Below are 142,196 nucleotides of genomic sequence, written 5' to 3'. Positions count from 1 at the left end.
GCAAGGGTTTGCTCCTCTCACAAAACGGATTCATTCTCATGAATGAATGAATGAATGAATGAATGAAGCATGTTTCCCAGTCTGGTCTCAAAGCTCTGGCCTCCAGCAATCCCCCTGCTTCAGCTTCCCAAAGTGCTGGGATTACAGGAGTGAGCCATTGCACTTGGCTGGTATTAAATTTTCTTTGTGGCCAACTGCACGATCAATATTAACATATTTGATGGACGTGAAAGGAGAAAATAGGTACTCTGTGGGACGCTGACTTTAGATAGATCTGTTAAGTTCAGTTGTCCTTATATCCCTGCTTGCCTGGCTGTCAGATTCTGGGAGGTATGACAAAAACTCTCACTATAATGTGTGTGTTTGTTTGTTTTGAGATGGATTTTCACTCTTGTTGCCCAGGCTGGAGTGCAATGGCTCCATCTCGGCTCACTGCAACCTCTGACTCCTGGGTTCAAGTGATTCTCCTACCTCAGCCTCCCTAGTAGCTGGGATTATAGGCCCCCACCACCACTCCCAGCTAATTTTTTGTATTTTTAGTAGAGACAGGGTTTCACTATATTGACCAGCCTGGTCTCAAACTCCTGACCTCAGGAGATCCACCTGCCTCAGCCTCCCAAAGTGCTGGAATTACAAGCATGAGCCACTGTCACAGCCTCACTGTAGTTTTTCAAAGTCCAGCTCTACTTCTATTTGTGGAAGTTCTAGCCTTTTAAATTTGGCTTTCTTGTTTTGTGTATACAGGTTTATCAAGCTGATCTTCCTACCTTGTGTCATTTGTTGGTTATTTAATGCCTTTGGTCTTTGGACTTAAATCCCATATTGCCTGTGTTTTAGGACAATATATGGCCAAGGATCTGGGAGAATCTCTTTTCTTTACAGTCTTAAAATTAATAAATAAGTGCATTTTATAAGATAGTAAGTGAAAGGCTCAGAAATTTAAATGTAGTCATCAGTCAGAGGACATTCAAGCCCTTTAGTTTCTGTTCGGGCTCACACAGAGTGGTTAGTAATCAGGTCTCACTGATAATCACAAGCTCCCTGTCCTCTGCTGTCCTGATGGTCCCCATGATAGCCTGATTTTTAGGAGAGGTGGCTAAAATGAGATTTGTGTGCAAACTCTGGGGACGTTGCCTAGGAACCTCTTCTCTCACTTTGCAGTTCCTGCCCCCTTCCTGTAGAGCCAAGGAGCAGACTGCTCTGCCTCGCATTTACGTGTTTCCTTCCTCATTCTAAGCAGCAAGATGAGCTTTTGACAGGGTAGCCAGTACACAAACACTTCCCAGGGCCGGAGGGGAGAAAGATGCAGGCCGCAAGTGTTAAGTTCGTCTCTGTGCTTGTGTTTTATGCCGCATAAACTATCTCAGCAGGCTGGACTAGCCTATGCCTTGTTGTACCCTGAGATCCTAGTGAGTAGTTCTCCAAGTCCTGTGTTTACAGATAAAGGCAAATGCCCGAGAGAAATGGCTGGAAAAACCCCTTGGCCTGCTAAGGCAGGATTATTGAAAAGTCTTCAATGTATGTATTTTTAAATTTTATATAGTTTTTCATTTTTATTTATTTTGAGACCGGATTACAAGACTGACAAATTTTTGTGTTTTTGGTAGAGACAGGGTTTTCCCATGTTGCCCAGGCTGATCTCAAACTCCTGGATTGAAGTGATCTGCCTGCCTCAGCTTTCCAAAGTGCTGGGATTACAGACAGGAGCCACTGCACCCGGCTAACCACTGTGCCCAGACTATTTTTTTTTTTTTTTGAAACTGAGTCTCACTCTGTTGCCCAGGCTGGAGTGCAATGGTGCAGTCTTGGCTCACTGCAGCCTCGGACTCCCGGGCTCAAGGGATTCTCCTGCCCCAGCCTCCCAAGTAGCTGGGATTACAGACACGTGCCACCGTGCCTAGGTAATTTTTGTGTTTTTAGTAGAGACGGTGTTTCATCATGTTGCCCAGGCTGGTCTTGAGCTCCTGACCTCAGGTGATCCACCTGCCTTGGCCTCCCAAAGTGCTCGGATTACAGGTGTGAGCCACCATGCCCGGCCACCTATTTTTAATATTAGTATTTCCACCTCTGTTTTTTCTTTGCATTTATTTGGTATGTCTTTGACCAACCCTTAGTTTTAAATTTTTCTTTCCCACTTAAAAAAGTTTTTCTTGAAGATGGAAGCTCATTAAAAAAAATTGTTTCTCTTACAATCAGCACATGGTTGGGGGTGGATGGAGGATGACGGAAGGCAAAAACAGCAACAAACCTAATTGCATGGTTTCCGTCTTTGGTAGAGGAATTCTGACTCTTCACATACCATATATACTTGATTTTATTGCTTGCATCTTGCTTATTACTTATATTTGCATGTTACTCCTTTCCTGATTTGTACTGTTTGGGTTAAGCAATACATCGTCTTCCCCATGCCACCTGTATTACGATTCAGGTTTGGTTGTGAGTGAAGAGAGGATACTCCCTTTCTCTCTTTTTCTCTCTCTCACTCTCACTCTTTCTTGAAAAGTTAGAGTCCAGGTTAAGCGTGTGTTCCATGAGGTTGTTCAGGCTCCTTATGGACGGTTGTCCCTAACATTCTCTAGGGCTATGGTTTTCAAACTTAAGCATGTATAAGAACAATGTGGAAGGCTTGTTAAAGCACAGATTCTTAGATTGACTGCACCCCTAATCATTCGGATTTAGGAGATCAGCAATGGGACCAGGGCATTTTAATTGCTTATAGGCTCCCAGATTGTGTCATGCCGCCAGTCTCTGGGCCACATTTTGGGTAGCACCGTCTAGGTGCCTCCCGTACCTGCATAGCCCAAGACTGCTCACTTACACACCCCCATGGCAGGCCCTCCGAGCTGCTAGGAGTCTGAGAAACAGTCCTTCGTTGGGGCTGCTGTGTGCCAGGCTATGGTGAGTGTTCTGTTACTAAAGCAAGGGAGAACAGATGGTTGAGGAAGACAACGAGAATTTTCTGGAACACCACCCACTGCTCTCCTGAATTTGAAACTACTACTGCTATGCTCATCAGTCTTACTGTTGTTTAAACCTGTGTTCCACAGGTTAGGAAGTGGGAATGGTTTCTCATGACAGTGGCAATCCTGCAGGCAGTGCAAACAAGGCAGCCTCTGTTCCTGTGGGTTGTGCATAGGCTGGCAAGCTGCTGTGACTTTGCTGCTGCCCCGAGAGTCATCTGCTGCTCCCAACCATCCGGTCTGGCATCCACGTGCTCCGTCTCTGGAGCCACCACCAGATCTTCCAGACCCCATGGGATCAAGGGGCCCCTCCAAGACCCAGTGGGATAGGGGTTCTTTTTTTGTGTTACCTCCTCCCAACTTGTCTTCTTCAGCTCCAAATGTGATACCTAGGCGACTGTTTCTAGGAGAGCTTGGGGGCAGAGGCCATTTGGACCCTGAACTGAGGTGGGGCTGATGTTTGGTATCCGTGGCTGGTAATATCCTTGAGAGATCAGAGCAGTGGTTGCCAACCCCTATTCTCTGTTGTCATCAACACACAGGGAGGTGATCTGGAGAGAAACAGGGTCACGAGGCTCCCATGGAGCTGCTGGTGCTTTTCTGTATGGCTTGATTATATGGGATATTATTTAGGGGGCAGCAGTCACTTTCTTCTGCTCTCTTTCTGAGGTTTAACCTCTTTGTATTTCTCAAGTCTGTTCTCCAGCCTGAGAAGGTGGGATGGAGCCCAGAAATGCATTGAGTGTTGGGGGACCAGTCTGGTCCATAATGCACTGGTGTGGAAATCCAGAGACATGGTTCTGGTCATTGCCCTGCCCGACACCAGCTCTGAGACCTCAGGCAGAGTCCTCCTGCTCTCTGGGCCTCGGCTGCCACCTCAAATAAAATAAACCAGTTGAATAAAGTGATTTCATGAAGGCCCCTCCCAGCTCCAATATGTTAGGATTCTCATGTAATCCAAATGCCAGTGCACTGGGAATTGAGTTTATCTTGAAGAAGTGTCTTTCAGAACCTGCTTGCTCAAGTTCAGCTCCTTGTTGAGGCCCCAGATGCTGCCCATTGCCACTCTCCCAGCCTGAGCTGCCCCAGGTGCCAGCGCTCAGAGGGGAGGTCTGAGGCGCAGCCTGGCTAATGATTGACATAGGCTGCAGCTATTTTTAGTTCCTGGCATGTGGGTGGGGAGCTGAATGCTTAACAGCACCTGCGTAGGCTTTTTGTTTAGTGCCTGGGAAAATGTAGTCAGGGTTGGTGGAGTGCTGCCCTGAGACTAGCTGGCTGGTTTGGTGACCTAATGGCACCTGTGACCAGCAACGGCAGGGCACTGGGGCTCTGGAGCCCCCACCCAGGGTCCCCACCCTCTTCTCAGAAGAGCTTGGGATGTTCATATGGCCACTCACATCACTTAAGGTCCTGCCTTGGCGTTGGGGAGAGGGGAATGTCCTAGATGTGTCCCCCCTGCCCCCGGAATTCCTGGGGCCTATGTAATAGAGGTTACCCAAACAGGTGCCACCCAGAGAATGGAAGAAATGAGTCAGGGTCCACTGGAATTCCTGCCGATATTCAGTATGTGTCAAGGATCTCATGGTTCCAGCCCTGTGGCAGGAGGTGGTGGGAAACAGGAGGAGAGGCCTACCTACAGCCTGCAGCAACTGATGCTGTCACAGGGAGGCCTAGAAAAAAAGTGTCTGGCTCTGGCACTTGAGTGTGTGAACTTTGCATGTCGAGAGCTAGCTCAGCCTTGGTTCCCTTGCTTATAAAATGAGGGTGATAATACCTATCCGAAAGAAGCATTTTGGGGGTTAATGAGGTGGTATATAGGAAAGTAATATGTGTATCTATGCTAGGAGTTAGAAAAAGGGGATCTTATTAGAACACTAGAGAATGTGGAAAACATTTTAGGACAAGTGCTGGGAGAGTTCCAGGAACAGTGAGCGTTGTGGGTGGGAGATCAGGTGGGCTTCCTGAAAGAGGTGTGATATGGTTTGGCTGTGTCCCCACTCAAATCTCATCTTAAATTCCCACATGTTGTGGGGACCTGGTGGGAGGTAATCAAATCATGAGGGCAGGTCTTTCTTGTGCTGTTCTTGTGATAGTGAATAAGTCTCACAAGATCTGATGGTTTTATTTTTTATTTTATTTATTTACTCATTTATTTTTTTTTTTTGAGATGGAGTTTTGCTCTTGTTGCCCAGGCTGGAGTACAGTGGCACAATCTCAGCTCACTGCAACCTCTGCCTCCCGGTTTCAAGCGATTTTCCTGCCTCAGCCTCCCGAGTACAGGCATCTGCCACCATGCTGGCTAATTTTGTTTTTGTATTTTTAGTAGAGACGAGGGTTTCACCATGTTGGCCAGCCTGGTCTCAAACTCCTGACTTCGTGATCTGCCCACCTTGGCCTCCCAAAGTGCTAGAATTACAAGCATGAGCCACTGTGCCCAGCCTGATCTGATGGTTTTATAAAGGGGAGTTTCCCTGTATAAGCTCTCTTCTCTTGTCTGTTGCCACGTGAGATGTGCTTTTTACCTTCGGCCATGATTGTGAGGCCTCCCCAGCCATGTGGAACTGTGAATCCAATAAACCTCTTTCTTTTGTAAATTGCCCAGTCTCAGTATGTCTTTATCAGCAGTGTGAAAGTAGACTAACTTCATCTAGACTCAGGGAAGGCCAAGAGAGTCAGACCAGCTAGAGGGACCAATTGAGCAAAGATATCCTGAAAAAGGAAATTGCTGAGCTGGGCTGGGCTAAGGACATGCATTTTCTGTGCTTCTCTCCATCATGCATGGCCCTGAGGTACCTTGTGTTATCTTGCTGTTCCTCAGTGGCCCAGCGTGAAGGACTCTTGGCCCCCAGAATGCTTGACACAGCTTAGGATGCCAGCTGCAGAAGGGTCAGTCCATTCCCAAGTGAAGGTGTTTTCTCCTCCAGAGTGAGCCGCAGGTGCTTGCAGCTTCTAGCTGCATGCCACTGACTGGGGACATTGGTACCATTTGAAGAGCAGTTCTTGATAAGGGCTATTTGGAGAGATTTCCTGAGGCTTTTAGGCAGAGCAGGGGTGCTCAGCCATTTGGAGCTAGAATATACACTCTCCTAAGTCTCCCAGGCTTTAAGGGCCTGGGCTTCCAAGGTGGTTTGAACAGGGCCCAAGGACTGGCTGATGGGCATCACAGCCTCCTGGGAGAGACCAGGGAGCACCTTGCTGCCCCATCGCAGTCTTCAGTCTTCTCCACCTCTCTTCCTCAGCCTATGGTGAGAGAAGGGCCTGTGCCAGCCATGCACAAGGAAATGGGATGGCTCGTCACATACCAACTGGAAGGGCCTTGGTAAACCTCTGTTCCTGAGATCACGAATGCAGATTCCTGCAAGGACAGCCCAGGTAGCTGAATGGGGGAGGGAGGGAGGTGTGCAGCTGTTGCCAGCCCTAGCCGAGTGTCACCATACAGGAATATGGGGCCCTTGCTGCCAGAGCTCCTCCTGTTTTAATATTTTTAAAAGATGTAAGCCAGAGTCTCCCCCTTTTCCAGCCCTTTCCTCCTTCCAATGAAATAATGCTACTGAGCTCCAAAAACCTTCAGGAGCCCCAGGTTCTGGGAGGCAGCTTTGCAGACCACTGAGGCCCTACAGGCACACTCATTGGCCCAAAGGGCTTAGGTTTGCCAAGGCCCATCAGAGAAAGGCCAGTTTCTCAGATGCCCCTATGCTCTGCTCCCAAGCAACACATTTTCTGAATTCTTTGTCTTCCTCCCCACTCTTCCTGGGAATGGCTCTTAAATATTGTAGTGTGTGTTTTCTCAGAAGTGCGCTATTGTGTTTCTCTCTCCAGCTAGAGAGAAAGCATGATGCAGGCCAAGATTGTATTTTTTCCTTCCCTATCCTGTGGAGTCTAGTCCAGTCCCTGGTGCCTCCATAAAGCCAGGTAGGATTACTGTGAAGCTACCGAAACAGAAGCTTCAGGTCCCCAGACTCACAGCACCCTAGTGAGGGGCCGTGGGAGGGGCCCTAGCAGTGAGTTCACAGAGTCATATGGTTCATAACATTAGCAAAAAAATAAGATGTTCTGTGTTTTTTGTCCTGAAGAGGACTCCTAAAATCTTGTAAGCTTCAGGCTCCACAAAACCTGGACCTACTGCAGATGCTGGTACCAGTCCCAGAGACTGGCTGCTAGTGTTTTGTTTTAACTTTCCCCTAAAAGCTATATGCCTAGTTTTTTAGAAAGCAGTTGAAGAATGTAGTTCACCAGGTTGGTCAACATGGCGAAACCCTGTCTCTACTAAAAATACAGAAATTAGCCAGCATGATGGCACATGCCTATAATCCCAGCTACTTGGGAGGCTGAGGCTGCAGTGAGCCAAGATTGCAGCACTGCACTCCAGCCTGGGTGACCACTCCAGCCTGCGGACAGAGTGAGAGACTGTCTCAAAAAATAGAAGAATGTAGTAATACTCTTTTTTTTTTTTTTTTGAGGCAAGAGTCTCCCTCTGTCGCCCAGATTGGAGTGCAATGGCGTGATCTTAGCTCACTGCAGCCTCGGACTCCTGAGTAGCTGGGATTATAGACATGCGCCACCACGCCTGGCTAATTTCTGCATTTTTAGTAGAGATGGGATTTTGTCATGTTGGCCGGCCTGGTCTCGAACTCCTGGCCTCAAGTGATCTGTTTGCCTTGGCTTCTCAAAGTGCTGGGATTACACGTGTGAACCACCCTGCCTGGCAGATAATTTTCTCTCTAAAGTTAGATAATAACGGATGCTTATTTTATTATGGTTTATAACTCATATATATGTTGTATTTATTGCTATGTTATAAAAAATATTTTATAATAAAAAATGAAAAAAGCCAAAATGTGGATCCAAAAGGCTTATAATGAAACCAGCAGTCCCCTGACACATCCTTCCTCTTTCTCCAGAGTTAACCATTTTTAACTACCTCATTATTTTTAATTAATAGGCTTATGTTACTGTTTCTTAATTTGTCAGTTTTGAAATATGTTGACTTCCTGCTTGATAGCTAAGGAACCAATAATACATCAATATTTAATGCCTGCATTATTGTGACCATAAATTATATTGTTTGATGCTGTGCCAGTAGTGTGCTGTGGTCACACATTAGGAGTATAGTCCTTCGTGTACCATTATTCCTCAAGCAGATGCTTTCCCTGTTTTGGGGCCTGATTTTCTGTTTATCTGTTGTTCCAAACTGGTCTAGTTGCTCCCCAGTCCTGCTGCTCAAATGTAATCTGGGGACTACTTTTTACAGTCTTCTGTGTTAGATTCCCCTGTTCCTAGATCCTATATATTTTATTTTCTTTTTTTTCCTTACTTATGTTCTCATTTTGCTGAAATCGTCCAAAAGTTCCTAAGAAAAATGCATGGGAGGTAGGTTTTTGTTTTTTGTTTCTGAAGCTTTGTATGCCTCCAAGTATCTCTGTTCCATCCTCTCAGTAGTGGATAATTTAGCTGGCTATAGAATTATAATCTGAAAATAATTTTCTTTCTGAACACTGAACACATTATTCTGTTGTCTTGTAGTTTCCAGTGTGGCTGTTGAAGTCCAGTGTCCTTCCAGTTCCCCCCAAAAAGGACCCGTTTCTTCTTTTCTAAAGTTTTAGTATCTTTTCTTTGCCTCTTGTGCACTCAAATTTCACAATGATTGCTTTGCTTATCTTTTTGTTTTATGGCTGTAATATTTTCCCTGAGGATGTTGATTATATTTTTGTCCTCTACTTCTCATCGTCTGTGTCTTTGGTTCCTTTTCTTCTGTTTTAGTGTCTCCCTTTCTTGGTAGAGCCTTCCTCAGATGTTCTGTGACCCTTTGCTGTCTGTTTATGTGAAGAGGGAGCCCATACAAATCTGATTAGCGTGCATAGGTGAAACGTACAGGAGGGGCAGGATTTTATCACATCTTTTCCCCCTTCGGGTGTGTTTCTTAGAAGGCAGTCATTCCCCAATATTGCAGAATTAATTTCTTTTCAGCCCTGGTCTTCCCACTGTACCTGCTGTTGCCTCAGGCAAGAAGCAGCAACTCAGGCTTGAACTCCCACGGGCAGCTCCCCGCCCCATGGAATAAAAAGAAACATCCTAGAGAACTGGGCCTGAGTCTGACAGCAGCTCTGAGGACAATAAGCCTCTGTACCCACCCTGCCCTGGGGACGATGAACTCTTGCTCAGTAGTGGGGGTGGGAGGATTTGGCACCAGCCCTCTTAGGGTCTTGCTGTATCACCTTGGTGTGCCATATTCTCCTCTCCATCATTTTGAAATGGGGTGAGGTGAGGTGGGTGGAAATGAACCGAGTCATCTCTGAGGTGCTGAATTGACTTCTGGCATCTGATTGTAAGGTCCTGGCCAATGGGATGTGATGGCCCTGCCTGTGCAACTCTGACTGGGCAAATGCTGACTGAGAGTGTGCAGCCTGGCCACGAGGAAGCCACCAAGGGCCCAAATCCCCTGGTGTCTCATGTTGACTGGTAATTCAAGTTAGTAAACCTGTGCCAAGCCCTATTGCCAACATGTGGGAGAGGCAAGCACCTGGTCCCTGCTTCCATTGTTGGAAAGGGTTTTTTTTTTTTTTTGTAGTCTTGGTGGTTTAATGCTTTCCTTGTCGAAGAAACCTTGCTGAGTTAGGCAGACGTGTTCACAGAGCTCTTATGCAAAGAAAGCAGAGACCTTTGGAAAGAGAATGCCATAGAAGGATATGGAGGGAAAGATAGAAGGAATAGTCACTGTATATATTCGTTTTCTTTAAGGTGTTTTTTTTTTTATTTTTATTTTTTGAGACAGAATCTTGCTCCGTCACCCAGGCTGAATGCAGTGGCACAATCCTGGCTCACTGCGACCTCTGCCTCCTGGGTTCAAAGCAATTCCTGAGTAGTGGAGATTACAGGCGCGTGCCACCACACCTGGCTAATTTTTGTGTTTTTATTTTTATTTTTTGAGACAGAGGTTTGCTCTTTTTGCCCAGGCTGGAGTGCAATGGTATGATCTCGGCTCACTGCAGCCTCTGCCTCCCAGGTTCAAGTGATTCTCCTGCCTCAGCTTCCCCAGTAGCTGGAATTACAGGTACCTGCCACCATGCCCAGCTAATTTTGTATATTTAGTAGAGACAGAATTTCACCATGTTGGCCAGGCTGGTCTTGAGCTCCTGACCTCAGGTGATTTGCCTGCCTCAGCCTCCCAAAGTGCTGGGATTACAGGTGTGAGCCACTGTGCCAGGCCAATTTTTGTATTTTAATAGAGACGGGGTCTCACTATGTTGCCCAGGCTGTTCTCAAACTCCTGGCCTCATGTAGTCCGCCCACCTCAGCCTCCCAAAGTGCTGGGGTTACAGGGATGAGCCACTGTGCTTGGCCAATAGTTTTCCTTAAACATTTTTTATTGTAAATTAACATTTATAAGTATGTAAATTTATGGAGTACAAAGTGATGTTATAATCTATGAACACAATATGAAGTAATTAAAGCAAACTAGTTAATATATTACCTCAAATGCTTATTTTTTGCGGTGAGAAAGTTTAAAGTTTATTCTCTTAGCAATTTTGAGATGTGTAGTACTCTGTTAATAACTATATCATGCTGTGCAAAGGAAAAAACATATTCCTCCTCTTTAACTGAGGTTTTTTTTTTTTTTTTTTTTTTTTTTGAGACAAGGTCTTACTGTGTTGTTTGGGCTGGAGTGCAGTGGCTTTTCATGGTGTGATCAAGGCCCACTGCAGCCTCAAATCCCTGGGCTCAAGCAATCCTCCTGCCTCAGCCTCCCAAGTGCCTGGGACTATAGACCACACCATTGTGCCCAGCTTGAGATTTTGTACCCTTTGAACATCATCTCTCAACCGCTCCCCACCTCGTTGTGTACAGTATGTTAGCTTTCAGTTACTGCTGTAACAAATTACTACAAACTTGTGGCTTAAAACCATGCAACTTTTTTTGTGGTAAAAATATGCACAGAGCCTTGCGCAGTGGCTCACACCTGTAATCTCAGCACTTTGGGAGGCCAAGGTGGGCGGATCACCTGAGGTCAGGAGTTCAAGACCAGCCTGGCCAGCATGGTGAAACCCTGTCTCTACTAAAAATACAAAAAATTAGCCAGGCATGGTGACAGGCACCTGTAATCCCAGCTACTCGGGAGGCTAAGGCAGGGAATCGCTTGAACCTGGGAGATGGAGGTTGCAGTGAGCCGAGATCATGCCACCACACTCCAACCTGGGCAACAGAGTGAGACTCCATCTCAAAAAAAAAAAAAATACACACACACACACACACACACACACACACACATATGTGTATATGTATGCACACACAACGTAAAATTTACCACTTTACCCACTGTTAGGTGTGCAGTTCAGTGTTGTTAAAATACATTCTCTTTGTTACACAACAGTCATTACCATGCATCTCCACAAGGTTCTCATCTTCCCAAACTGACTGTGTGCTCATGAAATGTAAACTCCCCATTCCCTCTTACCTGAGCCCTGGCAACAGCAGTCTACTTTCTGTCCTTATGAATTTCACTACTTTGGAGACTTTGTATAAGTGGAATCAGAAATATTTGTTCTTTTGTGCCTGGCTTGTTTTCTTTAGCATAATAGATTCAAGATTTGCCCATGTTGTAGCATGTCAGAGCTTTCTTCTGTTTTGAGGCTGAATGATTCTCTGTTTTTACATGGAGACCTTGTTTCGTTTATCCATTCATCCATCACGGGTGCTTGGGCTGTTTCCACCTTTTCACTACTGTGAATGAGGCTGCTGTGAACATGGGTGTACAAATGTCTGTTGGAGTCCTGGCTTTCATTTCCTTTGGGTATATAGGTTGACTATCACAAATCTGAAATGTTTCAAAATCTGAAACTTTTTGAGCTGCAACGTGACGCTCAAAGGAAGTGCTCATCGAAGCATTTTGGATTTTTGGATTTTGGGTGCGCAGTGGTAAGTGTAAGGCCAGTATTCCAAAATCTGAAATCATCTGGTCTGAAGACCAGAATATCTGAAACACTGCTGATCCCACACATTTTGAATGAGGGGTACTCAGCCTGTATGCCCATGAGTGAGATTGCTGGATCATATGGTAGTTCTATGTTTAATTTTTTGAGAAATCTCTCTACTGTTTTCCATAGTGGCTGCACTATTTTACCACCCACCTTTTTTATCTTAACAGTTTTATCTCATGGTCTCTTGGATCTCATGTTGCTAAAATCAAGGTGTTGGCAGGGTTGCGTGTCTGGAGTTCCTAGAGGTGAATGCTTCCTTGTCCTTTCCAGCTTTAGTGGCCATCTGCGTTCCTTGCACTTGGCTCCTTTCCTCAGTTGGTAGAATCCCTCTCATGCTTGAATTCTCTCCTGCTTATTCTTCCTTTTCCTCTTTAACCCATCCACAAAGGCTCTCTGCTTTGAAGGACCTTTCCCATTGGATTGGGCCCACCTGAAGAATCTAGCCTAGTCTCCCCATCTCATGGCGGATAACCTTAATCAATCAGGACACTCCCTTTTGCCATGTAAAGTAACGCATTCACAGGTTCCGGGGATATCTTTGAGGGACCTAATCAAGGAAGCTGATGGTAGCCGAGGTTCTGAAAAACCTTCCCTGTACGTTTCCCTTACCAGCATTGTCCTGAGGCCCCAGGACCTTAAGAGTTGGCTGGACACTCCCCTCACTGTGTGGACTGGGCTGATCCCCTGGGAGGCAGGAGCCTGACACCCGGCCGGGTTAGTGTCTGCCCAGGATCCATGACCCTTTTTTCCCTCTCCAAATGTCAGAGCCTGGCCTCTTTGGCCACTTGAGAGAGACCAACACTAGGTGTGTTGGCCACAGAGTGAAGATAACTGTGTCAGGCTTTACAAAGCACATTCCTGTTCTTTTACTTTTAGTCCTCATAGTAATCCACGGTAGGCGGGGCACATCAGATCTTGCAGACAGCATGGAGGCTCAGAGAGGTTAAGTTGCCCAGGGAGGGTCACACAGCAAGCAGTGGTGATAGGAACCAGACCTTGGCTCCAGGCTAATGCTTCCTAGGGAGTAAGTTAAAGTTAACTGAGCACCTGCTGCATGCTAATACCCATTGGAGAGCTTCATATATATATCAGAATATTACATTCTGACAGCTGTATAATGAGATGGATCATTTTTCCTCTTTTTACAGGTGAGGAAAAAGGCTCAGAGAGGTCAATCTGTATATCCAGCTAACAAGGGGCAGAGCTAGAATAGAATCATTGTCACTGGACTCCAAACCTGTGTACCACCCTGGTGGCCCAGCAGCAGTGCTAGAAGATGATATCAGAGCTGTGAGGGCTGTGGTAAAACTCATGCAGCAGAATTGAGAAGTCTCTTGTAGACTGTCCTGTGATGGTTGCAGCCCCTGATGGGGGATTGTGGGCCGTGAAAAGATGGGGGAGCTGGTTTAGAATATGAGAGAAAGGGTGATTGGGGTCGGTAGAAGGACCTGCCAAGAATCTAGGGGTAGATATTGTGAAAGTCAATGTCAGTGAGGCTAGGGCTGCGGGTCCTGGGTGAGCCACTCAGCTCCCTCTTCCCTACACTGCAAGATGAGGGAGGGGTTTAGAGAAGGAGTTCCCCTTGCTTTTTTCAGGCAGAGGGGCTGGAAGGGTTACCTTGTAGACAGTAACTGCTACAGGGCTTGGGGTGTGGCACATCCCTGTGGGCCCAGGAGCTCTGGGAGAAACTGGGTTGGACTTTGCAGTGAATGGAGTGACTTGACAACTATAAGGGGTGGGACCCACAGGGGGACCTCAGCCACCCTGGCACTTGAGCCTGATTGACATCAGCTCACTTCCATTGTGGTGCTCGTCTCGTCTCTCCTAGGCTGACCCTGGGAGAAGCTCCTCTGCTCAGGTGCTGTAACTGGGGGTGGTTTCCCCATGCGGAAGTGAGCAAAGACCGAGACCTGTGTCCCCTCCCCGCCACCTGCACTTACAAACACAACCCACCGTTTCCCTTTTTGAGAGTGAGTGTGTGTGTGTGTGTGTGTCTGTCTGTCTGTCTGTCTGTGTGTCCTTAGGTTCTGTCTAAATCTGTTCAAGCTGCTGTAATAAAATATCACAGACCGCGTGGCTTATAAACAACAGAAAGAAACATTGCTCACAGTTCTGGAGGCTGGAAGTCGAAGATGCAGGTGCCAGCAGACTCAGTGCCTGATGAGGGCTCACTTTCTGGTTCACAAATAGGCTAGCACCTTCTCCCCGTGTCCCCACATGGTGGAAAGGGTTGAGCTCTCTGGGCTCTGTTTTATAAGGGCATGAATCCCATTCTCGAGGGCTCCAACCTCATAACCTTCCAGAGGCCCCACCTCCAAATGTCATCACACTGGGAGCTGGGATCTCAATAATGAATCTGGGGGAGATAAGAGCATTCAAACTACAGCAGGTCCTATCTACACTTTGGAGTCAGGACTTGGATGGGGACTTTTCCTGTCACTGCCACTGTGTCCGTTACAAGAATCTCGGTGTCCTCCAGGACCTGAGTGCCCACCGCAGCCTGGCCTGCATGGCAGCCACATAGTAATGTTGTGTCTCTGTCACCTTCCTCTGCTGCCCACTTTCCACTTCTCAGAAATTTTGAACTGGACCTGGCATTTGACCAAGCATTGGCTCTTCTGTGAGGTGTGTGGTGTGGCCAGGCCTCCGAGGGGACTCTGCCCACAAAGAGGAGTGGCCCAGCTTGCAGGGAAGCCTGCTGTGGAGTGTGACAGAGAGACCTGTGTATGATGCTGTGTGCTCTTGGCCTCCCTCCTATGGAAAGTGAGTTCCTTCTCACTCGCCCCTGCCCCTTCTCAGCACCAGAGACCTGGTGTGGAAAGGCAGGCAGGGGAGAGAAGATGGCACCGTCTGTGCCATGCTGCAGTGAAGGTCCTGAGAATGGGCTCCAGTGCCCGCAGGCTTGGAGCTTGTGCAGGCTGAGGCCCTGCTTCTGCAGGTCCCTTTCCCAGGCAGGTTTCTTCTCCGAGGGTCTTTCAGATCCCTCTGCCCCATGGCCTCCGTCCACTGTCAGTCTTGCCTCTGCTGCCCCGTCTACTCCTGAGCTTGGACCAGACCCCCAGACACCCAGGCATGTGGAGGGGACGGAAAGAAAACAGTGCCAGTTTCCTGTTGGTGCTTTCTCTATTGGGAGGCTGGAAAACCCAACACAGCCATGCCGGTGTGCTCCCCACTCCCGTCCTCCACTCTTCACACTGCCCTGGCCTTCCCCAGTTCTGGGTTTCTCTCCCACCCCTCCCTTCCCCCTTCAGTTATCAAATGGCCCAGGGTCTTCTCTTTCTTATTTTGTTTTGGAGAAACAGGATATCATGATATGTTACATGATATAATGAGAACAAACTTGGAATTAAACTGTTACTATCCCCATTTTACAGATGGGGAACACTGAGGTGCAGAAAGGTCACGTAAACTGTCAAGGTTGCATAGCTGACGAGCAGGACTGGGATGTGAACCTGGGTATTCTGGCTTCAGAGTCCATGTTCTTCTCACCGTCCCCCACTGCCTTTAATGAAGTACCTGAGATCATACAGTGAAACTGGACGTAGAAGCCAGGTATTCTGATTCCTAATATTATGATATTTCATCACCAGTGTTTCTAAAGCTGTGTCCTTAAAATACTAGTTCCTGGGACCAGTGGACTCTGTGAGGAAGTATAGTATAGTGGTAAAGTCCTGGGCTTTGGAGGCCATCTGCCTGGCTTAGCCATTCAGTAGCTATAATCTTGGGCGAGTTACACAGCTTCGCTGTCCGTCAGTCTTCATTTCTGATATGAGAAGGATAATTTTAGTATTTGTCTCAGGGTTGTTGTAAAGTTTGATTGCATGTGAAGCACTTAACACAGTGCCTGGCACATGAAAAGTGTTCAGTAAATGGTAACTATTATGATGGCATAATTAGTTTGGGAAATTTGAGGGTAGAGTTAAGCAGGCTTCTTTGTTACAGGATTTATCAGAGCTTTTATTCTATTGCAAACTGGCAGTTTCCTAGACAGGGGATGTGTAGTTACAGTATATAACTATATGTAGTAGTCAGCCTTTTCTCAACTTTTTGGGCAACTAATCTCTTGCTCTTGTCTGTCTTTCTCTCTCCTTCAACTACATACCTGCTGACTTTACAACTTGCAAGATACTAAGCTGGTGTCAGAGAACACACTCTGGGCAGCACGGAGCTGCACGTCACACTGCCTGCTTCTAGGCAAGGCTGAGCTGGGCCTGGGCATCCCGGTTAGATCTGAGCAAGACTTTTGGGGGCCATAGATGGTAGGTATTCAGAAGCAAATGGACTTAATAGTGCAAATGAACAGACCTGGAGGAAAGGTTTGCCTGGAGGAGAGGTTTGGAGCGTGTATGTTCTGGAGACTTGTAGCCGTTCAGCGGTCGACAGAGTTGACTGTCATGTACCAGGTGGGTCCCGCTCTACAGAAGGCCAATTGCATATTGTGGGAATGTGCTGTTCTTACTGAGAGCCTTAGATTTGTGTGTTCATTATGAAGTTCCTTGCCCTGGAGGCCAAATACATCCTATTTGATACTTAAATGATCTTAGGAGCCAATGAAGGAAGAGATTATAAAGGAGAAAATGGACTAATTGGCAAAGCAGAGGCCAGGCCCCAGAACTCCCTCCATTCTTTCACTCGAGCTGCATTTGTAGTGTGCACATTTAGCCAGACCCTGGGGTAACAGTGGTGAACAAGGTTGTGGGTCTGCATTTTGGACTTTGGAAAACATCATTTACAGATGGTTGGCAGCATCATCACTAGGCAGAGCTCAGTGGTCCTGGAAGAGTCCTGGGGAAGTTGGTTTTCTTGCCGTCTTATATTGACAGGTGCCCCCTCAAGCATTCCATGCTCGCAGTCTTCCTAATGTGAATCTGCACCTGAGTCCTTTGCTGGTATAGAAGCCTGATCTCAATTTAGAGTCCCAGCTCTATTGTAGTTATATAAGCACACACACACACACACACATTCATTCTCTCTCCTCTCTCTCTGTCTCACTCTCTCTCTCTCACACACACACACACACACACACACACACACACACACACGGTCACTGACTCAAGGTGGTTGGTTTTACAGTTTTTCAACTTTATGATGGGGTTACATCAGTTTAAGAAGGGCTTATGGGGATGTAACCAGCTCCTCCACTTACGATGGGGTTACAATGAGGCTATGGTTTTTATTGAGTGTATGCCACTCTTAGACCATCGTAAAGTTGAAAAATCGTAAGTGGAACCATCATAAGTTGGGGGCTGCTGTGTTGCCAGCATGAAATCCATTTTCAACTCATGATGGGTTTATTGGGGTGTAACCCCACCCTAAGTCAAGGAGCATCTGTATGTATTTATATTAAAGTTCCTAATATTTAGAGATATGAACAGTTACAGATGAAATAATATATGATGTCTGGGATTTGCTTAAAAACAATACAGGGGAGTGGGTGGGTTGTGGGATGAGTCAAGATGGGTCTTAAGTAGATAATTGTTATTGTTCTGTTTTATATACGTGCTCCGTAACAAAACGTTGTGAAAAAAGTCAACCATTATTAATCAGTGCCTCTGTGGTTAATGGATTGATTAATAGTGTGGCTCACTCCATGGAATTCCACAGCCACAGTTAGGTACATGGTCTGCTGGGGCCAGCTCCTGCCACTGAAGGGGTGCGTGGGGCAGAGTTTGGGCTCTGTCTGCTTTCCCTCATCATCATAGCTATGGGGAACTGTGAGCTGATACACGGAGGGTTTCTGGAACCTTCTGGCCATGAGGAATGGCCTTGGCAGACCCTTGTTTAAGGCAGGCTTATTGCACTGTCTCCTTCTTTCCTTGGAGGAGGGGTCTTCAAGTAGGTGGCCAAGGGAAGGACCCACGGGGACCACCAGTGAACTCAGTCCAGCTTGGATGGAAGCAGCACAGGTTTTGTGATGCAGCACTGTGAGGGGGTGTCAGGTTTTGCCACCAGCTGCCAGTAGGCCAAGCTCTACCACAGACCCTCTTTGCCACAGCGTGTGATTTGAGCAAGCCATGTTCCTAGCGTATTTTAGCCACAAAACCAAGGGAGTTAGAACATAATCCCTTCCAATATGGACATTTTGTGAGTCTGTAAGTCTAGGATTTGGGGTGAAAGCTGAGAGAGGTCCCCTTCAGAAATCCTAAGATCCCAGAGGAAGGAAGGACTTCAAAAATGGATGCCCCTGGTTTTGCCCATGGGACAACTGAGGTATGGAAGAGGAGGCCTGGCCTCAGGTCGCTGGCTGAGATCCTTGGAACAGGGCTATACCATAGTAGATGTTTCTGCCTTGTCTTGGACCTTCCATCTCAAGTTCTGGGCTCCAGGCTCTTGTTGGCACCTTGCTCTAGGCTGCTGCCTCCCTCTCTCTTGCCCAGTGACCTGGGATGGACGAGTGCCCAGCTGCTCGCATGGCAGTGTGTGGAGGTTGTGAGCCACTCAGACCAGCTCAGGCTAGCTAAGTCTCCATTTCCCCAGTGCATGCCAGGAGGGGCACCAGGTCAGAATGTGAATTGAGAAGGAAAACTCCAAGCAAAACTCTCTGTGCTTCACCCTCAGCCAGATGTGTGGTTTTTTCCCCCACACTGACCAATTCTCTGACGCCAACTTGGTATCCATAATGCAGCTGAATTCTGACCTTAGCTGGAGTCACTCACTGCAGACCTGGTAGGTTAAAGGGCTCAGTCCCACCAGACTGTCAGATATGTATTTCTTATATCACGTTATCACATGAGCCATTACTTAACCAGAGCTGAGCTTTCTGCTGAAGAGTTTGCAGATGCATCAGTTTCTTTCCTCTTTAAAAAAGTTGTACATATATGGTGGGTGGAGGAGAAGGGGCGGGAGAGCATTAGGACAAATACCTAATGCACGCAGGGTTCAAAACCTAGATAACAGGTTGGTAGGTGCAGCAAACTACCATGGACACATGTATACCTATGTAACAAACATGCATGTTCTGCACATGTATCCCAGAACTTAAAGCAAAAAAAAAACAAATATCTGAGCATATATGAACTAAACACATATGCATATACATTTATCTTTTATGTAAATATATATATACACATGTATTATACATTTCTGTGTGTGCATTTGTGTGTCTTGAACTATACGTTGGAAACTGCTTGGTGGTGACCTTTATGTACAAGGATAGAGGGAAGAATGACTTGCTTTTCATTTTGTGTGTTTCTGTTCTGTTTGAATTTCCCTACAGTGTGCTTGTATTCCTTTTATTTTTCAAATAAAATTCAGTTTTTAGAGCAGTTATAGATTTACAGCAAAATTAAGTGAAACTACAGAGTTTCCCATTCCCCTTTCCCCCACACACACACACCCACCACAGTGGTTATATTATTACAACCACGGAAGCAACATTGACACATCACTACCACCCCAAGTCCATAGTTTACATTAGGGTTCACTCTTGGTGTTGAATTATCTCTGGGTTTTGGCTAATGTGTAGTGACATGTATCCATCATTATAGTACCACACAGAATAGTTTTACTGCCCTACAATTCCTTGCTCCACCTATTAATTCTTTCCTCTCTTGACCTCTGGCAACTACTCATCTTTTTGCTGTCACCATAGTGAGACCTCGGTCACGTTGGGGTCACCACCTGAGGCATCACATCAGTGTCCCTGTTTGGGTGCCAGCTGTGATGGGTATCATGTTGGGGTCACCACCTGAGACCTCGATCACCACTTGCGGAGGTCTGTCCTGCAGACCCTGATTCAGCAACAGATGAATGAAATACACTCATACACACCAGAGTACAGTGTGAGTCGAGTGGGCTAGGGACAGTCGTCAACTACTTTCAGAGGGCGATTGCAGCTAATCAACCACAACTCCCTGTCCTTCCTTGCATACTAACAGAGGTTCTAAGTCAACACGCTTGTGGATAATTAACATGGTTAAAGGAGTGGTTTTATGAATGATAAAAGGTCTTGGTTCCCGGACCCAGAATAAACACCATTAATGGGTAATTTCCCTTATTTCCCTTCGACATCCCCCTGAGAGGGACATCCAGCACAAAGTTTACATGAGGGAACAAATTAGTGTAGGGAAAAAGGAATGTGGGGTAAACAGACTTACCTGGGAAAGCTTTTATTATTCTAACCTTTACCCTGTGACTTAAAGTTCTAATGTAAGAACTGACTGCCTTCAGCCTGTTCCACTAAAACCTTTTGGCCTTCCAAAAGGTTTGAGACTATAATCTTATAACTTTCCCTAATATTTTGCCAACCACCCCGAGTGAATCCCAATACCATAGTTATGCTTCCTTCAGAATATCAGAGTTAGAATCATATAGTGTGTAACTTTTTCAGATTGGCATATTTTACTTTGTCATATGCATTTAATATGCATTTATCCATGTCTGTTCATGGCTTGGTAGCTAATTTCTTTTTAGCACTGAATAATATTCCGTTGTCTGGATGTACCAGTTTATCAGTACCTAGTAAAGGACATCTTAGGTGCTTCCAAATTGTTGGCAATTTTGAATAACACTACCGTGAATATCCTTAAGCTGGTTTTGTTTGTGGGCAGAAGTTTTCAACTCATTTGGGTAAAAACCAAGAGCATGATTGCTGGATCGTTGGTAAAACTATCTTTAGTTTTCTAAGAAACTGCCAAACTGTCTTCCAAAGTGGCTGTACCATTTTACATTCCCACCAGCAATGAATGAAAGTTCCCATTGCTGTATCCTCACCAGCATTTGGTGTTATCAGTGTTTTGGATTTTGGCCATTCCAATAGGTGTATAGTGATATCTTACTGTTTTCATTTGCAGTTTATTAATGACATGTTGATCATCTTTTCATATGCTTATTTGCCACCTGTATATTTGTTTGGTGAAGTGTATGTTAAGGTCTTTTGCTTATTTTTTAAGTCGTAAGGTTTTCTTGTTGAGATTTGAGAGTTCTTTGTGTATTTTGGATAATAGTCCCTTTATCAGATGTGTCTTTTGCAATTATTTTCTCCCATTCTATGGCTTGTTTTTTCTTCCTTTTATTTTATTTTATTTTTTTGAGATAGATAGGGTTTCACTCCCGTCACCCAGACTGCAGTGCAATGGTGTGATCTGGACTCACTGCAACCGCCACCTCCAAGGCTCAAACAATTCTCTTGCTTCAGCCTCCTGAGTAGCTGGGACCACAGTCCAATGCCATGATGCCCGGCTAATATTTTTGTATTTTATTTTTGTAAAGACAAGGTCTCACTATGTTGCCCAAGCTGGTCTCAACTCCTGAGCTCAAATGATCTGTCTACCTCAGCTTCCCAAAGTGCTGGGATTATAGATGTGAGCCACTGCACCCTGCCTCATCTTTTCATTTAAAATAATATCAGCAGGGATTATTGGAGCTGCATGGTTTAAACGATTGTCTTAGCTCATTTTGTGCTGCTCTAACAAAATATTACAGACTGAGTAATTGATAAGCAACAGAAGCTTATTTAGCTCACAGTTCTGAAGGCTGGGAAGATCGTGAGGCTGCATCTGGCAAGGGCCTTCTTGCTGCTTCATAACATGGCAGAGGATATCACATGGGTGAGAGAGAACAAGAGTGAAAGAGAGAGCATGTTATACTTTTGTAACAAACCCACTGGTGGTCAGGAGCCCACTTCCTCCGTAACACATTAATCCATTCATGAGGCAGAGCTTCTTAAAGTTCCCACCTCTCAGAACTGTTGTATCAACCATTAAGCTCACAGTGCTTGCACTTTGGGGGACACATTGAAACCATAGCAACAATATATTTAAATTTTATGGATGCAACCTTATGGAGAAAGTATTTTTTTAAATAAGTAAATAAATATGTGTGTGTGTGTGTGTGTGTGTGTGTGTGTTTAAAAACAGGTTAAGGATCTAATGTTCAAAACAACTAATGTAAAAATGAATATTCCTTCCACCAGGCTGGGGATGGTCAGTGGAAAATCACCCCACGAAAGCATCTGCTCTAGTCCAGGCCTGATTGGTTTGCTGCTAGATTCTGAGGGGCAGGGGGTGTCACTGCTGTGTGACTTTTGGCCCGAGATGATGTTTCCAGGCCTTTGCCTCTCAGCATTAGCCTGGTATAGCCTCTGTTCCCAAATGAGCCCTGTGCTGTCCCTCTGGGGAGGACAGTCCAGAGTCCCAGTCATGGCACTGACAGCAGCCACCTTTCCTTTCCCACTGTGTTCCTGAAGTCAGGGAGGACACGAACAAATGCATGGCGTAGCCTTGCTGGTGGCTAGAGCCCATATCTCTACCTTGCATTGTTGGGTAGAGACACAGCAAGGCTTCCCTTTGTGGTAGGGGATGGCTGAGTAGGGGCAGTGAGGCTCTTCTTGCTCTGGCAGTTTTGCCTCCTGACCCAATGTAGCATTTCTAGATTCCTGTTAGAGGACTCCATCCAGTGCCCTTTTAGAGCCTATGAAATTGAATGGTACACTTACATATACATAATGCAGCTTTAGGGAACAGGTGCTTTTGCAGTCCCTGAGAAGCACCCCCAGATAGCTGCGCTGTGCTTTTGGCATCCACCGAATGCTTTGAGACTGGCTTCTGATGCAGTGCTGTCATGCTAGAGTCCTGTCGACGTTAGTAGCGATGGCACCATGTTTGAGAGGCCCAGAGCCAGTGAACGAGGCATAGAGCTTATTGAGGGCACTTACATACGGGGCGGTCCAGTGGTGACAGGCTGGATGGAAGGATCACTGCTGATTGTAAAAAGCATTTTGTTTGGCATTTTCATTTAGCAGCCTCCTTCCAAACCACCTCCACCTGGCAACCTTCATTTAATGCAGAACAAAGAACCTTGATTTCCTGTATGGCCTGCATTCCATGGAATGACTTAGGGGTTCAGATGTTCCTTATAGATAAGGAATGGGTCTCCAGGTTGGCCACAGTTCCTTAGCTCAGAACTCTGATCACACATTCTTCTTAGACTGTAGAGTCGTTCTGGGTATGCTTAAGTTAAGTGATGGTGCTCAGGTGCATCTGCCATATAATTGCAGGTGGTGGGGGGAGGCCTAGGTCTGGTGCCTGTCCCTAGAGCTTACTATTGTTAAGAAGAGTGTATTAGTCCATTCTCACACCACTGTAAAGAAATCTCTGAAACCGGGTAATTTATAAAGAAAAGAGGTTGAATTGGCTCACAGTTCTATGGCTGGGCCTATCCCAGGTTGAAGGGCCCAGAATATGGGAGCTCTCCAGGTAAGAGAAAGCATGACGCTGGCATCTGCTTGGGGAGGCCTCGGGAAGCTTACAGTGATGCAGCAGGCAGGTCTTACCTGGCTGGAGCAGGAGGAAGAGAGGTGCAGGGAGGAGGTGCAACACACTTTTAAACAAGCAGATCTCACCAGAACTCTCTCTGAGAACAGCACCAAAGTGGGAAATCCACCCCCATGATCCTGTCACCTCCTACCTGGCCCCACCTCCAACACTGGGGATGACAATCAGATTGTATTGTAATTACAGCTTACAATTTGGGCAGGGATACAAATCCAACCATATCAAAGAGTGAGATCGATAAGCTAGAGAGTTTCTAATACCTTAAAGAAAAGGGTGTTTCCTAGAGTGTGGACCACAGAACCAGTTACATCAGAATTACTGGGATTGGAGGGTATGTATGCTTGTTTGTACTTCAGACTCCTGGGCCTATCCTAGGTTCAGAGGCCTGGAATATGGGGGCCTGGCACTAGCATTGTTAGCCAGTTCTCCAGGTTCTCATGTGTGATAAGGCAGTGTGGCCTGCAGCCGGGCAGCAGCAGCATCAGCAGGGAGCTGTTGGAAATGCAGCTTCTTGGGCCCTACCCCAGAGACACTGACTTAGAGGCTCCGGAGGTGGGGCCCAGAAATCTGGGTTTTAACAAGTCCTATAGGTGACTGTTTTCCAGAAGCACCGATTTAAGTGGAGAGGGCTGCAGCTGGATGAAATCAGGTGCACAGCTGCAGCTGGATGGTCACAGTGAGGACGGATGGGCAGTGTTTGTGCTGCAGGCTACCCTAAGAGGCAGGACCAGAAGCCAAAAGTTCCCGAGACAGATTTCTAAGAATTGGAGCAATCCCTAAGGGGGCTGGCTGCCTGCTGTGTGCAGCAGGTAGAGAGTGGGGGACATGCCCCAGCCATCAGAATTGCACCAGCAGTGTGAAGTATGTCCCTTGCCCCATGCCAGGAACAACTCCTCCAAAGACAGTCCCTCGCGGTGGGCTCTTTTAAAAAAATGCAGAGGCCAAAGTTACCAGAAGACTGGACCATGAACAGATTTCTTAATTTTCAAAGAAAAGGAGAATGCTGCTTCTGTGAGTCAGAGAGCTGTGTGCTGATCCTGCAGCCTCTAGCCTCCTAGAACATGGACAGCTAGGGGGAGACTGGAGGTACTGGGAGGCTGTATCTACCTGAAGGTCACCCCAGGCTATTGGACTACATAGTGTTTTTCTCCTGGGGTAATTAGGCAGGTAAACAGGCCCTCTTCAGAGTAGGTGTGCTAGAACACTCACTTGTGCCTGTGTACTGGGTGGCAGCAGAGTGAGTTGGGAGAGAGCTGGTTAAATGCCTGCATCCACATCGCGCTCAGTGTTTGATGTTGAACTGGGGAGTTCTGAGTGTGACAGTTCTGCAGTGTCCCTCGTTGGCCCTTTTGTCGTGGTTACTTGGCAGAACACAAATGCCATGCTTATCGCATTCGTGGATGTAAAACAAAGCTGAGAGAGGGGAAAAATGTTTCATGCTGGGCAGAATCCCAGAAGGTCTCCGCAGACTGCAGCAATGGAAGAACCCAAGGGAGAAATTTCACAGGAACCCGCATGATGTCTCTCCATGGCCTGGGAAACCATGTGTACCAGGTCAGGGAGGTGGGGAGTAGCATCCACTGGAGGGAGATGACGGCCTTGCCCTGTGCTCTTCAGACCATACCTGGGGCCTTTGGTTCTGAAAAAAAAAAAAAAAAAAAAAGAGAGAGAGAAAGAGAAGAGTGGGGAGCAGGCCAGGTGCAGTGGCTCACACCTGTAATCCCAACACTTTTGGAGGCTGAGGCAGGCAGATTACCTGAGGTCAGGAGTTCAAGACCAGTCTGGCCATCATGGTGAAACCCTGTCTTTACTAAAAAATACAAAAATCAGCCCAGCATGGTGGCAGGTGCCTGTAGTCCCAGCTACTTGGGCGGCTGCGGCAGGATAATCGCTTGCACCCAGGAGGCGGAGGTTGCAGTGAGCCGAGATCGCACCACTGCCCTCCAGCCTGGGCGACACAGTGAAACTCTGTCTCAAAAAAAAAAAAAAAAAGGAGTGGGGAGCCTTGAAATTATTTCAGGCAGAGAATGGTAGGGGAAAATGAGGCTATTCTAAGAAGGGAGGACTAGAAGTATGTCTTGGGGAGAGGGAAAGACCCGAGGTGCAGGACCACAGCTTGCAGTGGGATCAACCTGCCTTGTGGGACCCTGAAGGGCAAAGCTCCTAGCCGGGAGGCAGATTTTGACTCCTGCTGGGAAATCCCTTCAAAGCCACCCCAAGAATGAGCCCCACGAGCACCATCAAGGCTGGCCTGTGGGCCCTCTAGGTCTGCCAAGGCTGCCTGGAACTGAATGGACCCTGTGTGTGTTCTTTTAGTCTTGGAAGAGCATCCAGGACTTTGGGGGCCAGAGGAGTGGCTTCAAGTGAGCTCAGAAGTCTGCACCTGAATTGGGCCTTTTTAAAAGTTGTTTTTTTAATGGGCAATACATGAATGTGGCAGAAATGCAGAGGGAACAGATCTAAACTGGGAGCCTCATTTTCTAGCCCCAGCTTTCCTCTCCAGAGACAGCTAGTGGTAGCTAGTTTCTTGTGTGTCATTTACTAGGATGTGTGTGCAGATATACACATAGGAGCCACTTAGTTTGTATGTTTCTGAGTTTTTTATTGGCTTAGTACATACACGGTAGTGTACCTTGATTAATAATGGTGGTCATTTCATCTTTCCATATACAGAGCTGGCTAATTCCAGAAATAGCTACAGAGTATCCATTGTTGGATCTGTTGTGGTTTATTTAACCAGCCTCATTGGTGGAAGTTTAGGAGTTGTTACAGATAATGTTGTAGTAAAATGCATGTCTGTATGACATTTCACACAGTTGTGTGTCTGGGAAAGACAGTTCTAGAAGTAGAGTTGCTGGGTCAAAGGGTGTGTCATTTTAAATTTTGACATCTCTGCATTTTTTATTTTTTATTTTTTGAGATGGAGTCTCACTCTGTCACCCAGGCTGGAGTGCAGTGATGCAATCTTGGCTCACTGCAACCTCTGCCTCCCAGGTTCCGGCCATTCTCCTGCCTTAGCCTCCTGCGTAGCTGGGATTACAGGCACCTGCCACCGCACCCAGCTAATTTTGGTATTTTTAGTAAAGACGGGTTTTCACCATGTTGGCCCAGCTGGTCTCTAACTCCTGACCTCAGGTGATCCACCCACCTTCGCCTCCCAAAGTGCTGGGATTACAGGCATGAGCCACCGTGCCTGTGTATTTTTAATTGGTGATTCCTTTACACATTGGTGAAGGTGAACATCTTCAGCTCCTTTTCTATAACTGCCAGATCTGTTCACATCATTTGACAGTTTCTCTAGTGGTTATTGATCTTTTTCTTATTGTATTAATAAAACTTTTTTCCTAAGTTTTTTTCATCTTTATTTTTAAAAATTTGTTTCTTATTATGCTGAAATTTTATTTTATGCCTTTGGTTCTTGGGGCTACTTCTTTCATTGAAATATTTGGCCTGGCTGGAATTTACTTGGTGTAAGGAACAGGGTGGTATCCAGCTTTTGTTTCTTGGGTTTTTTCCCTGGCCTGGCTGTGGATGGGGCTTTTGGCTTCATTCCTCTGGGAGTAGGCCAGGAGTAGGGAGTGTCTTTGGTGCTTAGAGGTCCTGGCTAGTGGTGTCTCCGGAGAGGAAGGTGGTAGAGACACCATCCCGGCTCTCCCTGCTCACCTGCGGGGCGGTTTCTCCTGTTGGAAGGTTCCTGGCCTGCCGGTCATTCATATCCGCCAGGTGCCTCCTCACCAGTGAGGTCTGAGGGTTTGGCAGAGTCTGGGCAGATGGGTCACGCTGGGGCCAGGACGGGGAGGGCTTTGTACTGACAGCCAGCTCACCCAGCCGTAGGGACCTGAGTCACACCCTCTCTGAAGGTGGTGCCACCAGGGACCTCATCCACCACGTGCTTAGGGGCTCCAAGAGACTGAAAGCTGTGCAAGGACTGGGTCCTTGGTCCACACTACAGGGAGCCGATTCCAGCTCTCTCCGAAGCCATAAGTGCTTTGCCTATCCTCTGGACGCACTCACCCAAACAAATGACCACACCCATAGGGCTGAAAACCAAGCCCACCCTGTGGGGACCAGTGGCACCTTAAGGAAGTTCTTTAGCTTCCTTAAAAACAGCATGTAGGCTGGGTACAGTGGCTCATGCCTGCAGTCCCAGCACTGCAGGAGGCTGAGGCGGGCAGATCACTTGAGGCCAGGAGTTCAGACCATCCTGGCCAATATGGTGAAACCCCATCTCTACTAAAAATACAAAAATTAGCCAGGCATGGTTGTGCCCACCTGTCGTTCCAGCTACTCAGGAGGCTGAGGCATGAGAATTACTTGAACCCGGGAGGTGGAGGTTACAGTGAGCTGAGATTGTACCACTGCACTCCAGCCTGGGTAATAGAGTGAGACCCTATCTAAAATGTAAAAATAGGCCAGTTGCAGTGGCTCATGCCTATAATCTTAACACTTTGGGAGGCTGAGGCAGGCGAATCACCTGAGGTCAGGTGTTTGAGACCAGCCTGGCCAACATAGTAAAACCCTGTCTCTACTAAAAATAAAAAAATTAGCCAGGCATGGTGGCAGGTGCCTATAATCTCAGCTACTTGGAAAGCTGAGGCAGGAGAATCACTTGAACCCCAGAGGCAGAGGATGCAGTAAGCCAAGATCACACCATTGCACTCCAGCCTAGGTTACAGAGTGAGGCCCTGTCTCAAAAAAATAAATAAATAAAATAAAAATAAAAATAAACAGCATGTACCAGCCTGGCCAACATAATAAACTCTTGCCCCCCCCCCCCAAAAAAAAAATTAGCAAGCTATGGTGGCACATATCCTTAGGAGGCTGAGGCGGGAGGATTACCTGAGCCCAGGAGGTCAAGGCTGCAATGAGCCATGACTGTGCCACTGCACTCCAGCCTGGATGACAGAGTGAGAGTATGTCTCAAAATAAACAAAATCTAACATGCCCAGTTTTCAAGGTAAATATGAAGGGCAGCTAGAATCTTGTAGTTGGATAGCGTGGCCAGAATAGTGGTCTTCAAAGTGGGTTCCCTGGACCAGTAACATTACCTGAAAACGTTCAGAATGCAAATGCTGGTTCTACTCTCTCACAAACTCTTGGTGGTGGAGCCCAGCAATGTGTTTTAACAATCCCATCAGGTGATTGTGATGCGCATTGCAGCATGAGACCCAGTGTGTCAAAAGAAACCGCTCACCTGAGACGAGCTGGTGTGATTGTTGAGGGAGCCTCAGGTTTCCTCACATGCCCACCTGTCATTTGCCATTGGGTGTCTCTGCAAACCGCAGCAGCTGCTATTTGCAAGAGCAGGCAGGTTGCACAATGTGGCTGTTGTCACAGCAGCTCTGTGTCCCTCCTCACAGTTTAGCTGGCATGGGACGTTGCCAAGGGATCTGTGTTCAGAGAGACTCTGTGAGAGCAGGTGTCTCACTTGGCACATGTCCAGGCCTCTCTTCTTTCTTTACTGACAGATCTGCAAATCACTTACTTCTCTTAGCAGCGTCTGCTGCGGAAACAGGGTGGTGGTGCCTCGTTTTCCATGGTTCTCCACCCTGCATCAGATGAACCTCCTGAGGGCCCTTCTTACTTCTAGGAACGAAGCTTCCATACCTTACCAGCTCCCCTTGGCTGATGAACCAGAGGTTGGAAAATGAAGGAAGACAGGGGCCTCTGGCTTCCTCTGTTGCTGGAGGGATGGCAATAAGGACACAGGAAGATAAATAGACAGACCTGGAGCCCTGAGGATGAGGCAGTGTGCTTCTAGCTCTGAGGTTGGAGAGCAGGCCCAGAGACACACTGCACCCTTGTCAGCAGAGGCAGGAGCAAAGCTTCAATGAGAGGGGCTTTCAAGAAAACAGGCTCCTGGGCGGTTTTCTGTCACTGTGGGTGGGGTCGGGGATGTGGCCCAGGCCCAGAAGTCAGGCAGTATGCTGGTGGGTACTGTTTCTAGCTGGAGGCGCCAGCAGGAGACAGTGAACTGCTGGGACAAGCAGGGCGGATGCAGCAGCTTCTGCTGCTGGGTCCTGGTTGTCGTGGTGGCTGCTCCCTTGAGAAGATGGCTCCCACAGGCCCGCAGGGGCTCCCAGGCAGAGCCTGAGTGTGCTTTCCTCTTCTCTTCCAGATCTCACCATGAGCTACCCTGGCTATCCCCCACCCCCAGGCGGCTACCCGCCAGCTGCACCAGGTAAGAGGGTCTGGGTGGGGAGGAGAGTGAATGCTGCCTCTGTACAGTGGCCGGGAGTAGAGAGGGGAGAACAGTAGTTTCCTCAGTCCCTCCTCCCCTCCTCACTCCCTCCTCCCCTCACAGCCCAGCCCAGCAGGGGAGGGGTGGACAGGACAACGGAGTAGGCACATAGCCAGTGGGGCAGGGGCTGGGGAAGAGCATGATGCTGGAGCCATGGGAGGCCTGGGTTTGAAACTGGCTCCAGAAAACCCTGGACAAGGCCCAGGGCTGGGTCTCTTGCCTTACTCACTGGTAACAGTGAGCAAATGCTATCACTTTGAGACTTAGGTTTCTTCTCTGCAAAATTGCTTCAAGGATTTCTCCCTCATTAGGGGGTTCTGCATACTGACGAGCTAGGCAGGCAGAGCCTCTGATGCAGTGCCCTGCAAAGCATTGCTAGGTGATGGTTGCCCCTTGCCACCTCTCCTACTCTCTGCTCAAGGCATGTGGGCTTGCAGCAATGAGATCCCCCTCGCCAAGAGAGGAAGTAGAGGCAGATGCTAAGGGTCAAAGGTCACTCCCTCCCTGTGGCTGCAGGAGCTGTGGGTAGTCACACGTAGAAGTCATCTTCTCTGGCCCTGGCCCCTTTTTGGTTTTCCTCAAATGAGATTTGGCCCCTACAGTGGGAAAGGAAATACGAGGGTTCGTGGGACCAAAGGGAGAAAAAGGCCATTCCAAGGCTGGTCATCCTGAGGATGCCTGAACCGCTGCCCCTCACCCCAGGGGACCCCCAGCATTATTCATTTCCTTGGAGCTGAGGTCCTGTGGTGTGAGCACCCCTGGCCTGCAGGCCATTTACCTTCCCTCCCATTCAGCGGGTAAAGAACAGGCCCAGACTCGGAGGTGGCTCAGCCACTGTCCCAGGGCATGTCAGGGGCTGAGCTGGGCCACTGCCCTCTGAACAAGCCCATCCCAGGTTGGCTGGCACTGACCTTGGTCCCCTCTCTCTAGTAGAAATCCTGCACACTGAGTCCTGCCACTGGCACCTTCACTAGCACAGCTGAGCAGACTATGAGCAGCAAGAGAGGAGGAGACAGGAGATTTAGGGAAAGTTCTTCCTGGAGGGTCTGGAGCCCTAGAGCTGAACAGCCGATCTGAAGCTCCCGTGGACAGGAAAGCATCTAACAGGCCAGAGGCCACATGATGATGCCAGTCTCAGTGACAGCGTTATATACGGATGCCCTTTGGGCCCCCAGCGGAGCCCTACAGGTGTTACCTCAGTTCTCATCACTGCAGTTCAGCCATACATTCCTCATTAGCCCATTTGTCAGCTGAGGAATCAAGCCTAGCAAAGGTGAGGGTGAAAGCCCTGCCCCAGGGCACATGCCAGTCCTGCTGGTTTCAGAGGGGCTTTTCGCCTCTGTTTCCTCCTGTCCTCTTGTGGACTGGTATATGTGTTACCATGACCCGGTGTCGTCTCCCTCCAGCCTCTTATCCTGCTTCTCCCTGCCTTTTATAGACATATAATAGCAAACAGCCAAACCCCCTCCCACCAATGCCTTCATGTTACTAAAATCTCAGAGCTCCCTGTGGTCACCTCTGTGATTGGCTCAGCATGGTATCCCACAACAGTCTGTCCTTGTGTGTCCTTTGGCTCCATGATGGTGAACTTGGGAGGGCAGAGCCTGCCTGGGCCCTCCCAACCTCCTTAAGACTCTACAGAGGGTCTGGGGGGTATTTGGGGAACTCCAACCTTCCTCCTTGGGAAGAGGGGTAGGTTTCCCCTCCTCTGCCAGTGGGATAGGGGGAGACTTTCCTGGTGTTTTCATGTGGTCTGTGGTGTCCCGAGGCTTGAGGCTTTGCTAGGCCTCCGTGACCACTTGGGAGCTCGCATCTCTGCCTTTCCCCTTGTGGTGGGGGACTGGCAGGGGGCTAAAGGGCTTGGTGTTGCTTTCAGGTGGTGGTGCCTGGGGAGGTGCTGCCTACCCTCCACCCAGCGTGCCCCCTATCGGGCTGGATAATGTGGCCAACTATGCAGGGCAGTTCAACCCGGACTACCTCTCAGGAATGGTGAGTCCAGCCCTCCTGCCGAGGCGGCCCTGGGGCCAGAGGAATCAAGACTGCCGGCCTCTGGGGCTCCAGAGTTGTCTACGTGTGTGTTGCTGTGGTGTGCAGTGTGTTGAGCTGCTCCTTAGAGCAGGGTTTTCATCAGGCTTCTGCCACTTGCTCTCTGCCCCTCTCTGGGTCTCACTTTCCCCATCTATAAAATGAGGGGAAGGGGAGTGCAATGGACCAGATGATCTCACAGGTCCCTTTCAGCCCTGCGGGGTTAGGGCTGGGAGGGTGGTGAGGGTGGTGTGGGTGGTGAGGGTGTGTGCGTGAGTGTGCATGCATGTGCTGGCTGTGAGTATCCACACTAATGGGAGGGTGGTGAGGGTGTGTGCCTGAGTGTGCATGCATGCGCTGGGTGTGAGTATCCACACTGACGAGAGGGTGGTGAGGGTGTGTGCGTGAGTGTGCATGAATGCGCTGGGTGTGAGTATCCACACTGACGAGAGGGTGGTGAGGGTGTGTGCGTGAGTGTGCATGCATGCGCTGGGTGTGAGTATCCACACTGACGGGAGGGTGGTGAGGGTGTGTGCATGAGTGTGCATGCATGCGCTGGGTGTGAGTATCCACACTGACGAGAGGGTGGTGAGAGTGTGTGTGTGAGTGTGCATGCATGTGCTGGGTGTGAGTATCCACACTGACAGGAGGGTGGTGAGGGTGTGTGCGTGAGTGTGCATGCATGTGCTGGGTATGAGTTTCCACATTGATGGGAGGGTGGTGAGGGTGTGTGTGTGAGTGTGCATGCATGTGCTGGGTATGAGTATCCACAGATGGGAGGGTGGTGAGGGTGTGTGCATGAGTGTGCATGCATGCGCTGGGTGTGAGTATCCACATTGATGGAAGGGTGGTGAGGTTGTGTGCGCGAGTGTGCATGCATGTGCTGGGTATGAGTATCCACATTCATGTACCTGTAGGTGTGCATGTAGGTGTACATATGGAGGGTTCTTCTGGTTAGGCCGGGGTGGGTGTGTGGCAGGTATCTTGGGCAGACATGCTACTTTTTAAATGTAGCGTTTTGCTTTTAAAATAATACATTTTATGATCTAAAATAGATGCTTAGAGGAAATGATGTAACCAATACACACCCTAATTTGTGCCAGGCCCAGATCTAGGCCCTGGTAATATGTGAATAAAACAAACAAAAATCTCGGCCGTGCTGCATTAATCTTCTATGGGGAAGAGGCAGGCAGTAACTTAAGTCAATGATGTGACGTTATTGAAAGTGTAGGTGCCATGGGAACAAGATGAGCAGGGTAAAGGGGTCAGCAGTGGGGGTGGGGGTGGGGTGATATAGGGATAATGATTTTAAGTTGGTGGTAGAGTGGGTCTTGCCGAAAAGAGGATGTTTGAGCAAAGACCTGCAGCAGGGGAAAGAAGTGCTGTATGGATGTCTGGGGAACGCCAGTGCCCTGAGGTGCCAGGGGGCCTGAGGTGCTTGAGGAGAGTGAGGAGAGGCCAGTGTGGCTAAAGTGGAAAGGTGAGGGTGTGAGATGAGAAATGAAGTCTGGGAGTCCCACTCTTGCAGGATGTAGGAGGCCATCCATACTAAGGATTTAGGCTTTTATTCCTGGCGAGTACAAGTTCACCTGAGTACGCCTGCCAGAGGTGTCTGTAGGTAGCAGGCTGATGTGATGGGGATGCCCCAAGCCTGCATATGGGACCCATGCACCTTCTTGGGCAGTGAGCTCATAACCTTCACCAAGGTGGTCTGGGATGGGAGGAACAGCTATGTGGAGAGGGAAGGCATCTCCCCTGCAGAAGGGAGTGAGGATCTCTGGTTTGGATCCAGCTGCATTGTTTACTGACTGTGTAGCTTTGAGCAAGTAAACTCATTCTGTGGTCTATGAAATGGGTACAACAATACTTCATATTCCACAAGTGGAGTCGCTGTGAGGACTGACTTGGCTAAAGAATGTAAAAGGGTGGAGGGACAGAGTCCAGCCGGGTCCAGTGGCCTCAGGCTCTGCTTTGTGTCCTTGCAGGCGGCCAACATGTCTGGGACATTTGGAGGAGCCAACATGCCCAACCTATACCCTGGGGCCGCTGGAGCTGGCTATCCACCAGTGCCCCCTGGGGGCTTTGGGCAACCCCCTCCTGCCCAGCAACCTGTTCCTCCCTATGGGATGTATCCACCCCCAGGAGGAAACCCACCCTCCGGGATGCCCTCATATCCGCCATACCCAGGGGCCCCTGTGCCAGGCCAGCCTATGCCACCCCCCGGACAGCAGCCCCCAGGGGCCTACCCTGGGCAGCCACCAGCAACCTACCCCGGTCAGCCTCCAATGCCACTCCCTGGGCAGCAGCAGCAGCCAGTGCCAAGCTACCCAGGATACCCAGGGTCTGGGACTGTCACCCCCGCTGTGCCCCCGACCCAGGTAAGTGTCAGCCTACTGCCTCCCTCGGTCCAGGCCTGGGCCCCAAAGGCTAGAGACACATGGCCCAGTAGATGGGGAAACAGGGAAAGGCGCAGGCCTCCAGCTGCAACCTCTTTTTTAGTGTAGGCCGGGTGCAGTGACTCATGCCTGTTATCCCAACACTTTGGGAAGCTGAGGTGGGCAGACTGCTTGAGCCCAGGAGTTCAAGACCAAGCTGGGTAACATGGTGAAACCCCATCTCTGCTAAAAATAGTAAAAAACTTAGCTGGGCATGGTGGTGTGTGTCTCAGGAGGCTGAGGTGGGAGGATCACCTGAGCCCAGGAGACAGAGGTTGCAGTGAGCCGAGATCACACCACTGCACTCCAGCCTAGGTAACAGAGCAAGACACTGTCTTTAAAAAAAATACAGAAAACAGGCCAGACACGGTGGCTCACGCCTGGTAATCCCAGCATTTGGGGAGGCCGAGGTGGGCGGATCACAAGGTCAAGAGATCGAGACCATCCTGGCCAACATGGTGAAACCCTGTCTCTACTAAAAATACAAAAATTAGCTGGGCGTGGTGGCACGCGCCTGTAGTCCCAGCTACTCAGGAGGCTGAGGCAGGAGAATTGCTTGAATCCGGGAGGCGGAGGTTGCGGTGAGCCGAGATCGCGCCATTGCACTCCAGCCTGGGTAACAAGAGCGAAACTCCGTCTCAAAAAAAAAAAAAAAAAAAAAGAGTGTCACCTTCTCACAGACTCCCCACCTCCCCACCTCTGGGTTGTGTTGCTTAAGGCCCAAGAGAGCTGCCCTGTTTCTCCCAGCGTGATGAGAGGCTCCCCATGGGAGTTGGGTCAGAACACCCCAGCGAGTGCTCCTCATTCCTCTGTCATTTACTGTCTGGGCTGTGTGTTCTGTAAGAACTGCCCGGGCCACCCGTCTCAAGGCTTTGTGCCCAACAGCTATCTTTGGTCCCCTTGATATTCACCCCTACAGACAGGTTTTGGAGGATTCTTAAAGTTCCCTTTGGGTAGGGAAAATGTTGGCAGTTTCTCCAGGGTTGATCTTGGCTCATTTTGGAGAACGGTTCATGGTTGCAGAACCTAGAATTCATCGTCATGGTTATATGGCCCAACCAGCCAGCACAGGGGTAGTGGTTATGTACTTGATGACTATTTTTAGACAGAGAGTCTCCTTTCCTCCTTCCCTTCCACACCCACATGTTCCCCGACCCTGTGCCATCCTCCAGACTCCCTCCCTTATCTTTTCCCTGGGCTGTTCCCATAATTGTGTTATAACCAGTTTGTACCAGCCCCTAGGAAGACAGTCCATTGGGAGACAGTTTAGACTGGAAAGTTCAAGTTCAAGTTTGCTGGGTTGTGCAGCTGCCAGGGTCTGGAGGTGGTAGTCTAGAGCACAGTGCCAGGGAACTAGTGCTAGATCAAGAGGTTGTCGGGGTGCCATGCACAGTTGTGGAGGCTGGATACCTACATCCACCAGAGGGGAAATGTGGGCTAGCCAGCCCTGTTAGGAGTACCCACTTGTGCTCACATGTGCTGTGGAGGCCAGGCATTGATGAGAGAGGCCGCAGCCCCTGCTCCTGAGGCCTGCCCTTCCTCAGGAGTCTGACCCCCAGCCCTGGAGGACCTGGGCACCGGGCAGATTTTCAGCATCAGGACTCAGCTATAGGTAGGCTCCCAGCCGCTAGAGCCAGGAAGAAGCTCCAGTACCAGAACACGAGGCCAGATAACAGTCAAGTTAGGCAGACTCGGCATAGAGTCTTCTGCGTTGTTGACTGTGGGCACCTTCAGATACCCCAACTCTTAGAGAGAGGGCTATTCCCAGAGTCTGGGGGTGGAACAGTCTCGCATCTGGGGAAGGCGGTGTGCACGTCGTCTTACCTATGACTGTTTGTCTGAGTAGTTTGGAAACCGAGGCACCATCACCGATGCTCCCAGCTTTGATCCCCTGCGAGATGCCGAGGTGCTGCGGAAGGCCATGAAAGGCTTCGGTGAGAGACCCTGGGTGGCTCAAATTCTACCCCTGCTGTCCATTCCCCAGGCAGTTTCACAGTGGCTCTGTGGGCTGGGATAGCCAGGGGACGCAGACCTGGCCTCAGTGGTGATAGAAGGTGGATATGGGGGTGCCACTGGGATGCCCAGAAGAGTTGAGGGATGCAGGCCAGGGAAGGCTCAGCTGCAGAACATCCTCATGACCCCCACCCCAGCCACCTGTTGCCCCTTCCTCCAGGCACGGATGAGCAGGCCATCATCGACTGCCTGGGGAGTCGCTCCAACAAGCAGCGGCAGCAGATCATCCTGTCCTTCAAGACGGCTTATGGGAAGGTGAGCTGCGGGGTGGAGGCAGGGGACAGTGAGGCTTGTCCTCGGCTCAGCAGAGTCCTGCTCACCCCTGCTTTTCCTTGGGTGGGCCCAAGTCTCCCGGATGGACAGTAAGGAGCAGGAGGGCATTTCCTTCTGCCCACCCAGCTGGTAGCAGCATTGGAGGTGAAGGATGCCCTGAGGGAGAAACAAGTCCACAGGGGGCCGAAGTTTGCTGAGAGGCCCCAGATGTCTCGCCCTGGGGTCTAGTCCTGGCTCTGCTACAATTCACTGAGGTTGTGGCCACATCATTTTCCTTCTGTGCCCTCTTCATGATCACCCTGGGAGGTTTCGCTGTTACAAGAGCTTTGCAGGAAAAGGCTGTGAGTGCTGCCCAAGTGCGGGGAGTGTGTGTGAGTGTATTTTGAACTTCTGGGATTTTGAATCTTAGAAAGGTAAAAATTGGGTGAATATTGATTAGATTTGTATCCTAGTCCAGTGCCTCTCATACTTCAATGTGCCACAGATCCTCTGGGCATCTTGGTAAAAAGTGGTCTCGGATTTGGGAGGTCTGGGGCCCCTGGGGGATGTCCATTCTGCTGGTCCTCGGATCTGGGATATGGCTCTTGTTAGTCACCTCCTGTGGATTTTAAAAATAGACTTTTTTTTTTTTTATTATTATTCGAATATCCAATCAGGATTTGATCAAAGATCTGAAATCTGAACTATCAGGAAACTTTGAGAAGACAATCTTGGCTCTGATGAAGACCCCAGTTCTCTTTGACGTTTATGAGATAAAGGAAGCCATCAAGGTGTGTACGTGTGTGTGTGTGTGTGTGTGTGTGTGTGCGTGCGTGTGCATGTGATCATGTGTGTGGACACAGCCCAGAAGGAGGCCTGAGCAGTGTGCTGTGTTCTAGCCCACTCATTAACTGCTGTTGTCAGTATGACTACCAGGTGTTCCTGGGTTGGAGTCTGCATACTGTAGAAAGGGGGAACTCCCTTTGATTTCCCCAAGAGGCAAATGATGCACCCATCATCATCAGGGAGCCTTAAGTCTCTCTCCACCTTAAAGAAATGGTGGAGCTGGGGTTTGAAGGTAGTGGCTCTGATAAGAAGAGGGTTAGGAGGCCATGGCTGGTATCGTTCTCGTCTTTAGGACTCTGTTACTAGCAAATGACAGAAACACGCTTCGGTTTAAGCAGAACGAAGGTGGGAAATCAGTTATGTGGGTAAAGCGAAGCTGCCTGCTGTGGAGAGGGCCAGGCCAGATGTCTCTCTGGTCTCTGCTTCTCCTGAGCATCTGCTCTTCTGTCCATTTCTGCGCTTCTCCTGCCACGACTGCTTCCAGAGGGTGCCTGTCAACCACTCTTCACATACCTATGAGATCCTGCTCCAGAGCAGGAGCTGGTTCAGATGGGCACGGCTTGGGCTCACTGTTTCCTTAAGGCCTATGGGTTTTGGCCGAGGGGTGGGTGCTGTCCATTCTGTGCAATCTCACAGCTCTGTGTGCACCCTGCGGGTGGGGCCTGGCAGCTCCCTTGGAAAGGTAATCCCGTGAGTCAGGCAGGAGCCCAGGAGGAGCCTGTCACTCAGAGACCTGATAAGCACAGTGACTGTTCCCTCCCCAGGAGAAGCAGAGACTTAAGTGTGGTGGCCTGGAAAGGAGAGAGGTCTCCACTGAAACACGTCTACACGTGATATTCTAGGGAGGGGGTCAAGAGGTGACTGGGCAGGGGGATGGCCTGGGGCCCCAGGGAGTGGCTCCCAGACATCTGCCTGGCCCCCGTCTTCAGCCAGAGTCATGAGCCAGTGATTGTGGAGTGTTAGAAACCACAGGTTTGGGCAGCTGTCACTCACCAGCTGTGTGTCCTTAAGCACCTGTGAAATGGGGATGGTGGATGCTGTCTCGGGACATGCTGGGACTACTGGGTGAGGGGCTAACGTGTACTAACATGTAGTAACCCAACAGTAGCTGCAGCGGGAAACGGCTGACAAAATGCCGCACGTCCTGCCTGACAGGCCCTAAGTGCTCTGCATACAGTAACTCAGTTAATCCTCATGACTTCCCTGTGAGGTAGGTCCCAGTATCACTCCCATCTTACAGGCAAGGAATTGAAAGCAGAGAGGTCAAGTAACGTGCCTGAGGTCACACCGTCAGTAAGCCGCAGGGCCCGGATTCAAGCTGACATGCAAGCCGGGCTGCTCGGCCTGCCCTCTGCCTTCTCACTGTCCCTGCCATGGTTGTCCCATTCATCCTCCTTGTCCCCGCCTTTTCCTAGTTGTTTTCCAGACATTCCGCCACCCCCTCTAGGACTGGATTTTCCGTGTGTCTACTTGGATCTCTCTTACTTTTCACCCATTTTTTGCAGTTGTCATCTCATTTCCGGCTGCACCCTGAATAAAGCAAGCCGCGGTCCACATTTTAACCTACCCATTTACTGTGTGGCCTTGGACCAGGCAGCACCCCTCTCTGATACTCAGTTTTCTGATCCACGTGGATGCCCCTTTGTGTGAGCCCTGCTTATCACCACCGAACTGTCACTGTGCTTGCCTGGGCTGTGGAGAGGAGCTGACTCTCTCAAGCCTGGGAGTGGCTGGAGGGTGTGTCTCTGCATCAGGGGCCTCTGTTGCTGGGGTTTGTCCCTAGGGTCAGGGCAGCAGCGTGGCCCCTGCTCTCCTTCCCGGGTGCTGGTGAGGCTGCAGGAACAAGCTCACGGCTGGTTGTGTTCTCTGCCCCTGCAGGGGGCTGGCACTGATGAAGCCTGCCTGATTGAGATCCTCGCTTCCCGCGGCAACGAGCACATCCGGGAGTTAAACAGAGCCTACAAAGCAGGTGGGGCTGCTCCCTCTGCCCTCTGCCCTCTGCAGATCCCTGTGCTCTCGCGGCTGTGGCCTCAGCCTCTCCCAGGGCCTCTTACTCCTTCCTGGTCGTCTTATCACCCCATCTCCTGCCACCCCCTACACACTGGGCTTTGAGCCAAGACCCAGCCCTTCCTGCTGTTTGTACATGGTGCAGATGACTAAAGTAAGGGAGGGCTAGGGAAAACCTGGATGTGGTTTGGGCCCAGGCTCCCTAGAGGCCAGGTCAGCCTGGAGGTCACAGGCTTGTATGTCCCTGGAGGGCCAAACGGGCTATTTGTTCCCTCAAGCCCAAGACCCCCAGCCTTTTTCTCCCCAGTGCCCACCATTGATAGTGTTTACAATGGGCAGCTCCATAAACAGAGCTACAGAGTGGACCTTCCTTGCTTCTCCCTTTCAGAATTCAAAAAGACACTGGAAGAGGCCATTCGAAGTGACACGTCAGGGCACTTCCAGCGGCTCCTCATCTCTCTCTCTCAGGTACTTTTCCCACAACAGGGCTCGGGGCCCCCAAGCTGTGGAGGTCAAAGAGGTGGGATCCCAGCATTAGGGGAGGGAAAAGAAATGGGGAAGGTGTAGGCTTGACCATACACCTGCTTCCTTTCAGGGAAACCGTGATGAAAGCACAAACGTGGACATGACCCTGGTCCAGAGAGATGCCCAGGTGAGTGTAGTGGCCAAGCCCCTGGGCTTCCTAAAGCAGGGCTGTACCCTGCTTTCTTGCTGCCTGAGAGAGGTGATCTAGGGTGGAAAGAACAGTAGATAGGCTGTGAGTTTTAGACGTGCTGGGCTTCTGCTCACCTGTGTGACCTTGAGAAGATCACCTGACCACCTGGGCTTCAGTTTCCCCACCTGTAGCGGGGAACATGTGGGACAGTAAGTTTTTCAGTAGTTGATAGATGACGGTTTTGGATGTGGGATTTCAGGTGACTGCATACTTTCCCCATGTTTAGTTGCGCATACCATTATGTTTGCAAAGGGGCAGAATTTGCACTTGTCTGTTAAGTTTTTGAGGGTTTGAGCCTAGAAACCAGCTGCCACATTAGTTGAACAGCCTTAGAATTCTCTCCTTGTCCCCCTTGTGAGTTGCAGACAAAAGGGAAAGAGTCCAGGCATTTGAGCTACTCTCTAGAAAAGTTTGGGTTTTCCACTAATGAATTTGGACCATAGTATCATGGCAGGGCAGAGCCGTGACTTCCTGGTGCAGTGGAGTTGGCCATACCTCTCTGTCCCCCTTCACTGTTCTTACCACCCATGGCAGGACACTTGCCAGGAGCTGCCAGTGGTCTGATTATCTCTACCATCTGCTGGATTGGAACGAGACCTCAAGGAATGCCACTTTGTTAGGGCTGGTGGAGAGCTACTCCTCTAGTCTGGTCCGTTTGCTTTCCAGATGAGGAAACTGAGGCTCAAAAAGCTTGAGCACTGTTCCCAACTGAAAGCTAGAGGCAGCGCCCAGGCATCCCTGGCTCAGTCCTCTGTGCCCAGTTAGCGCCTGCTTCTGCCCTGGTCTCAGACCTGCTGCTCCTGCAGGGTCTACCGTATTCAGTGTCTCTCTGGCTGATGACATCCATTCTCATTCTGGGACTCAGGGCTAGACACCCCTGGGGCTCTGGCTCTTGCTCCAGTGAGAGTTTTGCATGCCATTTCTAGTGGGGTAAAATTGTCTCGGGCTCTGCCTTCTCAGTCCAGACCTGCTATGGCCTCATCTTGACCTGTGGGATCTCAGCCCCTGATTGCTGCTTTCCGCTTTTTTTCATGGCTGCTACCTGAGGCCTAGCAGGCACTGTAGAGGCTGCCTAGTTCACAGGTTGCAAATTGGCAAATACTTTAGGCTCAAACCTTCAGAAGTTTACCAGGCTCTCCTGGGTGACCTAGGCCTGGGGTCTGAATGTGGCCTGTGCCGCCTGTGAATCTTCTCTCTCCAGGAGCTGTATGCGGCTGGGGAGAACCGCCTGGGAACAGATGAGTCCAAGTTCAACGCAGTTCTGTGCTCCCGGAGCCGGGCCCACCTGGTGGCAGGTAAGGCAGGCCGGGTCCCTCTGGGGCCAGTTAGATGAGGGCAGTCAGGGGAGTGTGGGTAGACACAGCTGTGGGAACACTTGGTGGTTCCTCCCTGCGTAGGGCTTTTGCCTCCTCAGAAGAGCCCCCTGGTGGGGATTTAAAAGAGAGGATTTCCTGAGTTCTGGCAAGCATCCAGTTCTGGACGTTCCGCTTAGCTTGGAAACTAGTGTCTTCATATGCAGGAATGTGGAATGTTAGAGCCGGGAGAGTCCTTTGGGAACACCCAATCCAATGTTTTCAAAGCCTGGCATAAGAAACACTCATGGCAGTAATACTGGGTGCCGTTCATTTACTCATTTATTCAACAGATGTAAATCATGCTCCCCCATGGGCCAGTCCGTCAGGTCAGGCGGTGGAGCAGGTGTGGAGACACGATGAGGGGCAGGGCACTGCAGAGTCTCTGTTCCATGGGCTGTACCTCCTCATTTGGGGAGACAGACAGTAAACAATGAAATAAAATCTGTATCACATGATAAATCCTGTAGAGGAAAATAAAGCTGGAAACCAGCAGGGAGTGATGGTAGGATCCACCGGGAGGTGCTTGGCTAGTCCTCACTGAGGTCATGACATTTGATTTAAAAACCTAAAGGAGATGCAGGTGCAGAGGCCTGCCTGGGGCTCCCAGCACGACTGAGAAAGTGAAGGGGGACTGTGTGGAGCAGATGGAGTGAGCGAGAGGAGAGACGGCCCTGCTGATGACTTCCCAGAATTGGGTATTTATCCTGAGCAAAACAGGAAGCCACTGGAGGGCCCTGAGCAGAGGAGGCTGTGCAGAATCCCTGGCTGTGGTGCTGAGAATGGAGGGAAGGGTACATGGCCGAGCAGTGAAACCTGTTGGGAGGCTGCTGCAGGAGCCCAGAGGAGGAACAATGGCAGTAGGGGCTTGTGGTGAGGGGGTGTCACGTTCCAGCCCTGTTTACTGATGAATTGGACACGTGGCATGTGGGAAAGAGGTGTTGAGGATTACATAGGGTTTCTTTAGGCCGAGCGGTGGGAGAATGGAGTGGCCCTCAATTGAGATAGGGGAGCCTTAGGTGGAACTGGTTTTAGGTGCTTGTAGGGTGGAGCTGCAGGGAGGCTTCTGGGTTGCTGTGTGTGGAGGTCAGGAGAGGTCTGGGCTGGATGTGGAAGGTAAGGGAGCTGTGGGTAGTCAAAGGTTTCAGTGGCTCTGGAACCGCAGAGCTTATTTGAAGAGCTATTAATTGAGAAAGATACAGTTAGAGCAGAAATTACGACTTTAATATGCAAATGGAAGCTGAGACTCAGGCTGGGGCAGGGGAGTGTTGTCCTGGGTCAGAGCTGGACTCAGGACCCAGGTCTCCATCATGCTGCCTGCCTCTTTAGGAGCCAGCCGTCCACTCCTGTGGGTGCTTAGCATGTCCTAGGTTGAGCTGGACTGGCAGGAGTGGGCAGCAAAAAGCCAGGCTGCCTGGGGCAGGCTGGGCCTCAGCTCACGGGCAGGTTGAGGAAGACACAGATGCATGCATAAGGCCAAGGCATGGCAGAGACTGCAGGTGTGGGGGATTTGAGAAGAAGGAACACTGTGTTGGGATGCATGGGAGTGAGCCCTGGAGGGGAATTAAGGTGTGATTTGGTTACACAGATTGGCAGTCCTGAGAAGGGGACCACAGGGAGGGACATCAGGCAGCACACATGACTTGTGACGAAGACTCTGGCTTCCTTGAGAGCTGGGCAGGCCTGGGGCCATGCAGGGTGCGAGAGCAGAGTGGCAAGTGGGGGGTCTTAGGGCAGAGGCCACCTCATGTGAGTCCTCTGTTAGCCTGCTCACGCTGCCATGACAAAATACCACAGACTGGGTGGCTTAAGCAACAGACATTCATTTTCTTACAGTTCTGAAGGCTGGATGTCCAAGAGCGGGGCACCGGATTCTCCTGCCGCCTCTTCGTAACTCTCACTGTGCTCACATGGTCTTTCCTCTGCACACCCACATCCCTGGGTTCTCTGTGTGTCTCCTAACTTCCTCTTCTAAGGAGGCCAGGCAGATTGGATCAGGGCACACCCTAGAAGCATGTTTTAACTTAATTACCTCTTTGCAGATCTTATCTCCAAATACGGTTGTATTCTGAGGTCCTGGGAGTTGGGACTTCCACATATGAACTTTGGGGAGACACAGTTCATAATATAAGCTTCTATATGTCATCCCCCTAGTATTCAATGAGTACCAGAGAATGACAGGCCGGGACATTGAGAAGAGCATCTGTCGGGAGATGTCGGGGGACCTGGAGCAGGGCATGCTGGCCGTGGGTAAGTGTCTTGGGCTTGCCTGCCCACCTGCCAGGGACTAACGTTTATCACGAGTGTTCAGGGTGCTCGCCTGTCCTCTAGCTGAGGGGTGATGTCGTGAAAGGACCACAGGAGCCAAGATTGCTCAACCCAGAGTGTCCAGGTCCTGGGAAGTCATGCTGCTTACCTATGCAGCGGAACCCCTCACTGTCCGGGAGGTGTCTTGTTTGTGTTTGTGGTACAGCCCTAGAGAAGGGAACTGCAATGTGGGTATTAGTGGGAGGGCATCCAGCTGTACTCCGGAGGAGCATGACTCATATCCTGCCAAGTTTCCTCTAAAAATACATCCCTGCAGGCAGTTGTCAGATGTTTGTGATGGAAACACGTGGAAAGATTTTTACTTGCAACAGCGAAACAGGCCCATGCTGAGGAAAGCTGGCTTGGCTCGGGGACAGTGGTGCGCCTCTTACACAGCTTGTGTCTTCCAGCAGGGCCTGGTGGGTTCCAGGTCCCTCCCTGCTGTGCAGAGTTGGGTCCTCGCCCTGAGGCCCTCACAACCCCTCTTTCTACTCACTTGGGAAAATCAGTCTGCCCCTTTTCTCGTGAGGCTTTTTTTGAAGCTTTCTGGATGGGAAAGGTGGAAAATCCTCTTTTCCCTGCCTGCCTCCACCGTAGGTCTCGTGGCCTGGGCAGCCTAGGGAGATGCTCATTCCACTCAGCACGGTTTCTCCATGAAGGGCATAGCCTCTCCAGTCTGCCCCTCCTGCCTGAGCAGCAACATAGTTCCTCATCACCATCCACATCACTTCCCTGTGCAGCTCCTAGCCTCACAAAGACCCCCTCCCCTCTGGCTCTTGCTTTTCTTTTTTTACCGCAGTGGTTGCCAGGAAAGAGGGTGGGTTGGTATCCTGTTTCTGCATGTTACTGTTCCAAAGAACTGGAGCCAAGATCATAGGATAGTTGAGCCTGGAGCAGGAGAAGGAGGAGAAAAGATGTATGCAGTGATGGGTTTGACATCTGGGCCTCTAAGAGGACACTTGTAGACTCCATGCCTGGCTTGGGCTGAGAATTTTCTGCAGATCTGGTTACGCCGAGTTTCTCTCTTCTAGTGAAATGTCTCAAGAATACCCCAGCCTTCTTTGCGGAGAGGCTCAACAAGGCCATGAGGGTATGTAACGCGCATGTGCAGGTTGGGATGCCTTAGCCTCGCCTTTGCCAAGGGCTGAGGGTAGAAGGTCTGGGGAGAGCTAAATCTCAGCCGAGAGTTCTGAGGACCTGGGTTGGGAGGGGACTGACTGGAGGGCCCAGGGTGAGTGGGAAGTGAGGAAGCCTGATGCTCATGCTCTTGGATGGACTCTCTTTAGGGGGCAGGAACAAAGGACCGGACCCTGATTCGCATCATGGTGTCTCGCAGCGAGACCGACCTCCTGGACATCAGATCGGAGTATAAGCGGATGTACGGCAAGTCGCTGTACCACGACATCTCGGTACGGGCCTGCTACAGCCAGACTGGGCTTCCTTTTGGCATCCCAGTCACCTGTGGACCTTTCCTCCTTGTGGTGGCCATATGCTTGGCCCCTGTGCTGTGTTTGGGCATCTTGTCTGTGGACCTCAGACTCGCTTATCCCGTTGCCCCTCAACAGATTATAAGCGTCTGAGGGCAGGTGGGTCATGACCTTGCTGTCGCCCCCACCTTGTATCCCCCAGCAGCATCAGAGAACACTCAGGACCTTCTCAACCTTGACCTTGACCTTCAGCGTCCCGGCTACCCTGTGATTCCATAATCTGTCAGTGAGAACTCATGTGCTGACCTGACAAAGCACTTCTTGCACTCAGGTTTATGGCAAAGGACACGTAGGAAGGCCATTCAGAGCGAGGGCCCTGCGGATCACACCACTTAGAGTCTGGCTTTTCTGCTTGCCAACTGTGTGACCTTGAACAGCTTCCTTAAACCTCCCTGCACCCCAGTTCCATTGTCTTTAAAATGAGAAAATAATCATTCCTTCCCAAGAATGCTGTTGAGTGTTGAGTGAGGCAGTGCAGGTCAAGTGTCTGTTTCACACCAGACACTGTGTATCACTGTGTGGCAGAGCAAGTCTGGCAAAATATATATTCAGCTGCATGGTCTAACACCCAAATTCTGAACTCACATAGGCCTTGAAATTGCACCATGGGACCACATCCCCACCTTAGACTCAGTAGCATTTGATGATGGTGGGCATGTCATCACGAGAAGCTCACCTCCTTTTCCTGGCTGTATGAATGAAGCTGTTGCTAGAGAATTGTTAATTCTAGGCGCGGCACAGTGGCTCATGCCTGTAATCCCAGCACTTTGGGAGGCTGAGGTGGGTGGATCACTTGAGGTCATGAGTTTGAGACCAGCTTGGCCAACATGGTGAAACACTGTCTCTACTAAAAATACAAAATTAGCTGGGCATGGTGGAGCATGCCTGTAACCCCAGTTACTTGGGAGGCTGAGGCAGGAGAATTGCTCGAACCTGGGAGGCGCAGTTTTAGTGAGCCTGGATTGTGCCATTGCACTCCAGCCTGGGTGACAGAGTGAGACTTTATCTCAAAAAAAAAAAAAAAAAAGAGAGAGAATTAGTAATTCTTTACAGAGTATCTCCTGTATGCCAGCAGGCTGTGGACATCTGGAAGAAGCCACATGCCTTGCCCTCAAGTTGCTTAGGGTGGAAGGAAATGATTAGAAATGAGCCAAGCCAAGCCTGCTTTTAGAGTAAGTGCAGTAGCCTCAGACAAAAGAGAGATCCGTGGGACCTGGGAGGCCTGCGCCCTCCACTGGACAGTCACATGTGAGGAGGTTGCGTTTCCTGAGCAGAAGACTGTGCATTAAACTGGTAACCTCAATTTAAGGCAGCATAAATGCCCCGGGAAAAGCAGTATTGGTTAGCCCTGGGAAGTGGTTTTTAGGATGATTATAATTTTTTTTTGTGGGTATTCATTTGACTTGGATAGTTGGGGTGAGTGCAGCTTTCCATCTTCTAATAGGGACCTGGGGAAGGCGAAACTGCATTATCTAAGATCTGCTACGCCTGCTCCAGGACCTGCAGCGGGGGAAAATTTCCCAGGATGGGGCTTCCTCCCTATAAGGGCACTCAGGGCAGAAAATCAGGAGCCAGAGGCTGCAAGCAACCGTGCCTCCCTTAACGAATGTCTTCCTTGTTTCTGTGGCCAGGGAGATACTTCAGGGGATTACCGGAAGATTCTGCTGAAGATCTGTGGTGGCAATGACTGAACAGTGACTGGTGGCTCACTTCTGCCCACGTGCCGGCAACAGCGGTGCCAGGAAAAGGCCAAAAGAATGTCTGTTTCTAATGAACCCACAAATAGCCCCGAGATGCACCGTCCTAGAGCCCAGGCCTGTCCTCCACCCCCCTCACCCATATATTGTGCCACAGGACCTGGGTTGGTCTAGAACTCTCTCAGGATGCCTTTTCTATCCCATCCCTCACAGCCTCTTGCTGCTAAAGTAGATGTTTCATTTTTCTGACTCATGCAATCATTCCCCTTTGCTGTGGCTAAGACTTGGCTTCATTTTGTCATGTAATTGTATATTTTCACTTGGAGACATATTTTCTTTTCTTACAATCATTACCAGGCAGACACATACAAACACAAATGCGTTTGCTGTGTACACATTGCTGGTGAGGGCGACTGGGTGGTGAAGCGCCACGTCCTCGCTGAGGAACGAAAGGGAGGCGTGCCTGTGTGTCTGGTGAGTGTGTCACGAGCTTTGTTATTGCCAAACTCACTCCTTTTTAGAAAAAAAAGGGGGGGGGGCCAGAAAGTCATTTTTTCCATCTTCCATGCAGAAACCATGAGAACAAAGCCAGTTCCCTATCAGTGATAGGGCTGCTTGTAATTTGTGGAATGTGCCTTAAACCTGAATGTCTGTAGCCAAAACTTGTTTCCACATTAAAAGTCAGCCAGCTCTGGAATGCTCTGGAAATGTCTTCCTGGTACCAGCTTGTTTTCTTCTGCTTGATTCTGCCCTGTGGCTCCGTCCTAGAGTTCTGGCCTTATCAGCCAGTGAAAATTCACGTAACCTTAGGTAGAAATTTGTGCACAGGAAACCGTGAGCTTAGGCTAGTTTTGGGGGACTGGGCTGTAAGGACATGGGAAGGAAGGCTCCTGAAATCCAGGCAGGGGGCCCAGACATCAGAAAGACAAAGGGATCTTGGTTGGGTGCAGGTGCAGTGAAGTGTACTGAAGGTGTGGTGGGAAGAATGTAGTTCTTCACCCAGGTCCTGGTTGGGAAGAAGGGTATATGCTAATTCCTGATACCCCTTGGTGGGGGGGCAGAGAGAAGGATGGGAACAACCCAGACAGTCACAAGACCAGTGCTTCCCATCAGTGTACTTCTAGGCTGAAAGGGGCTCCTGGCCCTGGTCTCTGGGAACCCTGTGCCTCTTGGTTGGTGATGTGAAGAGAGAGAATCCATAAGAGTTTCTAAGAATTATGGTGTCATGTCCCGAAGCTAGAGCTTGCCCTGTATCAGGATTCTCCACTCCCTTTCCAACCTCCTGTGTTGAAGTTTAGAAAAGAGAGGACTAGCTAGACATAGCTCACGCCTATAATCCAAGTACTTTGGGAAGCCAAGGCAAGAGTATCGCTTGAGCTCAGGAGTTCAAGACTAGCCTGGTCAACGTAGTGAGACCCCTGTCTCTACTAAGAAACTCTGGCCAGGTGTGGTGGCTCATGCCTGTAATCCCAGCACTTTGGTAGGCAAGGCAGGCAGATCACCTGACGTCAGGGGTTCGAGACCCTGCCTGGCCAATATGGTGAAACCCTGTCTCTACTAAAAATACAAAAACTAGCTAGGCATGGCGGGACATCCCTGTAATCCCAGCTACTCAGGAAGCTGAAGCAAGAGAATTGCTTGAACCCAAAAGGCAGAGGTTGCAGTGAGCTGAGATCATGCCACTGCACTTCAGCCTGGGCAATATAATGAGACTCCATCTCAAAGAAAAAGAAAAAAATTTACCTGGGCATGGAGGTGCATTCCCTGTAGTCAGCTACTCTGGAAGCTGAAGCAGGAAGATCACTAGAGCCCAAGAAATCGAGGCAGTAGTGACCTATGATTATAGCACTGCACTCCAGCCTGGACAACAGAATGAGACCCTGTCTCAAATGAGAAAAAAAAGAAAAAGAAATGGGAGAATCCAGAGACTAGGCTAGTTCAAGCCTGCTGAGTCCTGCCAGGAATCCCATGGAGTGGCTCATCTGCAACATTTGCTTGAGGACTGCCCCCTAAACATAGAGGAAGAATGACACCCAAAGGATGTGGGGCAGCTGTGAGCTGAGAACTAGCCTGGTCTACCTAGACCTGCCCTCCCAAGCCAAAGGCTGGTGTGGGTACTGAGATTGACACCAGGTCCTGGTCAACATGGCTCTGCAGCAGAGTCCATGCCTCAAGCCCAAGCTGAAACCCCATCCCTGCTGGTCTCCCAAGAACTCCGCTGCTAGGGCAGGCCCCTTGCCCTTGGGTGCCAGGTGGGACCTGCCTGATGGGCTGGGCTGCTTGGCATTACACAACTTGTCATGAACTCAAGGTGACGCTCATGGCCTCCTGAGTTGTGACAGGGCCTAGAACCAATGTGCTCTGATGTGACTATGTTCTGTGACATTGCCTTGCCCTGGTTACACCAAAGTTCCCAGCCTCGTGCCTAGCAGGCAATATTGCACCTACAGATACATTTACTTTGGTTTCCAAAGAGTGTTTTTAGACATTTGAATTTGTTGCCAACATTTAATCATTGAGAGATTTATATTTTTAAAAATCTGGAATTCTGGCTTCTCTTGAAAACTCAAATTCTGGCACCACGGGTTTACATTCCTGCATGGCTGGAGCTGAGTTGCAGCCGCCCCTTTGGGCCTGTACTCCTTATTTGCCATAGGCTCCACCACTTCCTCTTGTATCATACCGAGCCAATGTTACCCCTTTGGCCCCTGCAGGCCCTTGGGTTTGAGACCCTGGTCTACACACTTGGGGACCACCCATTGTAAGGTACATGGATGTGCTTTGGTCAAGGAATACACCGAGGCGGACATCCAGGCCAGAGTGACTCAGCAAGTTTAGATCGCAGGTGCATACTCCACTTGTTACATAACCTGTTTGTATAAGTTCATATTTGGCTCGAAGCCACTGTTGTTTGGAAAAGGTATAACTGCCCTGTTGATGCTATACAGATGTTCTTGGGCTCGGATTGGCATGGCTCCACATGGTGTGCACTGGCACCCAGAGAGAGAGTGAAGCTACCAACCCCTGTAAGGCAGAGTGACCATCTGGCAGACGGACAGAGGGGAGCCAGGACAGCTCAGCTTGTGCCCAGAGGGAAAGAGTTAAGCTGCTGAGCCTGTAGCTGGCCTTGCAGGCCAGGGAGTGCAGCTGCAAGCATGGGGGCGGCAGGAGCTGCAGAGCTGGAGCAGACAGCCGAGATAAAGGCAGACAGTGTGAGAGAGCTGCTGCTGAGACAGCTGCTGAATAAAGGTACGTTTTACCTGCCTACGGCCTGCCAAATGTTCCTTTAGCTGTCACCCATCCACCCACTCCCCTCGAGCCTCAGCATGAGCTGGAACCTGACCCTGGGCATGACAGTTGGCCTAGGCATGGACGTGTCACCTGTGTTTGTCCCAGTCCTGGTTCTCTTTGTTTTCCTGTCCGTCTGGTTGCCCTCATGGTCACTCCCATGTTAAGTATGGGCTGGAGGACTCCATGAATGCCTTATGATCTTCCCAGAGGCGAAGGCACCTACTGCCTTCCAAGGCCAGTGGGGTGTTGGGATCAACACTGTTTGTTATGCTTAGGACAAAAAGGATAGGCATGCAACCTTACAGGCTATCTTTCTGGGATAGAACGCAATGGGTCTTTTCCTGCCTCCTGAATATGTTAGTCAAGGCCAGTCCATGCTACGTGTCTAATCTGACTTCTAAAATAGCAAGTAGAGGACGAAGCACCAGATGAATTCAGCCCCGGGAACATTTGCAGGAAGAAACACTGTTAGTTAAGCTTTGCACCTGAGACAAATGGCCCCACTTGCTTTACCCTGGTCTTGGTGGCATTTGTCTCAGGTGCAAAATTTAAGAAAGGAACCTTGGAGTGCTCACCCTGTGGCTGGGTAGATAGATGCTCCTGAAGTGGTGGTTTTCAAGCCTAAGTGCACATCAGGATCATCAGGGGAGCTTGCTAAAGAAGAGGTCCTGGGGTCAGACCCTCACACATTCTAAGGGGGTGTGGGGGCTGGGAAACTGCATCTGTAACCTGCTGTAATCTAATGCTGGTCTAAATACTGCTGTGCTGACACACAACTCCCTAAAAGGAGAGGTGTTTCTCTGCTGGGAATTCAGTCAGGTGATGAGAGATGAGATGAGGCACTCCTAGCTTTGGGAAGAGGTAGCTGAAAGATGAATCTTTGCAATGCCCATAGACAAAATGGTGGTTTAATGCCACACTGTGCCCATCTTCTGTTGGCCTTGACCAACAGAATTAGTCCTTGCTTAGGACCTGGCCCCTTATTTCTGCTGTAGGCTCTTTACTGCCCTGGCTGATAATGGAGTGAAATGAGACCTAGAAACAGATCAAGCTAAATACTTGTCCTCGGACAGATAAATGTTTACATCTTCACCCCTGTCACGTCTGAAAGCTCTCTGCCTCTGTTTTTCTAAAAGACAGAGATATCATTTTACTCAGTCTCCAACCTGGCCTCACATAGGGTCCCCTCTTAGTAAAAGAGTCAGTCAAGCGCACCAGGTATACCAAGGACTCTTACCCTTAGCCCCTACTCTTTGGAAAGCTGCCCCTTGGCCTAATATTGGTGTTTGGCCTGAGCCTGACTCCTTTTCAACACTAAGAGTGGATGAAGTCCTGAAACAGAAAGAGCTCTGGCCTGAGTCAAGCATCCTTATTGTAATCTCAGCTCAGCCACTGATTTGCTGTGTGACCCTGGATAAGTCACTTCCCCTCTTAGGGTCTTTACGAAATGAGGGGTAGACTAAAAGAGAGCTTCTGAAACTTTAATGTGGCCAATGAAAATGGAGTCAGAAATTCCACGTCTGTCCTTCCACAAAAGCAGCGAATAAGGTGGCAAGAACTCAGAAACAAACTTAATGGGAACTCTGGAAACTAACTGAAAATTGACTGCAATCAGGTAAATACTTAAGTATAAAAGCTGAGTTTAGTAAGAGAGCTTTGTTGTGTTTTAGCTTGCCCTGGCCCCATTCCCCTCAACCCCCCCCCCCCGCCCCCCAGCATGGCAGCAGCATCAAAAACAATATCCTTTATTCCCTGTATAGGTTCCTGTCACTGAAGGTAGCAGATTAGACCTTATTCTCAAGAAGTACGTTTATTTTGATTTGTCAGGTTGCTCCCTGAAGGACTGGTTCAACTACCTTGCTTTTATTTTGCCTAATTTGGAACTCTCCAAAGTGAAGATGGCATCCTGGAGAGACATTTCAAGGTCAAAATATTAGTGGCTCATGCCTAGGGGAAGGAATAACACTTGGGGCAAACAGGAGACAAACTGAAAAGCTTCGGGAGGAAAGGCTAGGAAGTAAGATTATTTGGGGGAGAATAAGGACTTCAAAGAGCTTCTGTATGTTCCTGGGAATCTAGAAGGCCATACGCATGCCTAGAGGGCTGGGCATAGGCTTAAAAAGACTTGAGAGGGCACTATGCTGTTACATCTGCCTGACCTTCAGGCTCTGCAAGCAGGAAGTGAAGGCTAAGGCAGTTATAAACTGCATGGGTGAAGATCGAAAGGTGTGCCCCAACACACAGAACACATCTGCAAGTGCTAGGAGGCTTTTTGTTGTTGTTCCAAGTGTTCAAAGAAATCTGTTGAATAAGCTAAACAAACAGAGACTTAGTGGCCACACCTGATGGAGAATGCAAACCAAAAAACTGGGCACAGTGGCTCACATCTATAATCCCAACACTGGGAGGCTGAGAGAGGTGGATCACTTGAGCACAGAATTTTGAGACCAGCCTGGACAACATGACAAAACCCCACATCTACGAAAAATACTAAAAATTAGCAGGTGGCACACACCTATCGTCCTGGCTACCCAGGAGGCTGAGTTGGGAGGATCAGCTGAGCCTGGGAGGTCCAGGCTGTAGTGAGCCATAATCCTGCCATTGCACTCCAGCCTAGGTGATCCAGTGGAGGAATACTTTTATTTCCCAACTTGCCATGTTATAAATAATACTCAAAATGTTCAGTTTTCAACAAAAATCATGAGGTATTCAAAGAAAGTATGGCTCATACATAGGGAAAAAAAATCTAAATAGAAACTGAGGGAAGCTCAGAGATTGGATTTAACAGACAAAACTTCAAGTCAATTATTTTCAAAAAGGTCAAAGAGCTAAAGGTAACCAGGAGAATGATATCTCACCAATATCGATAAAGAGGCTGGAATTATAAAAATGAACCAAATAGAAATTCTGGAATTGAGAAGTACAACGAATGAAAAATTCACTGCAAGGGTTCCAGAGCATACCAAAAAAGGCAGAAGAAAAAAATCAGCAAACTTCAAGGTAGGTCAATTGAGATTACCCATTCTGAGGTGCAGAAAGGAAAAAAGAAAAGTTAACTGAGCCTAAGACACCTGCAGTACACCATCAAGTGTGCCAACACACACCTAATAAGAATCACAGGAGAGGAGTGAATGTAGAAGAAATTTTTAAAGAAACAGTGGCTGAAAACATAATGAAAGACATTAATCTACCCATACAAAAAGCTCAATGAATTATAAGTAGGGTAAACTCAAAGAGACATTCAATGTGACATTGAGACACATATAATCGTATTATCCAAAGACAAAGAGAAAGCAAATCCTGAAAGCAGAAAGAGCCACTTGACATATACAGGAAATTTTTGGTAAGACTAACAGCCAATTTCTCAACCAACATCATGGAAGTGAGGAGGCAATGAGAGGACATATTCAGTGTGCTGACAGGAAAATCCTGGGTAGTCTTGATACTTGTAGATGTTCATCTGTTTCTGAGCATTGAAGAGTTAGGTATTTATCATAGTCTCCACAGTCTGTGCTTATTTGTACCTGTCCTTGGGAAGGCTTTCCAGATATTTGAATGGCTTGGGTTTCTGATCTAAGTTGTATCTGCTTAAGGGTTATCCCAAACCCAATAACACTTTGGTTCTTGTAGCCTCATAGAGGTATTGCCTTGATAGTCTTGGACAAGAAGCAAAATTCTCTGGATTACAAGGGAGAGACTCTTGTTCTTTTCCCCCTACTGTCTCCCAAATAAATGGAGTCTCTCTCTCTGTTCTAAGCCACCTGAAGCTGGGAGGTAAAAAGACACAAGCACCCCTGTGGCCACCACCGCTAGGACTGCACTGGGTCAGACCTGAAAGCCAGCACAGCACTGGATCTCACCAAGGCCCTCTGTTACTACTCCCTGGCTGCTGCCTATGTTCACTTAACGCCCTGGGACTCAACAATCAGCTGGTGGCAGAGCTAGCCGGGCTTCTGTCCTTCCCTTTAGAACAGCAAGGTTCTCCAGGCCCCAGTGGGCTCCGACGTGCCATCTGGGAGCCAGCAACTAGAGTAAAAAGTCTTAGAAGTCTACCTTGTGTTCTATTGGACTGCAGCTGAACTGGCACGGAATTGACAAGATGCAGTCCTTCACTCTCCTCCTTCCCCTTTCCCAAGGCAGAGGTGCCTCCCTCCACGGCCACTGCCGCCACAGGCCCCCAGCGAGTACTGCCGACTACGGCCGATGTTCACTTAAGGCCCAAGGAGTCTTCAACAAGCTCGTGGTACATGCTGCCTGGCATGGGACTCACCCTTTAGGGCAGGGGGCTCCCCTCTGGCCCAGGGTAGGTCCATAAATGCCATCCAATAACCAAGTCCTGGAATTGGCAGTCCCAAAAATCCATTCAGTGCTTTACGCTCCTGTGGCTGAGCTGCTACCTAAGGTATAAAACAGAGCCCACGTTACTTTTCCCTCCACTTTTCTTAAGCAGGAGTCTTGCCCTGTAGCCACCACAGCTGGGAATGTGCTGGCTGAATCTGAACCTGAAACCAGCAACACTCAGAGTCTCACCCAAGGCCCTCAACATAGTACCTGGGTGTCTCTGCTGGTTATTCAGGAACCAAGGCTCTAAAGTTAACAGGCAATGAATGCAGCCAGCAGCCAGGACTGAGTCCTTTCTTTCAAGGCAGTGGGTTCCCTTCCAGCCCAGGGTGTGTCTAGAAATGTCCAGGAGCTAGGATCTGGAAAAGCGGCCTCATGACTGACTGGAGCCCTATCCTGCTGTGTCTGAGCTGGTGTCTAAGGTACAAGACCAAGTCTTCCCCACTCTTCTCTCCTCTCCCAGCTACAGCGAAGACATGAGAATCACTTGAACCCAGGAGACAGAAGTTGCAGTAAACCAAGATAATGGCACTGCACTCCAGCCTGGGCAACAGAACGAGTCTTTGTTCCCCCGACCCCCAAAAAGCTGTTTTGAGGAAACTCGAAGAAATTGATAACAGAGAAGGAATTCAGAATTTTATCATATAAATTTAACAAAGAGATTGAAATAATTAAGAATCAAGCAGAGGCCAGGTGTGGTGGCTCAGGCCTATAATCCCAGCACTTTGGGAGGCCGAGGCAGGTGGATCATGAGGTCAAGATATCGAGACCATCTTGGTCAACATGGTGAAACCCTGTCTCTACTAAAAATACAAAAATTAGCTGGGCATGGTGGCGCACGCCTGTAGTCCCAGCTACTCGGGAGACTGAGACGGGAGAATTGCTTGAACCCAGGAGGCGGAGGTAGCGGTGAGCCGAGATCGCGCCATTGCACTCTACCCTGGGTAACACGAGCAAAACTCTGTCTCAAAAAAAAAAAAAAAAAAAAAAAAATCAAGCAGGAATTCTGGAGGTGAAAAATGCAAGTGACGTCCTGAAGAATACATCAGAATCTTCTAATAGCAGAATTGATCAAGCAGAAGAATTAGTGAGCTCGAAGACAGGCTATTGGAAAATACACAGAGGAGACAAGAAATACTAAAAAAGAATGAAGCGTGCCTACAAGAGATAGAAAATTGCCTGGAAAGAACAACTCTAAGAATGCTTGGCTTTAAAGAGGAGGTAGAGAAAGAGAGAGGGGTAGAAAATTTATTCAAAGACATAATAACAGAGAACTTCCCAAACCTATAGAAAGATATCAGTATTCAAGTACAAGAAAGCTATAGAACACCAAGCTGATTAAACCCAAAACTACCTCAAAAGCATGTAATACTCAAACTCCCAACGTCAAGGATAAAGAGAGAATCCTCCAAGCAACAGGAGAAAAGAAACAACATACAATGAAGCTCTAATACATCCGGCAGCAGACTTTTTAATGGAACTCTTAGAGGCCAGCAGAGAGCTGCATGATGTATTTAAAGTGCTGAAGGAGGCCGGGCGCAGTGGCTTATGCCTGCAGTCTCAGCATTTTAGGAGGCCGCGGTGGTCAGATCATCTGAGGTCAGGAGTTCGAGACTAGCCTGGCCAACAAAGTGAAACCCCTTCTCTACTAAAAATACAAAATTTAGCCGAGCATGGTGGTGCACACCTGTAGTCCCAGCTACACAGGAGGCTGAGGCAGGAGAATTGCTTGAACCCGGGAGGTGGAAGTTGCAGTGAGATGAGATTGTGCCACTGCACTCCAGGCTGGGCAACAGAGTGAGACTCCATCTCCAAAAAACATGCATAAAAAAATTTAAAAATAGCCTATTATCCCAGCTACCAGAGAGGCTGAGGCAGGAGAATTGCTTGAATCCAGGAGGCAGAGGTTGCAGTGAGCCCAAGATTTTGCCATTGCACTCCAGCCTGGGCAACAAGAGCAAGATTTCATCTCAATACAAAATAACAATAATAAAAAATAAAGTGCTGAAGGAAAAAAAACAAAAAACCTTTTTACCCTGGAATAGTATATCTGGCAAAAATATCCTTCAGACATGAAGGACAAATAAAGACTTTCCCAGACAAAAGCTGAGGGATTTCATCACGAACACGAGACCTGTCCTACAAGAAATGCTAAAGGAGGCCAGGTGCGGTGACTTGCACCTGTAATCCTAGCACTTTGGGAGGCCAAGGTGGGCAGATGGCTTGAGCTCAGGAGTTTGAGAGCAGCCTGAGCAACATGGCAAATCCCCATGTCTATAAAAAATAAATACAAAAATTAGTTGGGTGTGGTAGCATGCACCTGTAGTCCCACATACTTGGGGGACTGAGGCAGTAGAATTGCTTGAACCCAGGCTGCAGTGAGCTGAGATCACACCACTGCACTTCAGTCTGAGAAACAAAGTGAGACCCTATCTCAAAAAAAAAAAAAACACTTTGGGAGGCCAAGGTGGGTGGATCAGAAGGTCAAGAGATCCAGACCATCCTGACCAACATGGTGAAACCCCATGTCTACTAAAAATACAAAAAAATTAGCTGGGTGTGGTGGCACGCACCTGTAGTCCCAGCTACTCAGGAGGCTGAGGCAGGAGAATTGCTTGAACCCAGGAAGCGGAGGTTGCAGTGAGCCAAGGTCATGCCACTGCACTCCAGCCTGGGACATAGAGCAAGAATCCATCTTAAAAAAAAAAAAAAAAAAAAAAAAAAAAAAGATATTCCATGCCAATGGAAACTAAAAAGCAGGAGTAGCTAGCTACACTTATATCGGACAAAATAGGCTTCAAAAAAAAAAAAAACTATAATAGACAAGGTCACTAGATAATGATAAATGGGTCAATTTACCCAGAGGATAAAATAGTTTTAAATATATATGCACCCAAAGTGAAGTACCAAAATAGATAAAGCAAATATTATTAAAGAGTCAGGCCTCAATGCAATAATAGCTGGAGACTTCAACACTTCACTTTCAGCATTGGACAGATCATCCAGACAGAAATTCAACAAAGAAACATCAGACTTAATATGCATTATAAACCAAATGGATCTAACAGATATCTATAGAACATTTCATCCAATGGCTACAGAATACACATCATTTCCTCAGTACGTGGATCATTCTCAAGGATATGTCATATATTAGGTCACAAAACCAATCTTAAAACATTCAAAAAATTGGAATAGTATCAAGCATCTTCTCTGATCACAATGGAATAAAACTAGAAATTAATAACAGAAAACATTTTGGACTCTGTACAAATACATGGAAATTAAATAATATGCTCCTGAATGACCCATGGTCAATGAAGAAATTAAGAAGGAAATTGAAAATTTTCTTGAAACAGATAATAAGGAAAGCACAACATCCCAAAACCTGTGGGATACAGCAAAAGCAGTGCTAAGAGAAGTTTGCAGCTATACATACCTATATCAAAAAAGAGGGAAAACTTCAAATTAACAATCTAACGATGCATCTAGAAAAGCAAGAGGAAATCAAAGCCAAAATTAGTAGAAGAGAAATAGTACAGCCAGGTGCAGTGGCTCACACCTGTAATCCCAGCACTTTGGGAGGCTGAGACAGGTCGATCACCTGAGGTCGGGAGTTTGAGACCAGCGTGGCCAACATCGTGAAACCTCATCTCTACTAAAAATACAAAACATTAGCTGGGCATGGTGGCAGGCACCTGTAATTCCAGCTACTCAGGAGGCTGAGGCAGGAGACTCGCTTGAACCTGGGAGGCAGAAGATGCAGTGAGCCAAGATTGCACCATTGTATTTCCAGCTTAAGCAACAAGAGCAAAACTCTGTCTCAAAAAAAAAGAAAGAAAAAGAAAGAAAGAAAGATCAGAGCAGAAATGAGTGAAATTGAAACGAAGAAAACAATACAAAAGATCAACGAAACAAAAAGGTGGTTTTTTGAAGTTAGACAAAATTGATAAACCTTTAAGCAGACTGACTAAGAAAACAAGAAAGAAGGCCCAAAGAAATAAAGTCAGAGGTGAAAAAGGAGATATTACAACTGATACTACAGAAATTCAAAGGATCCTTAGTGGCTACTATGAGCAATTATATGTCAATAAATGGGAAAATGTAGAAGAAATGAATAAATTCCTGGACTCCTACAACTAACCAAGACTGAACCATGAAGAAGCCCAAAACCTGAACAGACCAATAACAAGTAACAAGATTGAAGCCATAATAAAAAGCCTCCCAGAAAAGAAAACCCCAGGACCCAATGACTTCACTGCTGAACCCTACCGAACATTTAAAGAGCTAATACCAGTCCTACTCAAACTATTCTGAAAATAGAGGAGGACGGAGTATTTCCAAACTCATTCTACAAGGCCAGTATTACCCTGATAACAAAACCAGACAAAGACTCATCAAGAAAAGGAAACTATAGGCCAATAGCCCTTGTGAATATTCATGCAAAAATCTTCAACAAAATGCCAGCAAACTGAATTCAACAATACATTAAAAAGATCATTTATTATGACCAGGTGGATTTATTCCTGGGATGAAAGATGGTTCAACATCTGTAAACCAATCAATGTGATATATCATATCAACGGAATGAATGACAAAAACCATATGATCATTTCAAGTAATGCTGAAAAAGCATTTGATAAAATTCAATGGATAAAAGTAGAACTAGCATATGATCCCGGAATCCCACTGCTGGGTATAGACCCAAAAGAAAGGAAATGAGAATATCAAAGAAATACCTGCACTCCCACGTTTGTTGCAGCGCTGTACACAATAGCCAAGATTTGGAAGCAGCCTAAGTGTCCCTCAGCAGATGAATGGATGAAGCAAATGCAATACCTATCTACAATGGAGTACTATTCAGCCATAAAAAAGGATGAGATTCTGTCATTTACAACAACATGGATAGAACTGGAGGCCATTAAATTAAATGAAATGAGCCAGGCACAGAAAGACAACATCATGTGTTCTCACTTACTTGTGGGACCTAAAAAATCAAAACAATTGAACTGATGGGTATAGAGAGAAGAAAGATTGTCACCAGAGGCTAGGAAGGGTAATGAGCAGGGGCAGGTTGGGGAGAGGCGAGCATGGTTAATAGGTACAAAAACACTGGTCAAAAAGAATGAGTAAGAAAACAAGGTGACTCTAGTAATTTAATTGTACATTTAAAAACAACCAAAAGAAGCCTGGACAACATGATGAAACCCAGTCTCTACAAAAAATACACAAAGCAGCCAGGCATGGTGGCACCCCCCTCTTGTCCCAGCTACTTGGGAGGCTGAGGTGGGAGGATTGTTTGAGTCCAGGAGGTGGAGGTTGCAGTGAGCTGGGATCATGCCACCGTACTCCAGCCTGAGTAACAAAGCAAGAGTCTGCCAAAAAGAAAAAAGAAAAAAGAAAAAAAAAAGGGAAATAGACAATCCAGGCTTCTATATTATGGAATTAGAAAACAAAGAGCAAGCTAAACCAAAAGCAACCAGAGGGACAGAAATAATAAAGGTTGGAGTGCAGATAAAGAAAATGGAGAATAGAAAAGCAATAGAATCAATGGAACAAAAACAAATGGTTCTTTGAAATGATCAACAAAATTGTCAAATCTTCAGCTCCAGGCTTCCCCAAACTTTTTACACAGGGGGCCAGTTCACTGTCCCTCAGACCATTGGAGGACCGCCACATACTGTGCTCCTCTCGCTGACCACCAATGAAAGAGGTGCCCCTTCCTGAAGTGTGGCGGGGGGCCGGATAAATGAGGTCAGGGGGCCGCATGCGGCCCACGGGCCTTGGCTGGGGACGCCTGAGCTAGACTCTGTCTCACACAGAGAGAGACAGTGAATGAATGAGATACAAGACTCAAGACTCGGTTACTAAAATCAGAAATGAAAGCAGATGCATCACTAAAAACCTTACGAAGAAAAAATAAAGGATTACAAAAAATACTATGAACAATTGTATACCAACATATTAGATAATCTGGATAAAATAGACAAGTTCCTAGAAACTCACAAATTACCAAAGTTGACTCAAGGAAAAATAAAAAATCTGAATAGATCTATAGTAAGTAGAGATGAAATCTGTGATCAAAAACCTACCCACAAAGAAAAGGCCAGGGCCTTCACTGGTAAATTATAGCAAACATTTAAGGAAGTAACACCAATCCTTCTCAAACTCTTACCTAAATAAATAAATAAGCAAGCAAGGGAGGAAACACTTCCTAACTCTTTCTATGAGGCCAGTATTATCCTAGTACCAAAGGCAAACAAAGACATTACAAGAAAAAATACCCTATAGACCAATAAGTCTTAGGAATATAGGTGCAAAACTCCTGACCAACATGCTAGCAGACTAAATCCAGCAGCATATTAAAAGCATTATACACCATGACCAAGTGAAGTTTATCTCAGGAATGTATGGGTCATTTAATATGCAAAAATCAGATCTGGCACGGTGGCTCAAAGCCCATAATCCCAGCACTTTGGGAGGCAGAGGCAGGTGGATCACCTGAGGTCAGAAGTTCGAGGCCAGCATGGTCAATATGGCGAAACCCCGTCTCTACTAAAAATACAAAAATTAGCCGGGTGTGGTGGTGGGCAGCGTGTAATCCCAGCTACTTGGGAGGCTGAGGCAGGAGAATTGCTTGAACTCAAAGATGGAGGTTGCAGGGAGACGAGATCATTCCACTGGACTCCAGCCTGGGCAACAGAGCAAGACTGTCTCAAAAAAAAAAAAAAAAAAAAGAAAGAAAAATAACACTTAACAAACTAAGAATAGAAGGAAAATGTCTCAACCTGCTAGACGGCATCAGAAAAAACCCACCGTGAATATTGCTGGTGGGAATATAGAACAGTACAGCTGCGATACAAGCCCTTGGTGGTTCTTCAGAAAGTTAAACATCAGACTTACCATATGGCTCAGCAACTTCATTCCTGCATATAGACCCCAAACAAATAAAAAAGCAAATATTGACACAAAAACTCATATACGGATGTTCATAGCAACATTACTCATAATAGCTAAAAAGTACGGACAACCTAAATATCCATGAATTGATGAATAAATGAATAAAATGTGGTATATTCATACAAGAGAACATTAGTCATCCATAAGAAGGAATGAAGCACTGATACATGCTACAATACGGACAGCCCTTGAAGACATTATGATCAGGGGCCAGGCGCGGTGGCTCACGCCTGTAATCCAAGCACCTTGGAGGCCAAGGCGGGCAGATCACCTGAGGTCGGGAGTTCAAGACCAGCCTTACCAACATGGTGAAACCCCGTCTTAAAAACAAAAACAAGCCGGGCGCGGTGGCTCACGCCTGTAATCCCAGCACTTTTGGGAGGCCGAGCCGGGTGAATCACGAGGTCAAGAGATTGAGACCATCCTGGTCAACAAGATGAAACCCCGTCTCTACTAAAAATACAAAAAGTTAGCTGGGCATGGTGGTGCGTGCCTGTAATCCCAGCTACTCAGGAAGCTGAGGCAGGAGAATTGCCTGAACGCAGGAGGCGGAGGTTGTGGTGAGCCGAGATCACGCCATTGCACTCCAGCCTGGGTAACAAGAGTGAAACTCCGTCTCAAAACACACACACACACACACACACACACACACACACACACACACAAAACATTATGATCAGAGAAAGAAGCCAGATACAGCTAGGCTAGGTATCTGATTCTGTTTACAGTAGCGCCCCTTACCTTCAGGGGATACATTTCAACACCTCTAGTGGATGCCTGAAACCACAATAGTATCTAATCCTATTATACTATGTTTTTTCTGATGCATGCATATCTACGATAAGGTTTATAAAATAGACACTGTAAGAGATTAGCAACAATAGCTAAGAATAAAAGAGAACAATTAGAACAATATGCCAGCCTCTGTGAAGGGAAAGTTGCATGAAAACCAACCACCATATGCCAGCAACACTGCTCTTGCACTTTGGGTCTTGATTAAGTAAAAGAAATGTTGCTGGAACACAAGCGCTGTGATCGTGTGGCCATTGATTTGGTAACTGAGAAGGCTGCTAAGTGACTAACAGGCAGGAAGTGTAGGCAGCGTGGACCATGGTGGATAAAGGAAGCATTCGTGTCCGGGGTGGGATGAAGGGGGATGGCAAGAGATTTCATCACGCCACTTAGAATGATGCACTATTGAAAACTCATATGTTGTTTATTTCTGGGGTTTAATATTTTAGGACTGCGGTTGACTGCAGGTGACTGAAACGATGGAAAGTGAAACCACAGGTAAAGCGGGAGTACTGTATTTAAAATGTCCAGAATAGGCAAGTTCATGGCGACAGAGATCAGTGGTTTCCAGGGGCTTGGGAGATTGGGAATGGGATGTGTCTGCTTAATAGGTACAGAGTTTCTTTCTTGAGTGAGAATAATGTTCTGGAACTGGTGGTGATGACTGACAACTTGTGAATATACTAGAAGCCACTGCACTTGTATGATTTTTTCTTTTTGAGACAAGGTCACCCAGGCCGTCACTCTGTCACCCAGGCTGAAGTGCAGTGGCACCATCATGGCTAAGCACAGCCTTGACCTCCTGGGCTCAGGTGATCCTTCCACAACAACCTCCTGAGTAGCTGGGACTACAGGCACATGCCACCATGCCAGGCTATATTTTGTATTTTTTGCAGGGATAGGGTTTCACCATATTGCCCAGGGTGGCCTCATACTCCTGGGCTCAAGTGAGCCTCCCACCTTGGCCTCCCAAAGTGCTAGGATTATAGGCGTAAACCACTGTCCCCAGCCTTGTACAATTTTAAATGGTTAAAATGATGAATTTTACATTGAATTTCACTTCCTAGGAATTTTTTTTAAAAAAACAACAAACCACTTTAATGGACACATACATTCCCTGGGGGTCTCATTGCAATGCAGATTTGGATTAAGAAGTCTGGGTGGGGCCTGAGACCCTGGTCCCCTTGCTTTTCATCTGTGGCCACATTTTGAGAAGCAAAGCCCCCACCTCGGTGAATCAACCCCTGCTCATCCGCTCCTGTAAATAAAGAGGGCTAAAGCACAGATGGCGGGAACGGGGGTGTCCCCAGGTCTGAGCCTGGAGGGGGTCGCAGGCCTCCTCCAGGCATGGAAGTGGAGGGAGAGGGGGCTGTAGTTGAACGGGTTACTCCGTCAGCAGACACAGAGGAGACGGAAGGAGTAGCTTTTATTTCACACGAAGCTGGGGAAGGAAGGCGAGCAGACAGGGCTGGCTCTCAGAGGGTGCTGCCTGGCAGGTGCACCACCTCCAGCTGCTGGGCTCCAGCTCCGGGGCTCAGAAGCCATCTGAAAGAAAGCGGCGGCCTCCAGTGAGCAAGCTGGAGTGCTGCAGGGTCCCCGGCCCCTGCTGCTCAACAGTTTCTACCCTCCCTTCCCCAGCCCCTCGGGACACGGGGATCAAGGAGAGAGCAAAGTGCACCTCCATCCCTGCCTGATCAGTGGGGTGCCGTCTTCCCTGGGAGGGTTTTGGGGTGGGACAGGAGTGGCTTCTCAGGGGGAAATGAAAGGGGCTGAGGAGCTTTAGTCCGGCGAAGGCCAATGAAGGACGCAGCTTCTCCTCTCTGGGCTGTGCTGAGATGGCATGTAGCGCCGGCTCTTCCAGAATTTCGTCTGACACTGGGCGGCAGCGACCGGGTGTGGGTTGGGGAGGAGGGTGATGCCGTCCCGCTTCCGTCCCCGGGGGCGCTGGGGCCCTCCCTGCCGTCCAGCCCACACCTGTGCGGTGGAGCAGCCCCTCCGTCTCGCCTGCCCAGCCCCCGATGACAGCAGTCCAGAGCTTGTCCTCTGCCACCTTTACTGCTCACCTTCTCCGAGGAGGTCGGGGGCGGGGCTCGAGGGTCCCGGGGGCAGGTTCCAGGCCAGCCCCTCCAGCAGGCCCAGCAGGCCTTTCATCTCTGTCGCCAGGTGCTCCACGGTCTTCTCTACCATCTATTGCGGGAAGGGGGCAAAGTCGAGGACAGGAGTGGTGCCGCACTCTGCTTCATCAGCTAAGGCCCTAAGGAGCAGCCAGCGGCCCAGCGGGTGCGGTGGGAAAGGGCTGGGCGCTGCGGGGCCTGGGTTTTCCTCACTCAGGCTCTGCCCCTACCTGCCTCAGTTTCCCCAGATGACAATATCCTAGGGGGCTCGCTCTCTAAGGCTCCTTCCTTTTTGGCACTCAGTCACGGGGTTGGATGAAACGCCTTTAGAATACCTTCTCCCTTTTGGGACTCTGCAGCCTGGCGCTCACATTTCTTTTGTTGCTCCGCCCCCTGGTGGTGTCTCTGCCGAATGACAGATTTGGGATTTTGAAATTTACTCAGGGTTCTCAATAGTTATTTTTTCCCCTGTGTATGCCATGGACCCCACTGGCAGTGTGGTGAAGCCTACAGACTTCTTCTCAGAATAATGCCTTAAATGACAAAAATAAAGCGTATAGAATCACCAAGGGCATCAATTGCACTGAATTATTCATTATTAAAAATTAAACTTTTTGGCCCAGCACAGTGGCTCACACGTGCAATCTCAGAATTTTGGGAGGCCGAGGCGGGCAGATCACTTGAGGTCAGGAGTTTGAGACCAGTCGGGCCAACATGGAGAAATCCCATGTCTACCAAAAATACAAAAAATTAGCCGGGCATGGTGGTGCATGTCTGTAGTCCCAGCTACTCGGGAGGTTGAGGCATGAGAATCACTGGAACCCTGGAGGCAGAGGTTGCAGTGAGCTGAGACTGAACCATGAATTCCACCTGGGTAACAGAGCAGGACTCTGTAAAATAAAAATTTAAACTTTGGATATAACATATGTATTGACCGGCATAGTGATTCATGCTTGTAATCCCAGTACTTTGGGAAGCTGAGGTGGGTGGATGGCTTAAGCTCAGGAGTTCAAGGACAGCCTGGGAAACATAGCAAAACCTCATCTCTACCAAAAAAAAAAAATTTATTAACTCACTAAATCACACAATTTAACATCAGGCCTAATCACAACAGAAATGTTGACATAGGAAGGGTATAAATGATGTGTTGAGGTATTCATAACAAGAACAAGATGAAATTATCTGGATTTCTGTTGATGACAAAGTTATAGTACTGTTAATACCACTGCTTGCTGTCTGTATTTATGATGAACAGGAATGCTCAATTTCAGTTAAAGTCTTGCAACAATACAAATGTAAGCTTTTTTCCACACAGGTTAGGAATCATGGCTAAGTAACAAAATAGTGACTGAATTTCCACCTCCCATCCAGTATTGACGCAGAAATATCTGTGTGTGGGCAAATACGGCCTTGGGGGAAGCAGGGTCCACTGGGGGCTGGCCGGCCTGACAGCCTAGATGGGAGGGTGATGTTGGACAAGGCAGCCACAGTGCAAGACTGGCCTGTATGGCCTGACATTCCAAAGCAAGCTTGCATCTGCCCATAAAAACACCCTCCTAGGCCAGGCCTGGTGGCTCACGCCTGTAATCCCGGCACTTTCGGGGGAGGAGGTGGGCGGATCACCTGAAGTCGGGAGTCTGAGACCAGCCTGACCAACATGGAGAAACCTCATCTCTACTAAAAATATAAAATCAGCTGTGCGCGGTGGCGTATGCCTGCAATCCCAGCTACTTGCGAGGCTGAGGCAGGAGAACCTCTTGAACCCGGGAGGAGGAGGCTGTGGTGAGCCGAGATCGTGCCATTGAACTCCAGCATGGACAACAAAAGCAAAGCTCCTTCTCAAAACAAACAAACAAACAAACAAAAAACCATCTTAGAAGGTGGTCCTGACCCCACATGTCCTTCCAAACCACCCTGTTACCTCCTCCATGACATCCAGACGGCGTTGCACAGCCATGTGTCTGTCACACGCTGTGCTCTGAGCTGCGTCTCCTCGGGGAGGGATAAAGGGTTCTGCAGCTGTGGGGAAACAAGTCTTGTCACTGCGGGGCCCTTGCTTTGCCATCATGCCAGAGACTCCTGTAAACACTGGGCTCAAGTGAGGTCGGTCCCCAAAGCCAAGGCAAGAGCAAGCAGAGGAAGGCCCTGGTGGGGGTCAGTGTGTGAGTGCCAGCCATCTCAATCCCGCCGGTCACCTGCAGGCCCACATGGACTTCCTCAGGGAGGTGAAGCCCAGGGAGGAAGGGAGGACGGGCTCCAGCCAGGGAGAATGGCAACCGCAATGACGGAGAGGCCCGAAAGGGCATGGCTCAGTGTGCAAACCCTGCAGGGAGCCTGCAGTGGCTGGGGATACAGGGTGGTCGGGAGAGAGACTGGAGAGGGAAAGCCTGGAAATCAAACCAAGGGGGCAGAGCTTTAGCCCAGAGGCTTTAATAAATCGGGTCTGATGCATGTTTGGGGGGCAATCCGGGCTCACTGCAACCTCCGCCTCCCAGGTTCGAGTGATTCTTCTGTCTCAGCCTCCCGAGTAGCTGGGATTACAAGGGCCTGCTACCATGCCTGGCTAATGTTTGTATTTTTAGTAGAGATGGGGTTTCACCATGTTGGTCAGGCTGGTCTCAAACTCCTGACCTCAGGTGATCCTCCCGCTTCAGGCTCCCAGAGTGCTGGAATTACAGGCGTGAGCCACCACGCCGAGCCAAGGGGGTTTATTTTCACAGAAGAGTCACGGAGTCAAACATGAATTTTTAAGATATAGGGAATAGACTGGAGGGAGATGCCTTTGAAGGCAGGAAGTTACTGCAGCATCAGGGTAAGAGGGATGAAGGGGAAGTGATGAGCAGAGGCAGTAGCTGTAGGAATATGAGGATGAAAATGAGAGGAGGTATTTCAACAGCAGCACTGACACTGGGACCCGTTAGTAACGGCTGGCATGTGATGAGTGCTTACCATGCACCACGTAGGGTGCTAAGTTAACCTCTCCAACAACCTGTTGTTACGCCCAACCTACACGTAAGAAAACTGATGCATAGAGGGGTGAAAGTGTGTGTCCAAAGTCACTACTCATAAGCAGAGGATCCGCCATTCCACTGTTCTCCTCGAGTCAGCTCTTCCAGGCAGCATCAACCCTCAGGCAGGAGTCTAAGAGCCCTGATTCCAAGCTGAGGTTTCAGAGTTGGTAACCCCGAGACGCCTGTCAGGCATCAGAGTCGGCTGGAAGCTTGGGGAACGCTGACACTCAAGAAGGAGAGTGCTGCCCCAGAAGTCAAGAGCAGCCAAGCTTTACAGACGCTGCAGAAAAAAAGGTCAGCATGGCCGAAAGCAGTGAGGAGGTCTAGCGAGATAAGGACTGGAAAAAGAGCACAGGAAAGGCCCTTGTTAGATGTCGCCCCAGCACTTTTAGGAGTGGTGGAGGAAAAGCAGAGTTTGCATTATGGTGAGATGCGAAGGGAAGGTGAGGCTGGGGATAGAAACTTGGATTGTGGACAATTTCACAAAGCTTGGCTGTGAAGGAAAGGAGATTGGATCACAAGGTCTAGAGAAGTATTTATGGGTGTGTGTGTGTGTGTGTGTGTGTGTGTGTGTGTGTGTGTTTTAAGCATTGGAAAACACAATGATGTTTACAGCCTGAGGGACAAAGGGAGACAGAAGAAGCAAAGGAATGCCCTTCCTGAATTGATGGGAGGCCCAGGATCCAGAGAGGGTGGGAACACATCTGGAAGGAGACCGGGAACGCACAAAAATGGGCAAAGGTAAACCATCTAACTAGAGGGCCAGAAAGTGGAGTGAGCTCCTGCCTGATGGGCTCTGTTACTCTGTGCAGTAAGACACAGAACACGTAGGGAAGAGAGCTAGCTGTTAAAATTTCAAGAATTCTATGAGTAGGTTACTAAACACAGACGTTAAAATACTGACCACGGGGGCTGGAAATGCTGGCTTGTGCCTTTAATCCTAGCACTTTGGGAGGCTGAGTGGGAGGATCACTTGAGGCCAAGAGTCTGAGACCAGCCTGATCAACACACTGAGACCCCATCCCTTAAAAGAAAAAAACTTTTAAGTAAAAAGAAAAAAAAAAATGGCCATGATGAGAACATTTACACCCCAGAAATCACCAACCCCGCGCCCCTGTTTTTCTTTTTGAGAGCCAGTCCATCAGTGCACCACCAGGTAAGGGACTTGAATAAAGAGAGGGCTTCAAAAGGGGACGTGCAGAATGAGAAAGGCAGGGTAGGAGGACCATGCAGAATGAGCCGGCATCAACAAGGAATCCTGGAAGTGTGAGTCCTCCCGCAGCAGTGCTCCACAGCAAAGCCACACGGCTGGATGGAGTCTGCAGGGTGGATGTGGTGGAGGCAAGGGGCCAACGAGCTGAGATTTGACCAGCCAGGGTTTAAGAGAGGAGCCCTGGAATCCAGCCGGGATAAGGAAGGAAATGAGGCCAAGGAGAGGGCCAATAAACTGGGAGAAGTCAGGGGCTGAAGAGACTGGAGGTCTTAGGAATTACAGGAGGAACAGGAGGTAAAGAATATTGCAATTTTAGCTTTTACAGCTAGAGCGGCTTCAGATAGTGACAATATCAAGGCTGTGGCCCTGGATGTGGGCATCCAAAGCTCAGTGTGGGGACAGTTATGGAACTTGAGCTCTCTAGGTGCCATGCTTGTAGCTTAAGACCTTGGTGTTGGATGGGTTGGCCAAGGGGCCATCTGCACTTGTCTAGAAGCGGGGCAGGTCTTGAGATAGGACAGAGCTGATGATGGACGTGTAACTCTGAGAGGCCAAGTGATTTGCCCAAGCTCACACCATCAGCAAATGCCTGGACCTCAGGCACCCTGACCTCCTGGCTTCAACTCATCAAAGTGGGGCCCCCTGCCTTGTGATTTTCTGATTCCAACTCTATCTAGCTCTCAGCTCTTCCACTCAGGGATAAGAACAAGACCAGGGACAAAACGTCCTTCCAATCCGAGCATCTTTTGTGGAGAACAATCTGTTTTGCGAATTTTCCTTTTCATTATTTCCCTCCACTAAACTTAGAAAAGACTCTTCAAAAGATAACGGTGTTATTCCTGAATGTGGGGAGGCAGGAGGACATGATAATGGTGTCTTGGTTATTTTTTTAAGGCAAGTCTTTTAAAGACCCATACTGAAATATTTACAGATGAAATGTTATGCTGTCTTGGATTTACTTCCAAATAATCCAGGCCTGGGTGGGGATGCGGGGGAGGCCTGCGTGGATGTTTGGAGCAAACAAGATGGGCTGAGAGCTGCTAATTGTTGGAGCTGGGTGATGAGCACCCAGGGGTACATTCAGCTTTTCTCTCTACTGTTGTGGGTGTGGTTTGAAACGCTCCATAATAAACGCCAGCTGTCTGATGGGGTTGTCAGTAGAAAGCAGTAGCCATCGTGGGCTGCAGGCATCCATGTAAAATATTCAGAGAGAGAGGCCCCACCTGGGGGCTATGCTCCATCCTGGCCCCACATCCTGAGAAGGCACCTAAGAGGCAGGAGCAGGTCTAGAGGAGGCTATGACTCTTGTTTTTTTTGTTTTGTTTTGTTTTTAACAGAGTCTCAGTCTGTCACCCAGGATGAAGTGCAGAGGCATGATCATGGCTCACTGTAACCTCTGCTTCCCGGGTTCAAGCAACTCTCCCACCTCAGCCTCCAGAGTAGCTAGGACTACAGGCACACATTACCATGCCTGGCTAAACTGTATTTTTTGTAGAGATGGGGTTTCACCACGTTGTCCAGTCTAAGCTCAAACTTCTGGGCTTAAGTGATCTACCTTCCTTGGCCTCCCAAAGTGCTGGAATTATATGTGTGAGGCATCGCACCCAGACTGGGACTCCAAATTTTAACTCTGTTTCAGCTGAAACTGGGCTGATCAGCTTGGAGAGGAAAAGCTCTGAGCGGGTCGGAAGAGCTGTTCTCACCCACAGAGTGGCCATCCTGGGGAGGGCCTGTCGTCATGAGTCTGTGGATACACACACCGTCTGCTAGCTCTGTCCAGAGGCCTTTGGCCAGGCCTTTCCCCTGAGCCTCACCTGCCCTCCCCCAGACCCCAGCCACTCTCCCCTCACACACTTCTCCCAGGCTCAGGCCAGAAGGGCACAGTGTGACCCTGCCAGCCAAGTGGGAGTCAGGCTGCGCTGGAAGTCAAGAACAACCAGAGCCTGCTCCTCTCCACTGGCCTAAAACACCCTGTTCTCTAGAGTCTGTAATGAGGTCTAACTTGGCTCCAAATCCCCTCCAGGGAAAAGGCTGGGCTGAGGTCGCTCCCCACGTGGCTCAGCGCTAATCCTTCACATCTGGACAAAACTGTGCTCTGTGCCCCCTGGAGCAACTGTCCGTGAGCTCATCGGGGCCTCCACGGAGCACATCTGAGAGAGCAAGCTTGGAGCAGGGCCTGACATTGGACCGCCTGCTCCGTCCCCACCAGATCCTCCCCACGGAGCTGACTTGAACGCATCATGTCAGCAAACACGCTGGAGACCCCTGTCCTCAGCCTGGTTCAGCCACTGGTGATTGTGGGATTGTGAGAGTCTCTTCTCCTCCCTGAGCCTCTGCTGCCTCCTCCATAAAATAGGATGGGGTGGGCCTGAGGCCCTCACTTCCCCATGTAGCTCATCCTTAATTCTTCGATGTCATTTGGAGGCCGCAGAGAGGCCTCAAAAATGGGCTACAAGAGCTGAGCTCAGTGGTTCACACCTGTAATCCCGGAGCTTTGGGAGGCCAAGGCAGGAGGACCACTTAAAGCCAGGAGTTTGAGACCGTACTGGGCAACATAGTGGGATTCTCTCTCTAAGGAAAAAAAAAAAAATTAGACAGGATTGGTGGCATATGCTTGTAGTCCCAGGTATTTGGGAAGCTGAAGCAGGAGAATCACTTGAGCCCAGAAGTTTGAGACTACAGTCAGCTACGACTGCACCACTGCTCTCTAGCCTGGGCAACAAAGACCCTGTCTTGTAAAAAAAAAAAAAATTAGTAGACACACACGTGCACCCATGGGGCTGTCAGCGGCTCAGACAAGGGGAGTGGAAAAGGCTGAAGGATTCTGATCATTAACCCTGAGCAGCCAAGGCTGTGGCCCCACAGGGCTCCCTTCCTTCCTTTCCTCCCGCCCTCCTGGGCCCTGCCAGTTGGGAAATGGACCTCCTTGGATGCTGCGTTGTTTTCTCTGGCCTGGCTCCTGCTCAGGGCCTGAAGCGCACCCTGGATGGTGGCCATGGGTGGGGCATCCTGTGCTGGTGAGAACAGGCTGCTGTGGAGTCCGGAGGCCCCAGGGGAGGGCTGGGCTGGGCTGGCTGCCCCAGTTAAAGAGACGTGGCCCCTGGGTGCCATCCTCTGAGGCTGAAGTACTGCTCCCTCTACTTCCGGGCCTTATGGGGAGACCTTTTGTATCTGAACCCAAACAGTAAGAAAGTGCTACAAGGCAGATGATTTCTGCATGCTGGGCAATGAGAAATGTTTTCTCAGTGGCGTCTCTGAAAGGTGTTGCTGTATCTTCTGAATTATCAAAGTCACACTCTTTGAAGGGTCTGCTTTGAAAAGCAACCCTGGACACATTCAATGTAATAGAATAATAAACTTTACCACATCCAATACTTGTAAAAAGATGTACGATTCATTCAAAACCATCCATGGGTTTTGATTATTTTTGAAAGCAGCAGAACACTATTCTTCAGATGATTCTATAAAAAACTCCACCAACCCAAATGCCCAACGATGATAGACTGGATAGGGAAAATGTGGTACATATACACCATGGAATATTACGCAGCCATCAAAAACGATGAGTTCACGTCCTTTGTAGGGACAAGGATGAACCTGGAAACCATCATTCTCAGCAAACTGACACAAGAGCAGAAAATCAAACACCGTATATTCTCACTCATAGGCGGGTGTTGAACAATGAGAACACATGGACACAGGGAGGGGAGCACTACACACTGGGGTCCGTTGGGGGGAAATGGGGGAGGGGCGGGGGGGTGGGGAGGTGGGAAGAGATAGCATGGGGAGAAATGACAGATACAGGTGAGGGGACGGAAGGCAGCAAACCACACTGCTATGTGTGTACCTATGCAACAATCCTGCATGTCCATCACATGTACCCCAAAACCTAAAATGCAATAAAAAAAAAAAAAAAAAACCTCCAAAATGTGGGCCGGGCGTAGTGGCTGATGGTCTAAAAGGCCATCAGGGAATAAAGGTTTCTCTGAGTGCTGCTGAAAGAAACCAAGATTGGGGCCGGGCGTGGTGGCTAACAACCTGTAATCCCTGTACTTTGGGAGGCAGAGGCTGGCCGATCCCTTGATGTCAGGAGTTCGATACCAGCCTGGCCAACATGGTGAAACCCACCTCCATCCCCGTCCCCATCTCTACTAAAAAATGCGCAAGTTAGCTGGGCGTGCTGGTACGGCATCTACAATCCCAGCTACTCAAGAGGCTGAGGCACGAGAATTGCTTGAACCTGGGAGGCAGGGATTGTGGTGAGCCGAGATTGCACCACTGCACTCCAGCCTGGGTGACAGAATGAGACTGTCTCAAAAATAAAATAAAATAAAATAAACCAAGTTGAAAGTCAAACAAGCAAGAGATAGATCTCAATTTACAGAAAATATAAGGGATGGAGGTATTTAAATCACATCAAAGGATGCAATAAGCAAAATCTAAATGTGGAAAACTTTACAGAACAAACTTAGTTTCTTCAACAACAAAAAAATTAAGTAAAAAAAAAAAAAAAAAAAAGCTGGGCATGGTGGCTCACACCTGCAATCCCAGTACTTTTGGATGCTGAGGTGGGTGGATCACGAGGTCAGGAGATCAAGACCATTTTGGCCAACATGGCAAAACTCTGTCTCTACTAAAAATACAAAAGTTAGCTGGGTGTCAGGGTGTGCACCTGTAGTCCCAGCTACTCAGGAGGCTGAGGCAGGATAATCACTTGAACCCGGGAGGCGGAGGTTACAGTGAGCTGAGATTGAGCCACCGCACTCCAGACAGAGTGAGACTTTGCCTAAAGAAAAAAAGAAAGGGCAGGGGTGGGAAAACTTATATATTTAAAGAGACCTAACAGACATAGTGACCAAATGCAGTATATGTAACCTTATTTGGATCAAACAAATGAATTGTAAAAAGATATGACACAATCAAAGACAGTTGAACAGTGATTGAATATTTAATGATGTTCAATCACACACTCTTTTTGGAATATGATCGTGGCATTGCAGTTATGTTTATTAAAAGAATGTTTATCTCTTAGAGATACACAAGGAAACATTTATAGATGAAAATCTATGGGCTGGACACAGTGGCTCACGCCTGTAATCCCAGCACTTTGGGAGGCCGACACAGGTGGATCATAAGGTCAGGAGTTCAAGATCAGCCTGAACAACTTAGTGATACCCTGTCTCTCTAAGAAAAAAAAAAAAAAAAAAAAAAGAAAGAAAGAAAAGAAAGAAAAAAGAAAAGAAAATACATGATGTCAGGCCAGGCATAGTGGCTTACACCTGCCAGCACTTTGGGAAGCCAGGGCAGGTGGATCACTTGAGCCTAGGAGTTCGAGACCAGCCTGGCCAACATGGTGAAACCCTATCTCTACTAAAAATACAAAAATTGGTCAGGTGTGGTGGTGGATGCCTGTAGTCCCAGCTACTTGGGAGGCTGAGGCAGGAGAATCACTTGAACCTGGCGGGGTGTAGGTTGCAGTGAACTGAGATTGCGGCACTGCATTCTAGTATGGGTGACAGAATGAGATCCTGTTGCAAAAAAGAAGGAAAGAAGGAAAGAAAGAAAATACAATGCCTGGATTTCATAATCCAGGGAGGGGAGGGGTTGAGGACTGCAGATGAGATAAAACTGCCCATGAACTGAAACTTGTTGAAGCAGGGTTGCTGAGTACATTATGTAATTCTTTCCTATACTATTATTTTGTATTTTTTGTATCCAACAGTTTTCATAATCAAAAGTTAAGAGATATCTGAAATCTGAAAGATTATGCACAAAAATGTATGAAGTCAGTGTGAAATTACATTAATCATGAATACTTTCCTCCTTTTCTTCTTCTCTCTCTTTTTTTTTTTTTTTTTGAGATGGAGTCTCGCTCTGTCACCCAGGCTGGAGTGCAGGGGTGCCATCTCTGCTCACTGTAACCTCCGCCTTCTGGGTTCAAGCGATTCTCCTGCCTCAGCCTCCAGAGTAGCTGGGACTACAGGCATGTGCCACCTTGCCCGGTTAATTTTTTTGTATTTTTAGTAGAGACGGGATTTAACTGTGTTAGCCAGGATGGTCTCAAACTCCTGACCTTGTGATCTGCCTGCTTCGGCCTCCCGAAATCCTTCTCTTCTTAATCTGTAGCAATGAACATGCATAATCAGAAAGAAAAACAACGTTTAAAAGTGAGTTTAAGTCCTCTATACAAGTTGTGGCTAAAAGGGGCACCAAAGTAGCCACTTGTGGACGGGACAGTCCCTCCTCCCTCTGGGAGAAGCACAGGCGCTGCTTTGTGCCCTCAGCTCCCGGAGCCTGGGGCTGAGCTGGGAGGGGGTGAAGGAGAGGGGGATGAGAGGGTGTGTACGGGGCCCTACTCTATGCTGGGCAGAGTCCCAGCCGCTTCTCATACAGCTTGTGAGGAAGCCATTGGTGGTTATCTTTAACAGGTGGGGAAAGTGAGGCTCAGAGAAATCAGCGGAGTCATCTGAGAGAATGTGTGTTGATGCATGTTCCCTGCTGGGCACTTCCTCTCTCATCTAATCCCTGAGCCCAGGCCTGTGTGTGTGTGGGGGCGTGTCATTCTCCCTGATTGACAGAGGAAGAAACAGCCCCAGAGAAAGGAGAGGACTCAGCCAAGGTAAGGGATCACGCGGGCTGGCCTGGATCCTTTCCCCAAGTGCTCACTCCCACAGCTCACTGGGCCCTGAAAGCGGGTGGGGGCTTCTATCTTAGCACAGGGCACTTCTGCCTGGGCGGGGGCAAGGACTGAGGGGGCAGGAGGCCTGGATGTTTTGTGAGGGCTCTGCCTTGGCACCACTGTGAGATCTGAGCTTGCCCCTCACCTGGACAACTAAAATGAGCCATAGCCGTCCCTGACTAAATGGGGTTGTGGCTTGTAAACTGTAAAGTCCTGCGCAATGTGCAGGGTGGTGGAATGAGCATCTGTGTACAGTCAAGACTACAGTCTAGTAAGTCACTTGACCTGAGTCACCCTGAGCCTCACCTGTGAGGGGCAACATTAAGCTGAGGGGAGAGCTGGGGGAAAGGAAAGGGAGAGTCAAAGGCCAGGAAGCCAGCTGCTGGAGTACCCGGAGAGCCTCTGCCTCCCTAACAGCCCTCCACCTCCACCCAGTGCCCCGCCTCCACCCAAAACAGCTCAGTCCCCCAGAGAAGCTCCCTGGAAACCGAGAGGCTGACTTCCTCACCAACTGCAAAACCACCTGAGGCCACCTGGCAGGTGAAGCAGTGGCCTTTCTCCTGGGCCCGCCTGCCTGGCTCCTTGAGGCTGTGCTGAGCTGGCCTGGGTCACTTACCCTTTGGGGTCTGGCTTCTTAGACAATGTCCTATAAAGTCAGGCCTGAGCCTCCACCGGCCCTCTGAGATGCAGCTGGCCTCCCGGGCTGCCCTGCCCAGCAGCTGTGACCTCCCACCCCAGATCCCGGCTCCTCTCTTGCCAGCTCTACTCCCCTCATTGAGCTTCCCTCTCTCTCCTTTGCGGTCTCTCTCAAATCTTTCTCTTCGCTTCAATATCCTCTCTCCCTCCACCCCTTGCCATTTTAGTCACTCTTTCTCTTTCCTTCCCTTTGGTATCTTTAACTCCTTTTTCTTTCTGTCTTAGTTCATCTCTGTTCATCTACAAAGCGTCTTTGTGTCTCGGCCTCTGCTTTTTCCTTTTCACGATTTATTCTTCCCTCTCTTCTTTATCTCTCCGTTGCTCTACTCCTCTGCCTTTTTCTGCGTGTTTCCTCTCACCGTCTTTCTCTCCATCGCTCCCTCCCTGCGTCCGCCTCTCTCTCCATCCCGCTGTAGTGTCAGGCTCTCTCTGTCTCTCTCTTGCCCATTCCTTCCTCGCGATCTGCGGGTCCCCTGCCGCGCCCGGCGCCCCACTCACCAGCCGAAGCGCCCGCGGCGCGGAGCAGAGCCAGCCCGGCCAGCGCGCAGAGCAGGGTCCGCATGTTGCCGGCCCGGCCGAGCGCAGCGCCGCGTCTGCCCGCAGCCGCCCTCCCCGGATCGCGCCCGGCCGGCCTGGGAGGAAATGCTCTTAGTCCGAGCCAAAATTCCTGGGCGGCTCCGGGCTTTCTGGCTGGAGCGAACCCGCCCCCTCCAGAGGCCCCTCTGCACCCCTTGGGCAGCGCGGAGCCCAGAGATCCCGGGAGCTGAGGCGCTGACTGTGCCAGGCGGGCGCCTCCCAAGGAAAGGGCCTCCTCCGGAGTCCCCGCGCCTCCTGGGAGCCCGGGAGGAAAGGGGAGGGATTGCGTGAGGGCGTTGGCTCTAGGCGGCGGAGCCTGGGGTCAGGGGTTCGTTATGAGCCCATTTCAGAGGCGGGCAGACTGAGGCTCGGAGAGACGTGCCTTCCTCGGCATTACCCTCAGCCATGGCACAGGATATGAATCCCTGTCTCCTGGGAGTGTGGAAGCTTTTGTTTGCCTATTTACGAACAAGAAATTGATTCTAATGACATGGAACAGTGTCTGGCCCTATGAAGGAGACCCAGAAACTCGCTGCTCTGGTAAGGGACTGATAGCAACGTGAAAAGGTACTGGTACTTTAAAAAAAAAAAAAAAAAAAAAAAAAAAAAAAAAGGGTAAAATTGTGACACTCGTAAAGATATGAAATTAGCATATTCTAAAGGTTTTATTTGATTCATTATTAATGAGGTAACAAGTAAGACGCCACAAGCAGTCCAAAGTTTGGAACACAGTAGTGGAAACTTCCCCTATGGGACACGCCCATTCAACAAAGTACAACAAATTAAGATTTAGTGAAAATACAAAGCAAAAAAGCTGCAGCTCTGACTTCTCTGCTGCAGAGCCCTGAGTGCCTTGCCTGGCTGTAAGTAGAACGCTTTCATCAGCAAGCCTGGGAGAATGCCTTTGTCCATCAAGGGTTCCCATTGGGGTTAACTGGAGCCCTTGCAGATCAAGGCTGCCCCTCTGCCTTCTGTGTTCCAGTGATCCAGTTCTTACTCCCTCCCTGAGAGCGACATAATAGCCTCAGATGCAGAAATTCTGGTTCTGAGCCCGAGAATCTGAGGCAGACTCAAATCTAAATTATTTATTATTTATTTATTTTATTATTATTACCATCGAGACAAAGTCCTGCTCTGTCACCCAGGCTGCAGGGCAGTGGCACAATCTCAGCTCACTGCAACCTCTGCCTCCCAGGTTCAAGCAATTCACTTGCCTCAGTGCCTCCTGAGTAGCTGGGATTACAGGCACCTGCCACCACACCCAGCTAATTTTTGTGTTTTTAGTAGAGACGCAGTTTCACTATGTTGGCCAGGCTGGTCTCGAACTCCTGACGTTGTGATCTGCCCTCCTCAGCCTCCTAAAGTTCTGGAACTACAGGCGTGAGCCACTGGGCCTGGCCTCAGGTCTAGATCTTTCAAAAGCTTTCAAGGAGATTATGATGCCCACATGAGCTGGCTCAGAAGAAGAATTTATTTCAGGAATGCCAAGAATGTCTCAGGCTTGGTAGTAGGACGTTCCTTGATAGTTTAGCCAGGTGCAAAGTTGTCATAGAGCTGCCAAACCCATAAGGATTCTTGTAGCTCAGAGCCAGTGGGCTACCTTATATTCTGAATTTAAGATTAAGAAGAAAAACAAACCATATACGATACATTCTTGTTGTGGGAGAGCATAAAGTAATTAAGTATACAGAGTACAACATGAAAGCCTTTTCTGTTGTGAATTCCCTCTATCCAACGATTCGGGTCCAGTCCCCTCAGCTTGGTAGGCTGTGCCCGTTCCAGTTCCATGCATTCCCCATCTGTCTAATGTATAATTAGACACAAATGTATATACATGAGATCAAATAAGAGATATTTTGAAGACTGGCCTTCATTTGTGTTTATCTCAGTCATAACATTAAATCTTGGCTGGATGCAGTGGCTCACGCCTGTAATCCCAGCACTTTGGTAGACCGACGTGGGTGGATCACCTGAGGTCAGGAGTTTGAGACCAGCCTGGCCAATACGGTGACACTCCATCTCTGCTGAAAATACAAAATACTAGCAGAGCATGGTGTTGGGTGCCTGTAGTCCCAGCTACTCAGGAGGCTGATGCAGGAGAATCGGTTGAACCCAGGAGGCAGAGGTGGCAGAGAGCCAAGATTGCACCACTGCACTCCAGTCTGAGCAACAGAGCAAAACTTTGTCTTATAAAACAAAAACAAAAACAAACAAAAAAACTTGATCATTCTATGTGAGTACAGATAATTCCACTTCATTCCTTTTAAGAGTTACAAAATATCCCATTGAATGAATGCAAGCGGCATTATTTGTCCAAACAGCCCCCTGTTGATGTGCATGTAGATTGCCGCCTTTTTTCCTCCGATATAAAATATGCTTTAATCGACATACTTTTGCATATATCTTTATGTACATAGTTCATGTATTTCTGAAAGGCTGGAAGAGGAATCATGTGTCAAAGGGCATTTTACGTTTTGCCAGGTAGGCCAAAAACTGTTCCTCAAATTGTCACTAAGCCCACAGGAGGGACAGGAGTCTTTGAGCGCTGTTCCAGCGTGAACTGGAGTACATGTTGGTCTTGGTAGGAATTGGGCTGCAGGGGGCGCCATTTACATAAATACTTCTGGATTGGAGTTACCTGAAGTGTAAACCCAGCAGTCACCTGCGTTCTCCAGCACCGGATATTTATCATTTAAAAATTTGACAGCTTGATGATGGAAAATGTTACCTTGTTGTTATTTTATTTACCAACTATTTATTATAAGTGAAGTTAATCTTTATTTGCCTCTTCAATTACTTTTTTCTGTTTTCCTCCCTTTCCTTTCTATAATCTGATTATTAATGTAATGTCTGTCATACATGTTGGCAATATCTTCTCCCAGCCTTCCATTGTCTTTAACTTTCTTGGTGGAGTCTTTCATCGTTCAGAAGTCTTAAATATTAGGTAACCAGATCTCTCAATATTTTCTTTTATGACTTATAGAGTTTACAACTTGATTATGATTCCTCGAATCAAGGCTGCAAAGATATTTTTCTACATTTTCTTCAAATGGTTTTAAGGTTTTCTCAAGGTCTAATGTCTAAGCCACTTAGAATTGTTATCCGGTTGCAAGGGAAGAATCAAACTTGAATTTTTCCCTGAATGGATATCTCAATGTCCTCATGTTCCTTATGGCATGGTCCAATCCTTTTGCCACTACTTTGAACATAAAGTAGTTTGCTAGCTACTCATTTCCAAGGGGAGCTCTGGGAAAATCTCTATACTTCATGTCTGTCACAAGGTCAAGGAAACAAAAATGCGAAATAGACTTATAATTTCAATAAATACTGAAACCATATTTGATGAAATTAAACAGCCCTAGCTAACTTAAAAACAGTAATAACAACAAACTTAAGATTAAAACAAAGGAAGTAAGACATTTTCTTAGCAGATAACTACTTTTTAATTTTTGTATTGATAATTTTTCAAATTAAAAAAATTTAAAAATAGAGATGTGGAGGGGTGGGGTTTTGCTGTGTTGCCCAGGATAGTCTCGAACACCTGGGCTCAAGTGATCCTCCCGCCTCTGCCTCCCAAAGTGCTGAGATTACAGAAACGAGCCACCATGCCCAGTCAACTACTTTTATCATAAATAGTTCACATGTACATACAAGAGAAAGGAGAAATGTATTCTTTGTTAAACTAGGATTGAGGTAAAGATGCCATTATTGGCCAGGCATGGTGGCTCATGCCTATAAACCTGGCACTTTGGGAGGCCCAGGTGGGAGGATCACTTGAGCCCAGGAGTTCAAAACCAGCCTGGGCAACACAGCATGACCCCATCTCTACCAAAAATTTAAAAAATATATATTTTTTTTTAGAAAAAACATTAGCTGGGAGTTGTGGCATGTGCTTATTACTGGGGAGGCTGAGTCAGGAAGATCACTTAAGCCAAGGAGTTTGAGGCTGCAGTGAGCTATGGTCATACCACTGTACCCCAGCCTGGATGACAGAGTAAGACACTGTTCCAAAAAGTAAATAAATAATTAAATTACAAAATTTAAAAAGATGCCACTATCAACAACTGTTTGGCTGGGCACAATGGCTCACACCATTAATCCCAGCACTTTGGGAGGCAGAGGCAGGCAGATCACTTGAGGTCAGGAGTTCAATACCAGCCTGGCCAACATGGCAAAACCCTGTCTCCATTAAAAATAGAAAACTTAGAGATGGGCGTGGTACCACATGCCTGTAATCCTAGCTACTAGGGAGGCTGAGGCAGGAGAATTGCTTGAACCAGGTGTCGGAGGTTTCAGTGAGCCAAGATGGTGTCACTATTCTCCATCCTGGGTGATAGAGCCAGACTTTATCTCAAAAAATATAATTAAATTAAGATGGAAATCAACTTATTTCCTTATACCAACAGAAACCAGCCCAAACATGTAAAGAGAAACTCCTGGGCAGAATGGTAATATGGAGCCAGTGGACCCAGTTAACAAACCTCCTACTTCCAGTGTTCTCTAAAGTGACCCGTGAAATTAACGATAGGGGAGACTGGCATCAGTGGCAGAAACTAGAGACATATGCCAACCATATGCCGGGCCAGCTGGATCTAATGATACCTCTCACTATTTATTACTATTCTATTTTTACTTATTTCTTTATTTATTTTGAGACAGAGTCTTGCTCTGTTGCTCATGCTGGAGTGCAGTGGCTCGATCTCAGCTCACTGCAACTTCTGCCTCCTGGATTCAACGATTCTCCTGCCTCAGCCTCCTGAGTAGCTGGGATTACAGGCCCATGCCACCATGACCAGCTAATTTTTTATTTTTAGTAGAGACAGGGTTTTGCCATGTTTGCCAGGCTGGTTTGAACTCCTGACCTCTGATGATCTGCCTGCCTCTGCCTCCCAAAGTGCTGGTATCACCTGCATGAGTCACAGTGCCCGGCCTATTATTATTCTATTTTTTGCTAAATTTCTCTGAACCTGGTTTTGTGCTAAGGCTGCCTATGCATTAGCCTATTTAGTCCTTGCATCAGTAAACCTATCAAGTAGATACCCTATTCCCATTAAAAAATTAAAAAGATCTATTAAATATATTTGATTCAAGGTTAGAGGGTGGCATATCCCACTCTGGAAGTTAGGTAGATCCGATTCCAAAAGTACAGTCCTCAGCATTATCAGGCCTCTTGACTCTCAAGTCCCAGGAAAGACACTAAATAGAGAATCTGGAGAAGAGAGGAGGTGAGAAAGGGACAAATGGAATATGGGGGCTCAGAAGGCCAAGCCCTGTGCAGTTAGGGGAGAACGCTCATAACCACCTGCATGAATGAAGTGCCTTCATGTGCACCCATTTCTCTTTCACTTAATACTCCCGTGACCCTGGCAGGTAGCCTCACAATCCACGCAGATTGTGATGGTACCTGCCAGGGTCACGGGAGCATACAGAATGTGAGGCTTGGAGAAGTTAGGACATGGCCCAGGGCATACAGCGACTAGTTAGGAATTTGGGGATTTGCCTCACAGATACCTGTGTTGCCTCCACAGGCAATGCTACAGATGCGCACGGTCCTCCCAGCCTGGCTGGGCCGGGGCACAAGTGGTGGGGAATCTGGCAGGGGCTTGCTCTCCCGACCCAGGCCCAGAGGCAAGGGGCCAAAGGAAACAGGAATAGGGACTGGTCATCTCTCTGGGGAGAGAGATGAGGTCAAAGACAGCCCGTTTAAAAGAGCCTCAGTGGCTGGAAGGGCCTGAGCTGTACAAAGCCTCCTTGTCTTCTCCCTTTGGCACAAGAGAGGATTTCCAGAGGTAGCAGGAAGACCCACGCCGGGAGAGCTCTCAGTGAGCGCTGGGCAAGGCTAGCTACTCTGCACAGACGGATAGGGGCTACTACGCAAGGCACAGAAGTTAGAGCCGGAGAGAGTGAGCCAGTGAAGTGTGAATGTGGATGGATGTCTCTGTTGGGGGAAGGAAAAGGAGGGGGCAACTCGATGGGTTGAGATTGTCCTTTTGCGGTTGAACGTAGTGGCTCACCCCTGTAATCCTAGCACTTTAGGAGGCTGAGGTGGGGGGATGGCTTGAGTTCAGGAGTTCAAGACCAGCCTGGACAACATACCAAGACCCTGTATCTACAAAAAAAATAAAAAATTAGCCGGATGTGGTGGTACACACCTGTAGTCCCAGCTACTCTGGAGGCTGAGGTGGAAGGATGGTAGGAGCCCGGAAAGTCGAGGCTGTAGTAAGCTGTGATTACACCCCTGTGTGCCAGCCTGAGTGACAGAGCGAGAGACCCTGTCTGAAAAAAAGAAAAAAGAAAAGAGGTTTTTTTGTTTTTCATTCTCAAGTTTCATTCAAGAACTCATACAAAATATTCCAGATAAATGAAATTTAATCCTCATCTTCCTCTTCCTCTTTGTCCTTGTTCATTTGGAAGTAACGTAATTCATAACTCTCTTTGCTGTTAGCAGTGATGCACAACCAATCACGTAGACTCTTCTTCAAATCATTTTTAGTGTGATATTTCGTATACCTTTTGGAAAAAGTCACCCCGGGTGTCACGGTGGTCTTGCTCTTGCTCCTTTCGATGGTCACCACACCCCCAACCAGGTTTCCCAGCCTTTCCGTTCACTCTGACCCTCTCTTGCAAACACTGCTCAAAATTGGCAACACCCATGATTCCATCTTCTATTGGAGGGGGGGGGTACAGTCAAGAGTGATCTTTAGAACCTGTTTTTTTTTTGCCCCCTTCACCACAAGCTTTTTCATGGGTGCCATGGCAGCAGTGGAGGCAGAAAGGGAGATGTTCTTTTTAAATTGTTATTCATGTTATACAACTTCGGTAGCTTTGGGGGCACCAGTTATATTAGGTTACGTGACTGAATTGTATAACGGTGAATTCTGAGATTTTAGTGCACACACCACCCAAGGAGTGTGCATCCTACCCAGTGTGTAGTTTTTATCCCACATCCCCACCCACGCTCACTTCTGAGTTTGCAGAGTCCATTACATCACTGTGCATGTCCCTATGTCCTCGTAGCTTAGCTCTCACTTACAAGTGAGAATATATGGTATTTGGTTTTCCATTCCTGAGTTACTTCACTTAGAATAATAGTCTCCACCTCCATCCAAGTTGCGGCAGAAGACATTATTTTGTTCCTTTTTATGGCTGAGTAGTAGTCCATGGTGTATATGTACCACATTTTTTTAATCCACTCATTGGTCAATAGGCACTTACGGTGGTTCTGTATCTTGGCAATTATGAATTGTGCTGCAATAAACATCCCCCTGTAATTTACCTCCTTTCTTACATGTGGCCCCGAATCGTCCCAGGTAGGAGAAGATGTAGGAAGATGGGAAGGTCTGCTTGGTACAGGGAGAAGCCAAGTATAGAGTGAGGATAGAGGTTTAACATTAACAATTATGGCTGGGCGTGGTAGCTTACACCAGTAATCCCAGCACTTCAGGCGGCCAAGGCAGGTGGATTCCCTGAGGTCAGGAGTTTGAGACCAACCTGGCCAACATGGTGAAACCCCATATCTACTAAAAAAAAAAAAAAAATTAGCCAGGCATGTTGCCACCCACTTGTAATCCCAGCTACTGAGGAGGCTGAGGCACAAGAATTGCTTGAACCCAAGAAAAGGAGGTTGCAGTGAGCTGAGATTGCACCACTGCACTCCAGCCTGGGTGACAGAGCAAGATTGTCTCAAATAAAAATAATACTATTGGCGTGGCGCAGTGGCTTAATTTGTAATCCCAGCTCTTTGGGAGGCCGAAGAGGGTGGATTGCCTGAGATTGACCAACCTGACCAACATGGTGAAACCCTGACTCTACCAAAAATATTTTTAAAAATCAGTCACATGTGGTGGCACACACCTGTCATCCCAGCTACTCAGAAGGCCAAGGCAGAAGAATTGATTGAACCCGGGAGGCGAAGGACCAATCGGTTCAATCCTGGGAGCTGAGATCATGCCACTGCACTCCAGTCTGTCTGACAGAGCCAGAATCCATCTCAAAAAAAAATATATATATTAACAATTATAATACCAATAGTTAGAGTCCTAACAGCCAACATTCATGATTTTGACTTCACGTCCAACCCAGAGTGAAATACTACATAGTCTGTTTTTTTTAATTTGTAAAAATTTGATTATAGATTTATTTTTTTCTGATTAAAATATCTTTAATTTTTTATTGTTATGGGTACATCGTAGATATATATCTTTATGGAGCACTTGAGATGTTTTGATGCAGGCATACAATGTGTAATAATTACGTCAGGGTAAATGGGGTATCTATCACCTCAAACGTATCGTTTCTTTGTCTTACAAACATTCCAATTGTAGTCTTTTAGTTACTTGTAAATGTACATAGGAAAGGTACAGTAAAAATAGAAAGAACAAACAAAAACGTACAATATTTAACAGCACCTTGTAAAGAAAAAAATGTACAATAAATTATTGTTGACTGTAATCACCCTGTTTTGTTCAAATAGAAGATCCTATTCATTGTAACTTGTATCTATCTCAATAGTTTTTGAAACAGGCTGTTTTCAGTTACATGGATAAGTTCTTTTTCTTCTTCTTCTTTTGAGACAGGGTTTCACTCTGTCGCCCAGACTGGAGTGCAGTGATGCAATCTCGGCTCACTGCAACCTCTGCCTCCCAGGCTCAAGAGATTCTCCTGCCTCAGCCTCCAGAGTAGCTGCGATTACAGGCATGCACTACTACCACCCAGCTAATTTCTGTATTTTTAGTAGAGACAGAGTTTTACCATGTTTGGCCGGGCTGGTCTGGAACTCCTGAGCTCAAATGATCTACCCGCCTCGGCCTCCCAAAGTGCCAGGATTACAGGCGTGAGCCACTGTGCCTGGCCAACAGGGGTAAGTTATTTAGTGACAGTTTCTGAGATTTTGGTGCTCCCATTGCCTGAGCAGTGTACACTGTATTCAATGTGCAGTCTTCTACCCCTCACCCCCTCCCCAACTCCCCCCAGTCCCAAGTCCATTATATAACTCTTATGCATTGCATCTTCATAGCTTGGCTCCCACTTATAAGTGAGAACATACAATCTTTGGTTTTTCATTCCTGGGTTACTTCACTTAGAATCTGGTCCCCACCTCCATCCAGGCTGCTGCAAATGCCATTATTTTGTTCCTTTTTATGGCTGAGTAGTATGCCACGGCTACATAGTCTATTTTTCAGTTAATCTTGACTGCTACCCTATGCAATGGGTTCTGTGATTATCCCAGAGCTTAGCAATAGCAGTTTTCCAACCAGTGTCTTTTGAAGTGATAAATCCACATTTAGAAGAGGAGAAAACTGGTCTAAATACAAGGTCCAGCAAAAGAACTCAGCCACCCATAGTGCTTGGTATCCACTTATTCAATTTTAAGATGCTTTTGCAGCAGATTCACATTGCTAAGTGTCAATTCAGCTCATTGTGAAATCCATGGCTATTTCCTGAGAATGCATCAAGCTATGATTCTTGAATTCCCTGTGGCCTTGGCGGGTGGCAGTGGGTTGGCATTTCCCTTGAGTTCTTTGAGAATTTTCTCTGCGATACTCTCTAGGGAGATGATCTTATTTTGGCTCCTTGAGGTGAGAGTTTTAAACTGTCTGAAGATATTGCTTTGCTGACTGTTCAGAGCATTTCCGAGTTAGTATCTCTTAGTAAGGGAGGCAGAGGAATTGCATTCAAATAGTGACTTTGTCCTTACTGGTAGTGTAGCCTCAGGCAGTTCACCTCCTCTCCGTGAGCCTCACCGACAAAGACGGAGTAATAATGGCATCTGTGGTCACAGCAGAATGTGAATTCTCTTGCTCACATGCTTCTAACCTGCTATCCTGGGCCTGTCACTATGTTTTATTTGCTGTATGTACTTGTAGATTATAAGTCTCCTGATGGCAGAAGGGTGGAATGCACCTGTAGTCCCAGCTACTGGGGAGACTGAGGCAGAAGAATCACTTGAACCCAGGAGACAGAGGTTGCGGTGAGCTGAGATCGTGCTCTGCACTGTAGCCCGGGCGACAGAGCAAGACTCAGTCTCAAACAAACAAAAACAATAACAAAAAACAGAAGTGCAGCCAGGGCCAGTGGCTCACGCCTGTAATCCCAACACTTTGGGAATCCGAGGCGGGTGGATCACCTGAGGTCATAGTGCTAGACCAGCCTGGCCAACATGGTGAAACCCCATCTTTTCTAAAAATTAGCTGGTTATGGTGGCGGGCACCTGTAACGTCAACTAGTAGAGAGGCTGAGACAGGAGAATCACTTGAACTCGGGAGGCAGAGGTTGCAGTGAGCTGAGATTGTGCCATTGCGCTCCAGCCTGGGTGACAGAGTAAGACTCTGTCTCAAAACAACAACAACAACAACAACAACAACAACAACAACAAACCCAGAAGCACACACGCAGTTGTATTTCTCTGCAACTACTGCTCCAAAGCAGTGTCAATCACTCACATTAATGATAACTTTTAAGCATAGCAAATTTTATTTCACAGAGAAAACTGGAAGTTGGATATTTGTAACTGTGACTGTCACTTAACATTTAGCAGACCAGCATGTGACACAACTCTCTGCAGCCATATGCATCCCTTATGGTATAACTTCTCCGAATGGCAAAAAGAAACACGTTCATTAACACACCCAAAGAGGTAAGCTCTTGATAGCATGTTAAAAAAGAAGCAAGGACTTGTAAGTCAGTGACTCATGCCTGTAATCCCAGCACTTTGGGAAGCTGAAGCAGGTGGATCACTTGAGGTCAGGAGTTGGAGACCAGCCTGGGTAATATGGCAAAAATCTGTCTCTGCTAAAAATATAAAAATTAGCCAGGCATGGTGGTACATGCCTGTAATCCCAGCTACTCAGGAGGCTGAGGCACGAGAATTGCTTGAACCCAAGAAGCGGAGGTTGGAGTGAGCCAAGATTGTGCCACTGCACTCCAGCCTGGGCAACAGGGCAAGACTCTGTCTCAAAAATAAAAATAGTCCAGGCGCAGTGGCTCATGCCTATAATCAAAGCCCTTTGGGAAGCCAAGGCCAGCGGATTACCTGAGATCAGGAGTTCAAGACAAGTCTGGTCAACATGGCGAAACCCCATCTCTACTAAAAACTACAAAAATTAGCCAGGCATGGTGGCAGGCACCTATAATCCCAGCTACTTGAGAGGCTGGGGCAGGAGAATCGCTTGAACCCAGGAGGCAGAGGTTGCAGTGAGCCGAGATCGTGCCATTGTACTCCAGCCTGGGCAACCAAGAGTGAAACTCCATCTCAAAAAAATAAAAAATAAATAAAAATAAGGCCAGGAGCAGTGGCTCATGCCTGTAATCCCAGCTCTGAAGGAGGCAGAGGCGGAAGGATAGCTTGAGCCCAGGAGTTTGAGACCTGCCTGGGCAATATAGCAAGACTCCAATCTCCATGGAAAGGAAAAAAAAGTGTAAACAAATTAAATAAAAATAATAAACGTAAAGAAGCAAAAGTATATACACTTAAATTATGCTTCATAATGCATGTTTTAGTCTTTCATTTTTCCTAGAAATTATTTATGTACCCAGCAAATATCCATCAATTAAACGAGTACAAGGTTTCAAGTTACCTAAAGATCTTTGAAATTATTCTAAAGTTGATATACCATGAAAGTTAAGTTTTTTTTGAGACAGTTTCACTCTATCGCCCAGGCTGGAATGCAGTGGCGCAATCTTGGTTCACTGCAACCTCCACCTCCCAGGCTCAAGCAATTCTCCTCTCTCAGCCTCCCCAGTAGCTGAGACTACAGGCCCACATCACCATGCCCAGCTGATTTTTGTATTTTTAGTAAAAATGGGGTTTCACCATATTGATCAAGTTAGTCTTGAACTCCTGACCTCAGGTGATCCACCCGCCTCGGCCCCCCACAGTGTTGAGATTACTGGTGTGAGTCACCTCAACCAGCCAAAAGATAACTTTTGACATAAAATTCAATTTTGTTAAACACAGATTGGTATTTGCATATTTAAACATTATGTAAAACAAATGCTAGCTTATTTTATCCATAAATATGTATAAATTTAGGAAAAAACATATACAAGCAGAATAAAAATGTATGCTTGCATTATACAATAATATGGGTGTACATTTCCAGAGTTCTTTTATTCATACACTATATAAGAAGATATATGTGTGTATGTTAGCATACTTACACACATTTGTCTCTGCTTACATTTTAGAGATCTTTCCTATCAGTATATAAACTTTCTCATTCTTTTGTATAGATGCATGAAATCCTATTTTATGATATGACAAATAATTTTGCAATGAGAAATCATGTCCATACACTTTTTTGCATGCATCAGAATATATCTGTATTCCTGAGTCACAGGGCTTGTGCATTTGTGATTTTGATTGAGAATGCCAAATTGCCTTATGGAAGTGACTTTTATATACACTCTCATCCTCAGTGCATAGAAGTGCCTTTTTCCTCACACAGTTCCAACAAGCATTTCATAATCCCCCCACCTTTTTTTTTTTTTGAGATGGAGCTTCACTCTTGTCACCCAGGCTGGAGTGCAATGGCACGATCTTGGCTCACTGCAACTTCTTGCCTCAGCATCCAAGTAGCTAAGATTACAGGGGCCTGCCACCATGCCTGACTAATTGTAGTTTTAGTCAAGACGGGGTTTTGTCATGTTGGCCAGGCTGGTCTAGAACTCCTGACCTCAGGTGATCCACCTCCCTCAGCCTCCCAAAGTCCTGGGATTATAGACATGAGCCACCGCACCAGGCCCATAACATTTTTTTTTTTTTTTTAAGACGGAGTTTTGCTTTCATCGTCCAGACTGGAGTTCAATGGCGCAATCTCAACTTGCTGCAACCTCTGCCTCTCAAGTTCAAGCAATTCTTCTGCCTTAGTGTCCCGAATAGCTGAGATTAGAGTCATCCACCACCACGTCTGGCTAATTTTGTATTTTTAGTAGAGATGGGGTTTCTCCAAATTGGTCAGGCTGGTCTCGAACTCCCAACCTTCTGCCTGCCTCGGCTTCCCAAAGTGCTGAGAATACAGGTGTGAGCCACTACACCTAGCCATAAAACTCTTAAATATGTTCCTCAACATGATAGGTGGAAAATCGTTCTCTTAGAACAGTTTGTTTGTTTGTTTGTTAGGTTTTTTTACTTTTTTTCTCACTCTGTCTCCCTGGCTGGAGTGCATGGTGTGATCTCAGTTCACTGCAACCTCTGCCTCCTGGGTTCAAGCAAGTGTCATGTCTCAGCCTTTTGAGTAGCTGATATTACAGGCACCCTCTACCACACCCAGCTAATTTTTGTCTTTTTAGTAGAGACAGGGTTTTGCTATGTTGTCCAAGCTGGTCTCAAACTCCTGACCTCAGGTGATCCAACCACCTCGACCTCTCATAGTGCTGAGATTACAGGCCTTTCTCTTATTGAGTAAGGTTTCACATCTTTTTAAATGTCTAGAACAGACTGAGAGCAGTGGTTCACAACTGTAATCCTAGCACTTTAGGAAGCCAAGGCAGGTGGATCACTTGAGGTCAGGAGTTCAAGACCAGCCTGGCCAACATGGTGAAACCCCGTCTCTAACTAAAAATACAAAAATTAGCTGGTGTCTTGGTACATGCCTGTAGTTCCAGCTACTGGGGAGGCTGAGGCAGGAGATTCGTTTGAACCCAGGAGGTGGAGGTTGCAGTGGGTGGAGATTGTGCCGCTGCACTCCAGCCTAGGCAACAGAGCAAGTCTGTTTCAAAAAACTAAAGTAAAATAAAATAAAACGTCCAGAACAATAGGCTTTGTATGGTCAGCTAAAAAATATTTTTTAATTAAAAAAATAAAATGAAATTTCCAGAGCTGTTTGTATTTCCTTTTCTGTGACCTATATGTTTATATCATTTACTCCTTTTTATTCTTTTTGTGTTGGGAGTCTTCTTCCTGTTGAATAGTGGAAGCTCTTTATGCATCAGGAAAGTTCACCTCTGCCTGTGATATGAGTTGTACATATTTCTCCCAGCTGTGTGATTGTTTTCTCGGGTTGCTTACAATAGTTTTAACACAGAACTTTTGAAATTTCTATATAGGAAGATTTGTTAGTCTTTCCATTTATGTCCCTTTATGACTTTTCTGGAGAACAGAGCTTTGGGCCCCAGCTGAGTGACAAAGGGCATAGTCCCTTAATGTGGAGTACCCACCCAGGTGACCTTGATGCCAGTGGGGGACAGTAGGGGGCGATGATGGTGTTGATGACAATCTCCAACTACACTTGAGAATGAAGTGAAACGTGAGTGATGGGGTGAGAACGGAGTGGGCCAGAAACCACTAATTTCTCCTTTCAGCGAACATTCTTTGTGAGGTCACCACAGTCTTTGCCTAAGTTTTACAAATGTGACTGAGAAGAGATGAAAGATCTGCCGAGGACACACTGGGGCTCTAAAGCCTGTTCTTGTGTCATCCTCCAGAACATCAGTGTGCATCTTACTCAGAGGTTGATCCCCAAGCCAGTGTGTGATCTGAAAGTACATATCACCCATAAAAAACAAAAACAGACTGGGTGCAGTGGCTCACGCCTGTAATCCCAACACTTTGGGAGGCCGAGGCGGGTGGATCACTTGAGGTCAGGAGTTAGAGACCAGCCTGGCCAAAATGGTGAAACCCTGTCTCTACTAAAAATACAAAAATTGCCCAAGCATGGTGGCAGATGCCTATAATCCCAGCTACTCAGAAGGCTGAGGAAGGAGAATCACTTGAACCCGGGAGGCAGAGGTTGCAGTGAGCCAAGATGGCAATATTACACTTTAGCCTAGGCAACAGAGTGAGACTCTATCTCATAAAAAAAAAAAAAAAAGAAAAGAAAAAAAAAAAAGCACCTTATGTCGGGTGGAGAGTGGGGTTGCTTGTTTCTGACTGAGGTATACATTCATTTGTAATGCAGTGTTGAAACGATTGCTTCTCCTAAAAGCAGAGCTTGAGAAAAAAAAAAGAAGAAGAGAGAAGCAATTGACTTCTCAGTGCTGTTTGATCACGAGTTCCCACCAGGCCAGATAAACAGTAAGGACTTCAGAGGGAATTCTGGCTGGGTGACAGCTGGGGCAAAGATTAATATGTAATTGAGGTCAATGTTAGTGAGGAAACTTGCCTCAAAAAAGCCAAAGTGTGGATTTAGGACCAACAAGAGATAAATTTCTCATTGTGCAGGTTTGAGGTTAGATTAGAATTTTTAGAATATAATAGGCAGAGAGTTTCGTTTGGAATAATTGTGGCTCTTGTGAATCTCCACTTTGCTGTAGTTGATGCATAGGCCTTGATTAGAAAATATGCATGTTCAGAACAGAAAACCGAAGGACTGTCATATGCGAGTGACTGCAGTAATGTGATTTAGATAAAAACAGAACAGAGCATCAGGCACTGGCCTGGAAGGGAGGACTCCAGGCAGGTGTTTCTCAACTGTGCCACTCGTTTGTTCTGTGACCTTGGGTAGGTAGCTTGTATTTCTGGATATTAGTTTCGCCTTCTGTAAAATAAGGCTGCTGGTGAAAGGGGCTCAGAGCACTTACGACCCCAAGCAGCGGAAGGCAGCCCCTTTCTGCTGCAGGCTGTGGGAAAGCAGCCTTTTTGGCAAGCCTGCCGTCTGCATTCCAAGCTCAATTCCTTGCCTCAGAGGGAGACGGGTAGGAGGCAACCACATCACCTTGTACCCAGATCTACCCCAGAGCTCCTGGCTGCTGGCAGGATTTGGTCGTGATTAGGCCTTGGTGGGGGCCACAGCAATCTGATTTCCAATCTCCTCTCTCTAGCTGTGAAATCTCTGGTTAGTGCTGCCTCCGATCTGAGTGTTCCCTGTACAATAGGGATAGTACCCACTCCCTTTGCAGTTACTGAAAGGATCAAATGAGACATGTCTAAATGTTTAGAACAGTGCTGGGCACATAGTACTTACTCAATCCTATATTTTATTATTGACTTCATTATTTAAATCAAATACTAACTTTCTACCTACTGTAGAAATTCTCTCTACAACGTATCGGACAACTGACTCTTCTCACTCTGCTTGAATGCATCCAGTGACAGGGACTCACTACTTCTCCCAGTAAATTGTTTCACTAGTAGGTAGTGCTTCTGGAATTGTATGGATATTCTAAAGCTGAAAGGAACCTTACAAATCAAGTGTAACTGCCTCACAAGAAAACCCAAGTTCAAGAGGTGAAATGAGGGTGGGTACAGTGTCTCACACCTGTAATCCCAGCACTTTGGGAGGCCAAAGTGGACAGATCACCTGAGATCAGGAGTTTGAGACCAACCTGGGCAACATGGTGAAAACCCATCTCTACTGAAAATATAAAAGTCAGCCGGGCCTGGTGGTACATGCCTGTAATCCCAGCCACTTAGAGGCTGAGGCATGAGAATCGCTTGGACCTGGGAAGCAGAGGTTGCAGTGAGCTGAGATGGTGCCATTGCACTCAAGCCTGGGTGACAGAGCAAGACTCTGTCCTAAATTAAAAAAAAAAAAAAAGATTTACTGACTCACCTGTGGACCCCAGGAAAAGACCCTTTGTTTAGAACTTCTAAATGGCAAAGGCCAAGTCCACCCTGCTACATTCTGCAATACAATCCTGCCCATACCCCTGCAATATCACAGGGGTGATTCAGCTCTGCCCTGTACCAGGGTACACTTCTTGGATTACCCAGCCCCCTCTAATCCCACCTGCCTGAAGATGCCTGGTCTCGGGTTCATGGCCCCAGAAGGCCAGTGTCCATTTACTGATCTGCTCCACTTAGTGTGTATGGAACTTGATACTAGAAGTGGTCCCCTGTGGGCAGTTATAATTGATCTTTCTGGGGCTATTTCCCCATAGTGACCATGGGAGAATGGCATGTGTACCTGCTCAGGGGACGGGGCTGGCCACACCTTGCCCCAGAAGGCCTCAGGGCCACTGACATGAACTTGGATTAATGCCTGGTAGCCATGTCAATCCTCCCCACCCAGCCCTGTACCCTTGAGCTGCCTCCTCCTCCTTCTCTTATTTTATTTTATTGAGACAAAGTCTTGCTCTGTCACGCAGGCTGGAGTGTAGTGGCACAATCTTGGCTCACTGCAACCTCCAACTCCTGGGTTCAAGTGATTCTCCTTGCCTCAGCCTCCTGAGTAGCTTGGATTACAGGCGTTTGCCACCACACCCAGCTAATTTTTGTATTTTTAGTAGAGACAGGGTTTCACCATGTTGGCCAGGCTGGTCTCAAACTCCTGACCTCAGGTAATCCACTCGCTTCGGCCTCCCAAAGTGCTGGGATTACAGGCATGAGCCACCACACCCAGTCTTCTCCTCCGCCTCTTAAATCAACTCCTTATAGTGAAAAAGCAGGAGAATTATGAGGTAGAAATGTAATAATTTCCACATAAGGAATGAAATGGTAGGGTCCATTTTAAATATGTCTTGCACTGGTGTCTGTTTTTTGTTGCTGTGACTGAATACCTGAGACTGGATACTTTATAAAGAAAAGAAATGTATTTTTTACAGTTTTGGAGTCTGAGAAGTCCAAGGTCAAAGGGCTACATGTAGTGAGGGCCTTCTTGCTGGTGGGAGCTCTGTAGAGTCCCAGGGAAGCACAGGGCATCACCTGGCCAGGAGGCTTAGGAGAGATGGCCAAACTGGCTTTTATTTTTTTTTTTTCTCTGTGCTTCAGTGGGGGCAAACAAATTGGCTTTTACAACAGACTCACTCTTGTGAACTAACACATTCTTTTATTCATCCATTAATCCATGAATGAATGAGTCCATTCATGAAGGACCCTATCACCTCCCAAAGGCCCACTTCTCAACAAAGTTCCCCACACATGAAATTTTTGGGGATGCATTCAAACCATAGCAACAGGAAAACCTATTTCACTGTGAATATATTAATACTGGGGTATGATTTTATGCTACCATCACCTCTGCAATTTACAATAGTTAGGCTGTGAGCATATGGTACAAACGCAGGCCTTGAAATCTAGGTTTGATTCCTGGTTCTCATCACTCACTAGGTTTTTTTGTTTTCGTTTTTACACTCACTAGCTCTGAGTGTAAACAAGTTACTTAATTCATTTGGCCCCAGTTTTCTTTCTTTCTTCTTCTTTTTTTTTGTTTTTTTTTGTTTGTTTGTTTGTTTGTTTTTGAGATGGTGTCTTACTCTGTCACACAAGCTGGAGTACAGGGGCTCGGTCTCGGCTCACTGCCACCTCCAACTCCCAGGTTCAAGCAATTTTCCTGCCTCAGCCTCCTGAGTAGCTGGGGCTACAGGCATACGCCACCATACTTGGCTAATTTTTGTATTTTTAGTGGAGACAGTCCTGAACTCCTGACCTCAGGTGACCCTCTCGCCACGGCCTCCCAAAGTGTTGGGATTGCAGGCGTGAGCCATTGGGCCTGGCTGGCCCCAGTTTTCTACCTGGGAAAAATGAGTTAGCAGCATCTACTTCCTAGGGTTTAAAGTGAGAATTAAATGAAAGAACGCAAACAAGGCTCTTAGAGTAACACCCAGCATATAGTGTGTTTTTAATTCATATTTGATCTTCCTATTATTAATACAGAAGCAATTCTGTGGGGCTCCTGCAGATTCAAAGGCTGTAAAGGATTTCATAAGGCATCCCTCTCTGGTCAAAGTGTGTTTTGCAGCAGGCATGATAGGATGCCAGAACAACTCTAGTGACACATTGAAAATTGAAATTTCATAATGTATTTATTTTCAGTTTCCTAGGAAATACTCTGATACCCAGAACACAAGCCCGCAAGCCCTCTGGCTGTGCAGATGTTAAAGCTTCATAAATGCTGTAACTACCGCCATTCTGTGTACATGTGCAACATATTAATGCTGCACCTTTAGCCAATGGCAAGAAAACCCCTGGGTCAGCAGAGTGTTTACAATATTTGCACATTGCTATGGATACAGTATCAAAGGCGGGCGCCAGTAACATGAACAGGATGTGGGGGTTTCAGGCAGTTAACACTCACAGAAACTATTCTCACTCTTAATACATCATTCTTGGATAAAATCTGTAAAATATTTGGAAAGGGAGGCATGCTGTTGAGAACATTACTTTGGTTGTTTCATCCAACACTGCTGACAGGCAGCTTGGTGAAATATCGAGGTGTCAGGAGCCTAGGTCTGCCACCAAATTAGCTAGCTGTGTGACATTTCTTCACATACCCTAGTTCCCTCCATGCTGGAGTTGGGGGAGGAGATTCTGCCGTCCCTTCCAGCATTCTGATTATAAGCGGAGCTCAAACATGATTCCATCTCTTTTCCTGTGTCGTTTAAGGCAATTCTAGCTAAGTCGGGCAACATCAGGAGATTTTTAGAGCCATCCGAGATGAGCTTCGCTAAGTGACCAGCTTGGGCTTTCTTTTTCTACTGCTACCTGTCTTGGTCACACACCATGCTGATTTCAGTTGGCTGTCATGCTGTCATGAAGACAGATTTCTCCCCGCTCCAAGAGAGCAACATGGAATGTGGGCAACTCAGCTCTTGTTGGAAAATTGTCAAGAAGTAAAGGAAAAATAATTTTTTCTAAATACAAACAATTATACACAGATTCTATTGTTATTCTTATGTTAGTTGCATCGAATTCCTCGTTTCATGTTTATTTATTCCAATTGCTTTCTTACATTTATTAGCATCTATATTTCCCTTAATAATGCAGCCAGTACAGGCCAGGCATGGTTGTTCATGCCTATAATCCCAGCACTTTGGGAGGCTAGGGTGAGCGGATCACTTGAGGTCGGGAGTTCGAGACCAGTCTGGCCTACATGGTGAAATCCCATCTCTACTAAAAATACAAAAATTAGCTGGCATGGTGGCATGTGCCTGTAATCTCAGCTACCGGGGAGGCTGAAGCAGGAGAATCTCTGGGACCCAGGAGGTGGAGGCTGCAGTAAGCTGAGATGGCACCACTGCACTCCAGCCTGGGTGATAGAGTGAGACTCCATCTCAAAATAATAATAATAATAATAATATATATATGTATTTTTTAAAAAAACAACTAGTTCAGTGTTACTCTCATGCCCAATTAATGTATTCTACCCCCACCGTACACATACATGTGGCACCGTGGATGTTGTATAGAACAAGTGTAGTTTTAAACCAGGGTTGTTTTGAGAACATGATTATCTCTCTTTTTATTTTTCTTTGATAACTCTCTCCTCTCTTCTTCTCCTGTGCCTCCTGCAGCATTGCCTGGGTTTTCACCTTTAATTTTTTGAGGTCATCTTCCAAAAGTGTTTTAATGTGGGTCTGTGTGTGGCAAGTGCTCTGAGCCCTTGAATGCAGGTGATTTTTCCCATCACTCTCTCCCATTCGTATGATAATTTGGCTGAATATAAAATTCTACCTTCAAGACCAGGTGAATGGCTCACGCCTCATATCCCAACACTTTGGGAGGCTGAAGTGAGTGGATCACTTGAGGTTGGGAGTTTGAGACCAGCCTGGCCAACATGGTGAAACCCTGTCTCTACTAAAAATACAAAAATTAGCTGGGTGTGGTGGCAAATGCCTGTAATTCCAGCTGCTCAGGAGTCTGAGGGAGGAGAATCACTTGAACCTAGGAGGTGGAGGTTGCAGTGAGCCAAGATTGCGCCACTACACTCCAGCCTGGGCGACTGAGCAAGACTCATCTCAAATAAATAAATAAATAAATAAATAAATAAATAAATAAAATTCTACCTTCAAAAGTTCTGTCTTCTAATACTTTATAACTACTCTGTAGTTACAATCACTCATTATACCACACTGTCTCCCAGCATCTCATGTAGCTATTTGATGTCTCATTTCCTTTGGAGGTGATTTGCTCTCTCCCTCTGTCTGGAAGCTGTTAGAACTTGCTCCTTATCATTATTATTATTATTTTGAGAGAGGGTCTCACTCCATGGCCCAGGCTGGAGTACAGTGGTGTGTGATCACAGCTCCCTGAAGCCTTGACCTTTTGAGCTAAAGGGATCCTCCTGCCTCAGCCTCCCAAGTAGCTAGGACTACAGGCAAGTGCCACCATGACTAGCTAGTTTTTTTTTTTTTTTTTTTTTTTTTTTGTAGGGATAGATAGGGTCTCAAAATGTTGTTCAGGCTTTTCTTGAACTCCTGGCCTCAAGTGATCCTCCTACCTTGGCCTCCCAAGGTGTTGGGATTACAGGCACAACCCACCATGCCCTTATTATTATTATTATTATTATTATTTATTTTATTTTTACTTATTGTTAGAGACAGAATGCTTGTCCCTAGGTACTGCAAGGAAAAAATAGCATTCAGACAAATGGTTCTCTCAGCAAGGCAATATTACTTCTGCAGAAAGGGTGCTCCTGTTAGCTATCTTGCTATAAGAGTACAATGAACAAAGGAAAGTCAGGGACATTAATTTTTTTACAATTGGGTCTATACTGCTGTGTCTGATCTTTGTTGGTTGGAGCCAGACTTCACAATCTAAACTAAACCTTGACTGGCTAACAACTTAAAACTTGTCAAAATAGGTAAAAGCAATGGAGAACAAAGGAAAAGAGGAAGTCTAAATAAGGAAGGGACATAGGCTGTGAGCTGGGACATGGCTGTGAGCACGTCTAGCACAGACATCTTGGTTAAAGTACCAGGACATAGAATGTACTACGTGCCTGTGAGCATGTCTAACAGCTATATAGGATAGGGCTTAACAAAGAATAATTAGCAAAAAAAAGCAAGAAGACTTTGAAGAAAGTTAGTCTTTATAACAATTATTTCTAACATTTGTTATTATTATTCTTTAATAAGAAGGGAAACTTTGAAGCGGAACTTTTTACTTACTACACTCATTATTTTTAAATTTTATAGTTGTACCTAGGAATTGATTTTTCCTTATCTCTCGTTAGCTCTAAGTCCTTTCAAATAAGGTCATTTTTTAGGAATGTATCACTGTTATTTGTTGAGATATTTCCTCCACTCTATTTTTACTCCTTACTCCAGCTGGAACTATTGCTCAGGTGCTTGCCTTTTCTTGCTTATTATCCACATTTCAGGCTTTTCTTCTCTATTTCATATGTTGTAGTCTTATTGTGAGACTGCCACAATGGTGTGCTCACATATTCTTTCTTCAACTGTATCCATTCTATTTCATTTGTGCTATTTTCGTTTATCAAATTCTTTAACTATTTTATGTTTCCTAACTAATATTTTCACTTACTTTTTTTTAAAATGATGTCTTGTTCTTGCTGTATGTTGCTAACATTTTCTCTTACTTCCCACTTAAGGAACATTTTTAGATTTTGCGTCCTTCTGTTTCAACACATGTGATCAGATGATACAAGTTGCTTGTGTAGACTTGTCCTCCTCAGCTGTCCAGTTATTTGGCTGTGGGCTCGTTTTCCCTTGGGGAAATGTCTGATCATATGTACTGGGAGGGGCCAAGGCCAGCCTCATCTATGTTGGTCCTGGTGATGTTGGGATTAAGACTCCAGGGACCACAGACCCCTTGGCGAATCACTGTTTGAGGCCAATCCACTAGTTGCTCCTTTGACTGGAGTTTTCACTTTTAAACTCTTAGGAGGAAATAAGATAATCCACAATCCTGCTGATTTGATTGGAAGCACGATGAGGGCTGTCTGTGTCTATTGTTGTGAACTCCTTCCCATGCGCCTGCAGAGTTTGTGTTGCTGATATGAGTGGGCACTGCTCCGGGCACTGTTAACTGTCATGCTGAAGGAGTCAGGCTGATGACTGCCTCTCTCAAGGCAACTTGAGAGAAAAAGAGTAGAATGTAAATGCTGCCCAACCAATTCTTTATGATGCCCAGGCTACAGCTGTTAGCCCTCCCCACCCCCACACCAATTTCCGTAGTCCAATCTTGGAGGTGGGTGGTGAGGAATTCCCTAACTTCCCAGCTGTGTTAGGAATCCATGTGTGTCTCTCTCTTTTTATTTTTTCTTTCTTTTAAGATCTACTCCTGGGAACATGTGTCTCTCTCTTGTCCTTCCACTGTTTGATTAGGGTTGATTTTGAGGATCTTGGCAGGAATTCTCTGCCTTATAGTTTCTTATTTATGTCTTTATTTAAAATGAATGAATAAGCTGGGGTGTTACTGTCTTTCTCATTTCTTTTCTGTTCTTCTTTTCTTTTTGAGACAGGATCTCACTCTGTGGCCCAGTCTGGAAAGCAGTGGCATGATCAGGGCTTACTGCAGCCTCAACCTCCTTGGGCTCAGGTGATCCTCCCACTTCAGGCTCCCTAGTAGCAGGTATCACAGGCAAGTACCACCACGCCTGGCTACTGGCCATGTTGCCCCAGGCTGTTCCTGAACTCCTGGGCTCAAGCAATCATCCTGCCTCAGCTTCCTGAAGTGCTGGAATTACAGGCATGAGCCACTGCGCCCAGCTGTGTATCTTCATCTTTATAGTATTTTTTAGTATCTTCAACTATAAAATGGGGATAATGATTACCTCGAAGAGTAGTTGTGGATTTTGGATATTTTATATCAGTGTCTAGAACAAAAACATTTAAAGAGTATTGGGTTCTTTTTACTTTCAAAAGACCTAATGCTAGCTGGGCACAGTGGCTCCTGCCTGTAATCCCAGCACTTTGGGAAGCCAAGGTGGGTGGATCACAAGGTCAGGAGTTTGAGACCAGCCCCCCGCAATATGGTGAAACCCTGTCTCTACTAAATATACAAACTCCTTGAACTCCAGACCTCAAGTGATCTTGGCCTCCAAAATGCTATACAAATTTTAGAATCCTTTTTTTAATTTCTGAGAAACAATATCATTGGAATTATGATGAGGATGGCACTGAATCTGTAGATTGCATTGGGTGGTATGGATATTTAAACAATATTAAACAATATTAAATATTTCGACACGTGAACATGACATGTCTTTCCATTTATTTTTATCTTCAGTTCCTTTCATTGATGTTTTATAGTTTTCAGTGTAGAGATATTTCACTTCCTTGGTTAAATGTATTCCTAGGTATTTAACTTCTTTTTATCTACTGTAAATGGGATTTCTTTCTTTCTATTTTTTTGTGGGTAGGTTGTTGTTAGTGTATGAACACGCTACTGATCTTTTTATTTTGACTTTGTATCTTGCAACTTTACTGAATTTATTAGTTCTAACAGGTTTTTGGTGGCATTTCAATTCTTTTAATAATGAAACTGAGGTCCAGAAAGGTGACAAACTTGTCTGAAATCCTGCGTCTAGAGCCAGGTTAAACCTCATACTTCAATCTCAACAAATAGGGTAATACTTTCTGCTTTTTAAGTCGTCAAATGTATCATTAGTATGCATAGTGATTTTAGGTAATAATTATCCTTTCTTCTCATATGTATTAGAAAAAATATAATGAACAAACCAACCCTGGGATTTCATAGTTATTGTTTAGAAATTTTTTTTTTAGGTGAAATGCTGGCTGGGTGCAGTGGCTTATACCTGTAATTCCAGCACTTTGGGAAGCCGAGGCCAGCAGATCATTTGAGGTCAGGAGTTTGAGACCAGCCTGGCCAACATGGTGAAAACCCATCTCTACTAAAAATACAAAAATTAGTCAGGTGTGATGACATGCGCGTGTAATCCCAGTTACTTGGCTGAGGCAGAAGAATTATTTGAATCCAGGAGGTGGAGATTGCAGTGAGCCGAGATTGCGCCATTGCACTCCAGCCTAGCCTAGCCAATAGAGCAAAACTGAATCTTTTCAGTTTTTTGGGCGGGCCCCCCAAAAAAGTGAATTGCTTTAGTAAATAATAAATTCAGATGTAGTGTAGACATAATTAAAGTTGTTGTGGAGGAGGCCCCTATGTGCTTGAGATTTAGGGAACTCTACCTTGTATTATAAATGCCATTCCTATTTATAACAGTGTTAAGATTTCATCAATTTTAGTAGCGATTCATCCTGTGCAACATATTAATACAAGGCAAAAGTAAGTAAAACTTTCATGATTATTTCCTTGAACAACATTTTTGCTTCTTTCTTACTTTTAAAAATTACTTTTCCATTTCCCACACTACCAACGTAACTAAACAGTATTTGTTGTATACCAAAAGCATTTCCCTTAATCCAACATTATGACTTACTACAAATAGAAATGAGGCAACTGGTGTACTTAATCCTCTATAAAAGCTTAAAAGCCATCTTAAAATGTTTCACAGAAATTGCAAATACAGTATTTTGAGTAGGATTTTCAAATGTTTACTGTGGAATCAGAGCACAAATCTCCTCTCCAAGAGAAATGTGAACATGAAAGACTTATTGTCCAGGGTGGATGAAAATGGAAACATAATTCACAATTTGTTGTGGACAAGGAGCCTGTCAGAGAGAATGTTTTACATGGTCTTACAAGTCTATTACTCAGCTGCCCTACTAGCATGTTTTTTCACTGTGCTGACAAGAAAAGAAAGGAAAAATATTCGCAACCTAGGTCGCTAAACTAAGGGCTTTAATTAATGAGACTCCAGAATGGGCCCTAACAGATAAAAGTGTGATTGCACTGTGTTCTCTGACCACAACTGCAGGTTCTCTGACTTTTGTGTTCTGAGACCCTCAGAGTGAATATATAAGGGCCATCTGAGACGGCAAGTTGTTTTGCTAAAAAGCCTCTTTACACATCTGGAATATAACCTCTTAAACCTAGCCCAGCCTTATGTTAACACCGTGGCTTATAAACCATGCTTACACTACATGGAATCATAAACATGTTGAATGTAGGAAACACTGTTAGTTTATAAGCTGGGCCTGCTAGTAAGTTCTGAGGTCATTAGTTTGTTTTTATTTTTTTGTCCTTTTATATTTTTCCAAACTATTCATGCTTTGGAAATCTAAGGGGCGGGTAAGAAAAGTTTAGTCTGCTTTTTTCCATGGTTGTTCCCACCAAGATGCCTCTTGACTTTTTCTCATTCAAACTCAACACAAAGCTGTTTCTCCCATATCACCACCATGATTACTACACAAAGCCAGGATGTCTCCATTTTAAATTTGTTTTGCTTCACAGACTTACTACTAAACTCTTGGGTGATGGGGGAAGTGGGTAACACGAGGCCCAGAATCGTGTCTCTCAGTGTGATGTTGGGCAAGTTACTTCACCTCCCTGAGATGTTTGTGGGTCTGTGAAAGGAATGATCTGCACCATGTGTTCACTACATCCCGCTTTGCATCTAAGCCATGATAATAACCCAAATAAGATGATAGGATTTTATACAGGTGTGCCTGGCTATGGACATTTTGATCAATGATAGCACATATGACAGTGGTTCCATAGGATTAGAACACATTTTTACTGTACCTTTTTTACGTTTAGCTATTTTTGTTTTGTTTTTTTGAGACAGAGTCTTGCTCTGTTGCCCAGGCTGGAGTGAAGTGGCATGATCTCCGCTCACTACAACCGCCGCCTCCCAGGTTCAAGCGATTCTTCTGCCTTAGACTCCCGAGTAGCCAGGATTACAGGCATGTGCCACTATGCCCGGCTAACTTTTGTATTTTTAGTAGAGATGGGTTTTCACCATGTTGGCCAGAATGGTCTCAAACTCCTGACCTCAGGTAATCCACCCTCTTTAGCCTCCCAAAGTGCTGGGATTACAGGCATGAGCCACTATGCCCAGCCTGTTTAGCATTTTTTTAAAATCCCAACCTAAAGAAAAGCTAGAAACACAAATAACTTACCATTGTGTTACAGTTACCTTCAGCATTCTGTACACTCTATGTGTTGTAGAGGTTTGTAGCCTAGGGGCAACAGACTGTACCGTATAGCCTAGGTGTGTAGTAGGTTTGTGAGTACACCCTATGATATCTGCACAACGATGCACTCACCTAATAATGCATTTCTCAGAATGCATCCCCATTGTTAAGTGATGCATACTGGACTTTGTGCATTAAAAAAAAAGCCAGAACACTCCTTATGTACCGCATAGACTTTACCAAACGTCGAGTAAAAACAGAAGCAAAAAGGAGACAATCCTACAATGAAAAGGAGACACTCATGTTTACCCTAGTGATTCACTGTGTCTGGAGGAGGTGAGAGAGCCACGGACAGTTCTGCAAATATAATACGGATATACACGACAACCACCGTGTTTGGCCTTCCTTTATCAGTGAAAAACTAACTGATAGCTGAAGTGTATAAAGTGTCCTAGTAGGGTCTATTTCAGAAAAAATATCAAATGGGCATCAATATGTCAAAACGGACAGATCCAAGAAAACCATTCAGCTAGAGATAATTCACAGCATTTTATTCAAGTTAACCCATTTCATTCAATAATCTGCCATATTGTTCCCAGCACCACTATTACTGTCATTATTTCTCTTTGGAAAAGACCAGGTGTTAAGAAATCTGGTTGGAATTTCCATGATGCCTAACTCTATGGTCAAAAATCCTCTTCTTTACCAAAAAGCAGCCTCTTAACCACAAGCGAAATAGACAGAAAGACTGAGATATTTGCAGAAATTTATCTCCACTGGAGACAATTCATAGTTCATAGTATTTCAGGGTTGTGCTTTACTTGGGGGCTCTGTTTTGGGGAGGGAGTTGTTTCTCCTAAATGTTTGCTTAATACGAGTAACTTGCCCCACTGTATCACAGATGGGAAATGAGGACTGGTCCCCAGAGAACAAGCAGGCAGTCCTCCAGGGAGCAAGCCTTAATGGCTCCTAGTGGTGACACAGTCATTCTGCTTCCCCAACCTGTGAGCAATAATAAAGTATAACCAAGAGAACAGGAGCGGTAGTAACCAGCCAGATAACCCATGGGCTAGAATCTCTAAACAGGAATGCTGTGTGTTTTGAATCATTCAGAGCTGGAAAGAGACACTTTTGGAGAATAGAAAAGTGTGAAAAAGATAAAGGTTTCGCACAAGGAACCCATAAAAAAGGTGGTACCAGTCAAAGGTAGTCTTGTGCTTTTCTTTTGAGAGGAGGGTACCCCAAATGGGTTGTGCCATTTTCACATAAAAATCAGAATGATAATGAACAAGTGAAAGTGTAATCAGTTTCTGTCCTTTGTTCAATAAACATGGATAGAGCACCTGTGTGCAAGGTAGAGGGAGGTGCTGAGGGGAAAGGTAAAGCTGTTTAAGCTGTGGCCCTGAGCTGAAGTGCCATCAGACCCCACACACTACAGAGCAGTGTCCCAGGGGTCAGGTGGAGGGAAGGATCACTTCCGGCTGCAGCATCAGGGACGGCACTCTGCAGCCTCCCCTCCGGGTCCTCAGCGGGCCTCTACGTGACCACTCAGCCTGCCCCCTTCCAGGCACTTGTACATCTTCCTTATCTTTCTCTGTAGGGTGAGAAATGGAAGTTTGGGAGGATAAGATCCTGCCTCACAGGTACTTAATAAATGTGTGTGGAATTGATGTGTGGTGAAAGTGACACTTTATCTTAGTGCAGCAAGGTGGAAAGAGCTTTGGGAAAGGAGAGGAAAGATGGTGGTAGTGAGGGTAAGGTGTTTTCAACAGAAGACGGGAGCAAGGGTATACAAACCAAAAAGTCACTTGAGTCTGTGGCTTAGCCTAGAGCACACAAGGGCCCCAACACAAGCAAAGGCCATAAAAAGGTGGCTGAAGTCCTCTGCCAAACAGAACTGAAAAGCTAAAATCTTTCTCTGTTTCTTTTTGAAGTAACAACTGGTCTATTCAAGCTCAACCAGAGCATATAAGAGAAAAATGACTAATGAGAGGGTCTGAAATAGCTTTGAAGGACAGTCAGATTCTAGAAAGTAGAAGGATCACTGGGTAAACACTGTACCTCCCTTACCGCCCCCCCCCCCCACACACACACAAAAAAGGTGAACATGAATGTGACAGTGTAGAGCAAGCTTTCGGACATCTTCAAGTTTGTTTTTGGCGCTTCGGTTTGTAAGCAATCAAGATACTGAGAGACGCTATCCCAAAGAAGAAAGTCTGTAGGAACCAGAGTAGCCGAGCCCAACTACTTGTGATGCCTTTGTGCCTAAAAAAAAAAAAGAAAGAAAACAAAGTTTTAACACCCGAATGTTACATTTTACAGCTTCATGGGAGTTATTGTCCTCTAGATATATTTTTAAAAAATCACACCTTCCACTACTTTCCTTGGGTTTTTTTTGCTGCTTTTCTCTGGCTTATCTTGGATGCTTCATTTTTCATCTTTCTTGTTTTCTAATAAATGTATTTTGGATGATACAGCCTTCCCTGAGAACCAGTCTGGCTACTGTCTGGGGCACAGTATTATAAAACTGTTTCTCATGTAATTCTGATGAGTCGATGGAGTAAAAGGCACTGGAATGGCTTCAGAGCAAACGTTCTGAAGATCCCAGCGTGACCACCTACCAGCTGTGACCTGGGAAAATCACTCAGTATCCCTCAGAATCAGTTTCCTCACCTGAAAAATGGGAATGGCAGTAGCTATCTCACTGAATGTTGAGATGATTGATGGGGTAATACACACAAAGTGCTCAGAAGGAGACTGGCCCACCGTCATGATAAACACCTGCCTGTAACATCATTCAAATTAAACTGCCTAAAACAAAGTACAAAAAAAAAAAAAAAAAGACCCAGTGGAAGTGCTTGCTAAAATACCATCTGTATATAAATAAGCCTCATTTGGATGACTTTTATTTAAAACAAATGTCAAAAAAACTTCTCTGATTCTTTTTGAAGTAACAACTGACAGTATATGTAAAAACAATGTACTTTTATACAGTAACAGATTAAAGGAGAGAGATCCTATGAATATCTTAATAATGCAGAAGTGGCATTTGATAAATTCCAAAATCTGGTCTTTTTCCACCCCTGCCCCCAGAGATGGGGTCTCATTCTGTCACCTACAGTGGAGTGCCTGGTACAATCATAGCTCACTGCAGCCTCACACTCCTGGGCTAAAGCTATCCTCCCACCTCACTGGGATCATCACAGGCATGTGACACCATGCCTGGCTAGGTTTTTTTTCTTCTTCTTCTTTGTAGAGATAGTGTCTTGCTTTGTTGCCCAGGCTGGTTTTGAACTCCTGGCTTTAACTGATTCTCCTGCCTCAGCCTCCTACAGTGCTAGGATTACAGGTGTGAGTCACCTATATCCACACCCAACATCTTTTTTTAAAATGAAGTCTTGCTCTGTTGCCCAGACTGGAGAGCAGTGGTGCAGTCTCGGCTCACTGCAACCCCCACCTCCCGGGTTCAAGTGATTCTCCTGCCTCAGCCTCCTGACTAGCTGGGATAACAAGCATGCACCAGCTAATTTTTTTTTTTTTTTTTTTTTTTTTTTAGTAGAGATAGGGTTTCGTCATGTTAGCCAGGCTGGTCTTGAACTCCTGACCTCGTGATCCACCCACCACAGACCCCCAAAGCACTGGGATTACAGGCATGAGCTACCTTACTCAGTTCCAACATTCATTTTTAATAAAATTTCTCAGCAAAGTTAGAAATACATGGAACTTCCTAATTTTGATAGATGAGATCTACAAAACTCTGGAATAAACATAATGCAAAATGTTGAAAGCTCTCTTTTGAGGCCAAGAACAAGGCACACTTCTAGTCAGCACTGCTAGAAGTTCAAGCCAGTAGAATAAGGGAAAAAACATAAGTAAGAGGTATACAGAATTGAAAGAAAGAAATTAAACTGTATTTCTGGACAGTTTTATATCTGAAAAACTGAAAATAATCTACAAACTATTAGAATTAATAAATTTACTTCGCAAGGTTGCTGGGTATAAGGTCAACATTAAAAAATTGACTATATTCATACAAACTACCATCAAACAACTAGAAAATGAAAAAAAAGTGAGCTGAGATCATGCCACTGAACTCCAGCCCAGGTGACAGAGCTAGACTCCATCAAAAAAAAAAAAAAAAAAAAAAAAAAAGCCAGATGTGTCTGTAATCCCAGCACTTTGGGAGGCCAAGGCAGGTGGTTCACAAGGTCAGGACTTTCAGACCAGCCTGAGCAACATGGTAAAACCCTGTCTCTACTAAAAATACAAAAAAAAATTAGCTGAGCATGGTGGCACACACCTATAATCCCAACTACTCAGGAGTCTGAGGCAGGAGAATCGCTTAAACCTAGGAGGTGGAGGTTACAGTGAACTGAAATCCTGCCACTGTGCCCTAGCCTGGGTGACAGAGCGGGACTCTGTTTAAAAAAACAAAACAAAACAAAACAACAACAACAACAACAAACCCAGGGGGGCACTGTGGCTCAGGCCTATAATCCCAGTACTTTGGGAGGCTAAGGGAGGCAGATCACCTGAAGTCAGGAGTTTGAAACCAGCCTGACCAACATGGAGAAACCCCATCTCTACCAAAAGCACGAAATTAGCCAGGCGTGGTGGCACGTGCCTGTAATCTGAGCTACTCAGGAGGCTGAGGCAGGAGATTTGCTTGGACCTGGGAGGTGGAAGTTGTGGTGAGCCGAGATTACTCCATTGCACTCCAGCCTGGCCAACAAGAGTGTAACTCTGTCTCAAAAATAAATAAATAAACAAAAGTTGGCCAGACTTGATGGCTCAGGCCTGTAATTCCAGCACTTTGGGAGACTGACGTAGTCAGATAGCTTGAGCCCAGGAGTTGAACACCAGCCTGGGCAACATAGTGAGACCTCATCTTTTTAAAAAAAGTCATTTATAATATCATCTCAAAGTAGAAGTAGCTGGAAATTAATCTAACAACAACGTGTAAAACCTCTTAAAATTACAGATATATTAAAGGAGATATATTTTAATTATAGATACATTAAAGACAGACAATTTCATCATTAGAAGGCTCAATAATAGAAATATTTGACGCTTTCCTGACCTTAAGGGAAAAAAATAGGCATATGTTAGCCCATTGCAGTGGCACACCTGTAGTCCTAGCTACTTGGGACGCTGAGGCAGGAGGATCACTTGAACACAGTGCTCAAGGCTAGCCTGGGCAACATAGTGAGACCCATTTCTTAAAAAATAAAATAGAATTTTAAATAGGCAAAATGACAACAGAAATCAATTATAGAAGATATTATATCTATATATAAATACAACTGGATTACAAGCATGAGTCAACCACACCCTACAACTTTTATAAGCTGAGTTTTTACCACATTATTAACTTTTAAAAACAAACATGTGGCCTGGAAGGGTGGCTCACGCCTATAATCCCAGCACTTTGGGAGGCTGAGGCGAGTGGATCACGAGGTCAGGAGATTGAGACCATCCTGGCTAACACAGTGAAACCCCATTTCACTAAAAATACAAAAAATTAGCCAGGCTGGGTAGCACGTGCCTGTAGTCTCACCTACTTGGGAGGCTGAGGCAGAAGAACCACTTGAACCCAGGAGGCAGAGGTTGCAGTGAGCCGAGATTGCACTACTGCTCTCCAGCCTGGGTGGCAGCACAAGACTCCATCTCAAAAAAATAAAAAATTTAAAAAAAAAAAAACATGTTTGTTTTGAAATGGGCAAAACAACAAAAATAATTTGTTCCAGAAAATAATGTATATGATCCTGTAAATGTGTAAGATACTTAGGAAAGAAAGATGAAAATGAGTTGCCATCTTGGAAAAGCAGGCTCACTGAACAGCAGTGCTGTTCCCTCCTTCTCCAGAGGGGTCACAATTGTTGGCTAGGTCACCCACAGGAGTTTCCTGGGGTCACCATAACTTGCTCTCATTCAAACACCTTTATCTGTATTCTTAGTTCATTTTGCCTATTTAAAAGACAAAAGCCTTTTAAGAAAATTTTCTTAATTCACATTTCCCTTAATGATTCCACCAAGACCCAGGCAGATGTAAAAATATCTTTGTGAGTACATTTTTTCCTGCCTTAGGAAAAAATGTTACTTCTGTGACTTGAAAATTTTCACAATATACCTGTTTTGGTCACTCAAGGCTGCCCTATCACAGAGTACTTCCACTTGTCAACAACTTCTCTTGTTTCTATACTGTAATAAAACCTACTCTACAGACAAATTTTTGCAAAACCTGAAAACCCTTTCTAAGGGCTGCAGAGCCAACTGGGGTACGCAAGCAGCAAGAATCTAATTTCTGAACTAAGAGAATAAGCCATATATTCTGAAAGGAAAACTCCAGATTGTAAAAAGTTAACAATGAACATGAGCGTTGGCCTCAGAGAGATACTATTTTATTTATTCCTAAGGAAAAACCGTTCTATTTTTCTTGTTAAAATATTATTATGTAACAAGAACTACAAGCACCTTTCAAAGAAGAGTTGAATCTCACTTTGTAATCAACTAAATACAAGTTAGAATGGCTAGATACCCTTTTTAATCTACCAAAATAGCAAAGGGTTTTTTGTACATGCCCTTCCACCCCTGACCAAAAATGTCACTTTCTTTTCTTTTTTTCTTTTTTGAGACAGAGTTTCGCTTTATCGCCCAGGCTGGAGTGCAGTGGTACGAGGCTCACTGCAACCTCCACGTGATTCTCTGCTTCAGCTTCCCAAGTAGCTGGGATTACAGGCATGCACCATCATACCCCGGCTAATTTTTGTATTTTTAGTAGAGAGGGGGTTTCACCATGTTGGCCAGGCTTGTCTCGAACTCTTGACCTTAGGTGATCCACCTGCCTCAGTCTCCCAAAGTGCTGGGATTACAGGTGTGAACCACTGCGTCTGGCCAAAAATGACACTTTCACAGAATGGTAGTGAAAATGTAAAATGCAAAAAAACCCTACTGAAAAGCAATTTTGCGGTCAGTATCAAGAGCTTTATAACTGTTCTTTCACTCAGTAATTCTACATCCACGGATTCAGCCTAAGGAAGAAAATAAGAAATATATAAAATGGTTAAAGAGTAAATGTGCATTGTTAGAAGGTTCATTAAATAATTATAGGATATAAAATTACAGGAGTCTTTTGCAAACTTTAAAATTTTTTACCTAGAGATTTTAAAAACATGGGAAATTATTTAATATTAAAATTATGGTGCTTATACAGTTAAACATGTAGTCCAATCTTATCTCTAGTGAAAAGGAATTCACCAAAAAAGTGCTTACTCTATTTTTTTAAACATGGGATTTGAGAGACTCCATATTAATAGCCTGACTGTGCACTGAAATTATTTAGGGCCTAACACAGAGGAGGTGTTTGCTAAATGTTAATTTCCTGCTACCTGATTTTTTACTCCAAGATTGTTTCTGTATTTTTTTTAGAGTCCAGCATATTGTTTTGTTCATGATGCTTACTGAATTAAAAAATTAACATATGCATGAAAAATAAAAAATTTCACCCAAATGTTACAAGTAGTTATTTGGTAGGCTATAAATGTATATGTCTTCATTCACCTAAATTTATTTCTTCTTTTCATTCGTCTCATAATATTTTTTTTCCTTTTTGAGACAGAATCTTGCTCTGTTGCCCAGGCTGGAGTGCAGTGGCACGATCGCAGCTCATCACAACCTCTGCCTCCTGGGTTCAAGCAACTCTTCTGCCTCAGCCTCCCAAGTAGCTGGGATCACAGGTATGAGCCACCATGCCCAGCTAAATTTTATTATTGTATTTTTAGTAGAGACAGCAAACTCCTGACCTCAGGTGATCTGCCCGCCTTGGCCTTCCAGAGTGCTGAGATTCATCATCTCATAATTCAAAAAGAGGAATTATTTTGATTTATAGTGACTAACGATACATTCTAACATGTTAGACCATAAAGAAATGATTTCAAGAACATAATAATAGTGACCTAACCTCTATGCCTGTTCTCCCTCTGCCCTTCAAAAAAATTGTATATAAATTTGAGTACTTTGGTTTTCATCAGATAGTCGAAATGCCAACAACAAAATAGGTGCCAGGCGCTCCTACATTCCAAGTTGAGGGGCTGGACCAGACACTTTCAATCCGAGATTCCACTGCGATACTGCAGAGGCCATTGGAAAGAGGTCCTAGTGCTCTGTGGCATTTCCCACAAGCCCAGAGAATGGTTTCAACAAAACCATTTGTAGAGCTTGACATGAGTCCCCTGGAATCTGGGAAAGGGTTTAATATCTGATTCCAAAGAGTAAACACTGCTTTGGCCGGCTTGCTGGGAGAACAAGTAAGCATGGCCGCACTGCAAACTGATGAACTTGCAGATGATCCCAATGGAGGGATAAGGAAGTTGTTTACTGTGAGCCACACAGATCCTGTAGAAGGTACTGGACCTGAGAAGGTTTAAAAGGACCCTGTACCACTGGTCCACCTGAAGGAAGGAAATGATCTCAATAAAAGGGTAATTCTCCCCAGAACACAGACTCTGAGGGTGAAACTGCAAGTGGTATGCTGGAGGAGGTATCTGAACGAACCATCAAGGAAACTGCAGAAGGGAGATCCCTAGTGATGAGCAGTGTCTCAAAAATCTACCACATCCCCTCTAGAGAGAAAGAGCCAGTACTGGAAATGCAACATACACAGCACCCAGCTGCCTGATCACAAGGCAGCAGCTGTTAATTGTTTTTTTAATTTTAATTTTAATTTTAATTTTAATTTTTGAGACAGGGTCTTGCTCTGTCACCCAGGCTGGAGTGCAGTGGTGCAATCTTGGCTCACTGCAGCCTCTGCCTCCCAGGTTCAAGCGATTCTCGTGCCTCACCCTCCTGGGCAGCTGGGACTGCAGGCACACACCACCATGCCTGGCTAATTTTTTGTATTCTTAGTAGAGAGGGGGCTTTGTCATGTTGGCCAGGATGGTCTCAAACTCCTGGCCTCAAGTGATCTGACCACCTCAGCCTTCTAAAGTGCTGGGTTTACAGGTGTGAGCCACCACACCAGGCGAGCAGCAATTATTTAAAGCTGAACCTTATTCTCTGTAATTATTCCCACCATCCCAAGGGACCACAAGCAGCAACTGCTAGTGAACAGATGAGAAGGTGGAGTGCAAGAGAAGGCATCAACTCCACCCTTTCCCCACTGCAGGCTCCTGAGCCCCAGCTGAATGAGAACAGACATTGTGAATTAGAAGAAGGTTTATAGTTTTAACAAATAGACTGAGCTAGAATGGATAACATCAGATGGTGATTGGAAATCCTATGATCTGCTTGAAATTCCATCCAGAGATATGGTGGAAGGTGGGGAACAACCCACAAAGCAAATTTACTTGGAGAGTGGTGAGAAAGAAATAATAAAGTTACTTTCTGCTCCTCTTCATAGAAAGTCTAGCTTGTGGCTGGGCACAATGGCTCATGCCTGTAATCCCAGCACTTTGGGAGACCGAGCCAGGTGGATCACCTGAGAGCTCAGGAGTTAGAGACCAGCAGGGCCAACATGGTGAAAACCCGTCTTTACTGAAAATACAAAAATTAGCTGGGTGCAGTGGTGGGCTTCTGTAATCCCAGCTACTGGGGAGGCTGAGGCAGGAGAATTGCTTGAACCTGGGACGCAGAGATTGCAGTGAGCCAAGATTGCACCACTGTACTCCATCCAGCCTGGGTGACAAAGCAAGACTCTGTCTCAAAAAAAAAAAAAAAAAAAAAAAAGTCTACCTTGTTTAATAAACAAGAAAACATAGTAAGATAATTCTACTTAACACACTTAGCAGTCTCTGACATAATAGTGCCTAATTAACATTGATTATTTTTATTGAAAAACAGTAATAGAGTATCTTATTTTCTGCTTTTAGAATAGAAAAATAATAGAGGTGACAGTGTATCTTGACCAGAAATTAACTCAATTAATTAATATCTTGACCAGACGTTAACTGAAAAGCAATTTAGCATTACTATAACCATGCTTTTCAGTGTACCATACTTTCTTTATATGCTTATATAAAGTACAAATATAAAAATAATGTTTTCTAGTATTCTCATACAGTATTAACCTACACTAGCAACTGCTAAGTGGAGTCTGGTTTGGGGTTTTTTTTTTTTTTGAGCGGAGTTTCGCTCGTTACCCAGGCTGGAGTGCAATGGCGCCATTTCGGCTCACCGCAACCTCCGCCTCCTGGGTTCAGGCAATTCTCCTGCCTCAGCCTCCTGAGTAGCTGGGATTACAGGCACGTGCCACCATGCCCAGCTAATTTTTTGTATCTTTAGTAGAGACGGGGTTTCACCATGTTGACCAGGATGGTCTCGATCTCTTGACTTCGTGATCCACCCGCCTCGGCCTCCCAAAGTGCTGAGATTACAGGCTTGAGCCACCGCGCCCGGCGGTTTGCGGGCTTTTAACTAGCACTGCATCCTAGAATTATCCATGGAGCTTTTAAAAAGAACACAGTCTTATATCTGAGGCAAGACTTACCCAATCAGAATCTCTGGGTCTGGAAACCAGACGTATGTATTTTGAAAAAACTCCTCATGGCCGGGCGCGGTGGCTCAAGCCTGTAATCCCAGCACTTTGGGAGGCTGAGGCGGGTGGATCACGAGGTCAAGAGATCGAGACCATCCTGGTCAACATGGTTAAACGCCGCCTCTACTAAAAATATAAAAAATTAGCTGGGCATGGTGGCACATGCCTGTAATCCCAGCTACTCAGGAGGCTGAGGCAGGAGAATTGCCTGAACCCAGGAGGCGGAGGTTGTGGTGAGCCGAGATCGCGCCATTGCACTCCAGCCTGGGTAACAAGAGCGAAACTCTGTCTCAAAAAAAAAAAAAAGAAAAAGAAAAAGCTCCTCAGGTGGTTCAATTGCAAAATGGGTATTGCCAGTCACTGGCCTAGGTCAGTCACTTGGCTGTTTTGTAAACTAGAAGCCAGGCTCCTAGTCTTTTGGTCTAGTTGGGGCTACCCAGAAAATTTATTAAAAAATGACAAAAGTCATCTGAATTAGATAACTAAGTCATTGATTAGCCAACATAAACAAAATGAATCCATTCAACAAACATTTACTGGGTACTCCCTCTGCACGAGGCTCAGTATCAGGTATGGGGATTCTTCTCTACCCTGAAAATGTTCTCAGCCTACAACTGTGTGAATTATTTAAATGTGGCTACTCTCAGTTTATATTAGATACTAAGAGAAAGGCGACAAGGAGTTACTTCAAAGACTTACTTGCACAATACTATGGCGTACAAGGACTCTCCCACATGAATCAGCCAGGCAAGCCAATACCTGAAACCAAAAAAAAAGTGAGTGTTTTTTTAAGGTGATAGTTATCTGCTGGTGAAATCTAACACAGCAATCTCAAAAAGAAAAGCACCTTAATGTGAACTAACACTACTCTTAGATACCAAAAGGCAGCTGCAGGCCTTCCAGGTCTCCCGTGAGACCAGAGTTTGCAGTGTCCACAGTCCATTTGTGCAGCTCTCCTTACCCACTGCTCAGGAGGGTGTGATGGTGGTCCACCAAGTACTGAGTGAAAGAGCCCAGGGGCCCAAGGCTCTGATAAGGGATACTCTGAGGCCAGAAGACAACCCACTGAAAGAGAACCAGAGACACAAAATACCTATTAGGTCACTTAAAACCTGTTGTTGCTTTTTTTTCTTTTTATGAGAAAGGCTGTGAAACAATACAAAAACAACCACAGACCAAAGAAACTCTGAACAGTCATCTAAGCCTCCATTCTTGACTTCCATTTTCCTTCTTTCTTTTTTTTTTTTTTTCAGACGGGGTCTCACTCCACCGCTGGGCTAGAGTGCAGTGGCATGATCATGACTCTCTGCAGCCTCTACCATCTGGGCTCAATCCATTCTCCCAACTCAGCCTCCCAAGTATGGGACCACACGTGTGTGCCACCATGCCTAGCTACTTTAAAAAATTGTATACAGAGGCAGGGCGCAGTGGCTCACACATGTAACCTCAGCACGTGGGGAGACCAAGGTGGGTGGATCACCTGAGGTCAGGAGTTTGAGACCATCCTGGCCAACATGGCAAAACCCCATCTCTACTAAAAATTTAAAAAATTAGCCGGATGTGATGGCAGGCGCCTGTAGTCCCAGTTGCTTGGGAGGCTGAGGCTGGAGAATCACTTGAACCTGGGAGGGGGAGGTTGCAGTGAGCCGAGATTGCACCACTGCACTCCAGCCTGGGCAACAGAGTGAGACTCCATCTCAAACAAAAAAAAACAAACAAAAAACATAACAAAAATTAGCTGGGCATGGTGGCACGAATCTGTAGTCCCAGCTACTCCAGAGGCTGAGGTGGGAGAATCACCTGAACCTGGGAGGCGGAAGTTGTAGTGAGCCAAGATCATGCCACTGTACCCTAGCCTGAGTGACAGAGCAAAACCTTGTCTCAAGAAAAAAAAAAAAAAAAAAAAAAAAAAAAAAAAAAAAATATATATATATATATATATATATATATATATATATAAATTAACCAATCGTGGTAGCCCATACCTGTAATCCCAGCTACCTGGGGGTGCTGAGTTGGGAGGATTGCTTGAGCCCCCAGCAGTCAATGCTGCAGTGAGTTGTGATCATGCAGTGGCATGATCACAGCCTATAATCCCCGAGTAGCTGGGATTATAGGCATACACCACCATGCCCCGCTAATTTTTGTATATATTTTTTTTAGTAGAGACAGGGTTTCTCCATGTTGGTCAGGCTGGTCTCGAACTCCCGACCTTAAGTGATCCGCCTGCCTCGCTCTCCCTAAGTGCTGGAATTACAGGCGTGAGCCACTGCGCCCGGCCTAATTTTTTTATCTTTAGTACAGACAGTTTCACCATGTTGGCCAGCCTGGTCTCCAACTCCTGACCTCAGGTGATCTGCCTGCCTTGGCTTCCCAAAGTGCTGGGATTACAGGAGTGAATGACCATGTACAGCCCATGGCTAATTTTTTTTTTTTTTTCTGGTAGAGATGGGGTTTTGCCATGTTGCCCAGGATGGTCTCGAACTCCTGGGCTCAAGTGATCTGCCCGCCTCAGCCTTCCAATGTGCTGGAATTACAGGTATCAAACACCATGCCTGGCTGACTCTTCTTCTTCATTTTTTTTTTTTTTTTGAAATAGAGTCTTGCTTTGTCACCAGCTGCCAGGCTGGAGTGCAGTGGCTTGATCTCAGCTCACTGCAACCTCCACCGCCTGGGTTCAAGCAATTCTCCTGCCTCAGCCTCCTGAGTAGCTGGGACTACAGGCACGCACCACCACACCCAGCTAATTTTTGTATTTTTAGTAGAGATGGGTTTTCACCATGTTGGCCAGGATGATCTTGATCTCTTGACCTCGTGATCTGTCCACCTCGGCCTCCCAAAGTGCTGGGATTACAGGTGTTAGCCATCATGCCCAGCCATGACTCCTATTCTTAATACATTCGACCAAAATCAGCATTTTATAAAAGATATTAGCAAATTTTGAATTTATGTGCTTTGGTTGGTTTCTTTACTGCAGAAACCGGCTTGAGACAAAACCCTTGCTTAATTTAGAATTCCTTTATCAGCTTTCCCTTTTTGTACCTCTAAAACTGAGAATGAGCCACTGCAAAGAGATGGAAAATAAATGAGATAAGGTTTGTGACATTTTAATAGCAACTGCTTAATCACGTTTTTTGTAATCTTAACTTTTTCTCAGCCTCTGTGTTGTAACCTCTACCAACTTAGAGTTCCCTGAGAATAACTGCCAACAGTTTCAAAATGTATTGTCCTATTCATATCTTTGTCAAGAGCAGTACTACCTCTCTATATTGTCTCACATCTTAAATTTAAATGAAGCACAAATATCACCGCATCCTCCCAAACCCAGGGGCAGGGGGAGCATCTGCCAGCTCCACAAGATCCCAATTTGAAGTCCTCAAAGCTTTCCTCTAACTATATTCTAACTAGTCACAGACACAGAATTGTAAAACAAAATTCACCTTTGAAAATTTTCAGTTCAACACCTCCACTGTAATACAAGGAAATCAGGACAGAGGTGGTCAGATTTTACACCAACAAACACCACTGTGGACATGACAAATCCCCAATATCCAGGATCTGTTGGTATATCCCAATAGCTTCGCTTTCCTTCAAAATTTTACCTTATCACTCGAGGTCAGGTGTTCGAGACCAGCCTGACCAATATGGTGAAACTCTGTCTCTACTAAAAACATAAAAAATTAGCCAGGCGTGGTGTAATTCCAGCTACAGGTTGAGGCACGAAAATCGCTTGAATCTGGAAGGCAGAGGTTACAGTGAGCCGAGACCGCGCCACTGCACTCCAGCCTGGGTGACAGAGCAAGACTGCGTCCCACGCCCCCCCCCCCCCACAAAAGGTACCACCTTAGCCGACAACCTATTTTTCCACGCATCTTTCTCGTTATCCTTTAAACAGATTCTTTCTCAGCCAAACGTCGCTTTTTCTCAGTACAGTTTTCTTCTTGCTTCCACACCTAGGTCGTAACAGTTATATCCTCTCTATCCCGTCTTACCACTTAAATCCTACCCATCCGTTACGTTTTTTCCCGTTTTCCAAGCGATTCCTACTGGCTCAAACATTCTGCTGCGGAAGCCTATTCTGCCTTGGCAGGCCTATGGCAGTCTGTCAACTTGACTTTCCACTTCGCGAGAGGCTTAGGCTCGGTGAACCCCTTAGTAACAAAGCAGACATGAGGACGCAAAGCAGGAACACTGGGAGGCAGAAACCATCCCAAGAGCCCACCGAACTTCCGCTTCCCGGAGTAACCTAGGCAATCAGCAGCCGCGCCTGCGCACAGACCTCGTTCCCACAGCGCCCCTCGCCCTACGAGGGCCCGGCGGGACAAAACAGACGCCAGCCCCCGCCCCCACAGCTCACCGCGAAGTAGCCCAACCCTAGGACTGTGACCAGAGAGGGTAAGGGTCTGGGTGGACGGAAATAGGCGGTAGCCGCGCTGCTGGCCTTCGACTTCGCCATCCTCTTGAAAAACCTAGACTAGTTGGCTAGGAACTCCCCAGCCGTTCCTGCCCCTATATAAGAAAAGCCTGGCTAGCCGGTTTCTCCGGGGCCCGGGCGCCGGCCCAAGACCCTGGCGGACCAGTGCGCCTGCGTCTCCTTCCGGAGTCTCGGCCCTTCCCGTCTGCTCCAAGTGCACGGGAGCCGGGATGGTGCTTGCGCGACCTCCCCCGGCCTGCGGGCCAACGTCCTGCGGTGAACCGAGGGCTCGCTCCCTGGCCCGACTGTGGCCCTCCAGCGGCCGCGCTTACTGTGTGGTAGCCAAAGCTGAGGGTGATGACTGTGAACCAGAACAGACTGCCTCTCTGGAAGTAGGCCGCAGCGCGGGCTGCCGTAGCCATGGTTGCAGCACCTCGCCTGGAGCGCGCGGCTGGACCAAGTCCTGCGCGAGCGCGGGGGCTGGGCCGGGGCGGGGCGCGCTCCTACGGCTACCATCCGCGCAGGATGACGATGGTGCGGCTTGGAAGCTCCCTGTGAGCGAGTCTCCCTGTCTGGCCCCAGTACCCTGTCTGGTTCCAGTACAGGGGGCCTTGGAATCACACTTGGGCTTAGATCTGGCGGGCTTGTCATCTTGTAGGGGAGACTCTCCTCTGACGTTTCTGGGTTTAAGATAAAGATATTGGGGCCGGCGCGGTGTCGTTTCCCGGTAATCTCAGCACGTTTGGCGGAAGGGTCGCTTGAGCCCAGGGCCGGCGCGGTGTCGTTTCCCGGTAATCTCAGCACGTTTGGCGGAAGGGTCGCTTGAGCCCAGGGGTTTGAGACCATCCCGGGCAACATAGCGAGACCCTGTCTGAATGAATGAATGAATGAATGAATGGGATGTTGGAATAAATTCCAGCAGTTTGGAAGGCTGAGGTGGGCGGATCACTTGAGGTCAGGAGTTTGAGACCAGCGTGGCCAACATGGTGAAACCGCGTCTCTACTGAAAATACAAAAAGTTACCTGGGGGCGATAGCGTGCGCCTTTAGTCCCAGCTACTCGGGAGGCTGAGACGGGAATCTCTTGAACCTGGGAAGTGGAGGTTGCGGTGAGCTGAGATCGCGCCACAACACTTGCTTGGGCTACGGAGTGACACTCCATATATGTGTATATATATATATATATATATATATATATATATATATATATATATAAAGTGGGGGTTGCTGTACTACAGCTGGTATTTATTGAACACCTACTATGTTCAAGTGATTATTCTAAGTACTGTACAAGAATTAACTCATTTATAGCCAGGCATGGTGGTGTGCGCCTGTAATCCCAGCTACCTGGGAGGCTGACACAGGAGAATCGCTTGAACCCTGGAGGCAGAGATTGCAGTGAGTCAAGATCACCCCATTGCACTCCAGCCTGGGTGATAGAGTAAGACTCTGTCTCGAAAAAAAAAAAAAAAAAAAAAAAAAGTGCTCTATTTAATTCTTAAAACAATCCTAGGCTGTAATGTATTGTCTTTATTTCAAAGAAGAAGAAAACAGCACAGGGTCCTGTAATGCCCAAGTGGGTGGAGAATACTGGAAACCGAGTGGCAGCTGAGTGTTCTAGTTCCAGGGAGGGCACTCTGGAACCAGCCAAAGTTCTGTTTCCTCATTTTTTACATGAGTATCTTGGGATAAAAAATCTAAAGAATGAATTTCAGAATATGTGAGGAAATCCGTTTCCCAGGTAGACCACAGTGCCCTTGAGTATCGGGATTAACAATAACAACTGGTGTTTTCTTCGTCTTTATGGTCCTTGCTCACACCACCCTCTTTATTCTCCTCCCTCCGAATAACTCCTTGTTTTCTCAGCTTTCCGTTTATATCTTCTCTCCTAGAATAAGTTTCGCTTATTATCTTCTTTGTGTTTCCAGTCCTTTTCAGATTCCCTTTGTACCTTCATTCAGATAACTAAAACAATCTCCAGCCCTCACCTGTTCTTAGTTGGGCACCTTTACCAAGGATTACTCACACCTCAAAGACAAGAAGTCCATTATCATTATCCACAGAGTCCGTCCTCACCAAGGCTATCATGTCTGTGTTTACAGCACTTTCCCTCTACCTTGTACCCAGATTCCTTGCTTTGACTTTCCCGGTATCATGTAAAGATTGCAGACTAATCAGCTGTCAAAGAGTTCTAATGATTGGTTAATACTTCTCGATTAAATCATGGTTAAATCCCCGCCGTCTCAATGAGTCACTCCTTCCTATTTCCTGCCACTTCGGCCCACATGCAATCCCTTTATTGAATCTGTAACAAATGACAGGATCATCTTTTTCAAGTATAGTTCTGATCAAGCCTTTACCATACCAAAACCTTTTTTTCTTTTTAACTGAGATGACGTCTCACTGCATTTCTCAGGTTGTAGTGCAATGGCAGAATCTCAGCTCACTGCCACCTCGGCCTTCTGGGTTCAAGTGATTCTCCTGCCTCACCCTCCCTAATAGCTGGGACTACAGTCGTGAGCCACCACCCCGGGCTAAATTTTTGTATTTTTAGTACAGATGGGGTTTCACCATGTTGGCCAAGCTGATCTCGAACTCCGGACCTCAGATGATCCACCCATCTTGGCCTCCCCAAGTGCTGGAATTACATGTGAGCCACCATGCCCAGCCTAACCTACCAAAACTTTTCAAGAAATTCTCTCATTTTAGGTTACTGTTTTTCAGTATTTAGGGATTAAATCTGCAACAAGGGAGATATTGGTGAAATAATTCATGTTACCATAAATGTTAAAGAGGTAAAATGGCTTGGGTCAATGGACTATAGGGAGCTAGTTTCATGTCTTCTAGGGAGTATTAGTTTCATGTCCTCTTCAACCGTGCTTAGAGCTCAGCCTATTAGTGTCCTGTGTCTTCCAACTTCACACTATTTTTTTTTTTTTTTTTTTTTTAACAGAAACGGCATTTCACTATGTTGCCCAGGCAGATCTCAAACTCCTGGCCTCAAGTAATCCTTCAACTTTAGCCTCCCAAAGTGCTGGGATTATAGTTGGAGGCTGTGCCTGGCCATCAACAGCCCAACACTAAGCATCTTACTGTTAGCCCCTCATGCACATATAAGGAATTCAGAAGACAGTACCAGAAGATCTTTATTCAGATGTGAGTATTTTATGTCAATTCATGAAGAACCCACAGTTCAGAAGGGATTCCTTTCTTTTCAAGTCACCCTTCACACATGGCAGGGGAGACTGAATTCTGTTAAGTCTAGGCACCCTACACTGCCATCCCATCTGAATTGGTAGAGAAATCTCTCATCCTTGGACGTTTTTCCTCTCCTCTCTAGATGGATTAATGACCTAAATATAAAAACAATGAAGAAAATCTGGGAGAGGCCAGGTGCTGTGGCTCACGCCTGTAATCTCAGCACTATGGGAGGCTGAGGCAGGCAGGTCATGAGGTCAGGAGATTGAAGTGAAACCCGTCTCTACTAAAAATATAAAAAATTAACTGGACGTAGTGGCATGCACCTGTAGTCCCAGCTACTTGGGAGGCTGAGGCAGGAGAATTACTTGAACCTGGGACGCAGAGGTTTCAGTGAGCCGAGATCACGCCACCATCCTCCAGCCTGGGCGACAGAATGAGATTCCATCTCAAAAAAAAAAAAAATTTGGGAGAATAGTTTTACAACTTTTGAGAGAGGGGAAGAATATTTACTAACATTTAATAACAACTTTTAGCATGTTATTAAATGAAAAGCCATTCATATGAATGACACTGTAAATAAAGTTGAAAGACCTGAAAGAAGGAATTCTCCAATATATGTAATTGACAGATGATTAAAGGATATGAATTGGACTTCCTCAAAAAAAAACTTGAGGCCAAGAAAAATGAAAAGATGTTTTAATCTTAATGGCCATATAGGATATGCAAAATAAAGCAAAAATAACATTGTTTTTCCCCATAAGATTGGCCTACTAGATATCAAGACACACTGTAAAGTGCTATAATAATTAAAAACATTTGGTACTTGACATGCAGAAATCAACAACTGGATCAATGAAAAATAATGCAGACTTCAGACATGGATCTGGTATATACATATCCAAGCATGTATTTTATAATAAAGGTAACATTTCAAATTAAGAAAGGAAGAATAGCTTATTCAGTAAATTATTTTGGGGCGATTGGTTATCTATTCCAGAAAAAATATTTTAAATAATACTCCCCACTCCCAAACACAAATACACAGATAATGCAGTATTGAGGGATACAGAGGTATTAATAAATAATCCCCTTTGGGGAGTTATGATGGGACTGCTATAGGATGGACATGAGCTGAGATACAGCAAAAATCTCCCACAACTTCCCAGGATTATAGCATGGGAGAAGGGCAACCTAAACAAATTTACAGAAATATGAATAGAATATTGTGTGTCCAGAGAATTAGGAGCTGTTTTTTGTTGCTAGAAAAAACAATGTGAAGAAATTGAGTGAAGGAAGTTGAGGCTGCAAAGACAGGTAAAGTCTTGATCATGAATGGCATTTGGTGTCAAGCTGAAGGGTTTTGATTTGATCCCTTAGTCGGGGCTGGGCGTGGTGACTCACAATGTAATCCTAGCACTTTGGGAGGCCAAGGTAGGTGGATCACCTGAGGTTGGGGGTTTGAAACCAGCCTGGCCAACATGGTGAAACATCATCTCTACTAAAAATGCAAAAATTAGCCAGGCGAGGTGGCACATGCCTATAATCCCAGTTACTTGGGAGTCTGAGGTAGGAGAATTGCTTGAACCGGGAGGTGGAGGCTTCAGTGAGCCGAGATTACATCACTGCATTCCAGCCTGGGTAACAGAGCGAGACTCCATCTCAAAAAAGAAAAAAAAAAAAAAACTCTTAGCAAGGTGAGTCAGTGAAGTTCTGTTTGTTTTATTTAATTAATGTATTTAATATTTGTAGAGAAGGGGTCTCCCTATGTTGCCCAGCTGGTCTTGAACTCCTGGGCTCAAATGATCCTCCTGCCTCAGCCTCCCAAACTGCTGGGACTACAGGCCAGGCTTCGGCCATCATGCCGAGCTTTTTTTTTTTTTTTTTTTTTTTTTTTTGGTAGCAATGGGGTCTTGCTATGTAGCCAGGCTGGGTTTGAACTCCTGAGCTCAAGCTATCCTCCCGCCTTGGCCCCCCAAACTGCTGGAATTATAGGCATGAGTCAACATGCCTGGCCTGTTTGATCAGTGAAGTGAAAATGTTTTGTGTACATTGGATGGAGGTAAAGTTGGAAGCAAAGAAGGAGAAGAGGAAAAATCGTGGAAACAGTATAATGAGAACAGAGAAGGAAAACGCAACATTTTTCCAGTAGGGAAACAAAGGAATCATTAACTCAAATAGTGACTATTTCTGAAGATCAATTTCGTGTACGGTGCTAGGCTCTGAATATACAAATGTAAACCAAAAATAATATTCTAAGGCCTCTCCCAGTCATCTGAGTGGACTTCCTTCTCAGCCAGGGCTCTTTTAAAATTTAACCTGAGAGACTGTTTGAGGCCATGACTGGAAGTGGGAGTCAGACATGCTTCATTATACCTTTCTGGCATTAACATCAACACAGACTGGAGTGCAGTGGCATGATCTCAGCTCACTGCAACCTCTGCCTCCCAGGTTCAAGTGATCCCCCTACCTCAGCCTTCTGAGTAGCTAGTGCATATATAATATAAAGTATAATTTTTATAATACAACATTATACCTGTCATTAACATCCACACAGACTGTAAGACTGATAAAAAACATTCATAACCTCTCTGAAGCCTATTACCTGAAAGCTTCCTCTGCAAATAAGAACCTGGGTCTCCACAATCCTTTGTCTTAACCCAGATACTCCTTTCTGTTGATCCCAGGTCTTTAGATAAACTCAACCAATTGTCAACCAGGGCTGGGTGTGGTGATTCATGTCTGTAACCCCAGCGCTTTGGGAGACTTAGGTGGGCAAATCACTTGAAGCCAGGAGTTCAAGACCAGCCTGGCCAACATGGTGAAACCCCATCTCTACTAAAAATACAAAAATTAGCCGGGCGTACTGGTGCATGCCTATAGTTCCAGCTACTCAGAAAGCTGAGGTGGGAGGATCACTTGAACCTGTGAGGCAGAGCTTGCAGTGAGCTGAGATCATGCCACTGGACTCCAGCCTGGGTGACAGAGTGAGTTTCTGTCTCAAAATAAATAAATAAATAAGAAAAAAATACAATAACAACTGTCAACTAGGAAATTTAAAAGTCTATCTAGATAAAAAAAAAGAGAGAGGATGACATTTTCTTGTATAATTTTTGATAAATAAGACATGGAATGAGAAATTGAACTGTTACTTTCATAGGTAAATGAGAGACTGAGTTTGCCTCAGCTCTAAAGAGAAAAGGCATTTTTCTCCTCCAAGCTGAAAGGCACCCTGGGTGACCAGGGGCCTTGTGGAAGTATCTGTGCGATTAACCCCTCAACCATCATGTGCAGCGCAGTGGCCCTACAGGGAACCTCCAATAAAATTAGTTTTAAAAAGGTCCATCCAGGAAGCACAAAAGGGAGCTCCAAGCTTTGAGTCCACTGGGAGGTGCTAGATCTTGGGAGAGAAATGATAGACATAAGAGGGCGACGATGACTCAGTGGTGGCACTGTGGAATCCTGCCTGCAACCAGCATGCTTCCACGCACTCTACAAAAGCCCTAGGCCACAGCTCTGTTCCTCCTTAAAAAAAAAAAAGAATAAATAAATAAATAAAAAATTAAGAAACAAAAAATAATCTAATAATGAGAAGAAACAAGGAGAAAGACCCCACTATGGACACTCTGTCGGTATTATGGTGACTCTACTTGCTAGAGTTTATGTAAAATTGAAGTATTATGGTGTTTGTGCACATTTACATTAAGGAAAAAGAGCTCTAAAGTTGACCTGCAAACTTCAGAGTTCCTAAATTCTCCTTTTCTCTGTTTTCTTTTCTGTCTGCTTTAAATTTGCTATTACTTTTCCACTGAGATAAAAACCACTTTTTTTTTTTTTTTTTTTTTTTCCCAGAAAGAGTCTGTGTCCACTGTGCAGGCTGGAGTGCAGTGACATGATCTCAGCTCACTGCAACCTCCGCCTCCCAGGTTCAAGTGATTCTCCTGCCTCAGCCTCCCAAGTAGCTGGGATTACAGGGATCCACTACCATGTCCAGCTACTTTTTCTATTTTTAGGAGGGACGGGGTTTTGCCATGTTGGTCAGGCTGGTCTTGAACTCCTGGCCTCAAGTGATCCACCCGCCTTGGCCTCCCAAACTGCTGGGATTACAGGCATGAGATACCATGCCTGGCCAAAAACCACTTTTTGAGCTAACCATTTGTTTGTTTGTTTGTTTGTTTTTTTGCAAGCCAGTGAATTTGTATTATCCCATGATTAAAGTTCTGAAGTAAAAGCTATAGGAATTTTTTACATGTATGTGTGTACGTGTGTATATACATTTAAAAGACTTTTATAATAGATTTCTATAATTTTAATTGGCAATTACATTTGTTTTAACTTCCCTCTAGCACACCTGACTTTTTCTCTTGAGATGTAAATTTTACTGTCTGATTTTTCACCTAAGAGTTGTTTCCTTTAATATGCATATTTAGCACTATTTAGCTAAAACTGCATAGGGTAATATAACGGGTTATCAAGAATTTAAAAGTCTAAGATAGGAAAAAGAAAACAGGTCTTATGAATCTGTAAGATGTACTTCTGATGGCATGCCTAATATGTCTATGTATTTATGTGTTGTGTATATAATGTTTTACTACTAAAAAGATATTAAATAGCTTAAATTAATTGGTTTAAAGAAAAATAAAAGTGTTTAAATCAAATATGAAAAAAAAGAAAAGAAAAGAAAAGAAAAGACTAGCCAGGTGCTTTTTCAAGTTCACATGAGATGGGATAATTCCCTTGACCCCCTTCATGGATGGGAACTAGAGTGGCTCATTTCACTCAGCCTGCTGCTGGCCACTCCTTGCAAGAGGGAGCATGCAAGCAAGCCAGTGCAGGAACCAGAGCAAACAAACACTGGAGCTGGCCAGTTGCTCCTCTCTGTCGGGAGCAGGTTCTGTGTGGGCCCTGCAGCAGCGTCCAAGCATATTAGAATCAATGCTCTTTCAGCTCTGCCGTCTGGAGATGGCCAAGTGCCATCTAGCTCAGTGGAGGGTCAGGGTGACAGCAGCTGCCCTCTCAGTACCTACATTCTTGTCTGACATCCAGAAAGAATCAGGTCACACAATCCAGAAAGAATCAGGTCACACAAATTGATTGAAGGGTAGTGTATAAGGAGGATTTTTTATTTTTATTTTTTAGACAGAGTTTTGCTCTTGTCTCCCAGGCTGGAATGCAATGGCACAATCTCAGCTCACTGCAACCTTCACCTCCCCAGTTGAAGTGACTTTCCTGCCTCAGCCTCCTGAATAGCTGGGATTACAAGCCTGCACCACCATGCCCGGCTAATTTTTGTGCTTTTAGTAGAGACAGGGTTTCAGCACAGTGGTCAGGCTGGTCTCAAACTCCTGACCTCAGGTGATCCACCTGCCTCAGCCTCCTAAAGTGCTGGGATTACAGATGTGAATCACCACACCTCTCATGTATAAGGAGGTTTTTACTGGGCGATGGAAGTGGCTCTCAGCAGAATGGGGAGTTGGAAAGCAGATGTGCAGGAAGAAGGTGATCTTTCCCAGAAGCCCAGCTGTCTCTGGCTGGCCCCCTCTCTGAAGCCACATTGTCTGAAGTTAGTTGTGTCTATCCACAGTCACGAATGGTCAGTTGCTTCTGTGCTTGCCACTGAGCCGCTTGTATTCCCACCAGTCATCTGCTTGTGTTGCTCTGCCAGTTCAAGTCTTTTTTTTCTTGTTGGTATTTCTGCTTTATTTGTTTTTTATTTTTTTCTTTACCACCTGAAGTCTTTTTATGGGCACACGATAGGGGTGTGGCAGGCCCAAAAGGCAAAATTTGGGTGAAAAAACAAGGTCAGTTGTTTTCACTTAGGGCCACTATTACAGGCTTAACAGCAGGGTTTAGCCCTGAGCCCAACCCTTCTGTATCACACGTGACTTAAGTAAAATTTTTAATAAATAAGCTTATTTATTTATTTTTAATAAACAAATTTAAAAATTTTAATTTTTAAATTATTAGCAACAATTTAGAAATGTCTAGAAATAATACTAGAAATGTCTTAAGAATTGTTAGTATTTTTGTTTGCATTTATTGATCAAGTGGTTTCATACTTTATTCCTGCAGAATACTATAAGATTTACCATAAGGGTTATAAACGTATAAAACCAGCCCAAAACAGAATGATCCTTGCTTGTATTAATTTTTGATAAATAAGACATGGAACACTGTTGGTTTAGTGAAAACAGCTAAATCCTGAGTTATTGGTGAAAACATCCTTATATAAAACCTTAAGCTTCTTACCTAAGTAAACACCTGAAATTTACAGCTATAAAAATAATTAACAGAGAATTAATTTTAAGTGATGACTATCACAGTTTTCATAAATAACCTAGGTAAACTACCAGATAAATTAATCAAGTAAATGTAATAGAATAAATGCTTGTCAACAAATGTCATAAAATTTAGAATCTAAAGTCATATTAAATAATAGATATTACTTGAATATCTGGGTAATTTACAATTTTAAAATTATAGGAAAACATTTTTTTAATGTCCTCATTGAAAGGCACATATGGCTAGGCACAATGGCTCACACCTCTCATCCCAGCACTTTGGGGGTCAAGGCAGGTAGATCATGAGGTCAGGATTTCAAGACCAGCCTGGCCAAGATGGTGAAACTCCATCTCTACTAAAAATACAAAAATTAGCTGAGCGTGGTGGCGAGCACCTGTAATCCCAACTACTTGGGAAGCTGAGGCAGAGAATTGCTTGAACCTGGGAGGTGGAGGTTGCAGTGAGCCAAGATTGCACCACTGCACTCCAGCCTGGGCAACAGGATAAGACTCTGTCTCAAATAAATAAATAAATAAATAAATAAGGTAAATACGTTTGTCTAATTCAAAGCTTATTTAAGGTTATGCATAGAACAGTGTAAACAGAACCAGAAAATATGAGATGCAAGGAAAGTTATAAAGAGTGACTTTTCATAAAGAAAGTAAAAAGGAAAATAATTTTTACATGAGGAAGAATCTTGTATGTTAAGTTTTTTCCTAAAATAAGATTACTGGTTGTTTGGCCAGGCGTGGTGCCTCACACCTGGTAATCCCAGCACTTTGGGAGGCTGAGAATGGTGGATCATGAGATCAGGAGTTCAAGAGCATCCTGGCCAATATGGTTAAACCTTGTCTCTACTAAAAATACAAAAATTAACCTGTAGTCCCAGCTACTTGGGAGTCTCAGAGAGGAAAATCACTGGAACCTGGGAAGTGGAGGTTGTAGTGAGCCAAGATTGCACCACTGCACTCAAGCCTGGTGACACAGCAAGACTGCATCTCAAAAAAAGAAAAAAAGAAAAAGAAAAGATTACTGATTGTTCAAGAAAGAGGAATATTTAGGACAAAACCAACAGTCCAAGCATGTTGTAAATGGTCTATATAAGTTGCAATAAGGTTAGTAAAAAGGAATTTAATTTTTTTTGAGACAGAGCCTCACTCTGTCATGGAGGCTGGAGTGCAATGGCGCACTCTTGGTTCACTACAACCTCCACCTCACGGGTTCAAGCAAATATCCTGCCTCAGCCTCCCAAGTAGCTGGGATTACAGGTGCATGCCACCACACCTAGCTAATTTTTGTATTCTTAGAGACAGGGTTTCACCATGTTGTTCAGGCTGGTCTCGAACCCCTGACCTTGTGATCTGCCTGCCTCAGCCTCCCAAAGTGCTAGAATTACAGGCTGAGCCACCACTCCCAGCTGGAATTTAATTTTTTTAAGGGGTCTATAAGTCCGTTGGCTGTGATTAAGAAGAAATTATAATACTCTTTCTAGAGATGAGTCTTTGATAGTAATGTCAATGAAAAGAGTAGAGCTCTGTAAAATATTTGAAGAGATTTATTTTGAGCTAAATATGAGTGACCATGGCCTATGACACAGCCCTCAGGAGGTCCTGAAAGCATGTGTCCAAGGTGATTGGGGCACAGCTTGGTTTTATACATTTTAGAGAGGCATGAGACATCAATCAAATACATTTAAGGAATACATTGGTTTGGTCCAGAAAAGCAGAACAACTCAAAGCAGGGGCTTTCAGGCTACAGGTGAATTTAAACATTTTCTGATTGACAGTTGGTTGAGTTTCTCTAAATACCTGGGATAGATAAAAAGGGAATGTTCAGGTTAAGATAAAGATTATGGAGACCAAAGTTCTTTTGAAGTCTTACAGTGGCTGCCTTTAGAGACAATAGGTGACAAATGTTTCCTATTCAGATCTTAATCTCTTTAGGATTGGGAGGGTCTGGAAGAAAAAAATCTAACTATGTAAATATAGATTCTTTGCAGATGCAAATTTTTCCCCACAAAAACAGCTTTGCAGGGCCATTTCAAAATATGGGAAAGAAACGTGTTTTAGGGTAAAAATATTTTGATTTTCTTCTTTGTATCATAATGCTATGCCAGAGTCAGGTTGAAAAGTAAATCATGATATATAGGGTTAAATACAAAACCTGTCTGAGGGCATGACTTCTCTAGATAGGAATTTGGACAAGATTGAAAAAAAATCAGAGTTTAGTCCTCATTAACAAAACTAAACTAATACAAAACTAAATAAATGGTTAAAACAAGATTTCATTTAAAATATTGACTTATTCTTAATGCAAGAAGTTTTTAGTTCTTAAATTCTGTAATCTATCTCTTTGACATTCTCCAGATTGATATTACAGAAGTTCAGCTCTTTCTCTTTTGAAAAGGCTTTGGATGATTATTCTCTCCTTTGCCTTTTATTGGCTTCTGTAACTTTTTATTAATTATCTAAAGTAAGGGAGATAATTTTTTTTAAACAAGCAAATAAATGTTTTTGGACCTGCCCTTTTATTCTGCATGTGTGAACTAGTTAAGATTGCCTAAGTTGATGAAGCATAAAATAGAAGCTGGAGTACTAGTTGGGACAAATCCTTTACTTCTTATAGTCCTTAGTGGAGCATTTATTGGAGCTGATGGCAAAAGACAGTAAGTACTTCCCAATGTCAATGACTGAACTAGAGAATTTCTACCTGGGAAAGCATTTATTGCCTTATTATGGAATGCTAATTGAAGCTACCCCTATGCTAATGGATTTTGTTTATTTGCTTTTGAGACAAAGTCTGGCTCTGTTGCCCAGGCTGGAGTGCAATGGTGCCATCTTGGCTCACTACAACCTCCACTTCCCAGTGGAGTTATTCTTCTGCCTTAGCCTCCCAAGTAGCTAGGATTATAGGCATGTGCCACCATGCCCAGCTGATTTTTGTATTTTTAATAGAGATGGGGTTTTGAATTCCTGGCCTCAAGTGATCCATACCCTATGTTAATAGAAATAATGGTGCCCAAAATAGTTTCATGATAAAATAAAAATGATTTATGTAGAATCTTGCTACCTGGGGATATAAGGAGGAGTTACTGATAAGCAGGGAGCCCCTTTGTTAGGACTAATTCTCACTCTGAGGAGCTGCTAGATACAGTACCTGATAGACAGCTGTCACGAGCTGCTTGACTTGTGAATGGCATTTCCAAGGTAAACAAACATCTTGTTTGAAAGCTGCTGCTCTGGTTAAAGAAGGGTCAAGAAAATCTTTTTCTTTTTGACTTATTTGGGTGAATATGTTTTTTCTTTGTTTTTGAGACAGAGTCCCACTCTGTCACTCAGGCTGGAGTGCAGTGGTGCCATCTCAGCTCACTGCAGCCTTCACATCTCAGGGGGTCAAGCAATCTTTACACCTCAGCCTCATGGTGGCTAGGACTATAGACATATGCTACCGTGCTCAGTTAATTTTTTTTTTTTTTTTTTTTGACTCCGAGTTTCACTCCTGTTGCCCAGGCTGGAGTGCAATGGAATGATCTTGGCTCACTGTAATCTCTGCCTCCTGAGTTCAAGCGATTCTCCTGCCTCAGCCTCCTGAGTAGCTGGGATTACAGGTATATACCACCTTACCCGGATAATTTTGTGTTTTTAGTAGAGATGGGGTTTCACCATGTTGGTCAGGCTGGTCTCAAACTCCTGACCTCAGATGATTCACCTGCCTCAACCTCCCAAAGTGCTGGGACTATAGGCATGAGCCACCACGCTGAGCATGATTTTTGTATTTTTTGTAGAGATGCCATGTTGCCTAGGCTGGACTCAAGCAATCTTCCCACCTCAGCCTCCCAAAGTGCTAGGATTACAAATGTGAGCCACCACGCCCAGCACATCCAAGAAATATGTTTTTGTAAGCAAATTTACCTTTCTATCTAAGTTCTCCAAAATTTGTTACAATAGAGTTATTTGGATAAGTTCAGTAAGTCTTTTAATACGAAACAATTAAAGACACTGGTTATTTTACCAAGACTTTAAAGTAGCATGTTTTTAAGCAAAGTTCCAGCAACTCCGACTTAAAAGGAGCCTATAGTGGCCAATTATTGCTGCATTTTATACAAATAATTGGGCCAAATATAAAGCCTAAAACTTACTTTACACACAAATTTGGTCATACTATAAATTCTCCTTAATAGAAAAAAAGAGGCTAGAGAAATTGTTTCAAAGGAAAAATGTAATAGTAATAGATTTCAGGCCTAACTTTTGGGTTTTTTTTGAGTGCATATTGATTTATTGTTTCTTGGCTACAATAATTCTCTAGAGAGTACCAGATGGTAATTTTTCTTCATATTTTTAGTTGGTGCCGTAATGGAATAAGTTTCTTTTTCTGTTCTGACACACAAATACTCTTTTGATTGTAAAACTAGAAATGTTATTTATCTCTCCTTGTTTCACTTCCAAGGAAACCAAAATCATGATATTCTGAAGACCAGAGATGTGAATCTCCCCCATTTGGCCTCCCACTGGGCCATGATGTGTTTTTCATTGCAAATGGCCTGCTGCTAAAACTATACAAGCACCCTCCCTCTAGGCCCAGGGTTGTGGAAGAGTTGGGTGCATGAGATTGTAAGAGCCAGTTGTGAGGGATAAAATTAGGTCAAGATCAAACCCTCCAAATCAATGAGGGATACAAAGATGCCTAAACAGCTGGTAAAACAAGGAACTTTGCCTTCTAAACTATTTTATATCACTTTGCATCCACCCAATCATAAAGGATTTTTTTTTTTTTTTTTGAGACAAAGTCTCACACTGTCATGTGGGCTGGAATGCAATAGTGTGATCTCAGCTCACTGTAACCTCTACGTCCCAGGTTCAGGCGGTTCTCCTGCCTCGAGGTGTGCACCACCGTGCCGGCTAACTTTTTGTATTTTTAGTGGAGACGGGGTTTCACCCTGTTAGCCAGGATGGTCTCAAATTCCTGACCTGTGATCCACCCGCCTCAGTCTCCCAAAGTGTCGGGATTACAGGCGTGAGCCATTGTGCCCAGCCTTAAAATAATAATTTAAGAGGTAATGAATACCTGTCCACATCCATTCCTGTCTGTCTTAGAACAATTAATTGGCTATAAGTCTTTTGACTCTTAAGGCCCTTATCCACAGGAAGTCCCACCAAAGGGCAGGATGGATGGGGTCAGGCAGCCATGCTACTCTGGCAATGCTATGGGACCAAATAAAGATTTGATGGCTTCAATTCTAAGGCCCTCCAACCATCTGAATGTACCTCCTCCTCAGCCATGGCTTTTTAAAAATTTAACCTGAGACACTGTTTCAGACTGTGATGGGAAGTGGCAGTGAGACATGTCTCATTATATGTCTCTGACACTAACATCAATACAGACTTCAAGTCTGATAAAAATACAACCCATTCTCCCTGAAACCTATTACCTAAGGCTTCCTCTGCAAATAAGAATGTGGACCTCCACAATCCTTTTTCTTAACCCAGACATTCCTTTCTGTTAATCCCAGGTCTTTAGATTAAACTGAATCAATTGTCAACCTGCAATAGAAATGATCTCCAGTTCCTTCTACTCTTGGCCTAAGTCTGTGAGTAAACCCCTAAGCTGTAACATTGGGGTTTCTTGCTATGTTCTCTGGGGTCAAAACTCTGTCCTCATAAGCTGTCTAGAGCCTCAGGCTCTTGGGCTGGATCTGGCCTTTCTCATTCCCATCTCAGGATCTCCAAGCTTGCCTCAAATTCCAGGCTCTCCTCTCCAATGTCAACTTCTATAACTGGGGAAGAAGACAGGAACTTGGAGGTGTGCACTTAGCAGATATTCATGAGTCAGTAGACCTATGTTCTAATTGTTCTCACCACTTATCTGAGTGACCTCAGACAGCATTGGACAGCACAGTGCTTGAAATTTAGAAATATTATTTCAATAAAGTCAACTTCACTGAGATTCCATTGTCTTTTCTGTTCTGTTTTTTTAGATGGGATCTCACTCTTTTGTCCAGGATAGAATGCAGTGGTGCAATCATGGCTCACTGCATCCTCTACCTCCTGGGCTCAAGTGATCCTCCCATCTGAGCATCTTGAGTAGCTGGGAGTACAGGAGTATACCACATCATCCTGCTAATTTTTCTGTATCTTTCATAGACATGGGGTTTTGCCATGTTGCCCAGGCTGATCTCAAACTCCTGGGCTCAGGGGACCCACTGGCCTCAGCCTCCCAAAGTGCTGGGATTACAGGCATGAGCCACTGTGCCCAGACAGTTCCATTTTCTTATTTATGAAATGGAAAATAAAAATCTTTCTTACCTACCAAATCGAGGGGCTGTTCAATGAAGAAAATAACTTTGAAATAGTCTATTTTAAAATAGCTTAATTAAAAATCAAAAAGAACCAGGATATAAAACTGTTTACAGTATGACCTCAACAAACACAACAACAGAAAACCAAACACTGCATGTTCTCACTCATAAGTGGGAGTTGAACAATGAGAGCACATAGACACAGAAAAGGGAATATCACACACCGAGACCTATGGGTAGGTGGGGAGGCTAGGGAAGGGATAGCATTGGGAGAAGTACATAATGCAGATGACGGGGTTGATGGATGAAGCAAACCACCATGGCACGGGTATACCTATGTGACAAATGTACACATTCTGCACACGTATCTTGAAGTATAATAATAATAATAAAGCAGTGATAAAAATGGGAGAAGAGACGTTAAAATGTGATATGTGGATATATGTATTACATACAGGCGGTGAAATTATAGCTAATCATTATTACCTTCTTTATCCTCGTCCTGATTTTAACAGGATTTTCACTACTCTAGTAGGAAGTAAAATAAGCTTTTGATGAAAATAAGTAGCAGAGATGATTGAGCTATATCCTATCACATGCACTTGTACGACTGAAAACTGATTGATGAGGGAGCAATTGGAGTCAAATTATGTGTCAGTATGTCAAGGCCAGTCTGAGAGTCAGAACCCAATAAATCAGTGCTTTGACTCTGAGGAATTTTGGTCTAGGGGTGCCTGATCTCCTAGAAGGGATACATGGCTAGTTTGACCAGCACAGCATCTCATATTCTAGGCCCTCTCGAAGATGGTGGGAGCTCTAAACTGTTGGGCTGGGAGATAGGAAGTGGCCACAGCTGAGGCCCAGATCCAAGAAGATAAGCAATCCAAGTGATCTTTCTCCACTGAGAAAGACGAGCAGCTCCAAATAACCTTAGTTAATATTCAGACAACCTTAATACGAGAAGGCCACGTAAATTAAAACGGAATTTCATGGAGGAAAAAAATCCTTCCAAGGCCATTATCATGCTTATCTCTTCATCTAAATGTGGTTAGGACTTAAAAGTATTTTTGTTTTGTTTTGCTTTAATACAGACTTCTCTCTCCCTGGGCTCTAGGTATCCTGTACCCTGGCAGAGTAAGGAAAAAATACTTCAGAGCAAAAAATCAAAATTCTGCCTTTCAAACACATCAAAGTGCAACTATGTTCCAAGATTCAGGATCCTTCATATTGGGTAGGAAACTTTATTATTCCCTCACATCAGACAGAAGGCAAGTGCTCCAGGCTGAGTGAATCTCCCCATTTCCGCAGAACCCTGTGCTCTTGCCCAAATCTGAAGACGAGAGTGGTAAACCTCTGCCATTTCTGGGTGAGGCCATCCATCTGAGATCCAAAATATAAGGCCAGAACATAGAAAAGCACAGTTCACATGAAATAATCCAGAGGAATTTTTTTTAAGTAAATGAAGGCTTTAAATGGATCACCAGCCTTGTAGTCAACCAAGATTAGGAGAGACTGGCATCCCACTCCCATCGTGAAGGTGCCTGGCACTCCCCACTCCGAATGCTCAGGAAAATGTTTCAGTCAATAAAAGCCAAATGCAGCTGACAGGCTTGATAACTGGAAAGCCAGAAGACTTCTTTTACCCAAAGAAGTCCCGACACTTAGTCATACAGCTCCAGACCGTTTCACTTGTACAGTAGTGTGTCTACTCTGACTTCCCCTTGTATTTTGCAGCCACTGTGTTTGCAGGATGGATGAATTTAAGGCCTCAGACACCCACTTTTGACAGCTGGCCTGTCAAGATCAGTGCCTGAAAAACTAATTTCCAGCACTATTAAACAAAACGAGACTGCTGCTATTTGATAAGACAGCCAGGGTTTTCATTCATTGCTGAGATCTGGCCTACCCAAACCAGAAGCGGGGATAGGTATATTCCTGGGTAGTGGGAATTGCTGGGCTAAAGCGTTGAAGAACGCTCTGTTTCTAGGGGCAACGAGAACAGAACCTGGGCTGCTTGGGTCAATTCCTACTTAGGATGTTGCATTTTCCGCACATCCTAGAGTTATTCTTGAGAACAATAAGTAAAAAAGTGGGGGCCAGGCACGGTGGCTCACACCTGTAATCTCAGTACTTTGGGAGGTTGAGGCAGGTGGATCACCTGAGGTCAGAAGTTTGAGACCAGCCTGGCCAACATGGCAAAACTCTGTCCCTACTAAAATAAAAAAAAACTAGCCAGGAGTGGTGGCGAGGACCTGTAATCCCAGCTACTCAGGAGGCTGAGGTAGGAGAACTGCTAGAACCCTGTGGGTGGAGGTTGCAATGAGCTGAGATCGTGCCACTGCACTCCAGCCTGGCTGACAGAGTGAGACTCCAACTCAAAAAAAAAAAAAAAAGGAGAACTGCATTGTCCAAGCCACCCAGAGAACTGTCCTGCAAGCAGCATTAAGCTGCTTTCTGTTATATCCAAGGAGTGGCTCTTACTGGCTCTTGGGTTAAGCAGAAGGATTTGGCAAGCCACAGTTATGGACAAACCCATGTCTCCAAGATGAACCAGATGGGTACCATGTTCATAGCAGCCAGGGACCCTGGAAACCAGGACCCTGTAGACATCTTATTGATGGCAGTGGTGGCCTGTCTGGAGTGGCTGCTGACATCACATTGGCTGCAGCTAGGAGGTGCAGCCAGGGCTGTCCCCAGAGTGGGTGGGGCTCCTGACTGCTCCATGGAGCAGGAGCCTTGGGCCCATAGCCAAGACTTGAGCAGCTGCAACTGCACCCAGAAAGCTCTCGCCCCACCAACTCTGAATATCCGAGGCTCCCACCTGTCCCCAGCTCCTACTGGCTCCACAGAGTGTGCAACCCTGGGAAGGCGCTGCTGACACCCTCGCAGGCTTAAAAATGCCTGCTCCCATTGTCTGGCTTCTCCCTGCTATTGGCACTCCCTCCAATCTTGGGGCAAAGCCCAGCTAAGCCTGGGTGCTGTCACAGCCCAACTGTGTGTGCACATGCTTGGGAAAGTGCTGACATGCCAGCTTCCTGCTGCCCGAGGACCCTCCAGACCTCCAGACTTTGGGCCCTGATGAGCATAGGAGGGAAGCTGATAGGGGCCTGAGGGCAACTTGGCACTGGCCTGTAGGCACCCCTTGGCCCCTACAGCCTGGGCATCATGAAAGGCTGCAGGAGGAAGCAGACAGAGTACATGGTAGAAGGGGATGGGTCCCCAGTGAGGCCCCATCTTCAGGCCAGGGAAGGCCTGAACGCTGGTGGCCAGTCTGGCAGTCCCGTGGACCATAGTGGGAACTTGTGGTGCATTTTCCAGTCCACCCATGGCCACCCATGGACCAGTCAGGGTGGCACTTCCTTCCCTCTGAGGCCGTAAAAGCACCAGGCTCAGCCAGAGCTGAGCAGACATCATGACAACCAGGTACAGAAAGGAGCCACCCAATCCAGGGCCTCCTCTCTCTTGAGAGCTGGACACTCAATGTGATGACCAGCTTCAGAGAGGAGCCACCCACTCCAGGGCTTCCTCTGAGCTATTCTGTCACTCAGTTAAGCCCTCTTCACCTTGCTTATCTTCTACTGGTCTGCATACCTCATTCTTAAAAACAAAAACAAAAACAAAAAACAGTATCTCCCAAAACTTAAGTGAAATCTCAAAGAAAAGCTTTAAAAATAATATTTTATTTTTTATTATTTAAAATGTTTCAATCAATGTTCTGAGCCTAAATGTGTAGGTGAGTGCTTTCTTCATCTTTGCACGTGAGGTGCTCCTGGACCATAGCCCCACAGTCCTCAAACACCATCACACCCTTAGAACGGAAAGGAAAGAGCAGTTTCACTAGCCAGCTCCTATAAATCACTCTCTGGGGTCCTCCCAGGCCCTGATAAATTTGGGAGGCCTGATTCCAGAGGGCTGGATAATGAACTGGCAAAATCTACCCAGAAGAATCTTAATTGCAGACAAAGACGAACTTGGGTTTCAGCTCAGATAGACATCCCATACCAGTGCTTTCGATGTTAGCTGCGGTTAAAGGAGCAGGAAAGGCCCCTACTCTATGGCTGGTGGCGTGATCAGCTCAGCGATCCCACCTCGGTGGGCTCCATCCCACCGTGACCGAATCAGGCTGCTGGTGTCTTCTCATGCCAAGTGGAAGGAAATGCAAGCAAATTCTGACATGTCCTGCAGATCCTCCCAGGCCCCGAGCTACTGGTTAGGCCACTAGTAGGGCCGTGTATCACCCAATTAAACCCATTAATAACTGGCAGCGCCGGGCATGGTGGCTCACGCCTGTAATCCAAGCACTTTGGAGGCCAAGGCTGGCAGATCGCCTGAGGTCGGGAGTGTAAGACCAGCCTGACCAACAAGGTGAAACCCCGTCTTTAAAAATAAAATAATAGGCCGGGCGCGGTGGCTCAAGCCTGTAATCCCAGCACTTTGGGAGGTCGAGGTGGGTGGATCACAAGGTCGAGAGATCGAGACCATCCTGGTCAACATGGTGAAACCCCGTCTCTACTAAAAATACAAAAAATTAGCTGGGCATGGTGGCACGTGCCTGTAATCCCAGCTACTCAGGAGGCTGAGGCAGGAGAATTGCCTGAACCCAGGAGGCGGAGGTTGTGGTGAGCCGAGATCGCGCCATTGCACTCCAGCCTGGGTAACAAGAGCGAAACTCCGTCTCAAAAAATAAAATAAAATAAAATAAAATAAAATAAAATAAAATAATAATAACTGGGAGCAAAGCACAGCCTCCTTCTCAACAAATTAAGATGCTGATCCCTGGACTCAGCTATCCATGGCCACGGTCTTTTGTCCATAAGCGTTCAAAACCCCTCCCCTGCTTCATGCTTTTAGTCTTGAGGACTTGGCTTAAACCTGCTTCTGAATGGAAGCTGCCTCTGGATTGACTCTATATATATATATATATATTTTTTTTTTTTTTTTTTTTGAGACAGAATTTTGCTCTTGTCGAAGCTGGAGTACCATGGCGTGATCTTGGCTCACTGCAACGTCTGCCTTGCCTCCCAGGTCTTGAACTTGATTCTCCTGCCTCAGCTTCCCCAGTAGCTGGGATTACAGGTGTCCATCACCACTGCCAGGTTTTTTTTTTTTTTTTGGTATTTTTAGTAGAGATGGGGTTTCGCCGTGTTGTCCAGCCTGGTCTTGAACTCCTGCGGACTCAAACTCGCTCGCCAGCCTCACCCGCTGAGTCCACCCAACAGCTTCACCCTAGACTTGAGGCTTCGGAAGCGGCGGGCTGGGTGGTGAGCACGACGGGGCTCTGTCCCTTTGGAACCTGACCCCCAACTCCGCTCTGTAACCGGATTTCTGGAAGCCGCGACCTCGAAGCCACCAGCCTTCTTCCTCAGTGGCCGGGCCTGGGCTCCCGGAAGCCTCGCAGCCGCCGCTCCCGCCTGCAGCGGACGCCGGAGCCGCCAGGGGGCAGCGCAGCGCGGCGGGTCCTCCCCGGCCTCCGTAGCGGGGCGCGCGGGCGGGAGGCCGAGGACCTGCGGCTTCGGGGGACGCCGGCGCCCTCCCCGGCGGGGAACAGAGGCGGCTCTGGACGGCGGTTTAAAGCGGCTCCAGGCCGCCTTGCTTCCGCGCCGAGGGCCCCCGTCCCCGACTTCCCGGGCCCTCTCACATGCTGGTTCCTGTCTCTAATAGTGCCTGGGAGCAGAGACTCCTAGTCACTATTAGAGACAGGAACCAGCATCTGAGACGGCTTGTTCTCCCCAAGCTCAGCTGTGGGCTTCAGGGATCCGGGGGAGGTCTGGATAACCTGCCCACCCCTTGGAGAGGAAGGCCAGTTGCTACCCTGGTCTCCATTGTGACCCTAGGAGGCAAGGGCAGCTAGGCTGATAGCTGGTTTCATCTGGACTCCCCAGGTGATGAAATGGGCAGTGAGGGCTGGGTTGGCAGCCTGGCTGGAATGGCACGGCCAGCCGTCCTGGGCGTCATCTTCCCTGCCTGTTACCACTGCTGTCTGCCTAAGTAGCAAAGCAAAATTACAGTGACGGGATCCAGAGGCGGGAGGCTCCGACTGGAGATGGCGCTGCTGTCACAGACCACCGGACCGGCAATGTGACAGCTTCTCATGGGGGCGGGCTCTGTCCCCAGTCCCTGCCCTGCTCTGGCTTGATTCTTGCCAGTGTCTATCTCTTTGCCTTCTGTCTTAGCCTGGCTTCCTTTCCAGGATGTCAGCTCTGAGTGGCGTTTGGTCCACGCCTGTCTCCATCTCCTTTGTCTTCCCAACTCCCTAAAGTCAGGACCTAGCCTCCCAAGTAGCTGGGCTGGGGGTTAGATGGACTTCAAGGCATTTCCTCAGGCGTGAATGGGCGGAGCCCTGGGAAGGCAAAGCTGTGCGGGGAGAAAATGGGAACACGCTCGTTTCCTCAGGGAAAGCCCCTTTCCCAGGAGCAGGGAAGGCGAGGCAGTTTAGGCTGCGTCAGTTTGTCCCTGCCCTCAGTCTGTCGGTCCTGGCAATAGAGGGCCTTATTTTATTTATTTATTTATTTTTTCTTTGAGACAGTGTTTTGCTCTGTCGCCCAGGCTGGAGTGCAGTGGCTCCACCTTAGCTCCCTGCAGCTCCGCCTCCTGGGCTCAAGCGATCCCCACCCTCAGCCTGCAGAGTAGCCGGGACCACAGGCGCCCACCGCGACGCTGGCTTTTTTTTTTTTTTTTTTTTTCCTCTCGCAAGACCTGGGACCTGGGTCTCCCTATGTTGCCCAGGCTGGTCTGGAACTCCTACGCTCAAGCGATCCTCCCGCCTCGGTCTCCCAAAGTGTTGGGATTACAGGCGTGAGCCACCGCGCCCGGCCAAAAGACGGCTTTAGGGCACCCCAGAAGCGAGTTGCCCGTCATCTGTCATCTTTAAAGAGAAGGAAGTGGACTCCCACCCGAGCGGCAGTCCATTACTCCCGGGCATGGTGACTCCTGGGCAGCCGGGACCAAATGTGTCTCCTTCCTTTGTACCGCACTGTCAGGTCGCACAGCCGCCCTGGCCTTCGGGGAGGACTCGGGCAAACGTGGTGCTCGCTGCTGGGGAGTCCCACCGCGGGAGCTGAGGCCTCGGATTCCAAGGGCGGGCTGGGGAGGAACTGGCAGAGATGTGGACCTGTGGAACGCACTTCGAGGACGGCGCCTGCGCCCACACTCAGCTGTTCGCGAGTCTTTCTCGCCTTTCTCCTGACAGCCGTCCCCCGGCCTTCTCCTGCTTTCCTCTTCTTGTTTCCCTCCGGGAGTCCGCGCAACAGCGAATTTCCGTTTCCGGTGGTTTCCGTTCCGGCCTGAGCAGTTCAAACTGTGAGCTGGGTCAGTGCCGCAGGCTGTGGTAGGGGGCGGTGGGGACCCTGCGTCTGAGGCACTGGGGGGATCCTGACTCGTGCGCTGCACGATTTGGGAAGGTCGTCCCCCGGTCATCCCAGTAATCTTTGCTCCCGAGGAACGGCATATTTCGCATCTGCGGAAAGTGTCTTGTGGTCGTTGGGAGAACGACTGGACGCGGAGGGAAGGTGCAGGGAGACTTCGTTTCCTGTAGACGGGGTCCCAGCCGACGACGTAGACCTGAGTTGGATCTGTTGACCCCAAATTGTGCTTTTCCCACCAAGAAGAAAGACAGGGAGAGAAACGTTAGTACAAGTTTGGAACTAAAATGTAGTAGAGAAGAAACATAATCTCTAAAATCACACAGCTGTTCCGTTTCAAAGTGTTCCTAGTGCCCAGCTCTGCTAACTCCCGGCCGGTGTTCCTTGACTTTCTGGTGGGAAAGACTTTCTGGGCCGTGCCTGGTGGCTCATGCCTGTAATCCCAGTACTTTGGGAGGCCGAGGGGGCTGGATCACGAGATCAACAGGTTGACACCATCCTGGTCAATTAGGTGAAACCTGTCTCCACTAAAAATACAAAAAATTAGTGGGTGTGGTGTCGCGCCCCTGTAGTCCCAGCTACTCAGCCGACTGAAGCAGGAGAATCGGTCGCTTGAACCCGGTGGGTGGAGGTTGCAGTGAGCCGAGCTCGCGCCACCGCACTCCAGCCTGGCGGCAGAGAGAGACTTCATCTCCAAAAAGAAAAAGAAGAAAGAAAGAAAAAAAAAAAAAAGGCTTTCTTTTTCCACTGGTGTGTGTGCCTGTGGGAAGCGCTGACTCACCTCCATGCTCCAGTGCAGCCTTCCAGTGTAGCTTCTGGCACGGAAGCTACAGAAGCTTTTCTTCTTGGTGGGAAAAGCACAATATGGGGTCAACAGATCCAACTCAAGTCTACGTCGTCTGCTGGGACCCCGTCTACAGGAAACGAACTCTCCCTGCCACCTTCCTTCCGCGTCCATTCTTCCAAGGACCCCAAGACACATGTATCTTCCGTGGTACGGGATTTCCCTCTGCAAGTCAGATAGTGCCTAGCACATCGTAGACAGACACAAATATTTATTAAACGGAATTAATGCAGTACTTTAATTGAATGAAATGGCACCCTGTTCCGCATTTTAAAAATCAAGCTGTCAGATTTTATGTACCCCAATTTCCTATAAACCTCACTAATTCAGTGATTACCAATTTATTGACCACAGATTGCCAGGTAGCTCAAAAATTACGAGAAGGGTCTCTGATAAGT

At 46.4% G+C, this 142,196-nt stretch overlaps 3 protein-coding genes and 1 pseudogene across 10 annotated transcripts in view; 1 reads left to right on the top strand and 3 right to left on the bottom strand.

Moving 5' to 3' along the window:
- ANXA11 (annexin A11) overlaps window positions 1-47,293 on the top strand; it is a 51,860-nt gene extending 4,567 nt beyond the window's left edge. Inside the window, exons 2-17 of one of the 5 annotated variants that reach the window (XM_074382474.1) lie at window positions 15,310-15,487; window positions 16,061-16,194; window positions 29,327-29,389; window positions 31,326-31,438; window positions 33,460-33,852; window positions 35,756-35,843; window positions 36,083-36,177; window positions 36,852-36,965; window positions 38,899-38,989; window positions 39,416-39,495; window positions 39,623-39,679; window positions 40,944-41,037; window positions 43,249-43,344; window positions 44,433-44,491; window positions 44,688-44,810; window positions 46,520-47,293. In XM_074382474.1, the coding sequence (XP_074238575.1) occupies window positions 29,335-29,389; window positions 31,326-31,438; window positions 33,460-33,852; window positions 35,756-35,843; window positions 36,083-36,177; window positions 36,852-36,965; window positions 38,899-38,989; window positions 39,416-39,495; window positions 39,623-39,679; window positions 40,944-41,037; window positions 43,249-43,344; window positions 44,433-44,491; window positions 44,688-44,810; window positions 46,520-46,579 (1,518 nt within the window). In that variant the 5' untranslated portion in view covers window positions 15,310-15,487; window positions 16,061-16,194; window positions 29,327-29,334 and the 3' untranslated portion in view covers window positions 46,580-47,293. Of the gene's footprint in view, window positions 1-6,199; window positions 6,333-15,309; window positions 15,488-15,559; window positions 16,195-29,326; window positions 29,390-31,325; window positions 31,439-33,459; window positions 33,853-35,755; window positions 35,844-36,082; window positions 36,178-36,851; window positions 36,966-38,898; window positions 38,990-39,415; window positions 39,496-39,622; window positions 39,680-40,943; window positions 41,038-43,248; window positions 43,345-44,432; window positions 44,492-44,687; window positions 44,811-46,519 lie in introns of those variants that run through there. The other 4 variants (XM_074382476.1, XM_074382477.1, XM_074382475.1 and 1 more) reach the window with 4 other exon arrangements.
- Window positions 47,294-63,378: 16,085 nt separating this feature from the next.
- On the bottom strand, window positions 63,379-76,518 carry LOC120367379 (placenta-specific protein 9). 3 transcript variants are annotated; one of them, XR_012512866.1, is made up of 5 exons: window positions 76,181-76,518; window positions 74,381-74,427; window positions 66,005-66,102; window positions 64,033-64,156; window positions 63,379-63,514 (listed from the first exon to the last, which is right to left on the bottom strand). XR_012512866.1 is itself a non-coding variant. In XM_039478192.2 (4 exons), exons 1-4 carry the CDS (start codon window positions 76,242-76,244, stop codon window positions 63,504-63,506), a joined length of 297 nt encoding a protein of 98 aa, XP_039334126.1. In that variant the 5' UTR covers window positions 76,245-76,518; the 3' UTR covers window positions 63,379-63,503. The 3 variants fall into 3 exon arrangements, 2 of the variants coding, with proteins under 2 accessions (XP_039334126.1, XP_039334127.1); XM_039478192.2 differs by lacking the exon at window positions 74,381-74,427; XM_039478193.2 differs by lacking the exons at window positions 66,005-66,102; window positions 74,381-74,427.
- Window positions 76,519-82,626: 6,108 nt separating this feature from the next.
- LOC101053532 (large ribosomal subunit protein eL22 pseudogene) lies at window positions 82,627-83,013 on the bottom strand (annotated as a pseudogene).
- Window positions 83,014-103,404: 20,391 nt separating this feature from the next.
- TMEM254 (transmembrane protein 254) lies at window positions 103,405-118,297 on the bottom strand. Of its 2 annotated transcripts, none has more exons than XM_003939752.4 (4): window positions 118,152-118,297; window positions 114,367-114,470; window positions 114,105-114,164; window positions 103,405-105,139 (listed from the first exon to the last, which is right to left on the bottom strand). In XM_003939752.4, exons 1-4 carry the CDS (start codon window positions 118,239-118,241, stop codon window positions 105,019-105,021), a joined length of 375 nt encoding a protein of 124 aa, XP_003939801.1. In that variant the 5' UTR covers window positions 118,242-118,297; the 3' UTR covers window positions 103,405-105,018. The 2 variants fall into 2 exon arrangements, with proteins under 2 accessions (XP_003939801.1, XP_010348743.1); XM_010350441.3 differs by lacking the exon at window positions 118,152-118,297 and adding an exon at window positions 117,763-118,110.
- Between the last annotated feature and the right edge of the window lie 23,899 nt (window positions 118,298-142,196).

The sequence above is a fragment of the Saimiri boliviensis genome, chromosome 12 (assembly GCF_048565385.1).
Source record: "Saimiri boliviensis isolate mSaiBol1 chromosome 12, mSaiBol1.pri, whole genome shotgun sequence".
Classification (NCBI taxonomy): Eukaryota; Metazoa; Chordata; class Mammalia; order Primates; family Cebidae; genus Saimiri; species Saimiri boliviensis.
The sequence above is the reverse complement of the archived record's forward strand: the minus strand, read 5'-3'. Positions and strand labels throughout refer to the sequence as shown.

Coding starts and splice junctions, on each gene's coding strand:
- TMEM254 (XM_010350441.3), bottom strand. CDS start 117,861: ATGGCGAAGTCGAAGGCCAGCAGCGCGGCTACCGCCTATTTCCGTCCA. Junction 114,165..114,366: donor CACACCCTCCTGAGCAGTGG/GTAAGGAGAGCT, acceptor TTTTGGTTTCAG/GTATTGGCTTGCCTGGCTGA. Junction 105,140..114,104: donor TACGCCATAGTATTGTGCAA/GTAAGTCTTTGA, acceptor TTTTTTTTTTAG/GCACAAAGGCATCACAAGTA.
- LOC120367379 (XM_039478192.2), bottom strand. CDS start 76,244: ATGCGGACCCTGCTCTGCGCGCTGGCCGGGCTGGCTCTGCTCCGCGCC. Junction 66,103..76,180: donor CGCCGCGGGCGCTTCGGCTG/GTGAGTGGGGCG, acceptor GTTTCCCCACAG/CTGCAGAACCCTTTATCCCT. Junction 64,157..66,004: donor GTCTGGATGTCATGGAGGAG/GTAACAGGGTGG, acceptor TTCCCGCAATAG/ATGGTAGAGAAGACCGTGGA.